Source organism: Rhinolophus ferrumequinum, chromosome 2 (genome assembly GCF_004115265.2).
Source record: "Rhinolophus ferrumequinum isolate MPI-CBG mRhiFer1 chromosome 2, mRhiFer1_v1.p, whole genome shotgun sequence".
NCBI lineage: Eukaryota > Metazoa > Chordata > Mammalia > Chiroptera > Rhinolophidae > Rhinolophus > Rhinolophus ferrumequinum.
The window spans coordinates 98,626,287-98,739,366 of NC_046285.1; the positions used below are offsets into that span (position 1 = coordinate 98,626,287).

Here is a 113,080-nt window from a genome sequence, read left to right on the forward strand (position 1 = left end):
GGAACAGTCACAAAAGTTAACTATGTTCCAGGCCAGAAAGGAGACCTCAATACGTTCTAAAATATCAACATCACACAAACCATATTCTCTGACCAGCAAGCCATAAAATTAGACCTTGATAATAAGAGGATACGTTTTTAAAATCCCATAAGCCTGGGAAGGGAAAAAAAAAAAACTTCTAAGTTATTGTTGGAAAGCACAAGGGAAATTAGAAAAGACGTGGAATGCAACACAACATAAAGCGTTAAATCAGTGGTGGAGGAATGGTCTCAGAACTCTTTGTCTCAATTGGCCACTTACAAAAGACTATTAATGACAATAATGCATGGTAAAACTTCCAGAAGGAAGGCAGAATGTTTTGTGGACCATTCTTTTTCTCTTTTCTTTCATGTATGTGTGAGAGAGTATGTGTGGGGTGTGTGTGTGTGTCTGTGTGTGTGTCGGTTTTAAGTTATTAGCTTTTTAAATGAGTACTTTTTAATGGAAACATCTTGACCAAAAATCTGTTGCAGAATTTTTAGGCCTTTCAAAACAAAGTTTAATGAGGAAAACAAAGTGGTACCAAACCTCAGTGGGAAACGAATGGTGTGGTAGATTGCAAAATATGGCCATAAAACCCTCCCGGCTTAGTGTGCAATGCCTCTCAGCAATGTGAGCTTCCGGTTCCTCCCACAGGAGGGGGAGTCGTTTCTTCACATGTCTGGGGGCAGTTTGGATTGTAACGTCTCCAGAAGCAGCTGAGTACCACAGCCACAACATCGTCACCTTTCCTCACTTGTCATCTCCTCTCAAAGGATTCCTGGCTTGCTAGTTTAAATGGTGACAGGATTGTGCGTTTGCAGTATTTCCTTTACATTCGTTGGTCTTTCTCATCCAGTCTACTTCCTTTTGTGTTCGTTAACATTTTAATTACCTCAACACTGCAATGTTGTTTTGTTGCTATTGAAGTTATCCCAGACCAACTAATGTCAAATGTAATTTATTTTCAGAGAGATTTGTTTTAGGCAATCACCCCCAAAGGTGCAGGAAGACTGACAGAATGGCAGGCAGGTAGGCATGAGTGTTCTGGAGATGAGTAAAGTGGGTGACGGTATTTGGGGGTGGGCAGGGAACGGCAGACCCCTGAATGAGTCAGGGAGGAGAGCCATGGCAACCCATGAGGAAAAAGCATTCCAGAAAGAATCTACATCAAATGCAAAGGCCCTGAGGTGGGGACATGATCAGAGAGGTCTAGTATTCAAGAGGGCCAGTGTGTGTGCAAGGGAGGGAGGGAAGGAGGCCAAGGGTGGTAAAAAAGAGGTTAGTAGGAGAATCAGCCAGGAACAAGGCATGGAGCCCTTGTTGACAAGGTAAGGTCTTTATAGTATTTGAATTGTCTGGATTTGCCATTCTCAAACTGGGTGCCAAAGTACCCAGAGCACCACAAGAAACTCAGTTTCCCTCAGAATATTTTTGTAAGTTGAGGGAAACACAGCAATTCCTGACATCCATTGCAAACTACTAACTCAAGATAGTTCATAGTTTCAACATCATATTGTGCTACTTCTCTTTTGATAATGTCATAGCTTCACAAAGCCAGGATTTCAGAGGTAATTGTGATAAAAAGCAAGTACCAAGGAAAATCAACATGGAACAGGAAATGAAGGTCCAATCTGATTTCAAGGTTGGAGAGATAGTGACATGTTCAATAGGTGCACACCGCCCATTAGTAAATAACTGTGGTTATTTAAGAATAAAATAAAAGTACTTTTTCTTTCAATTTACATGTAATATTTTTTCAAACAACTACTTAATTGTTAAAACATAAATACTTATTAAGTTGGTTGGATCTAGTTATTTAATAATAATAAACATAGTTCTGTTTTGTCTAGGAGCACTGTGAAAAATCATTGAGACACTGAGAAGGTTTGGGAACCTCTGCTCTAAAGTCATACTCAGAACTTGCTTTGTTGATCCTGAATTCCTTTCTATGGACTTTGATTTGTTTTCTTTTTGGTAACTGTAAGCCTTCCCTTGGGAATGACCATTAAAAATTTTTAAGTATTTTTGTACACCCATGTTCATAGCAGCATTAGTCATAATAGCCAAGAGGTGGAAGCAACCCAAGTGGCCATTGGCAGATGAATGAACAAACAAAATGTGGTCCATACATACGATGGAACATTATTCAACCTTATAAAAGGAAGGAAATTCTGACAAATGCGACAGCCTGGATGAGCCTTGAAGACATTATGCTAAGTGAAAAAAGCCAGTCACAAAAGGACAAGTAGGATTCCACTTATATGACTGACTTAGAGGAGTCAAACTCATAAAGACAGAAAGAATGGTGGTTGCCAGGGAATGGAAAACTGCATTTAATGGGTACAGAGTTTCAATTCTGCAGATGAAAACATTCTGGAGATAGATGGAAGTGATGGTTGCACAACAAAGTGAATGTACTTAATGCCACTGAACTGTACAGTTAAAATGGTAAATTTTATGTTGCATATGGTACCACATTACAAATTTTTATTTTTGAAATTCATGGGCCACTGCCACCATTCCTAAGACAAAAATTAAGATTTTCACCTACAGAGGGCGCCATAGGCAGTGCCTAGTGGCCAATCACAAAAGGACAAATACTGGGATTCCACTTGTGTGAGGCACCTAGATTAGTCCAACTCATAAAGACAGAAAGTGGAATGATTGTTGTCAATTCGGGAAATTTCACACCGAAAACTCCCAAGGGTCAGAATTCAGTCAGTCACAATGCTCCAAGAACCCCCCCAAACTTTGTTTATGCTGCATTTTTCTTTTACCAGGAGAAAAATATGAATATCATAGAAACAAACTGATAAAAAAAAAGTGAAAAAATACATTTAAGAAAACATTAAGGAATATCAAGGAATTGGCAAAGATTTAGCCCAATTTTCTGAAATCCTACCTCTAATTTAAATAGGCTATTGGCTTTTAGAGCCAAAGTGGACTTTAGGGTCCAACGTTTTCATTTTGCAGATGTGAAAAAATGAAAGGTTTGGGAACCTCTGCTCTATAGCCCTACTCAGAGAGGTCAAATGCTTCTGTGGGTAGCTGTCTCTCAGTGGCAGAATAGAGACTATTGCACTGGGTGCCTTTGACCTTGGAGGTACTGCCATACACACATCGGTTCTGTCACATATTCTTGAAGGCCTCCTTCTGTAGGCTTTTGAAATCAGTCTTTCAGTGCTCCCCCAGCTTTTGCAATCCTCAGCAAGCAGGCTCTTTGCTATGTGGCTTTTTGGTGCCAGCTCTATAAACAAACCACCATTTGTTGCTTCCTAAAAATAAGCCTATCAGCTCTGGACAACATTCGGCCTCACTCTCCTGCGCTGGTTTCTTTGTGGCTGACAAATGGTGGTTTACATCTTCTCAGAATGGCTGCAGATGGTCTTTGTTGGAAGCCCGAAGTCTTACCTGATGGCACAGGTGAGGGGCACAGCACACAAACATCTTCCAAAATAGGTTGTATATGTGGGGAGGGAAGTAGCCAAGATGTCAAGGAACGAAGATAGGGATGTAACTTAGAGCTGGAAAGAGGGACTGGGTTGCTTAAGAAGGGAGGAAAAAAGCAGAAATTGAGTCATGTAATTTAGAAACGTACAGCAGGCCCTCCATGTCTGTGGGGCACACGTTTTAAGACTCCCAGTGGATGCCTGAAACTGCAGATAGTACTGAACTCTATATATTCTATATTCTTTCCTATAAACACATACCAACAATAAAATTTAATTTATAAATTAGGCATAGTAAGATATTAACAACAATAATAAAATAGAACAATTATGGCAATGACAATAAACTATATAACAAATGTTATGCGAATGTTCTCTCTCTCTCTCTCTCTCTCTCTCTCTCTCTCTCTCTCTCTCACACACACACACACACACACACACACACACACACACAAATATCTTATCTTACTATATTCACAGCATGGATACGCTGAACAAAGAGATGATTCACATCCCGGGTGGGACAGAGTAGGACAGCGCAGTATTTCATCACGCTACTCAGAATGGTGTGCAATTTGAAACTTAAGAATTGTTTATTTCTGAAATTTTCTATGTAATATTTTCAGACTTCGATTGATCACAGGTAACTGAAACCATGGAAAGCGAAACTTCAAATAAAGGGGGACTATGGTAATTTAGATTTCCTGCAAGGACACCTCTCCCCCACACAATGAATATTGTGGGTACAGAGACATGTCTTAAACTCCAGTGCAAGAAGGGGCAAGATCACCCACTGGTGTCATGACATAGAAAGGAACAGTTTTATGTTACCCCATCTCGGTGTCCATCTAATTTCTGTGTTTTTGCAGTTTAAGAGGGTTTCAAATCCTGCCAGAGATGATCTGTGTCAGTTTGTGCCATCAGTTTCCACATCGGAGACATGGAGAAAGTGGTAGTACCAGCCTCGTTCGTGGGCATGTGACCTGTACGATCACTCAGGGCCTTGTACTCCAAGAGCCCCTGCCAGATTGAATGCTCTACTGTCACTCTCTTGAAATTCTTAATAATTTTTGAACCAAGCGGCCCTGCATTTTCATTTTGCACAAGGCCAATAAATTATGCGGCGGGTCCTGGTTAGTACCTATCTCAAAGGTTGTTGTGAGTATTAATATTTTGGGAGCACTTTATTATTTGGTTCACTGTTCCTCAGACTGAATTCACTTTGCTTCCAGCTCTTGTAACTGTGCTGAAGAACCACACGGCTCTGACTGCTTTTGATTTTTTTTTTTTCAACCTAGTTGTGGAGGGCACAGCTCACTGGCCCATGTGTGACTCGATCTGGTGACATTGGAGCAATGAGCACTACGCTCCAACCACTGAACCAACCAGTTAGTTGCCCTGCTTTTGATTTTTTAAAATTCTATCACAGGAGAAAGAAAAGGAAAGCACCTTGGTGCAAAAGATCATACCTCTTTGTGCCCTGGATTGATTTTACAAGTTTCTCCTTCTTTGAAGTGTGTGCCTCCCCTCCCCATTTTCCTGTCCTACAAGTTTTTATAGTGCCCCCAGCATTAAGGTATTTAATTGTACAATAATTAGAGAAATGGGAGAGGGTGGTAATTGGTTTCCATTTGGTTGGGAACACAGAGGGATTTGGAAATAAGGGCTCCAGAGAGGAAGCGAAGTGGAATGACTTCATTTTCTTTTGCACGATTCCAAAATTCTTAAAGCGATCAGATTAGGACTAAAATCTGATTCAACCGTGAGCAGCTATGGGGCAACGTAGAAGGAAGCTAGGGCTCCTCTATGTCCCACAACAAGCTACTGACACTGCACTGTCCACCCTCCTTCCACATATCTTTCCAATTTGGCCACTTTCCTCTTCTCTCAGGGCCTGCAAAGTCCCAGGCCAACACATAGGCATAGCCTCCTGCCTACACTTCTATTCTGACCATCTCCCAGGACCCATTTTGTTGTTACTGCTTGATTTTTAAGAAAAACAGCTTTGTGGAGATAGAAGTCACGTATCGTACAACTCACCCATTTCAAACATTCAGTTCAAAGGTTTTTGGCATATTATTAATTTTTTGAAGTTCTGGTAAATACCTATAACATAAAATTTGCCATTTTAAGTATACAATTCAGTGGTGTTAGTTACATTCACAATATTGTGCAATCATCACCACTATTTCCAGAACCTTTTGTCACCCCAAATAGAAACGCTGTATCCATTAAGCGGTAACTTTCCTTTCCCCCTTCTCCCAGCTCTTGGTAACCTCTATCTACTTTCTTTCTGTGAATTTACCAATTTTAGACACTTTATGTAAGTGGAATCATACAATATTTGTTGTTTTGTATCTGGCTCATTGGACTTAGCATAAGGTTTTCAGGATTTATCCATGTTGTAGCGTGTATCAGAAGTTCATTCCTTTTTATGACTGAATACTGTTCCACATTTTGTCGATCCCTTCATCCATCCATGGACACTTGGATTGCTTCCACTTTTTAACAATAGTGAACAATACTGCAATGAATACTGGCGAACAAGTACTTGTTTAGGTCCCTCCTTCTGATTCTTTTGGGTATCTAATCTCTGAACCCCCTTTTGATCCTTCTAGTCCAGGTACACTCAGAGTAATCTTCAACCAACACACACCTGATCATGTCATTCATCTGCTTACAATTCTTAAGATCAAGATGGAAATGCTCACTATGTCTCCAGGTCCCTGAGGTCTGGCTGCCGACCTCTCCACATCCACCTAGCCCTGCCCTCGGTTCTCTGTTCCATCCACTCCGGACTTCTCTCCATTCTCCTATGGAGCCATGCTTCTTTTGGATTTCACACATGCTGATTCTTTTTTATAAATTGTTCACCCTCCCCAAACAGCTAGCTTTTGTTTGGCCAACTCTTCCTAGTGTTCTTATTCATCTTGCCCTAAAAAGGCCCCTAACACCCTTCTCCCTCCCTCTGGCTCAGCTCCCCCATTTTTGCCCCACCCCCACCACTTCTTGTTCCTGACGCTGGGCTCACTTGGCATTTACCTGGTCAATGTCTGTCTTCCTCACTGTAATAACGACTAACATCGACTGAGCACTTTCTGGGTCCAGGCCCTCTCCTATCCACAGCACCTGTTATCAACTCACCTGCATAAGCCTCACAATAAGTCTGAAGACTTTACAGGTAAGGAAGCCTGGGGGTGCTGTCACAGTGAGGAACAGTTACACACTGGCATCTGGAAGCCAGTGCCTACCTACAAGAGAGTGGTGGCAGCCCCTCCACCACCCCCGCCCCCACACACACCTGAGGGAGCATGGCTCCTTTCCTGTGCCAGCATCCTCAACCCCTAGTTCAGGACCAGACACACTAGGTACCCAATTCATATCTAAACTGGATAGAGATGAACGAGTGGATGGAATGCAAAGTACAGGAGGGGCCTGAGTTTGGGGCAAACATTACTTACTAAATGCTAGGCATCCTTACCCACCTCCCAGCTGCAGTTTCCCCAACCTAGAAAGTGCACCCTAATACTACTTAGGCCTGAAGGTTATTGAGAAGATTGAGTATTTTAATGTAGATTTTAAAAATCATTGTGCCTGGCAGACTAGGTCCCACCCACTCAACAAATACTATAGGGCCCAGAGTCCCAATTTGGCGGGCCCTAGCTCTAGGGAAGCAAGGTGTGGGACCCAACGTCATCCAGCCCTCTGGGGTCCTTATGTCCCACCGCTAAGAGGGTCCCACAGGTAGGCCTGTGCGTCTGGGTTTTCTGTCGGAGCCTCCCCGCCTCACTCGGACGCGTCCGCAATTGCAGTTCGGAGCGGGCCGGGGCAGTGCGCCTGGCCCCGCCCTTGGGCCTCATTATCTACATTTCCGCGTCAGGCCCGCCGCGAATTTGGCAGGCCTCCCCGCGGTGTTCCGGAACACTTTGTGCCGAGCGCCGGCCGCCGGGCCCTCCTCCCTCCCACCCGAACCGCCGGGCCGGGACGCCCCGCGCGGTCCGCGCGGTTTGGGTCGCTGGGGCCAGGTAGCCGCACCCGGCGCAGCCACGGAGGCCCCACGCACTTGTCCTGGCTTCCCCCAACCCCGGGCCACTCAGTGCGCTTCTCGCCCACGGGCTGAGCGTCCAAACGTGGGTAATACCACGCGTAATCGAGAGGTTCAGAAAGATGCTGTGGCCCATTTTCCCACAAAGCCTGGTTATTGGTGCTCGGTGGCTGTGCATATCGGTCCAGTGTCAGATCCTCTAAGAGAGGCGTACAATCAGTACCCAAAGGAAGTGTTTAGTCGGATTGAAAAGACCTCGGCTCTGGAGCCATCTGACCGGTTTTGAGACCCCCCCAGCTCTTTCCTGTCCTGGCTCCGTAGACTCAGTCACCTCCTCTGTGAAATGGGGACAAATGTGCATTCTTGGTGACTCTGCACGTGGAGCGCGGCGGGTCGCATGGACGTCAGTGCATTGGTCTCGCACCTCCAGGACCCCACCTTCCTGAGGCCCCCACCCTGGCCTCAGCCCCGCCCCGGGGCGCCCGAGCTCACCGCGCGGCGCTGGCTCCAAAGTGCGTCACGGGCACCAGCCGCGCGCCTCCCGAGGCCAGGGCGAGGCTGGCAACCGGCCAGCGCAGGCCCGGCCAGGGGTGCCGGGCGGTCTCAGGGGCGGGGACCCGGGCTTGCAAGGCGCCCAAATTGCGCGGCTCTCGACGCGCTGTTGGGGGGCGCCCTCCGCTGCTGGCAGCTCGCCAGGGACCCGCCTCTGCAGCCTCCGGGTGCGCGAAGGTTACACTTTCCCTTTGGCCCCCCTCGTTTCCTCCCGCGCGGTGGCAGCGGAGGTTTCCTCTCGGGGAAACTACGCGGATCCTTCCCTGGGCTCCTTGCCCCGCCCCAGTTCTCCGCCCCCTCCCCTTTGCTGGGGAGCTGGTGTTGGCCCGCGCCAGAGCGGAGGCTCTGGGAGCCTGAGCCGGGAGGTGCCAGGGAGCCGCGGAGCCGCTGGCCACCAACTCACTCCGCCATGTGACGCCATCCTCCGCCCAGTGACCCCCCGCGTGCCCCGGGCCCGCGCCCGCGCTCCGCCGCGCCGCGCACCATGCTCCTGCCGGGACCCGCGCGCCCGCCGCCCGCACCCCAGCCCGCGCAGCATCCTGGCCTCCGCAGGCAGGTAGAGCCGCCGGGGCAGCTCCTGCGCCTCTTCTACTGCACTGTCCTGGTCTGCTCCAAAGAGATCGCAGCGCTCACGGACTTCTCCGGTAAGAAGCGCCCTCCCTCGCTGTGCGCCCCCGGCGCTGCGGCGCGCGCAGGTGAGCCCTCGTCTGGGGGCAGTCGCCCGAAGGGGCACGGCAGGGTTGGATGAAAGTTGGGGCGCGCTCATAGCCAGTTTTCTTTCCTGGTGTGAGCCCTTGGCGTATAGGTAGCTGCCTGTGGGGTGGTGGCAGAGCCCCCCCCCCCCCCCACGCCACCAGAAGGAAGGGTGGGTAACGTATTTGGAGTTTCTCGTCCTGCTGTTGACTTCAATCTCTCAGCATCAGCGACTCGACTCTGACGGATGAGTGTCCGCTGGAGGCTCCTTAGGCTGAGCCCTTTGCCGCGCCCAATGCTGTAAAGTACACGTGCTGTGTCCGAAGAGTTTGCCACCGCCTAGTCCGAGTGCCCCCAAGCCAGTCGCCCGGGGGCCGTGTAAAGAGATTATCCCAGGGCACACGACCTGAAGTCTCCGTCAACAAACACAAGGGAAGCCCGAGAGTACAGGAGGTCGGGTGGAGATGTGTCGAGAGAGGTGAGCAGAAGCTTACAGAAAAGAGAGGAGACTGGGGGCTGGGGCTGGGGAGTGGCATGACTTTACCGCCAAAATATATCAGCATCCCTCTCTCCAGTCCGTCTCCTTAACGACTTCCTCCTCCCAATAAACGAGGAGGCTTTTCTTTTGGGGAACTTGGACCGAGTCTCCCGCGGACGATCTCAGGTAGTTCTGGGGTTGTAGGTGTGGCACCGCATAGTGAGAGAAGTTTCTGAGTAGATGAAGGCTGTAGGAACCGCCTTCTTATATCACCGTCGCACTTGCCTAGAGTAGCAAACGTCCTTGCAGTTGTAACAGACGTGGGTCTCCCTCTGGCGAGCCTTCACCCTTTCCCAGCCCAGGAAGCAGCTCTGAACACCACTCTCCCCCTTCTCCATGATCTTTTGCCAAGTCCAGGCTTTGCCTAGTCCCTGGAGGGCCCTGCCTGCAGGGTCTTTTGCAATAAAATCATGGTAAAGGGAGTCAGTCCTCAGCCCTGTTGTGCAGGAGACTAGTACATGGCGGAGAACACTGGCAAACCAGAAGCTGAGTTGGGTTTCTAGTTTACTTACAGAGAATGTCATTGTTAGCCGAGAGCCCTTAGGTCAGAGGTTCTTTGCTTTGAATATTTAATATCAAGGCAGTGTTTCTACCTGGCAAAGGAAGCTAAGATATGCCTATTTGGCAAGCAAATTGTGGTCCTTAAAATTGAGCACCGCAGAGGCAGAGCGCTGAGGAAAATGTGCTAGGGAAATGCTTTTCAAGTGCTATTGACTTTTTTTTGGGGGGGGTACTAGAACTTTCTTGGCTGCTAGCAAAGTCCTGTGTTTGCTGATTTAAGCTTTGGAGAGCAGTTCTGAATTCAGCCACCTTCTAGCTCTGAACGTTGTAAGGAAAGAATTGAAAGCCAACAAGCCCTTTTTTATGTGACATCATTGCAACTGAATAAATATTGCTTTAGGTAAATTGCGGTGTAACCATTAGATTGTTTGCATAGATTATAGACACTTAGAGTTTGTTTCTTTAGTGAAGCAGTTGCAATGCTTGTAGCAGTCTGTAGGTTACCACCCAAGCTTGGAATTGTCTGTATGAAGCAACTGTTACAGAGGGTAAGCTTGAGCTATGAAACAGGGAGGCTATATCCTGAGGGAAGTGGATGCTTTGATACGTGTTCTTCTAAATGACAGAAGTGATAAAAGGAATTTCCTTCTGTTTTCTGTGGAAACCTGAACTCCAGGGTTTAAAACTCCCTGAGCCAGCAGTAGGTGGTGATATTGCCAGGTCCATCCACAAGCAGCCCCCACTTTCACTCAGGTCAGCTTTGCTCTCCAGAGATCTGAATTATAGGGCGAAAGTGGCAGGGAGCCTTTTTGGGAGAAGAAAAGAAAAATAACATCCTCCCAAACCACAGACACCCTAAAATTTAAATCTAAATTCTATATCGTGTGGCATCAGGAAACATTATAAAAGTATCAGGGAGAAAGAGGAGGTTTTCGAAAGTTGATTAATTTGTCTTGAAACTTAATGAATCTATCGGGACCTTCTCACCACATGATAGACAGCACTGAGGAAAATCCCTAAGCTCCAAGGACGACAGTCTGAGTGTTCATTGAATGTTTTAGTCAAAGCAGTGGATCCAGGTCATGTAACTCTAACCCCTCACCCCACCCTCGTGGCCTCAAAGCCTGATGCCTGCTTTCCTGGGGACAAGCAGTCCTGATTCTTTTTATGACCCAGGAGAGGTGAGTAGTAACCAGAGGCCTGCAAGTGGACAGTGGAACGTCCCCCAAGGAGACTTACAACAATAGCCCAGAGCTGGAGAGCATCACTTGACAATGCAGACACTTGTTTTTCTAAACAAGGGAAACATCGAAAACTGAAATGGAGGGAGGATGGAGGGAATCCCTTTTACCCTGTGCAGGAGGGGATGGAGGAAGGATGGTGTATCCACATGAAAAAAAAGTGCCAGAATGTCAGGGGTCCCAGCCATGTCTGTACAGTAAGGGCTTCCCAGGAGATTAGCAGTGCAGAGTTTTGGAAATTTACTTAAGCCTTTGTCTTCTTTGCAACTCTTCCTTGAGCCTTTTCCTGGGGTTGTCAGCTGGTGTAGTTTTCCTGGGTCATTGATTTTTTTTTCCCCCCTGAGGAGTCCAGCATCAGATCTCACTCTTAATAAGCCAGAGGCTGCATTGTGGCCTCCTCCTCCCCCTACATGCTCGTGACTTGCGCTAATCACCTCCAAGCCTTGCTGGGAAACAGGGTCCCCAAACACCCCCTTCTCTCTCATCCTTGAAGATACTGAGATGCTGCCAGCGGCCACTGGAAGTCTATCATCACCGCATTAAAAACATATCCCAGGAAGGCCAGAGCAGTTCATGCAAAATTAGTGCCTCTGATCCTTAATCCCACACTCAAATGCACTTGGCTTTCATCCATTTTCCTCTTTAGGATGGAGTTCTGTTTTTTTGACTGCATTCCCAAATTGGGGATTTGGCGTGAGAGGTCCAAATTGATCACTTTTTTTTTTTTTAAATAGAAGTATAATAACAGCATCATCTATTGCTCAAAGAGCAGAGCAGGGGTGAGGGCTGAGAGGAGGGGGGCGTGCCATTTTGCGTTCCCGCCACAAAAAGCTAAGGATCCTCCATATTTTGCCCTGCCTTAAAGAGTGATATTTCAGTGTGTCTCTAACCTTAGTTTACCACGCCGCTCTGTCCTTCTCTTTTCTCCCTGCTTCTTACTCTTTCTCTCCTGTTCTTTCTTTCTTTTTTTTTTCCCCTTTTCTTTCTTCTTACAGAAGTTCTAAGTGATTGATGGGCTTATGGAGAAGGGCGGGGAGGGAGGGAAGGAAAGGGTGGGAAACTGTTCTAGTTCCCACTTGGATTCCTCGAAACCCCTGACTTTTGACAAAGCACTCATGACCATATATGCTTACATGTTTGGTTTTGCCCTGGGGCACACAATGGTGAATGTGGGAAGTAGAGGGGAAGGAGATGAGAAACAAGGAGACTGGGGCAGACTTTAAAGCCTTCCTGGTAGCAAAATGCCCCCCAAAGAAAGGTCATTGCATGATGGAAGGGGGTCTCTGAGCCCTACTCCCCATCATCAGTAGCCCAAGCAAGAAAGAAGTGGTGCTTGTTACCAGATCGTTGGCAGCCCAACAAGGAAACCTGACTCTAGCTCCTTATTTCATTGGCCAGGAATTTCAGAGTAGAAAAATGGCAATGCAGTTGATCTTAAGAGTTGGAGGGTGGGAACTAGGTCCTGATGGAGGGGATACAGTTGAACCTTCCTGTTCTGCTTAGATAAGTAGTAGGTCTCAACCCTGGCTGCTTATTAGAATCACTTGTGTGGATGCTCAGACAGCACCCCAGGACTTCTTATTTCATTGGTCTGGAGGACCCAGTCATTGGTCTCTTTTTAAAAGCTCCCCAGGCAATTCTCGTGCACAGCCAGCGTTGAGAACCACTGCTCTCTGATCCAGAGGGCAGGGCGCCCTCCTGCCCATACATCAGTTCATCCAGGGACACACAGGCATGACCAGGGACCCCTTCATCCCCTCCCCCAGGGCTCATCACCAGGGACACCCGAACTGTATTGTCCCAGCTATCAGTTTGTTGCTGCATCCCAACCCACACATATGCACAAGATGCCCACATATGCCCACATGTGCGTGTATATATGCACACACAGAGAGAGCTCTGCATTTTATTATGCCTGCATCACATCATCCTTTTATTCAGGGATTGCCTTCACTTTCAAAAATGTTATGGAGTGAAAAGCCAGCTCGTAACCGAAGAAAAACAAACCAAATGTCTGAAGGAGTTGTGCAGCTGTCACAGAAGAAGAGGGATGAAGAGCAAGTGTCTGAAACTGCTAGGCTGTTTCCATGGAAAGGAACTAGATTTGAAAAGTGTTCTGCCGGCTCTTTCTGTAGCAGAGAAGAGGAGTCTGGGCAAGCCAGTGGTCGCGTTATTGACGGCTTTGGTCTCCCAGACGCTTTATTGGAAGGGACAGGCTAGCAGCAGTTTCAGGGAAAGGAAGGGAGTAAAAATTAATGGAGCACAGTGTTATCTGACTTTATCCTTATAGCAACCCTAGGAGGTAAGTATTAGTCTCACTTTACAGATGAGAACCCAGGCTCAGAGTGGTTATCTGACTTTGCCAAGACTGTCCTGCAAGGACGCAGAGCATGGCAGACTCTATCATGAACCCCAGGGTGGGGCCAGGCTGGGGACTTGGCCTGTGTGTGCTGAGTGTGAGGGCAAAGCCAGAGAAAAAAGCAGGTCGTGATTTTCTTAACCTCTCTAGATAGTTCATGGGGCAGCCACCACCGTTTTAGCTGCCCACTGAACAGACTGACCTTTTCTCATTCCTTCCTTCAGCATCTTTCATCATAGTCCAACCAAAGTGTGTGCACACACAAGGTGATCCAGTGGATATAGGAGGAAAATGTTAGAACTTCGTTTCTGTTTGTTTCTTTTCTATCTTAAAAAGGAGTTGTTTTGCTTATAATTAACATATGAATTGACAGTAGAACAGTATGTAATTTATAAATAAGTGTACGTATATTGGCGATGTGTTCTCAAAATGTTTTTACTGATGGGGTTCATGATTTCAAAAACGTGGAGATCAAAGGACTTCTCAGCCCTCCTGTTAGCACGTTTAAGATTCTTGAAAAGGCCTCACCTTGGGGCTAATATACACTGAAAGACAACTTCTGCTCCCCTGTTACCTACTCACCCCCAATTAGCAGTTCTACAACTGCTAGTGAAATTTAGAGTCAGGATTTGAATCCAGTACCTATCTGGTTTCAAAAATCTATACTCTTATCCTTCAAGCTAAGTAATGGACCTACAAGGTAGGCTAAGGGTACTCTGATATTTTATACTAGGTCACTATTTTAATGATGCTGATGTGTTTGTATTTCTCTGGAAGTAAATAGTTTTTCTTAATAACATAAATCCTAGAGTCATCAAGATTTAAAGTTTGAAGAACCTCAGATGGGAAGAGTGGCTGACCGAGTGGCTCTAGTCTGTTCTCTCTGAGATTCTTCTTCCCGCAGGGGTTCCTATGTCTGAGCCATCTCAGTTAAAACTCTGGCCCAGCATATGCAGTGACTTCTTTACTTGACTTCCCTCAGCACAAGTAAGAAAAGTTGGTGAGTTAAAAATACTATCAGTGCATGAAGCTCATAAAGCATTCTGTGCCAGACACTGTTCCCAGAACTTCATGTTTATCAACATTTAATTCTCACAACCTTGCAAAGTAGATACTGTTAGAATAAGTTGAAGAACCTGAGCCAAAGAGAGGTTAAGTAACTTTTGGGGATTCAGACCCAGGCAGCTTATTATTAAAACAAATAAATTACAAGTCGTTTAAAGCAATGCCAATTCTGTAATGTTTATCTCTCAATCCACTAAATCCAATTCCCACCCCACCCCCAAACCATGACTTACAGGTATTGTCCAATCCACATCCTATCTAAGGAGAGTACTTTCTAGCCCCAAAGAACTGATTACAGAATAAGATCTGTAATCTGTTTCTGGAAATATGGTGGAACTGGGTTCTAAAATTATTTCTCCAACAAAACACCTACAAGTGCTGAATAAAATGTAACAAACATCCTTTAAACGCAAGAACCAGTAACTAAATATAAGGAACACCCAAGGAACAAAAACAAAGGGATCAGAAAACTGGAAAAGTTAGCTGCCACTGACCTTATAGCCACACTGGGGCCTTTTGGTGGTCTTTACAACCATGATTTAACAGGTACATAAGGGCAAGAGATGAGGCATTAGACCAGTATAAAGTGAGGAGTTGGAAAAAAAGATCTCCATATAAAACCAGGACATGGAAGGGCTAAACATTCATAAAAAGAGAGATGAGAAATCAGCCTTCTTGCAAAGAAAGATGACGAGAAAATTTGTCTCACTCAGGCTAAGGATTGGAGAAAGAAAAGCAATCTTCCTTGAGTACATATAACAACAGGTCTGCCTTTTCAACAGTCTGTGTTTTGAATTCACATTGCCTTTACCAGGAAATCCAAGCTGAGAAACTAACAAAGTCATCCCAGGTTGGTTGTGCCCCAGGGTACTTGGCAAAAACAAACATAAATACTCCCTGCGTAGAAACATCACCAACACAAACTGCACAAGATTCCTATAGATGAAATCCTGCTGATATGAACACACAATCCAAAAATATAGTATCTGAGAAGCAGCAACAAAAACAACAGAATTCTTAATAAATAACAAACGGAATTTAAAACAAGAAGAAATAAAAGAGAGAATCCAAAACATGAAGAAGGAATGAAAGTCTACAAAGAAAGAGTGAGCATATTTGAAAAAGAATCAAATATATCTATTAACTATACTCATACTACTGTATTAATGAAAAATATATTCATTGAAATTAAAAGCTTAATGGATAGATTAGACTTAGCTGAAGAGAGAAACAGTGAACTGGAAAATAAAGCTGGAGAAATTATCAGAATGCAGCAAAAGAGGTAAAGAGATGAAAAATATAAAAAGTTTGTAAGACATGGAAGATGGAATGAAGGTTCAATATATATCAGATCAGTAATCCAGAAGGAGAGACTGTGGAAAATAAGGAGAAGCAGCACTCCAAGTGATAATACCTTGGAGTTAATTTTCAAGAATTAATGAAAGATTTAGATTCAAGCATCCTAAGCAAGATAAATAAAAATAAATTTATACTTATTATATTGCAACTATAAAATACTAAAAAAAAGTGGCAGTCTTAAAACAATCAGAAAGAGAGAAAAATATCATGTGTAAAGTCTTTGCAACAACAGTGAGAGCCAGAAGCCAGTGAAATATTTTCTAAGTTCTGGAAACAAACAAACAAACAAAAAACCTATCATTGCACAACGATATACCTAGCTAAACTACCTTTGAGAGATTGTGATATAGACATGTTTACCACCACTAATAAATCCTTACTTAAACATCTACTAAAGGATATATTTCATCAAGAAGGACACCGAGTCCAGAAGGAAGGACTGAGATACAAAGAAAAGAAATGGTACAACTTTTAATGCACTTTGCCCACATCCTTGCTGTGTCTTCTTACTTAGAGAATGCCATCTCCTTGCCTTGAGAGAGATTTCTCTAAAATAGTTTGTCCTTTTGGCAGCTAATGTCAAGAGACAGTTCGTTGATCCAGTTGAGCGCTTGCACTGACTTATGACTTCCAGCTGGAGGTACCCAAGCCTCCTCCCCAGGTAGTTATCAGTTTCATGATGAATGCCCTAGGGGAGTTCTGTCTGAATGGGAAATATGCTCGTCTTTCAGGTACCAGACGCTGTGCTCCATATGGTACAAGAATACTCAGTCAGTCAGTCCTGTCTGGAGAAACTTCCTTCTCAGGGGGTTTGTGACCACACAGATAACAAAGGAGTTTGAAGGATGACTAACAGATCGGGCAAGTCACATTCTCCAAATGGTATCCCAACCACTGAGCTTGAAACTGAGGATTTAGTAGTGTGTCCACAAACCTACCAGACAACTCTGCCCATGCATAGATTTTACATCTCATACCTGCATTTCTGGACACTGGATCACTTGCTCACTCAGGCCCCTGAAACAGAATTTATCCTGCATAACAAATTACGGAATGAAACGATGCTTGGGATTAGTGTTGACCTAAAAGCCAGGTTTTCCACACACAGAGAACCAGGCAACATTAAAATTCAAAACTTAGGCCACTGAATCTGAAATGTATGTTTGCAAACTGTCTGATTTCATGTCTGCCTCAGATGGCCCATGAATACAAATCACCTCATTTGGGGTTGGGGGAGCAGCATGGAAGAAACCTAAGAATGATCTCCAAAACAAATCTTTAATTCGGATGAGTATAATAGAATGTAATCCCGTTTCAAGTCTGTCAGCATTCCTTTGATGATTACAAATGAGTCCCCTTCCCCCTGCAATGTGGGGGAATAATCTGGATAAAATAACCCTTTTTGTCTGCAGGGGCCTGTGCGATGCATACTTGTGACAGCCTTCAGAGTAGTGTTGCAGAGTCTGAGACGAGCAGAACCCAAGACTGCTACCCAGTCCTTCCTTTCTTTCTCTTGACTTAGAAGATTTTTCACTCTTTTCATGTTTAGCGGCTTCCAAAGGTTCTCAGGCTTAGCAATCATAAATCATCGCACTGTACTCTGGAACAAGAGAGACCAGGTCAACGAGCCCTTTTCCCTCTTTGACAGGAGAGAGGTGGAAATGAGAAAGCAGGATCTTATCTGGAAAGTCCGATTTGTACAGCTTTTGAGGGATGCGCTTTTAGGAACGCACACAGTCCTATATTCCCTTTCTATTAAAAACACGCACACTGAACCCAAGGTCAGGTTTCCACACTCCTTTTGTCAATTTGACTGTAAAGTTAAGGGACAGTCATTTTTTAATCACCTTCCTCGTTTCTCTGAGGCCCGGAGGACACACCTTCCAAAGCTAACAGTGCCGAATGCTTTGTGGACAGGTCAGACAGGACACAAAGACTCCGCCCCACCCACAGCCTCCGCAGGAAAAGGGGTCTTGAAGGCCACCATGCTGCAGGCCCCACTGTGTAGCATCGGCCGCAGCACGCCGCGGAGAATTCCACAGAGCAATTCTGATCTGTTTTGCCTCTTCAAAGCCCGAGTTCAAGTGTGAAGGTCCCTCTCTTCTGAGTTACCTTTTTTTTTTTTTTTTAAGCAAAGTGCGCCAGTAGTTTTTTTTCCCCACAGTTATTTTTAAATAGTTTTATGGCTTTCTAAAGCCATAAACCAGCACTTTGAGGCAAAAGGTCTGCCTTTGTCTGAGACTTCTAGGTTTCTCTCTAGCTGTTCAAAGCAGGTTATTTGGGGTTGTCACCTTTCACCAGAAATGCCATATCTTCTTTATAGTTCATGGCTGTCTTTACCCAATGAAAGTTTAGCTTGCCCAAATGTTTAGTCTAAACCATTGATTCTCAATCCAGGGAGATTTTGTTCCCCCAGAGATACTTGGCACTATCTGGAGAGTTTTATTTGTCACAACAGGGGGCTGCTACTGGGAACCAGTGAGTAGAACCAGGAACGATTCTATATATCCTACAATGCACAAGACAACCCCGACCACAAGGCATGATCCAGTCCTCGTGATGGGATTGAGGACCACGGGGCTAGACCATTTGGCTTGTCCTTGTTCATTTTCTACACATTTGGAATCTGAAGAAGGTAGGAACACGTTTTTAAACACCACAGTTGACTTGAAAACCTCCCGCCGTCTCCACGCAGTCTTCAGCAAGGCTAGCTTGCTTTCTGCAGCCACTGTACTGCTACGCCCTGTCTCACCCAGTGGGGTTTTATCCCGGCTCCCCCTGCCTTCCCCTGTGGAATGTGCCTGTCTTTGGCCCTTTTGCCCTCCTCACTTTAAGCTCAGATATTCACCATCATTAACGTCAAACTGAAACATCCCTCCAGAGAGGTGTTCAGACTTGAAGTCGGCTCACTAGCAGTGTGAGGATGCATTTGCAACACCTCTCAGTTATTTCACAACCTCAGCAAAGCAATCAAGCAACTGTGGTGGGGGGGGCAGTTTAATTTGAACTGTGAAAAGGGAGAGAGCAAAAGTCATGAAAACGGTGCAGAGATCTGCTTTGCCTCGGCGCCTCCCGCCGCCTCACCCACTGCTTTCCTCCTCTGTTCCTGCACCCTCTCTGCACACCCACATGCAGACAGCTCCCGGCACACATGTGTGCGTGCGCGTACACACACACACACTCTTATGTTTCTGTGAAATGTGTGTTCACCTCTCTGCTGCGTGATACACACTTTCTAAGAGACATGTTCAACGATGTCTCAAAGAGTGCTCGTTGCACGGATGAATCCCTTTTGTGTCATTTCAGTGTGACACTGTTCACACTGTACTGAGTGTTACACACTCATCAAGGCACATTGGAAGCTTGTGTGGTCATGGGGTTCAGCACTGTTGTGGGGTCTACACAGAGCAGCAGGAGAATCAAACAGAGTCCTCTGAAATAACAACCACTACCCCTGCTCAGAGGCCACCAGACCCAAGGACAGGCACTCGCTGCCAGAGCTTGCCCTCCTCTGTCACCCTTCTTTCAAACAGGTTGCAACACTCATTAAAATATTTCTTTCCTTCTGCCAAATACAGAAAAAATATAGTATTGTTTCCGAAAGACTGGGCAGGGGCACCAGCAGGAATGGGTGTGCAGTATTTGTACAGTTTCGTGACTCAGTACATCTGAATCTCCGAGTATTTTAAGAGCTTTGTCCAAGAAAAAAAAAAAGGCCTATTGTGTGGCTCTTGGCGCTGGAGAAAATAGGCCTGTCAGAACTCTGTTTCAGATTTGATTTTAAAGTGGGTGATGTAAGAATGCTGTCCAACGGGAGGGCTCTGCTCCTTTTCTCATTCCTGCATGTTGTGGTGTGATAGAACTTGAGTTTTCACCGTCCGTGCATATTAAGAAATCAAAGCCTCTTCCCGTGACACCCTTTTTATCAAGTCATCCTGTTCCTAAGCGAAGTTTAGTATGTCTTTAAAATGAACATGGCTTCCTGCCACAAAAGTTAAAAACATGTTTGGTGTATGTATATACTTGTTTGTTGTATAAATACATTTTAACATATGTAAACATCATGTATGTATATACATATATAATATATTTGACTATCCCTCTCTCTCTCTCTATGTGTACACACGTAATATATATGTACGTATATCTATTCTTGTAAGATCTTCTCTTTTTTTCTTTTTTTTTTCTTCTCTTTTTTTAATGCAGGCTTTTTTTTTCATTCAAGTTTATTGGGGTGACAATTGTTAGTAAAGTTACATAGGTTTCAGGTGTACAAGCAATGCAGTTTTGAAAATGTAGGTCTAGAGACTTTTGCTTTTCGCAAAGGCCTTTTGCATTGGCATTTACTTCCAGGTATAGATGTTATTAAAATGAGCATGAAAAACTTTTTAAGGAAGGTGCTCTTCCTAGCTGATTTCTTCCCAGGACGTTAAACAGTGAATAGTGAGTTTTCTCATCACATATGGTATATTTTACTATAGAGCACATATTTTGCCCTCTGTGTTTCTATCTTCTCTCATTCATAAAGATGATACACTGCATCTTTAAAAAAGAGCCGAAGCATCTTATTCTACCCCTGGATGCATCTGAATGGTGACTAGGTTGGAAGCTTCTGGGATGGGGAAATGATTGCCATCCACGTTATGAGAGTGACTTTCTATCCAAACCAATCATTTAGGTCCTGCATCCAGTGCCACCAGTCCTCAGCAAAACAACTTCCTCCTTCCTGTTTTCCATAAAACTCCCTGAAAGACCTCGCTAGTCACTGAATTTAAGGTTGGTTTGTTTGTTTTCATAATGGGAGATTTAACATGGAGATGCCCTTATGCAACATGGTTTGCCCTGGGCTAGGTCCAAGATAAAATCAGGCCATGGAAACAGAACACAGATTAGCCCACCTCCGCTGTCCGTGGCTCCAGGGTGTTACTATGAGGAGGCCTGACCAAGGGAATGTCTTAGTTAATTAATTGCCCTAATATGTGTAGCTAACACACACACACACACACACACACACACACACACACGAAAGCAAGAGGTCTTTCATCCTTAGAAGGCAGTCAGACAGTGACAGTGAACCAAACCCAAGCTACAGACTTCCATGGAACCTTGTGGAACCTTCTGGAATGTGACTTGTAAGTGCCTTAGAGTCTTTGATGAGAGTCTACTCTGCACCATTTATCTTCATTACCCACATATTCTCTATCTGTGGGTAGATCAATTATTTAGTGGAACATACATCGTCTGATATATTATTCATTGAGAGTTTTACTTTAAGAATGTCAAGTGTCTGTGATTCAATCTCACAGATTGGGTTAAAATTGCAGTGTTGAATGTTAGGATGGATATTAATATGATTACCATTATATTATATTGACATCACCTGGCACTATCTGCACTTCAGTGGACTATGGGGAAGAGTGAATTTGCTGGCATCACAGAAGCCTAAGGGCCACAGCGGGGAAAGGGTTAAACAATTCTCCTTGTAAGGCCTTCAGGGCCCAGGGCTGCTGCCATTGGATATCCTTCCGAGATTGCATTTTAATACAGTTATCACCAGGGAAATTAGTCACAAAAGGACAATATGCAGACGCTAGAACAGAACTGCCCAACAGAAATATGTCGTCGTCCACATATGTGATAGTAAATATTCTACTAGCCACATTAGAAAAAGAAAGAGGTGACTTTCTACCCAAACCACGAATTTCCATAGTAAATTTTATTTAACTCAATGTACCCAAAGTATTATCATTTCAATGTTAATCAATATTTTTAAAAATTATTAATGTGATAGTTTATGTTCTCTTTGCTTCTGAAGGCTTGCAAATCTAGTGTGGATTTTACACTTCACGGCATATCTCAATACAGACTGGCCATATCTCAAATACTCAGAGGACACGTGTGGCCCAGGGCCAACCTTCTGAGCAGCGCAGCTTTAGAAGGCTGAGCGCGGCAGAGGTTGAGGCCTGGGATCCGGGCGGAGCCTCAGGCCTCACCTCTTGGTGAGGGCACCTTCCCACACATTCCCCGCGTCAGGCCTGTCTCATGAAGGCACCAGGCGCAGGTGGCCCAGTTGCCTCTCGGGAGGTTGGCCTCTCTAGTTTGCCTCCCTGCTCCTTGCATTGGTGTCCTCCTGTCCCCTCCAGCCCCTGTCCCGAGAACCCTTCCAGACTCAGTCCTTGTGATGGGGGAGGGCTTTACTGACAGAACCTGCTAGCAATACCAGAAATAAGTCAGCTTTACCCACCCAAACCTTTTTCTTCCACCTGGGCGTCATAAGATTTCAGGTCGCCATCCTGTGCAAACCCGCTGCGCGCTTTGGGGGCCCAGGGATGCAAGAGTCACAGAGCTGTGCATCCTCCTCCAGGAATGCTCATTTTGCCTCATTCTAGAGTGGAGAGAACTCAGGCCGGGCACAGGGAAGCCATTCGCCAGGATGTCTTTCAGCTTATTAGTGACAGGACCAGGATTGGACCCAAGACCACACGCCTAATATGCATCATTACTGCCCCCAGGATCAGCTCTCTAAAGGAGGGGACACAACGGGCTCAGCAAGACCCCAGCCCAGAACTCTCCACTCACCTGCCAACACCATGGGCTGAACTAGTTGTTTATTATTCCTCTGGGTTCAGTCTAGAATCACCTTGAGGATGCTTTTCAAATATACTGATGATGTCTGGAGCACCACCCCAGGCTAATTGAATCTGAATCTCTGAGCTAGGACCTGGGCACTGATATTTTAAAATCTCCTGAGGCGATTTTAATGTGAAGTCAAGGTTGAGCCCTGCTCAAAACATTGCACACTTTTTAATCGATCTACATTTTATTAAATATTATTTATTATTTTTCCAGACACGGAAAATTTGCAAGAATAGTTCGAAGACCCCGTTGCACTTGTATTGAGATTTTACCCAGATGTTACCATTTTATCCCCTTCGCTTTATGCTACTCTAAGTGGCAGACAGGATGCCCTTCACTCCTAAACACTTCCATGTGTTCCTTAACAACAAGGACACGCTCTGACGTAACCAAGAACAAAGATCATAATCAGGAAATTAAGCTGCTACAACCCTGTTTTCTAATCTACAGACCTCATTCGGATTTCACCAGTTGTCCCGATAACGTACTTTAGAGCAAAAGAAAATCCCAGCTCACACATTATTTTCAGTTGTCATGTCTCTTTAGTCCCCTTGCAACTTAGGATAGTTCCTCAGCCTTTATCGTTTGTGACATTGGCAGTTTTGACGATTACGAGATGGTTATTTTGTAGGTTGCCGCTTAGTTTGGCTTTGTCCGATGTTTCTTCATGGCTATGTTCTTGTGCATTTGTGCAGGATTGTCACAGCAGTGATGCTGTGTGCATCCGACAATCTGGGAGGAATGTGATGTCACTTTATCCCATTACTCGGAAGTGAACTTTGATGTTTGGTGAAAGTGGGACTCAAGCCTCTTTTCGATTACAGATGCCACCCTCAGCATGCTCGCACGGATTAATCGGTCGTTTTAGTTAACAACTCATCTAGCAGAGCTTGAAGGGTCTTGAGCACAGGATCAGCAAGGCATAAAGCAGAAGAGGGGAAAGAAGAGAAGGTTCTGGAACCCACAGTTTTGGCAAGGGGACCTAATCCAGAGGAGGTACCAGCAATGTTGCTTCTGGTACTGGGATGAAGTGAGAGCAGAGCATTTGTTATGGAAGGGGCTTTGGATTAGGGAGGGAGGCATGGAAGAGAGACTCTGCTTACCCATGGCTTTGCTGAGGGCTATGCTGCCTGCAAGTGTACTTTCAATTTTTGCTTTTCAATCCTCCATCTAAAACAGAGCAACTCTCTCCTTCTAAACTTTGGCCCACCTTGAGACTCCATCATCTCTGTCGTTGGGACTGATGACTTCCAAATTAGCCCCAGAATTCATTTCTGTTAAGATGATGTCTAGCCTGATGCTTCTGGAGACTCAACCTGTTTGTTGTCTACTGTTTATCTCCAGGTCAGATGTGATGCTTACCATTTCAAAAAAATTAAAAAAACCACTAGAACTTTACTTGGCAGAAGGCATCCACTTAGCTGCTGGCTGAGGAGACATTTTTACTCCACAGATTAATATAACCTATTATGTGTTTTAATAAATGATCAAAATTTGGTTTCCCTTCCCGGTGTGTGTAGGAAACAGTGTGTTGGCTGCCGTCAAGAAGGGGATGGGGTTTATGTGTGTCCACTTGGTAGAGCTGGTGTCCTGCGGCCCCTGAGCCGAAGCACACAGGACAGTGAGCAGTTTCCCTCTCTCGTTGCTGTCTGTGTTTCTGTCCATGGTTGTCTTTGGCTCCCTATCAGAACGTGTCATTTTCTTTTCTTTGTTCTCTCTCCTTCATATATTTACCTTCACCTGGGCTGTTGGGGGCTGTTGGAGAAGTGTCCTATTGTTGTGGAGATTGGAGCCACAACAAACTTAAGTTCCCCAAACCCAGTTGTCTCTCCTTGGTCTCTTCCTCATACCTTTGAACAAAACAACTACTGGAGGTAATGATAATAAAGGTGAACGTTTCTATACAGCTGACTCTGGAAACTCCCCCAGAGAAGATTCTAGAGTACCAACCCGGGTACCTGTGAAGGTGACCTTTGGAGGTAGAGTCTTCACAGAAGTGATCGAGGTAAAATGAAATGATTACAGTGGTCTCTAATCCATTACGACTGGTGTCCTTATAAAAAGGGGAAATCTGGACACAGAAACACACACGGGGGAGAACGCCGTGACTACAGTTTTGCTGCTACAAGCCAAGGGACTACCAGAAGCTAGGAGAGAGGCCTGGAACAGGTGCTTCCCTAGAGCCTTCCGAGGGAGCACGTCCCCCCTGCCCCTCCCACACACACCTTCATCCCGGCCTTTAACCTCTAGAATGGTGAAACGGTACATTTCTGTTGTTCTAAGCCACCTAGTTTGTGGTTCCTTTTTCCAGCAGCTGCAGAAAATTATTACAGCAGAGTTCTGAGCATTTCACACATAATAGCTCATTTAATCTTCACAACAATCCCGAGATAAGTGTCATTATTATTACCGTCATTTTATAGATGAGTGCGTTTTTTGATTTGCTTTTCAGTGTTCTTCTAAGGAAAGAGAAAATTAACATTTTAAGTGATTCATGTGGGTTTTCCTGTTCGTTTTCATATTATGCTGTGCCGGTTTAAAACAAATGTCACAGCATTGAGCTGGTACATGGAGTTACAGAAATGACACCTTCGTACTTTGCGCATGTGCTGTACGTGCTACCACTTCCCACCTTGGCTGAGGATGTGTAAGGAAGGACCGAAAGGAAAGGAAGTTGTGGGTCCCTCTACCTGTTCCTTGCCTTCTATGGCATCATTTCCCGCATACGTGGCTGGCTACTACAGGGAAGTAAGACGAGTAAGAAAAGATGTGATGGGATTTCCTGGTTGTTCCTATTTCTCACAACAACCATCGCCTTCTTTCTTCACCCAAAGCACATTCTGATTCTAACGGAACGTGTGGCCCCTGGTGCCATCAGCGTCTCTGCTTACTCAGTCGGAGGCATGACATGCATCCCCCGTACTCACTTGAGCCTTGCTGGTCACCATGCTCAGGGTTTCTCAAATGCTACATGAGACTGGGGTGGCCAGGAGTGTGGAGACTCACACTGTGGGTGTCTCCTCTGCCCACGTGCATACCCCATTGTCCCATTGGGCTTCACTTAAAAAACACACGTTCAAAGATAGAATTATTAAGAATTTTAAGATGATGGCAATGGAGCATGAAATCAGTGTGGGGCGCCTCTGAGTGTGGGACTCTGTGCAGCTGCTCAGCTCCTACACCCATGATGCTGTCTCTGATCGGTCCCTCCCACCTCATCCCACGGCCGCTGTCCTGGCTGAGCCCTTCACCGTTGCTCCCCGGGAGGACCACAGCCACCCTGACTTCGTCACGGGTCTCTCCAGTTCATCCAGCACAGGCCACTGGAAGGATTTCTCTGAATTGCAGGTCTGACAACACCACATGCCTGCATACAAGCCTGCAGGAGCTCCCATCTGCCTTTAGGTTAGAACTCAGACCTTCGCGAGGCAGTGCGTACTTCTCCAGCCTACACACTGGCCTCGCTGCGAGTCTACGAGCTCCGTCTGAGCCTGCGCACAGCCGTCTGCTGAGTGAGGTTCATTTTCACCTGGTTGGCTTCTGCTCTTTAGGCATCACCTCCCACCTGGCAGCCCTCCTGGCCTTTCGCCTTTCAGGCTGGTCAGATGCCCCTCACCCTCCACCCACCCCATGTGCTTCCTCTACCACAGCTTTAATGATCACCGAAGCGTAATATTATAACAGTATAGAGAGAGAAGTGATGGGCGGCTCCTCCTCTATTCAGAGTCCAAGGTTCATGAGGAACCCTTGAACCTGGAGAAGACATTCTGGACGAGAAGTCAGACCAGGGAACTTGCCCTGGCTCCATCACCAGTTGACTGTGTGACCTTCTGTGCAGCCGAAAGTGAAATGCTTCCCTGGCATCTCAGAGAGCTGCTGGGAGGATGATAACGAGCAAGGAGATGGCAGAGCTCTCCTTAAAGGTGGAAAATTTTATTTAAAGAGTGGGAATGAATAATTATATTTTCTTAAAAATCAAAGACGAAGCTGTTACACTGAGACTTGTTCTGAAGGCAATCCCCGAAAGCACTTTTGCATGTTCAAATTATATATAAAGAGCGACCATTTGAAAGGCTAGCACTCACGTGGATACATAAAGCGCACTGTATCTCAGATACAAACACTCTGATTCTCGTTACTGGGGGTAGTTACGTTCTGTACAGTCACTGCTTTACAGCACGGAATTACCAAATACCGAACCATTGTTCCTAGCAGAATTCATAACCGTGTTGTGTTATGTGTGTTTCTGTTTAAAGACACCTTATTTATTTTCGATTCCTTAACATTGAATCAGGCCAACAGCCGATTATCGCTCACGCCGGAGGACGTCTTTCTAACACCCACCTGTTCTTCGTAGGCCCATCCCAGCCTTCCTGCCCTTAGGGACACCAGACAGCACTCCTGGGACCACAACAACATCACCAACACAAAACACAAAAATGTGAAAAACACGCCCTGAGTAGACAATGAAGATGACACCTGTTAACAGTGTGACAGCTGAAACCAGGGCCGAGTGTCGTCTTGTTCCACCTCAGCTGGGACCACGCACATGAGGGTGACTCTTATTTGTCTCTGCTCCGTGCAAGCCCGGGAATGGCCAGGAAAGCGTCATGCATATTGATTTGGGGGATTCCAAATACATGTTAGCGAGTAGGCGAATTTGCAAATATGGAATCTGCGAGTAATGAGGTTCAGTTATAGATACCAGTGAGCGAGGTGTCAGATTTTCCTCGACTTAACCATCCAGAAGATGTCCAGGAGCCAAGAGCTAGAAAACAGACTCCTGGGGGGTGGTGAATAAAGGAGACAGAACAGGGCTCATAAATAAGGGATGTAATCACTCAAATGTCATCAAAGTGGTGTATATAAAATAAGACAACAGATTAAAGAGAGCAAGGATAAGATGAGGGCAGAGGTGACAACTGTGGGCAAAGGAAGGAAGGCTATGGAAGAGTAAATAAGAGCTCACGGGAGAATAAAGCAAGTGTGAGCTCCTGGGGCCATTCAGTGAAGCTGAGTCTACCGGAGAAGGTTTAAACCAGGCCCTGGGGTAAGCGTGCCAAGGACTCAATTAGGATGAATATAGAGATTGAGGCCAGGCCAGCCTAATTGCCGTGTGGGCGCCCGTATTTCTTTACATTTGCCCAGCCTCCCCTGTTTCTGTGAAATACAAAGGAAGAAATGCTGTTACTTCCCCTAATTCTAAGGTTGAAACCAAAGTAGGGGACGCTAAATGACCTGTCCAAAATCCTCCATTGAGCCCAGGAGGAGGCTGTAATGGATATAGCCAGTCACCCACCCTGTTCCCCAAGCCCAGCAGTTTGGATACACTGTTTACATTTGTTTCAAGTTTTAGAAACTTCCCCACTCTGGTTTTGTTAACCGCTTAGGGAACAAAGCCTGTTGCGTCAAAAGGATACAGCAAACTTGTCCTGGCCCTAAATCCAATCGTCCTAACCTTCCAAATAGCTTTCTGAGATTTACAGTGCTACTCTGCAAACGTCATCATCCCTAAAGTAAAAAAAGAAAAACAAACAAGAAAAAAAAAGCAAAGTTTCATTATTCTGAGCAGTGAAATCACTATATAATTTCCCAATTAACTGAGTAAAGCACCAAATGAATGCCCTGAAGTCTTCATTTCAGCCTTGAACATAACACATGAACCTTGATCGTCCTACACATGCCCAAAGTGGGCAGACGTGCAATAACCAGTTCAGAGTTGAAAGGATGTTTAAGGGGTGGGTGGGAAGCAGCATCTGTCCGCCCCCACATCCGTGTGTTGGGCAGTGTTGGGCCTTCTGGTTGGTCAGCTTCGCTGAGTGTTTCTGAGAGCCTTTTGTTGGACATGGGGATAGAGCCACTTCCAAGTTTGGCCAATTTCAAGCAGAAAAGATCGAGTGTAGATTTCATATCTGAGTTTTAAGTGCTGGTAAAAAAGTTGCATTAAGTTATCAAATGCACTGCGATCCCACATGAATCGCCAAGTGGCTCTGAGGCTTGAGGGTTACTCTGCATCCCAAAGGAAGAAAAAGTGATCTGTTTAGATGCTTGGGGCAAATGGAGATTGATCCAGTTACTGTTAAACTAATCTAATCCAGATGGGGTATGCTGAATACCTTTCTGGGCTTGGTACCTGGTTACTGAGCAAGGTATCTGTTCATTTGTATAGGCTTTGAAAACCTTTGGTTGAAAAGGCTCAAAGGAGCTCCTAGCTATTTTGTTATGTTCAAAATAAAACAGAGGAATCATGATTGCAATTCAAGTCCAACACAACGTTTAATTTTTAATCAATTGATTCATAACCTTTTCTCTCGTTCCCTCCGTATATGTGTGTATACATATGCATTTTTTTTTAATATATGTTGTAAATGAAGGAGTGAGTCTTCTTTGTGGGGTCTTTAAGGATCAGTCCCACATGGCCATGGAAGTTACACTTGGAGAGGCATACGAAATTAAAGGACTTATTATACTCACAGGTCCTAGAGGAGGGAGGCATGGCAGGGAGCCATATGGGAGGAGCGCCCAGGAAGCAGCTCAACCAAACAGGTGGGGAGCTGAGAGACAGAGAGGATCCGTGGGCAGTGCCTTTTTGGGGGGTCAGGTGGAGTACACAAGCAAAATGCATGCGGGATTTTCTTGGTCCTTTGAATGTCACTAGGTCACAGGGGAGCGTGAGCAGGGGAACTTGTGGCAGGGACAAGTCTCATCACCCTGGCCCTGCTGGTCATTGCCCACAGACTGTGCGTGGAGATGCTGAGGCATCAGGATGATAGGAGGTCTTCAAACTTGACAGTGCAATTATATAGAGAGCTCTGTACACACTGGGTGGTGTGGGTTGCTTTGAGGATTAGAATCTTCTGGTCTGCTCTTGCTCTGCTGGTTCTCCTCACTCTCTCACCCACTCATTCACTTAGAATCTATTCATTGTCCTCCTACTGTATGTCAGACTCTTTCTAGGTGCTGGAGGGAGAGCAATAAATAAGACAACGTCCCTGCTTATGTTTAGAAGGGGAGAAACCGACAGTGTCTTATACAGTGAAATACAGCAGAACCATGTGGGGGGCGGGAGGTGTGCTGGTTTGCACAGTGGCCATGGGTTATATCTGAACAAAGGGCAGAAGGAAGGGACGGAGGGGGGAAGCTCATATTTGGAGGAAGAAGGTTTCAAGCCAAAGAAGGAACAGCCAAAGCCAAAGTCCTGAGGTCGGGATACGCTTGGTAAGTTTTGAGAAACAAGAAGACCTCTGTGGCCGGAGCTGAGGGGGACAACAGTAGGTGAGGTCAGTTAGGTAGAAGGGGTCCCAGTGCCATAAGGACTTTGGATTTTTGTCTAAGTGAGTTGTAAAGCCATATAATCAATTGACCTGTGTAGACACGTACTTTGGCAGGCACAAGGATTTGAACTCCATACACATTAATAGGCACATGGGTATCCACACAGGAAAATGCACTTAAAATATATATATATATATATATATATATATATATATATATATATATATATATGAATCTACAGGGGAAAGTGTGGGGCTTGATGAATGGGAGGGGGTGGGTGTGCAACAAGAGGAAAAAAAAAGGAGACGATGGGAGAAAAAGTAACAAGATAAATAATTGGGTAGCTCTCAGAAAGCAGAATTAAATACAAAAATGCAAAGTCCAGGGGGAGTGGAAAAGTCTCTTCTATGTGCTTAGAAATGGTGACAAGCGGCCGTGTGGCACACTTGAAAGATGAAAAGTGCTAATTTCTCAAGGCAGAAAAGTCACAGAGAGCTGGCGTTGTTGTGAGCAGACAACTTCCAGGATTATTTTTTCCATCATTGATAAGACATTTGAGAGTATTTGAATCACATGCACTTTGCGATTCATTTACATGCTCTAGAAACAATGGTAAGCATGGAAATTTTGTAGGTTTTATTTTGTTTTGTGCCCTTAGAAATAGTAAATTTTATTTGGCTTTAAGAAAACCAAGCAGTTTTATTGTCAGAATAGCAGAGTTTATTGAGGAAAAGTGGTCGGCAAATGGATTTCAGGAATTTGGAGACTAAAAAGTGGCATAGCAGAAACCAGAAAACGTATCCGAATTAGCACTGAGCCGGTTCTTTTCGGGGAGAATTTTGCTCGTTTCTGCTTCCGTGGCGACCTCACACCTGGGCATGAGGGGTTAACAGCCGCTACCCATCCTGAAGATGAGCTCCTCTTTGGGGGGAAATTTTATAGACTATGGAAGCAAACATCATTTACTCTTTTACCAGATGTTTTGTCCCACGGCTGAGCTGGGAAGCCGTGGATTTGGGGTGCTCCTCGCCCTTGCTGTCTTTCGGGCTTCCTTTTCCAGAGTTTGGACTCCCAATCACTTTTCCTTCTAGTACACTCATGATCTTCTCAAGGAATGGAACGGACGTGCCCAGCCACCCTATAAGGTGCCCTACGTATGCTATTCCTTATCACCTGCACAGCAAGCCTGTAAAATAGGCACGAGTCGCCCATTTTACAGATGAGGAAACTGAGCTCTAATGAGGTCATACTCAATGTGCCCAAATAGGCATCTGATGTGAGAGGTTCCAAAGCCTGAATTCCTAACGTCATAGCTTGTGGCCACCACCTCGGTGCTTTGGCATTTCTTATCCAGTCCAGCACTGTCCGGAGCACCACACCAGGCTGCCCAGTCCTAGCCCCTCTCCCACTGTCATGCCTGCGAGCATTCCATCAGAGCCTGCTAGTCTCAGCTTTCCACTTTTGCTAATGCACTTTTTAAAAGTCAGTAGCGTTGTGCAGGGTGGTGATGGGTAGGCTAATTAATGAGAGCTCTAATCCCATCTATCTCCTTTGCAATTTAACTCACTTTGATTATAGCTTTTCAGTAGCAATGTCTTAAAGAAATGAATCCCTCAACAGGGACAGAAGGTCACATGCAGTGGTGTCAACAACACCATCACAAACCAGTGAGATGTGTTTGCTGAAAGTTTTTCGTATGTCTCAAAGTCCTACCAGCTTTCTACTGAACACAAGTAAGTACTTGTTGACAGAAGGCTGGAGTGGTCAGGGTCAGCTAGCTGCTGAAACCCACAACTCCCAAATCTCTGTGGAATAACAGAACAAAGGCTTATTTCTTGCTCATGCATTGGTCTGGCATAATTAGAAAATAGAGGAGGCTGTGCTCCGTGCAGTCATTCAGGGGCCCAGGTTCCTTCCAGCCTGTGCCTCTGTCATCTTCTGGGTCCTCAGAGTCTGACATTGGCGCTTGTATCTTCCATGTATGACAGCAGACAGAGAGAGGGAATGGAGTGGCACGTTGACTCCCAAAGGTCAGATCTGCAAGTGACAAATCTCACTTCTGCCCTCTTTCCATTGGCCAGAACTTTCCATTGACCCACTATATTGCAAGGGGGACTGGAAAATATGCTCCTCCCATGGGCTCGGGAAGAAAATGTATTGTCCCTGTCTTATCTGGATTCTCAGGTCACCTTCTGCCCTCCTCTGGCTGGTTTTGGGACCAGGATCTGAGCTCATCACTTAAGAGTGGTAATACCTACACTTGGTCATCCCTACCACTGTGACTCGCCCTCCAATATCTAAGAAACAGGCTGATGGCTCTTGTTTTCTTCAAAATTAAACTCCAGGCTCCAATTTTCTTGCCAAACCTGGGACTAGAGAAAGGGCTTAAACTAAAGTCTAAGTTCACTTTTTGATCTTAATGCTCTTCGGGGTATGGTGCCCAGTCATGAGCCCTTTATCCATGGTGGGGCCTTTCGTGAACCCCAAGCAACACTGACTCATTGCTCTAAAGCTGCGTGGGCTGCCCCTTCCTCTGGCTCCTGCCAAATCTCTAAACACACTCACAAACACAAAAGGAAAAAAACCACCCTTTTCTGGAAAAGAACTTCAAACATGTAGCAACACCTTTGCGTATTTGCGAAGAAAAGGGTGTGGTCTCTTATCTGAAGCATTAACTGAGGAGAAGGTGCCACTTTCTTTTTTTAAAAAAAGAAAAAGGTCAGGGGAGGCAAGGACAATAGAATTGAATTCCATTCTCTTCCCAGAAGTGAGGTTGTGAAATTGGCCCCTGGTGATTAGGGGACTTTAGCACACGGATGTGGGGCCAGAGACTGGTAGACTTCCATCCTGTGCTAAGGGTGACTCAGCCAACACTAGCCCTCAGAAAACTGGGACTTTCGAGGGCTCTGGCCTCAGAAAAGAAAGAGAGGAAGAACATTAGTCTGGCGTCTTCTAAATATTGGTAACTTTCAAAACCTTAATTATTTAGAAGAAAAGAGTGAGAGAAAGAAGGGAGAAAGGAGAGAAGGAGGGAGGGAGGGAGGAAAATTCCCTTTCCCTCCAAACTCAGCAGTGACATTGCTGGACCACGAAGGCAGCTACAGAGCTGTGTGCTTGTCTCTGTGTTGACCACCTTGTAAACCATCAATGCTCAGCGCAAAGAGGGCTAACTGGGATTGCAACTTGATTATCTTTGCCCCGGCGACAGCTCTCGGTAACGTCGTATGCCACACCTTAGAGTTGTGCAGTCTACCCATTAGATCGTCTCGGGGCTTTGAATCCTCTGCTCCTCTCTCCTCCTGCCCATCACCCGCCTCATGACGAGGATTCTGTAGCCATAGGGGATGCGGAAGTGCCTTCTGAAAGCACCCAAGATAGATGCAGCTCTTAGCACTGACCGTGTTTCATGGAGCTCAGTGAATGTTCCCTAAGAACGATGTACTTGACACTAAGCTTCAGATGCTTCATAGAAAAGCGGTGGTGGTCAGATACGTGCGGGGGATTCTACCTCCTGTGTCTACACCCAGACGGTCCCAGGGCACGTTGGCATGTCTGTGGCTCTGATAAGTCCTGCAGAGAAAGAACTGTGTTTACCATGTTTTAACTTATACGCCCCCGGCTTGTTTAGTCATAGGACCTCCTTTCTCCCCTGCATGATATCTGTTCCTCCCGTAGAACACTTTGGGGCACACCCCCATGATTCTTTGAAAATCAGTCCTTTATGTCCTGGTCATTCTCTGGTCACTGGGTTACTTTTGTATAAATGGGATTTTCTTATACGTGTGGTGGGGGTAAGGATCCCAAGAATGACTTCCCAGGTCTTTCTGAAGACGGAGGAGACTGCCTGCCCCTCTCAGGGGTTCCTTTCCCAGGAACTGTTCATCTACCTTTAAAAAAAGGAAGACATAAAAGCCTTTATTTACACTACTCTAAGATTTGCCCAGCCCAAGCCTTTCACAATATTCCTTTTGAGGAAAGTTCTAGCTGTGACTGCAGGAGTGTCCGCTGGCACACAGTGGGGAGATTCACCAGGAAAGAGAGTATCTTGGAGTCAAATGTAAGATGTAAGAAGGCCCCTGAGCCTTGAAGCTCATAGTCTAAACCCTCCCATTTCTCCCTTCCCCCCAGATTAACAAGGATCAACAGAGTATTTCCAGGCCGGTCCAGGATTTGTTAACAGAGTGCACACTTCTGCCTTCTCCCAGGGCCGTAAATATTTGCCCACAAATATAGAGCTAGTGTGAAAATGCTGGCCAAGAGTATTAAGAAATAAAGCATTTTTCACTGACCCAACATGATGGCACGTTGGATCCAGAGAGAACCATTAACAAAAAGCTGTAGTAGTGGTCTTTCTTTAAAAAGGATCTCTCTTGAACCAGCCAAGAAACCAAAGAGTTGGGGGCTAAGTGCTAGGGTCAGAATGATTGTGTTCCCCCAAAATTCGTATGTTGACATCCTAACCCCCAAAGGTGATGACGTGTTACCTCTAACACGTAACCTCTAACACGTGTTACCTCTACCCATCACATTGGAAACAATGCACGTACATACGTGCCTAGACCTCTCCCAACTTGAACCCAATCACAGTTATTTAAAACATCTCTCCCTCATGGCAGTTCTTAGAAATACAGTCCTAGTTCTCTCCTCATCTTCGTCAGGTTGTTGTGTAAACTGTATTAATTTCCTATGGCTGCTGTAACAACTTACCATACCCTTAGTGGCTTAAAACAGCACAGGTTCACTCTCTTACAGTTCTGGAGGTCACGAGTCTAAAATCAAGGTGTTGGCAGGGCTGTGGTCCTTCTGGAGCCTTCAGGGCACAATCTATTTCCTTGCCTTTCCCAGTTTCTAGAAACTGCCTACAATCTTTGGCTCACGGCTCCATCACTCCAACTGCTGGTCCCATTGCCACATCTCCTTTTCCTGACTTTGACCTTCTTGCCTCCCTCTTATAAGGACCCTTGTAATTATATTGGTCATCTGGGCACATCTTCACGTCTCAAGGTCCTTAACTTCATCACAAATGCAAAGTCCCTTTACAACATAAGGTAACACATTCACAGGTTCTGGGGACCGGGACATGTGGACACCTCTGTGGGGCGTTCTTCTGTCTACCACACGATCCATCCTCAACTGCTACTCACTTTTCAACCTTTTCCAAACAGGTTTCTGTCTCCACCTCCCATCCCAAATGCCTCTCACAATGGTGCTTGATGTCCTGAAAGCAACACATAGTTCTTCCTGACCCCTAAGCATCTTCTGGCACAGGAGGCTAATCAGAATGAGACAAGGGGGTGCTCCCGGGAAGGACCATAAAGGGTGAGGGCTGATGGCGTGTCCCCATGAGCATGTCCTGCTGTCACTCTAGAGGAGTGTCTAGTGTGGATGTGGCCGGCTACAGAAGAAAGTTCCACAACTCGCCTTGGTCTATAAATCATCCATAGGCTCCTCAGTGCCTGTACTTTATTAGGTTAAATGTATTTGGTCAGATACCTGCAGGCAAAGGTTTTTTTAAACAAACGTTTTTATTTTCCTACATACAAAAAAAAAAAAAAAAGGTACAGATCCTAAGTGCGGATGAACTTTCACAAAGTAAAACATGCATGCACCCTTCGGCTCAAGAAACAGCTTTGCCAACTCACCTGAATGCCCCCTCATGTCCCTTCCCTGTCACTAACCCTTAGCCTTCCAAAGGTAATGCTGTCTCTGGGAGACAGGTGATTTTTCATTTGTTTCCTTTTAAATAGACTTCCTGTTTTAGAGACGTGTTAGGTTCACAGCAAAATTGAGCAGCAAGTTCAGAGATTTCCACGTACCCCTGAACCCCCATAGTACCCTCACTATCAACACCCCTCCCCAGAGTGGTCCCTGTGTTACAAGCAATGAGCCTATATTGACACGTGATTGTCACCCAGAGTCCGTAGGTTACACGAGGGTTCTCTCTCGGTGTTGCACACTCTGTGGGTTTGGACAAATGTATCGGGACTTGTATCCAGCATTACGGTGTCACACAGAACAGTTTCAGTGCCCTAAACATCTTCTGGGCTCACTATTCATCCCTCCCTCCCATCAAATCTCCGGCGACCCCTGATCTTTTTACCATCTCCATAGTTTTGCCTTTTCCAGAAGGTCATATAGTTGGAATCATCCAGGACGGAGCCTTTGCAGATTGGTTTCCTACACGAAGTAATATGCATGTAACGTTGTGTCTTTTTGTGGCTTCGTAGCTCATGTCATTTTAGTGCTGAATGTATTCCCTTGTCTGGACATAGGCACAAGTGTTTGAGGGAGGAATTGGACTGAGTCTAGAGCAAGTTTTACTGCTGAAGAATCTTCTTTGTATGGGCATTGTGTTAAGACTGACATATTGGTGGGCAGGTCTCCCCTCCCTCATACGAGTGCAAAAGGGCCTGAAAGACCTCCAGTTAGTCCATTCTTTGCATTGAGCTCCTGCCTCCAGAATATCACTCTCAGAACATGAAGCTGGTAGGCAGGGGGCTCGGCCACTGCCCTGCATGCATGTTGTGTTTTAATGCAAATGTCCCATGGAGGTCAAGTCCTGTGTACTGGAGATAGACGATGTGACAAATAGACAGAAGAAAAGCAATGGCCCAAACCCAGCAGAGGTTTCCTTCTCAGTCGTGTAACAGTCTGTGGAGCAGGCAGCTCTTCTCTCTCTGACTCCAGGACTCAGGCCCCTTCTGTCTTGTGGTTCCACCACCCCGAGGACCTTATCACGACTTCTGTCTAGGTGGAGTAGCGCATGGCCTTTTGGACAAACCAAAAACATGAAACCAAAGTCGTGCTCCCAGAATGAACATTTTAGTCAGCTGGTCAGCCAGCCTGGTCCTGGTGAATGATGGGGTGATGGACAGAAAAGTTTTAATGAGCGTTTGAAGAGACCCGAGTATGGGAGTACCAGCCTAGGGAGCTTGGAAGTGGGTGCTGGCCTGGGGGCAGTATCAGGGTGACTCTGAGTTCCCTGGTATGGCCATAACTGGGTGCTGAGGTCCCCCAAAGGATGCTGGAAGTTTCACAACTCATGGCTTTCTTAGGATGCACCTGTGTGTGGCCCACAATGGCCCATAGCCCGCTGACCACCAAGGCGTCTCTGCCTGGCCTCTTTGGGTGCCTGGCAGGGGACACAGGAGAGCGATGACATGGTTCCGACGAGCAGGACCCTGACTCACATACCTGCTGCCTGATGTCAGTTATGCTGCTCACGCTAGACTTTGCTTCTCTATGTGAACTTAACTCCGGATAGCTGATTTCTTGGCCGTTCTTAGGATGGTCTTCGAGTGGGGGAGGGGAGGTGCAGGGAGGGAGCTAAGGTCTGGATCAAGCGTGCCAGTGAGCGCTCCATCTTCCAAACACGGTGCATTGGCAAGTGTGACTGCCCTACAGCAGACCGTCTCAGGCCCTGTCACTGGGACTTTCAGGGAAGCCCAGGCAGCTAGACTGGGTGCCATTGCTGAGAATTACGGTTCTGAGAAGATTTTGAAACCTTAAACAGGAACAATTTAAGCATGGCCCGTCCGCGTGGGAATTGGGGAGTTCTGGAACTGCCTTCCTCTCCACCCCCTCCTCCTCCTCAAAGGCTGAGGGCTGCCAAACTCATCTCCCACACACCTCACCAAAAAGTCCCTGGCTCCTGTCCCAGCTGCCTTGCGATTGACCTTCTGAGGTGCGAGGAGGAGGAAAGGAATCCACATTTCGGAGGAACCTTCCTTCCTCCTTTCTGAGAAGCAGTCCAGGCTGCCCACGCCTGCCAGTCCATCTGCCTCGCTTCTCAGAGCCCAGGGCCCAGCGCAGCCCATCCAGCCTGGTGATTTCTCAAACCACCAGGGAGGCTGGGGTTGGGAGCCTGTTAGTTTGCTGGGGCTGCTGTAACAAGTGACCACAAACTTGGGTGACTGAAAGCAACAGGAACTCATGCTCTCACAGTACCAGAGGCCTCAAGTCTGAAATCAAAGGTCATGCTGTCTCTGAAGCTTCTAGAGAAGAATCTTTCCTGCTCTTCCAGCTTCTCATGGCTGCCAGTCATCCTCGGTGTTCCTTGGTTTGTGGCTCCATCACTCCAGTCTTCACACAGCTGTCTTCTCTCTGTGTCTCTTCTCATAAGATCACTCGTCATGTTGCATTAAAGACCTTCCCTACTCTGGGGTGGCCTCATCTTAACTAATTACATCTGCAACAGTCCTACTTCCAAATATGGTCACATTCTGAGGTCTCCGGTGAACATGAATTTGGGAGGGGTACTATTTGACCCATCACAGAGCCCCACCATGCCCCTGCCCCCTGCCTGCAGAGCAGGCCCTCAGCCTGTGTCGGGTGCCCTGTCTGCTTTCCTCTCCAGGGCTGAGGCAGACCCAGGAGTGGTTCTCTAAAATAAAACGGTGCCCCCTCACTCCAGGAAGGCCTGGCCCAGCCAGTGGTAGATCAAAGAACCCAAGTGTCCCCGGGACAGGCATTTACATGCCCAAGGGACACTCACTCGGAATGGTGCCTGCTTTACAGAGATGCTTCAGGATGTCTTGGCTCCTGGCCAATCCCTCAGTCCTTCCTGAAGGGAAAGAGCCCCGCCAAGCTGTCCAATAGGCCATCCCATACCAAGGAATCCAGTCCAGACAGGCAAACTGACAACTGCTCCTTCAGCCCCAACTCCCAGACTAGTTTGGGATCCTCTCCACAGAGCTGCTTGGGAAGCTCTGCCCCACAGCTTGCTGCCTGATCGCTGATCAGCTCCTTCCTGGGGGAGCCGAGGTTCTCCTCCTTGGAAATCCGTGGAGTGGTGAGTTCCTGGGCCTCTTGTAACCCGGCTGAATATTTTCCAGGTTACCTAACCAAACTCCTGCAAAACCACACCGCCTATGCCTGTGATGGGGACCATTTGAATCTACAGTGCCCTCGGCATTCTACAATAAGTGTGCAATCGGCATTTTACGGGCAAGATTACCGAGCATGTAGTACCGAGCAGCCTGCCTCCCAGAGAGAAGATGGCTCAACCTGTGTGGCATCCACCACGTTGCAGGTATTGCCTTTCGTAGATGTCTTAAGATGATAAAATGGTTCTCTCTCTCTTTCTCTCTCCATCTCTCTCTCTCTCTGCCCCTTTCTCTCTCTCTGTCTCTCTCTCTTTGTCTGTCAGAGGGTGCCAAAAAATTGTATACACATTTGAAGGAAGGAAAAAAACTGTATTAAAATTGTAATACTCAATATACCGTATGTGCCAAAAAATGTATACAAGTGGACACATTGGTCAGCATTGCTCAAGCAGTAGTTCTCCGTAATCAGAAGTGTCTGGATGCTGATGGTAACCACTTTGAGCACCTCTTGTAAGTGCAGAAGTCAAACGTGACTTGTATTCATCTTTTGTTATTGGTATATATTGAATATTACAATTTTAATACAGTTTTCCTTTCTTACAATGTGTATGCATATTTTTGGCACCCTCTGTATACTTGTGATTACATAGTTCACTCACAGCCAATCCAATCGGTGAAAATCCCAATGTATACAAATCACCAGTGTTGCGGGGTTAGCTATTATTTGCTTTTCAAAAGGATTCTTTACCAAAGAAAGTCTAAACAGAATTCTGACTTATTGGAGAGCTCCCTTACCGCACCTGCAGTACGAACGAACGCATTCACAGACAGACTCCTCGCTGTAGTACAGCCAAGTATAATTGCGTTAGGCTTCAACGTCCAGGCCCACGGCTCCCATCAGGGCCCCACGAGCGAGGGAAGGCTGTGGATTTTTTAGTTGACTCCACAGTGATCTCTGTGAGGCAGACAGCTGAGGTCACAGTCACCGTCTTTGAGAATGCACTTGACGAAGGGAAATATTGATAGTTGTCTTTTGTTTTTTGTGGTTTTGCTTCTCTGGCTGTAGACAATCATGCTGTTTTGGTTTGGAGCTACTTTGGGCAGCCTCTGCGGACTCGTCTTTCTATGGATAGTACCAGGGATTTGGGGGGGGTGGGGTGGGGTGGGCTGAGTCATTCTTTTTGTGGTTGGCATTAGGGAAATATTTGGTAGAGGAGGAGGTCCAAACAAAAAATTCAGACTTGATTTTAGATTACTCATGGCTTTCAGCTGTTCAAGCAAGTTCTACTTCATTATCCCTGTCCCCTCAACCTTTTTAACTAGTTGGCCAGCGTCTCGGAGTCCCTGGGCCTTGGATACTTTTAGTGCCTCCAAAGTCCCATATGAATCCGTTGAAGTCAGGGTGGTTAGAGCAGGTGGCATATTAGATATCAGTTTGACCGTCAGTCATAGGGAATCTGGGTAAAGATAAATTTCCTAAGAGGACTAAGGAGAAATGGAATTAGCTGTAACGCTGTGTAGCTCTCCCTAAGGCCCAATGAGGAGAAGCAAAAAATGGTATGATAATGTAAGGATTTCTCTACTTCTCTCACTGTTCATTGCTTCCATTCCAAGCATCATAGTATCTGGGTAGTGATGTGATTGGGAAAGATGCCAACTGAGGAGCCAAAATAATGTGTTTGAATGAATGCCCTGGACATGGCTTCCGTACCCTGAGGAGAAATGGCACGCTGCCGTTACTTCCCTTGCGTGCCTACCCTATTCCCATTCTTTCCCCTTTAGGTGCCACTCCTGGAGCCATATCCCTCTTGGCTTGTCCCATTCCTCACCCAATGGCCCTGCCCACCTACCCCTGGTACCCTGGCTGTCTGCTGCCCTCTTAGGTGCCTGACAAGAACGTTGGCCAGTGCCAACAGGGTGACAGTGCCTATTCTGTCGAAGTATGAACTCCTGGCACCCTGGAGCTCCAAACCATGGCCACTACCCCCTCACCCTCCAACATGGTGCCTGCCTCTGCCAGGCAGCCCTGAGGGAAGAGGGTGCTCCCATAACCAGGCCAAGTGAGCATTTGTGAACTCAATTCTGGTGTTCGGAGGGTTTGTTTGCCAGAAACATCCCTGTGCATTGCTCCTTCGTCCAGAGATCAAGAGATCCTTTACTTTGTGTCTTTGGACCTGCATTTGGGAGCTGAGGCAAGGTGTTCCTCAGACCAAAGCTGCTTCAGGTAGGGAGAGAACAGGTTGACATAAGAACAGGTTGACGTCCACACAGGAGCACCTCAGCTGATCCAACCCATGACTGAATGTCAACAGGAAGTCCCCTGTCTGCATTTTTCAGCAGTAACACAATTGAGAAACAGGCCAGCCCGAGTCCCATTCTGTAGTTGTAACGCGTAGAGCCCACCAAAGACTGAGTCATTTCACGATGACCCTCGGTCATGACAATGTGCTGTGTCATTTGGGGGTCCTTGGAACCTCCCTGCGCATTTTTTCTGATTTTATGCTGGGTCCCTGAGGTGATGGGTGAGACCGGTAGGGTCAGCATCCTTCACAGAGATATTCTGTGAGCTACTATGAGAACATGGCCACTCAGACGTGTGCGTGAATCTGTGTTCCATCCAGTCCAACCGTAATAAGTGGGTTCCTGAGAACACTTTCATTGTCCTTTAGACCTCTGTGTTTGTCATGGGCCAGACTGGTTCCATTGGGGAGCTGGGAACTAGAAGATCAGCAGTGAGGTGCTGGGCCTTTCTGTGGCGGGTGTAAGGTCTCCATGAACATCCACGGGACAGGCTCATTCACAAAAGAGTGAGTTGTCTGGGAAAAAATCAGGAAAAAGAGAGAGATTTGAAGGAAAGCCTTTAAGTCAAATGCTCGACAGAGAGCCTGAGTATTCAACTAAAAAAATTGCTCCACGGAGAAGTGGGTCCCGTTTCCTTGAGGCTGAGAATCAGCTTTTTGTTTTTTATTTGTTGGCCTATGTTTGCGTCTGGGTCTCCAAGTCCTCCCCACATGCTGAGATCTCCTGTGGCCTGTGTGGGGCTGTTTCTAAGGATGAAGGGCTATGACTCTGATTCCTGGTCCCCAAAGAGCTCTCTCAGCTTTAAAGCCAGGGGATCCTTCCCAGAAGGGGACCCCACACTCTGATCTTGCTCTTGTCCTCTGGAGCCTCCATGGTGCAGCACTTTTGACAAAACTATCAGTGTTGTTTCCAGCTGAGATGAATTGGAAGTGGGTTTTCTGATGGGGGTCTGGCACCTGCTGGATCACGTTTCTTCTTCTGGAAAAGACAGGGAGCCAAGGTGATCACCCACGAGCGCGTGCTTTCCTCTCAGACACAGCTCATAGCAGCACAGAGGTTTTCTGGGTGAGCCCCAGACCAGGCAGACAGGTGCCCCTCCTTCTCAGAGCCCAGAGCAGCCCAGGTGTGGGGTCTCGCAGACACTGAGTGTGGTTTACAAGCCTGTCCCTTTTCTACCCCCTCATTTTAGAAGGTGTTGGACGAATGCCAGAACCAGCGGTCCTGCCACCTCCTGGTCAATAGCCGTGTATTTGGACCTGAGCTTTGTCCAGGAAGCAGTAAATACCTCCTGGTCTCCTTTAAATGCCAACCTAGTAAGTAACTGCTGAGGGGGTCAGTGGGTTTGGGGTGTGGGTTCCCTACTTCATTCACACCCCTGACAAAAACTCTGCCAGTCGGTCGGTGTTCATCCACCTTTGAAACTCTTGTGAATAGGAGTGCCCCATGCTCCCCGTTTTTTTTTAGTTTATGTGTATTTGAGTGTGTGTGAATGTGTGTGTGCTCACACACATATATTCTTGTGCATGCTTACAAACGCCTGAATTTTAAAAATCCTTCCTAACATGTAAAGCTCAGTTGTACTAATGCTAAAGATATCGGGGTGGCAAGGAGACTGCAGTCGCTTCTCATCAAAATGAGCAATCAGTTCTCCTTGTCAGGAAGTCTTGTTACGAAGCCCACCGCCAGCTGAAGGGCAGCTGGTTCTTCTCAGAGGGCCAGTGGCACAGCTGCCTCCTGAGCCCGTGGTTCCAGGTCTTTGTGACATGGCATCTTACTGTGCAGTCACACACACATTCGCACTCCCTCACACATACACCCACACATACACTCACTTGCACACACACTCACACTATCCCACACTCACAATGCACACACGTAACAGTCACATATACATACTATCACCCCCGTACACCCTAATTATGCACATGCGTTCTGTCACACACGTACTCACAATATACTCAGGCCTACATACACACACTCACAAACACCCACACGCAGGCCTGAACTTTGCAGAACAGTCTACCCGGCTGCCCTCTGCTCAGGAATTGTCATCAACCCCTGTCCCCCTCAAAAGACGCAGAGAAATCACTTCTAGATCTCCCTGTTCTTAGCGGTCAGATCCCTCCCTCCCACTGCTGAATCTCAAAACTGACCACGCCCCTGGCCACCCCCTCGACTGTCCTTAGCTTTGCCTTTTCTTTCTCTCCCACCCTCCTTCTATGGTGAAAAAATAATACTTTTTAAAGCAGCCCCTGCTCAAAATGCTAACAGTTGGAAAAATGTAGGTGGTGGGAATGTGATCATTTATTGTGATATTCTCTCACATTTTCTATATGTTGGAAATTTTTCATGATAAAAAGTCGAGAAGGATCAGCGTCTAAAAGAAATAAAAAGGCCCTTGTGAAATGGCCAGAACCTCGGATAAGTCAGTGCTGGACCACAACCTTCTTACCATGGTGTACGGTTAGGTCTCTACTAATTTCATTGCAACGAGCACCTATGAAGCACCTACTGTGCACAGCTGTGGGGCCAGGTGGGATTTGAGGAGAACTCACATCTTGCAGAGGCTTCCTGGATGGCGGCTCTATTTTGGGCAGTTTCCAATGCTCCTTCACCTAGCAAGCATTGACTGAGATCTTCAGTTAGCCAGTTACTTCTCTTTGTTTAGGTTCTAGGCCAAATATCACCTTTCTCCAGAGAGACGGTCTCAGATCAAAAAAAATCTAAAGAAGACACCCCATGCCCTACCCCAGGCCCTGCCTTCCCTCTTTACGACCGCATCCTGTTTTATTTTCTTTAGGGCAGCATTACCATGTGCATTTACCTTATGTCTTTGTGACATAAATATTATCACACACACACACACACACACACTCACACACGCACACACACCAGAATGTAAGCATCATAAGGGTAGGCCCCTGTCATCACCATCATGACCCCACATAGTTGGTACTCAGTCCATGTTGATAGAGCATTTGCTCTGCGTTCACCTAGCAGAGGCCAGGTACTGTGCTCGGCTCTGGGGAAACACAGGTGGCCCATCCTAAGTAGCCAGATCTTACAGTCTACTTGGGGGCTTGATGCTCACTGTGGAATCACACAAATATATGCATGAAGGGCTTCTGAGGTGGGGGGTGGCTTGGTATTTCACAAGTAGCTCAGAGGAGGAGTCCACAGTTAGGGTAAGTCCTGAACAGGCAAGTGATGATGGAGCTGAGAACTACAGGTGTGGGGGTTGGGGCACAGAAAAATCAGTCCTTCCGGAAACCTGTGCCCGGAGGGAGCCAGCAGGAGCACCGGCCAGACTGCTGGAGCAGGACCCCAGGCCCTGACGGCCAGGGAAGGAGCTGGACTGTCTTAGGGAAGCATTTAAGCAGGGAGGGTGCTCACATGGGGCTGTATAGCCCCTTCTGGCTGCCCCATGTATAACAGATTACAAGGGCAAAGCCTGTGCCTTAGTCCATTCTAACTGCTATAGCGAAACACCATGAACTAGGTGGCTTATAATCAACAGAAATGTACTTTTCTCAGTTCTGGAGGCTTGGAAGTCCAAGCTGTCTTTTCACTCTAACCACACGTGGCGGAAGGGCCAGGGCGCTCTCTCAGACCTCTTTTATGAGGGCACTATTTCCACTCATGAGACTCCACCTTCATGACCTAAGCATCTCCCAAAGGCGCCCCTCTTAATATCACTTTGGGCATTAAGTTTTCAACATATGGTTTCAGGGGGACACAGACATACCTTGTGTAACCTGGACTTTGGTGACCGAGGCACTGCAGTTTGGGTGACAGCCTCTATTGCTACAATGCAATAGAGGTGGAAGTGAGCTTTTGCCTGCACTCGCCTGCCTCTTTTTCTGCAGCCCTCTCACCTCCTGGGGCTCTTCTTCATGTCCCAGTTCCAGCACCTACATGATACTCTGTCCATAGGCTCCACGGCTGCACCCACGGGTGTGTAGAGACAGCTCTTGTTATATGCATCTCTTCCCAGCTCTGCCTGTGTGCTTTGAAATCTGACATGATGGGAGTAGTTACACCAGGGAAATTGGCAGATGCTACCAGTCAGGTCTTGTTCGTAGGTTTGTTTTTTGGAGAGCCGTTCTATCAGCAGTCTTCCCTAGAACCTTCTTTTCCCTGAGAGTACATTGTGCTTCACCTCCTCCCTAAATCTCATCCCTTTAGAGAATTTTGCCTTCGGTGAGGGTTTTGGATTTAGGCAGCTCTGGGTTCATATTTCTGTCTGCGGTGTAGCTGTTGTGTGACCTTGGGCAGCGTACAAAAACTTCCTGAGGCTCCCAAATCAAGTGCAAAAGGAAAATAATGCACTTTCTGCACTAGGGCCATCATGCTGTGAAGATTGTAAAAGTACAGTTCTGTATATAAAATGCTTCATGACAGCACAGGAACTGTCATGAAGGTGAGCTCAGTAATTGGTAGCTATTATTCCAATATGCAGATTAAAGTAATTCTTGCTAAAGATCTGAATGACGGAAAGGCAGTGATGGTTGGAGGGGTGGGGTATAGTCTGCCCTGGGTGCAGGCAATAGCGGTGTGCACTGTCTTTAGAGAATTTAAAAACACAATAAAAGTGATTCAGTATCTGTCTACGTGTTAAAAACGCCATGCGCTGGCAGTTGTAAATAATGCCGGTAATAACGTCTTCTCATCATGGCAGATGGCTCTCCCCTGCTCATCCCGAAAGACCACTGCTGCTATGCAAATGCGGGTACGCATTATTACAGAAGAATGAATCACACACATTGCCCTCTGACTGGGAGAATTAGGGGGGAGAATTTGATACTGTTGTCCTTTCAGCAGAGTTGTGGCTCTACCTTCACCCAGGCTTCTGTCACTCTCCCCATCTAAATCCACAGGGCTGTTGGAGACTCACTTCTGGAAAGCTGCCCATACCTTTTCCCATCTGAGACCATTGAGCACTCTAACCCAGCCCTAAGACAAATTCTAGTTCTCGAAGAAAAACAGCCATTAAGTTAGTCGTCTCATTGTTTTTAGAACCCAGAAATGTCACTCTTAGGTGACCGTGAATTAGCACATTCCCAAGGAACCAAGTGACTCAACATGACACAACAGTAACCCCAAGCCTGTAACGTGACACTCCCAGCCCCTCGGTTCCAAGAGATGATTTGCCCATAATCTGGGGACAGATCACTGGAGGCCTTGCCCGCGGGTGTTGAGTTACTCTGGGTGAGGCTGGCTGGCATCAAGGCGACTTTTAATGAATGGGCTTTAGTCCGTCAGAGAGATGGGGGCTAATAAATGCATTGCATGACATGCCTTAAGAAAAGAGAACTCTTATAATTACAAAACAAATTCAGATAGAGGGGAAAAAAAGAAAGGAAGGAAGAAAAAGAAAGAAAGAAGCCATTCCTGTTCCAAGTGCCCAGTTTGCGGAGATCAGGCTCGGTTTTCATCTGCCTTAACCTGTCCTCCTTTTTGGCGCGCTGTGCCCCAGGGAAACATTCTTAGCATTTTTCGGTATTCTCCTAGGTGGGAGGGCACTGGAGCTCTTTTGGTGTGTCTGCCCACACCCTCTGTGCTGCACCAAAGGCCATCGTTCCCCCCGGCCTTTGAAGTCAGGCAATATTTCGGTGTTGGTAGGATATAGCGTTTACTCATAAAAAACCCTGGAGAACTAACTCATACCAGTGCGGATATGACTCACCCAAAGCAACCCTCCGATGTCAGGGTCAGACTCAGTGTTCTTTTCATTTAGAAAAAGAAAGCAAAACTTTTCTTGGCTCTGAGTTTAAACTGTCACATTAAGATTCCAGTTAGTGGGTAAAGGGCAGTCTACACGTTGGCTTAGTCACCGCCTACCTTTTCCCTCTCTTGCTGGTTCCTCGTGTGTGTTTGGATACTAGAGAGCTGAGGGTTTTGCAAGCATTTGTAACCTGGTTTCTGCTCTGCACCTTTCGTTAATCTCGAGTGTCCCCATCATCGTCTATTAAAGAACAGTGCCAAGGTTTACCAGCGCCAGAGCTGATGGTAATCTGGAGATCCTAAGACGTTTTTCCTTTGTGCCGCCCCAAAGGCTGGCCTCACTGCAACTTCTCTGTTTGGGGGAGGAAGGCATGGGGATTTACACGTTACGGGAAAGTGTAATTTATATTTGGAAATTATTTTCTTTCATGTTTTAAGTTTGGGGCTGTAAGCTTCCTGAATCCCAGGATCCAAAGGTCCCACCGGCCACTAATGTTTGCCGCTCATGCCTCCCTGTAAGCCTTCAGGTGGGGCTTTCAGGTTGGTTTGATTGCAGCCCAAGGAAAGGAAGACATTCTACATTTTGGCCCAACATAATACATACACAACTGAAAACAAAAATCTTTTAAATTATAAAATGGTGTTTATCCTTACTTTGTGTGATGCACTGTGATGCTTTCCGAACTACTCTTTATTGTTTAAAATTGCTGGTCACAGTTCACTACACTGATTTCATGACCCATGAATGGGCCACAAATGACAATTTTAAAACTTTGGTCCGAGCTGTGTCAGGGAACCTGGGATCAGCCTGCACCAGACTTGAGCTGTTGTCACTGATTCCTTCTGAGGGAAGCTGATGGTGCTGCCGATTTTTGTTTCTGCTGCAGATGAATTGAAAAACAAAACTGTGTGTGAGGACCAAGAGCTGAAACTGCACTGCCACGAATCCAAGTTTCTCAACATCTACTCCGCGACCTACGGCCGGAAGACCCAGGAGAGGGACATCTGCACCTCAGAAGCAGAGTGGCTGCCCCAGTTTGGTACGTGTCTTCATGTGGCTCTCGTCAGGGTGCTGTCTGAGTGGATTAGGGCCCTGGCTCCCCAGGGAAGGGGATTAGCGAGAAAATTGAGCGCTGGGAGGAGCCACCCGCCACGTTGGGCCTGCTTCTGCCCCACGTTCCTGAATCCGTCCATTGTCCAGTCATTCCACAGTGAGTAGTGATTGAGCCCCTGCTGTATGCATGGCCCTGTTCTAGGCATGGGGGAGTATTCAGTGACTGACACAGAGTCCACATGGAGCTGACCTTCCAACAGTGGATGGGGAAGCGATGAGAAAACAGACAATACACGAGCTAATATGTCATAGGTCAGGTGCAGATAAGTGCGAAGGGGACCAGCACAGGGGGGAGGGGAGATGGGGAGGCCGGGGCGTGCTGCAGAGAGCCACAGTTTTGTGGACTGATGGGCACGTGGAGCAGAGACTTGACGGAGAAGAGCCTGCAGATACCAGGGGAAGTTGTCCAGGGAGAGAGAAGAGCCAGGCTGAGGCCCCGAGGCTGTGTTCAGTGTCGAGAAGGGCTCAGCGAGTCATCCTGCGTAGAAGTCTGCAATTTGGACCTAAGAGATGATGGCCAGGGTGCAGGCCTGAAAGCTCCATCCATCAGCGTAAGTCAGCCGGTGTTATTATTATGAGTCAAGGCTCTACAGAGAAACAGAACCAAATATCCTGTGTATATGGAAAGAGTTGATTTCAAGGGGTTGGCTCACGTGGTTGTGGTAGGTCGCAAGTCTGAAATCTACAGAGCAGGCTGGCAGGCTGGAAACTCAGGTAAGAGTTGATGTTCCATCTTGAGTCTGAATCCTACAGGACAGCAGTCTGGACACTGCAGGCAGAATTTCTATTTGCAGCCTTGAGGAAAATTCCTTTTTTTGGAAAAATCTCAGTCTTTGCTGTCAAGGCCTTCAGCTGATTGGTCAAGGCCCACCCACGCGATGGAGGGTAATCTGCTTTACTCGGAGGCTGCTGATTTAGCTGTTAGTCGTATCTTAAAAATACCTTCACAACAACATCTAGACTGGTGTTTAACCAAACCACTGGGAGCTATCGCCTAACTAAATTGACACATAAAATTAACCACCGCACACCCCGATCTGTGATGGTAAAACAGACTGATCCCTACCCTCCATCTTACCAGAGAGAACAGGCCCTTCTGTGAAACAGCCCAAGGAGTTACACTTAATTCATCAAAATCTAAAATGAGCTCTTTAATGTATTAAATTGCTACAATGTACTCATGGATCCCTTATGAAATTAAACATTAATTTTAAAATGAAATTCATGCATAAGTAATATCTTGGAGCTGAAAAAAAGAAAAGAGTATAAAGTGACCTCACCACACAAGCAGACTCTCAGGCGAGACTCAAGAGAGAACAAAAAGGGAGTTCACAAGGCACATGTGCCACCCAGGCCCCCCGCCCAGCGCGCTGGGAAGGAAGGCCCTTCTGTCAGGATGGCGGAGGGTCTTTTGAAACGCAGCCCTGGCAGACCACACACACAGACAGACCGACATGGGCATCCAGCTGCATTTCATTAGATCTGGGGAGAGGGCTCCCGTCTTAATAAGCTGGGCTGCCGAGTGGAGCAGATATACCTTGTGCTGGTGGCTCCTTCTTAACTATCAATGGCACCACCCTCTGCCCCGACCCCAGTGAGTGTCCTGTGAGTTCTGAAATCAGAACGTCTCCACCCCCTCCTCCCTTGTTCCTACCACTGTGTTGGGTCAAGGGGCCATTGCCTGGTCACTGCAGGAGTCTCCCTGCTCCCAGGCTTGCCTTTCTCACCAGGGTGGCCGGAGGCCGCCTTCAAAAGGCACATCTTCTTATGGCCCTTCTGGGCTCCCCATATTACGTAGTCTCCTCAGCTCGATGAGGCACCCTTGCTGATCTGACCTCTTTCTGCAAAAAGGGACTCTGCTTCTACATATTGGGATGATGGACCCCATTTTTCAGGCTTACCAAATCTAACTTAGCTGCATGTGTTTTGGGAGGTGGCAATAAGTAGCATTGATTTTAGCTGTTCTTTTGAGCAGACAGACTTGGTAGGCCAAGTAGGTCTATCTGTAGGATGGATGCTTTACATTCAGTAGACCACTGCCTTACGTCCCTGGGACGTTGGGTGGGCATTAGGTTTAAAGGGAAAAGGAATCAGCCAAAGAAAATGTTAGCAGACACCATGGCTGAGGGACCGGTTTCCGTAGAGAGTCTGAGGAATCCTTAGGTCAGCCAGCTGCTCTAATGCCATGAATAACCCTTGTTGACGCAGGAAAGGTCAGTGAAGGGAAGACTGTGCCCTTGCTTAGCTGTTCAGCTTTAAAAGCTTAAGCCCTGGCAAAGTCACATGGCAACGACAACCTGCTCGTCCTTCTCCCCTCTCTTCCCGCCTGTCAGTCAAGTGCTGTTGTCCATTGCCCCTTGAGTACTCATGAGGTTAAGGATCAAGCTCTTCATTGAGTTCATGAACCAAATGCCAGGGTCCTTGGGCCCTGTGCTCTCAGTGGGAAGAGGCTCAAAGCAAAAATGAAAGGGCCCTTGAGTTCATCTCATCATCGTGAGGGTACCCAGTTTATCTCACCTCCCAGTTTCCCATGGAAGCGAAGACTGGTCTCACCTCTCAGGTTAGCATTAAAGGCCAGAATCATGCATGCCTGCGTAAATACAGACCATTGGCTGCCCCTGCTGATACATTTTCTCGATCCCAAGAAATCGTTCATTCTTTGGCCCAGGTAAACTGTGCATGAAGGTTTTAAACTGCACCTGACATATTGATCCCCCCAAATCATCAACTGATCTCTCTTGTATAACCACATTTTAATATCACCTACCTTAAAAACACACTCTTTTGACCCCCTGTCTCCCACCAGCTACCCATCCACTTGCTCAGCAAGTCCAGCAGGCTCTTCCCCAACGATGTATCTCAAATCCAGCCACTTTGCTCCTAGCCCAATCTAGGCATTTCTGACTGGACCATCCGAGTCACCTCCTGACTGGTCTCCGGCCTTCCCTCTCCCCAGTTCCCTCCTTTCCTTTAGTCCCTTCTTCACTGAGCAGCCAGGGAGATTTTATTTAAGTCAGATCACATCACCCCCTGCTTAAAGCTCTCCGCTTTGCCCATCGTAATTAGAATAAATCCACTCTCCCAGCTGTGGTCTTGCCTCTTTCTCACCCCTCACTACCTCTGGATTACTTCACACTCACCCATCCCCTAGGGCCCTTCCTGTGGCCTGGAATGTTCTCACCCACATCTTTGCATGGCCAGCTCCATCGCTCTATCCCGTCATTCAGGAATCAACTCAGATGTCACCTCAGAGAGGTTGCCCAGGGCACCCTGCCAGCAGGCTCCTCATCCTGCCGTCCCTTTCGAGCTGTCCTCCTGTTCGATTGTCTTCATAGCCTGGAAATAGTCATTTCCGTGCACGTGGTCTCTCTCCCTGGCAGAAGCACCGCAGAGACTGTGTCTGTCTCTTTCCTGTGGATTTCCCAGCAATGAGACCAGTGCCTGGCTCCGAGTGGTGCCCATGTGAATCTGGAGATGCATGAATGAATCAGAAGCCCCCCCAGCGAGGCGCCCCCGCTGGGCTCCTGCGGTGGGTGGTTGCCGGCCCGGAATGTGGGCCTGGTGCTGTCACAGCTTCCAACCTCTCATGAGATGTGGAAATCCGTTTTGTTTGTTTGTTTTTTTCATGTGAAATGTTCCAACTTTTAAAACACTGTGTGAGCCAAACAAAACATGCTTACAGGGCCACATCCGGGCCACGAGCTGCCAGTGTGTGATGTCTGCTCTGCGTTCCCACTACCACTGCAGCTCAGCCCCGTCGCTTTGAAGAAGGGAAGGGCTATTGATTCCTAAGCCCAGAAGCTGGCGTAAACTTGGCGGGATGGTTGCCTAAGGGCCGAGGGTCAGGTCTCACCGTGGGCCTCTGAGAGGTCATGTGTGGGCTTGGCCTCTTGTGTCTAAAAGCTAAAGTCTGCTGCAACCCCATGTGCTTTTGAGTCTGGGTACCGCTTCGCCAGCACATGAGGTGAGGACCAGCCGGGCCTCGGTGAAGCTCTCGGTGGTCAGGAAGCACACCCGGGTGGCTCTAGCACTCAGACACTGAGGGAGAGCACTTCCAGCTCTTTTTCAAAGATGATTATTATGATGACTTATTGTTGCACAAGCACCGTAATAACATTTAACCGAAATAAGAAAAAGATTCAGCCACAAATTTTACCCACCTAGTGGAAAGAGTGTTATTTTCCAAGATCTCTTCCATGTCCAAGTTCCAAGTTTTAATCTTTCACCATCTCTTCTATAGTGTGTGAACACAGGACAATTGTACATGATGGCAATTCTAAAGCCGATCCATTTGAACTTTACTTTTATTGCTTCAACTTTATACAATGGATGTTCTTCCTTGCGGCCAACAAAACCCTAACCATGTCCATCACTTGCTAATAACTTGTTAAAGGGGTATATTATAGTACATTATTTACTTAGTCATTCCCACATGCTGGATTATTTCACTGTTTCTAATTTTCAAATATTATAAATAATGTACAATGAACTTGTGCTTGTAGTTTTTTCTTTCTTCCAGATTATTTCCTTGGGATAAATTCCCAGACGGCTTATACCAAAAGCGGTCATGGGCATATTTACAATTCTTCATATGTATCACCAGGGTTCTTTCCAAAACCTTTTTGTACCAATTTGCATGTGTAAACAGCAATATACAACTGTGGGTTTCCCTGCAACTTTGGCAGCGTTGTGTATGATTGTTCTGCATGCTTCCAATTTAATAGGTATAAAATGGTCTTTCTGGATATTCTTTTAGTCGCCTTTCTTTGAATGTGAATAACCTTGAACATTTCCCCATGTTTTTGGGGTAATTGTATTTGCTATTGTGTCTTTAGCCGTTGTCCTTTTTTCTGCTGGGATCTTTATTTTCTTCATTTTTTTTTTTTTTTTTTTTTTTAGGGGAACAGGACTTTATTGGGGGAACAGTGTGTACTTCCAGCACTTTTTTTTTTCCAAGTCAAAGTCCTTTTAATCTTAGTTGTGGAGGGTGCCATTCAGCTTCAAGTTGTTGTCCTTTCAGTCTTAGTTGTGGAGGGCGCAGCTCAGCTCCAGGTCCAGTTGCCATTGCTAGTTGCAGGGGGCGCAGCCCACCATCCCTTGTGGGACTTGAGGAATTGAACTGCCAACCTTGTGGTTGAGAGCCCAGTGGCCCATGTGGGAATCGAACCAGCAGCCTTCGGAGTTAGGAGCACGGAGCTCTAACCGCCTGAGCCACTGGGCCGGCCCTTCTTCATAAATTTTTATGAGCTTGTGACAGAGCAGAGATATGATTCCTTTATGTGTGTTTTTTCTGCTATGAATATCCCACCCCACAGTATACTTTTTTCTGAACTTATAGTTTGGGTTAGTTATATAAGCTGATTAATTATTTGATTCTATGTACTTTATATGTTGAGTAAGTTCGAGAAGAAGGGGCTGGGTGGCAGTGGAAGGGGAACGCCCCTGGGGGAAGTCCGGGCATGTGCACATGACGCCCCCAACCTCCCCCACCCTGCCACCTCAAGTTCATGGTGTGACACCGTCATGCTTCCATAAGCATCCTCAGGGATGCCCGAGCCTGGCTCTCAGAATCTCCCCTAGTGGAACCCAAGCTCCTAATGGACATTCCCAGGGATGTAAGGGTGCCCACAGCAAGGCCGCCACGTCTGGGCCCAGAGGAGGGCGGGCAGAGCCTTTGTAGTCTTGTGCGATGCCCCCGGCTGGTCCATCTGCAATGCATCAGGGCAGGCGAGGCCATGGTGAGGCACTGGTCACCTACCACACCCTGACCTTGAATAGTGTTTCCTGGCCTTTTCCCCATCATCACAAACAGGAAATTATGTATTTTTATGGCACTGTGGCCTAAAAGGGAGGCACTGCTCAATGCCAAAATCAAGAGCTAAGGGAAGCCAGGGGGCCTCCAGCGTACCTGTGTCCATTCACTGTGCAAGTTGGGAAGTTCTACATGGAAGATGCGCTTGGCCTCAGGGTGCAAAGGTCACCAACGCTGGGCTGCTCTTCAGAGCCCTTAGACTCTCACTGTCAGTCTCTTCCAGAACTTCCCAACTTACGCCATTGCCCAGCCCCAAAGCCACTCCCAGATTTTAGGGTTTTGTTACTCCAGCAACCTGCTTCCAAGTATCAAAATGTGTATTTGTTTTCTATTGCTATGTAGTGAAATACCCCAAAATATAATGACTTAAAGCAAAAATGAGTATGGTTTCTGTGGGGCAGGAATTCAGGGGTACCTTAGTTGGGCAGTTCTTGTTTAGGGTCTCATGGAATCTCGTGAGGTTGCAGCTGAGACATGGGCTCTGAAGGCTGGACTTTTAAGATGACTCACTCGTGTGGTGGGCAAGTTGTTGCTGGTTGCTGGCAGAAGGCCTCGGTTCTCCCCACATGGGTCTCCTGAGTGTCTTCAGGACATGGCAGCTGGCTCCTCCCAGAGTAAGTGATGCTAAAGCACAAGTGGAAGCCGCAGTCGTCACCTCCACCATAGTGTATGGGTCACACAGACCAGCTCTGATTCCTTGTGGTTGGAGGCTGCACAAAAGTATGAATTCCAGAAGGTGAACCATCAGCCTGTTACGTGCTAAACTGTGTCCCCCGAAAATTCATATGTTGAAGTCCTAACCTCCCGTACATCAGAATGGGACTGTATTTGAAGACAGGGGTTTTAAAGAGGTGACTAAGTTAAATTTAGGTCATGGGGCACTAATCCAACATGACTGGTGACCTTATATAAGAAGAGGAGATTAGGACATAGCTACACACAGAAGGAAGATCATCTGGAGACACAGGAAGAGGATGGCTACCAGCAAACCAAGGAGAGAGGCCTCAGGACGAACCAAACCTGCTAACTTCTAGCCTCCAGAACCGAGAGGAAATACATGTCTGTTGTTTAGCCACCCCGTTCGTGGTACTTGTTACGGCAGCCCTAGCAAACCAATACAAAGGCTGGTCATCACAACTAGGAAATAAAAGGGAAGACACACAAGACTGATGACCAAGTCAGCTGTGAGGCCATCTTTGAAAAATGACATCTTACTGCCACGCAGATTCAAACATAGATCTCGTATCTTATCTTGACGGTGCTGACCCAAAGCTATTTCTGAAAGATCTAGCAAGTCAGATCCATCAGAACTTACGTCTCATCTCGGGGAAGAAAAACTGAAAGGAAGGCATGAAAGTGATTGTTCTTTGCTGGTCTCAAAGGGACACTAGTGAAAGAGCATCTTCACATAGAAGGCCGTGAGCTTCCCACAGACCGTGGCACGAACTGCAGGAAGCAGCGCCTCAGAAAGATCCCCTGGCAGGGCATGTACTGTGACATGTCATTTCCTGCTGCAGTTACATTTTCTGGGTGGACTCCTGGGATCCTACTATTTCCTTAACAAGAGAATAAGAAAACCACCCAATGGGCCTCAAAGGCCGGGCTAAGGCCACCCCAAGGCCACGCCTGGGATGTGGGCAGGCCTGGACTTTTCAGCCAAAGATCTAGGTGCCAAGGGCTCCCATTGCCAAAACAGTCACTTAAGAGCAGTCAGCCTAATTATCTAAGTAAGCACAGGTTGCAAAGAGCGATTAACTTCAGTTTCAGTGTTAAAAAGTAGCCAAAAAAATAAAAATTAAATGGTTGAATATCTTGTTATCACATGTATTGGGGTAAAGGGTAGTTTGCCAGGAAGAGAGGGTGCAAACAAAATCAGCCTGGGAGGGAAATAATCACTTTTTTAAAAAATCCTACAATGGTTCTGAGCTCAGTGTCAACAATGGTTCAGAGCTCAGCTCAGACCTGAGTCAGACCTGAATGACCTTGGGCCTCTTGCTGAAAACACGTTTACTGTGGGTTCTTTCACTCTCACCAAGATAAATTGTTTCACTCCTAGAGTAACTGCAGAGGACAAAAGTGTGCCTCTGTAAATCGCTGGTCACAAGACCTCCTGGGTCAGAGAGGGTTGGGGTCTTATAAATGGGAGTCGTTTTGTTTTGTTTTGTTTTGTTCTTTTCCTGCCTCTGTTAGCCTTAAAAAATATGGTCAGGCACATCTTAAGAAACCCGAAGATTTCTAAGGCACTCTCGTATAATTCTGGTAGGAGTGTGAATTAGTATTATTTCTTTGGATAACAGTTTGGCAGTATGTATCAAAAGCCTTATTATTTGGAGTACACTTTCACAAAGCAATCTACTTCTAAGAATTCATATGGAAACTATCATGATTGTGTACAAATATTTAGCCCTAAGGAGGTTGCAATTATGGAACTGTTTATAATATTAAAAAACAGAAATCATCTGAATGTCTGCCAATAGGGTATTGTAAATAAAGCTGGTACATCCATAAAATGAAAACTATGCATCTCTTTAAAAATGTTAAAATTTTCACAAGGATTTGAATAAAAAGCAAAAAAGTACCACACAAAGTGATATGTACATGATTCCATTGAGGAAGAAGGACATTTATACATAGAAAAGTGACTAGAAGGATGTTTTTTAAAAGTTAACATTTTTTTACTTGATGGTGGTATTTACCGGGAATTTTTAATTTTCCTAGTTTTGGATTATCTGTGCTTTGCAAGTTTTTAGCTACAAGCATGTATTTATTTTGTAACAGAAAAAACAATAGATACATTTTAAAACATCAGACTTCTGAAAATAATTTTATAATTCAGACTGTTACTTCTTCCCAATGCAGCTAGCTTACCCAGAAATCATACATCCCACAATCAGATTTCTTGAGATTTAAGGATTTTTTTCAATTGATAAATGTGCTCAGCTAAGAACCCCAAATAATAACAAGGCTCCTAAAGACAGCAAAAATAGCTGCCATCAACACTGCACATCAACAAAGCAATATAAAAATAAACTGGAAGAAAGTTCAAAGGATATATCTTTACTCCTAGATAAACTTTTCATGGCTCTTGGGGCAAATTGAGTTATATAAAACAATAGTTTATTATTACATTTACAAAAAAAGTCACATTTCTGAAAAAATTGCCTCAGAGTCTCTCATATTCAAAAACGGTCTTCTATCTAGACATGAATTTTATTTCACTTTTCAAGAAAGTTCATTTTGTGCTCCTTCAATTCAAAGCAATGTAAACTAACAAAATCGATAGGGAAAAGAAAAATAAAACGCCTCTTCTCCATCAGCCAACAATAACCCCTGCTACCATCTTGGCAATTCTCCTCCTAATGTTTTTTTTCTTCTATACACAGGTTTGGAGCATATAAATATATATATACACACACACACACACACACACACGTGTAATATAAACAACATATTATATATTAAATAACCTATTCTATATTATATAAACAACTTATATAATGATATATAATGTACCCCATATATGTGTATCATATATATATCACATATATAATAAATACCCTATCTCGTAGGATTGTTGGGAACATTGAATCAGTTAACATACAAGTGCTGAGAACAGGCTGTCATAATGCTAGCTGTTTTCATAAGTGAACCGAATTTAGCAAGGTCTCTAAAATTGTCTCCTCTGTTCTTCAAGCCTGTAACTCCTCCCAACCTGTGTTACTGAAATTGCTCCCAAACGGATCTCCCTGCCTTCAGTTCCTTTTTTCTCCCCGGGTTTCCTGGACACTGGCCCCAGAGGACAGTTGCATCCGGCCATTTTTTTAGGTTCTCTCTTGCTTACAGAATGAAGTCCAATGTCTTTAGCTAAGCATTCAAAGGCAACCTCAGTGTAGCTCCCATTTACTTTTCCAACTCATTCTCTACGGCTTCCCTGCCCACACCAGCTATTCCAGCTCAAGGTCAGACCCCTGGATTCCTCTTACGTGCTTCTGACCCACTTGCCTTCATGTTTATACCTTCTCTCTTACCTGCCTTTCCCCAGTCCATGCTCTTTCTCCCATGACCAGGCCCCTCTCCTCCGTAAAGCCTGTTTTGACCACTCCGGTTAGTCCGCAGCAATCTCTTCTACCTCTGACCCCAGCACCTCTTGTCTGGACCATTCACTGCTGATACTCACTGCCTGTTTCACATTATTAGACATCAGATCACACAAGTGTGTTTTGTCTCTCTAGCTCCATGACACGTCCTGTGACGCAAGGCGGGCTTCTTCTGATGTGTTGTTTTTTTTTTAATTTTTCAGTTACATTTGACATTCAACATTATTTTATATTAATTTCAGGTGTACTGCATAGTAGTTAGACATTTACATAATTTACGAGGTGATCCCCCCAATAACTGACTTGGTTTTCTGGCAGTACTTAGCACAGTGCCTTATCCTTCATGTAAGTTCAATTAATATTTACTAATTGTGAAGACATTGTGCCAGGGTGCTGAAAAACATGTCCTCATGTGTATTAATTTCATTCATTCATTCATTCATTCATTCATCAGTTATTATTGGATTTCTACAGTGGGCCAGGCTGTGGGAATTAATGATGAACAAGATAGAAATCGTCCCTGTCCTCATGGCACTTATGTTCATGCAGGGGAAATGGATTCTCAACATAAACAAATAAATACAGTATTTTGAAGAGTGGTACAGGTCATAAAAGAAATTGGAATCTTCATTCAATGTTCTACATATTTTGCCTGTTCTGTATGCAGGGCCAGTTACATAATTTGTAGGGCCTGGTGCAAAATGGAAATATAGGGCCCCTTGTTCAAAATACTTAAGAATTTCAAAATGGAGACAGCAGAGCATTTAATCCAGCTCAAGGCCTTTCCAGCTCACACCCATGAAGCCAGCTCCCCTTATGTGTTCTGTAGCCCTTGTTGGGTGCTTTCATGAGATAGAAAATTATCAGAGAACTTATCTCCATGACATTTGAAATGCAGCCCAGTATATTATTTACAGAAAATAACAAGCTGTGTGGTGGCCATATATGGGATGCAACATAAAATTTTTGATGCTCTTTCCTGCCTTTCAGACTGCTTGTCCTACTCAGCTTTGCAAGTATTGTCCAGGAGGTGCTACGGGAAGCAGAGATGCAAAATTCTTGTCAACAATCACCATTTTGGAAGCCCCTGTCCGCCAGGAGTGAAAAAATACCTCACCGTCACCTATGCATGCGGTAAGAATAAACCCTCAACAAGCTGCTCAAAGACACTGCCTCCTCGGGAGGCGCTGACCACACGAACAAAAGGAGTTGCCTGCAATAAGCCAAACGACTCTACTCCTGAAACTGGTGCCCGACCAGATAGTCAAGAACCCCTCCTCTAGCCTTTATTGTTGTTTATGACATTCACATCAGATAAGCAATAGAATTTTCTCTGGTCAAAATTTGTTTTAAAAGCCCTTTTAGCAATCAGATTGGCAGCCCACGGGAAGAGTGCAGAAAGAACAAAGAAATGGGTAAAATTGATGTCACTGAGAATAGTGATTGTAATCTGGGTTCTTAGGAGGCTCTAAAATTTATGGGTATGTCATGCAAGTTCACAGAAGTATTGTTTGGCTCCTACTTGTCCTTCCCGTCCTGCTTTTAGGCCCTAAATGACTAACTCTCTGTGCTGCCAACAGCCATTTCATCTACAGTCAACAGATCAAATGCTTACCCTGAGACAATGAAATATTACATGACAGCATTACTTTGTTTTCCTAGTGCCTTCAAATAATAAGCTGAAATGCCTGGTTCTTTAGGTTCCAATTTTCCAAAACTACCTAAAAGGGAATCAACAGTTAATTACTCTCTGAGGGAAGGTGGATTTCTAGTTTATTATAATCCTGACGCATGAACTATTCATTTTTTGAAATTAGCCTAAAAGCAAAGGAAGAGCAAAGAACACTATAACTGAAGAACCCAATAGCTGTACTCATGGAAACCCCTTTTCACGCCAGATTTCCCTAGACTTTTTTTTTTTTTTTTGGTAATAGCTTTATTGAGATATAATTCAGAGATCATACAATTCACCCATTAAGCATACAAACAGGTGGTTTTAGTATAGTCATAGAATTGTGCAACTGTCACCACAATTAATTTAAGACTATTCTCATTACCCTCAAAAGAAACCCGGCACCCTTTGGCAATCATCTCCCAATTCACCCCCCCACCCCCACCCCAGGCAACTACCAACCTACTTCGGTCTTTCGGATTTGCCTCTTCTGGACATTTTATATTAATGGACTTGTACAGTGGGTGGTACTTTGCAGGTGGCTTCTTGACCTAGCATGTGTAGCATGTGTCAGCCCTACATTCCTTTTTATGGCCTAATAACATCCTGTTGCATCCCTAGCCATTTATATCCTGAGCTAAACATGTTACCCTCTGTGATATCAAAGCTGTGATAGGCACAATAAAGTGACTACCTGAATGTATTCCCACAAGAATAGCGCCCTAACATACCTTCCAGGAAGCCCGATTTCATCAGCCCTCTCAGGCTTCATTCCGGCCCCAGTGCCCAGGCATCAACGGGTGGCGGGAAGCCCGTTCTGGCTGAGGTTCCCCAAGACGCCACGTGGGTCAATCTGAAGTCCGCGTGGTAACTTCAGGCCTCTCCCGCTGAGTGTTGAAGGAGGAGCAGGACTTCAGCCTGTAAATAAGGCGACTTTCCTGCTGCGTCTTCAAAGATGCAGTGAGAGCTATTTCTGTGCTGTGACTTCTCTGAGTGAAGAGAAGGTGGATTTCAGGGCCTGAGGGTCACGAGTTCCAGTCCAAGCCACTTCTCTCGCATTCACTCGGTCAGCACATTGCGGGCTTGTTCTGTGTGGCAGGGGTTGTGCTGGGCACTAAGGATTCAACAGTTGTTTTTTCTTTAAAAGGCATGGTCCTCGTTTCATGGAAGTATCAGTTGGGGAAGAGAGACAGACAGTCAGTAACTAGATAAACCTATGATTCCCCATTGTGATAAACGCTGTTTTGGAAAAGGGCAGGTTACTGTGCGAGAGGATCAGGGTGCAGGGGCCCTCCTGTAGCTTTGGGGAGGGGGTGATGGTTTGAGAAATCTTCCAAAGACAACCTTACCCTGGGGTGAACTTACAGCTGTGCTCCGATGGGGTGGATGGGTGTGAGCTGGCAGCCAGCAGAGGTGCTGCGTGGGAGAGAGGACTTGGGGAGGAGAGGATGGCATGAGTTGGCACTGGAAATGTCCAGGGCCAGATCCTGCGGGGTATCGGGAGGGGGTGTCAGTGGAGAGTTTTCAGTAGGAAGTCATTCCATCGTAACAGTTGGACGCTTAAAAGACCCTTCTGGCTGGAGGGTGGAAAACGGGTTGGAGTGGGATGAAGGGGTGACCGGTTAGCCGCAATGGGCAATGAGGACGTAGAGGAAAGTGGTGTTAGTAGACGTGGTGAGAACCAGCTGGGTTTGAGAAGTGTTTGGAAAGCAGAAACACATTAGAGATGCTGAAGAGACCTGACCTACCGGAAAGAATGGGGTCCAGAGAAGGGGAGAGGGATGGGATTGACCTTTGATAGGAGAGATGGATGTTCCCTTGTCATCACAGGGGGACAGGACGCTGGGAATGGATCGAGGGAGGACTTGCAGCTCTTCACATGGCCTCTGGCTTCTCCAAATAAGTATGAGATGAGGTCATCAGCTGTGAGGAGTGGGGGAAGGGGAGTGGAGTATAAAAAGATGAGAGAAGGTCTGAAGCAAGTGCCGTGGAGGTGGGAGGCTGGTGGTCAAAGTTCTTGGGGGCACGAGTCTGCCCGATGGTGTGTTTCCTTTCAGCAGGGCCCAGCTGCTCCAGACCAGGCATAGAGAAGAGGGGTCCTCCAGGCTCACTGGGCAACGAGAAAGGAGGAAGCGAGTGGGGTGTCCCCAAGGGAGTGATCACAGTGGTGGATGGTGGAATCAAGGGGGAGAGAGAGGGAGGTACAGACAGAAGGGGCTGCAAGGTGAAGGGCAGGTAGGAGGTCCGTGGATGGGGTTGAAGAATTGCAGAGGGTGGCATCTGAGTGATCCCCTTGAAGACCAGAGGCTGCGGGGTGGTGGTTTGCATTGTGGTTTCAGATGTGGGCCCCTGGAGGAAAGGGGGGTGCTGAGTGTGTCCTCTCCTTCTCTCTGGGACAGTTCTCCCTTGTCCATCAGTGTGGTCCTCCAGGAGTTTTTCCCGAGGGGCAGGGTGATTCCCACTGTGACGCAAGTTCTGTGTCCTCCCCTCCACCCTGCAAACAGGCACCTGCTAAGTCACTTCTAATCACCTTCTAAGGAGTTGACATTTTAAAAGTATTTTCTTCCGGCCAGCTAGATCTTCAGTGTGAAAGCTGAATCATTCAAAAAATGATCTGCATATTTTAGAGATCACAAAGTGGGCATGAAATGTTTTACATTTTCAAAAACTTCTCCCCACCGATGTGGAAGTTGATATGAAAATTCCAGAGGATGTCAAAAATTAATTTCTAAGTCCATGTGTCTTAGTTAGGACTCTTTGGATGTGAGTGAGGGAACCAATCCGAGCTGGGGTTGGGTGGGAGGTAGCCTGTTGCTCGAAGAGCAGCTTCAAAAGCCAGGACATGAAAGCGAGGCCTCGCCAGAAACGCCAAGGGGGTGGCAGTCATCTCTTGTGTGTCTTCTCTGCTTCTCACGGCACCTCTGCTTCCTTATTCTCTCTCTTTCTTGCTCGCTCTCTCTGCAGACAGCCTTCCTGTGAGCCTGGGCGGGACGGCATACAGCCACCCCCACAGCACTGAGTGATTTTTATGTTACAGTTCTAACAATATGAAGACTTGCGGTCTGGCAATCTAAATTCCAAATTTCGAACAGAAAGATATTTAATGGACTGGGCTGCAGTCAGGTAGCCCCCCTCCTTTGATCAGCCCTGGACAGAGACCACATGATGTGATTCTGAACATGGCCACCAGAGAGGGACCCAGCCAGCCCCCTGCCCAAGTCAAGGTGCACTTAGGTAAGGATCAGACCCCAATAGGTGTTTGTTCCAATACCCTGCTTCTAATCTCTGCATCCAACCAGGCTTTGCTGTTCTCCCCAGCAATCTTGCTGTGCCAGCCGAGGGGACCCCAGGGACAGGTGATGAATGTCAAGCAGGTCCTGCCGTGGGGACCCTCATTTCTACAGAAACCCATGCCACCCATCTCCAAAATGACCTGCTGGGCTGAGCTGGGGGGCAGGGCCGCCTCACCAGGGCTTGTGCTTATTGCATAGCCAGTCAGAATGTTCTGGAAGGGTGGGTGAGCATCTGTATGCCAGAAGGCCCCTGAACCACCCTGTGGCTGAACACACGGAGCCATGAAAAGGAGAAGGCAGTGCTGGTGCCTTCTGGGCTTAATTCATGCCATACATGTTTATTGAGTGCCAGCTATGCACCAGGCACTGAGGTGGGGGTAGGGAAGTGTCAGTGAGCAATATGGCCCTGCCCTCACAGCCTGTGTGGTGAATCCCAGGCTCTGGAGGACTCTGGGGACCGGGACGACTTCCCAGGGGAGGGGGTACCCCAGGCGAGTGAGACGATGGCTGTGTAGGAGTCGCCACGGTGAAGGCCTGGTGGGGGAGGGGCAGGCAGAAGGACCAGCACCTGCAAAGGCTGGGAGGTGAGACCCAAGCAGGCCTGGAGGGGCCTTGGGGGACGGCAGTTAAAGCTTGGCTTGGACCTAGGGCAATGGGGAGCCGATGAAAGATTTTCTCAGGCGATGTAATCAATTTCATTTTAAAAAGAGCACTCCTCCCTATCTTATAGAGCTGCATTTAATCGTGGCTCTCTAATCAAAGCTCTCAGCTTTTAGGCTGGGTGGAGAATGTCTGCATCTTTGTGTACCCTCAGGGGAATGATTCAGGCTGTGTGGCCTTTTGCTTTTCGAACTGTAGGCACTGCTGGCTGATGTCAAACCGCTCAGAGGTCCCAGCACTTGGTCACTGATTGGGCTGGGAGATGCATCTCTTGAGTACTTTGCTTTCATGTGTAGCTAAAAGAGGTCCTCTCCACCTTCCCTCCCAGGCGTACCATTTGGCCAGACTTCTTGGACATGCTGGATTCCTCCTAATAGGACAAGGAGACCCGGCGAAATTGGCCAGCTCTCCCTGTCACCGCTGCAGGGAGGGCACCTCTCCATACCCACAACCATAGTCCAGGAGGGCCACCGAGGCAGAGGCCTGGGGCTGGAACAGCTCCTCCCAGGAGACGAATGAGGCAGACAGATAGTGCCAGGATTTGGGGACAGGAGGGATGGGGGTGCCAGGATTCGCAGGTGCTCATTCAGACTGGGCACCTGTGGAGAGGGAGGAATAGTTACACAGAGATCATTTTTGTCTCTGCTGTGAAGAAGTCTTTTGGACCCTACGGTCAGCCTGTGGAGACTTCTTTCTTAAAGTCTGTGCTGACTGAGGCTTGACACAGAAATTTTATTCAGGAATTAAAAAATCATAATAAAACATTCAAGGATGGGGGCCCTGCCCAAATTTAGAGACCATTCAAGTCCATTATAATCATCATCTCTGGTTTCACCTAAACAGACTCAAGAGGGACTGGCTGAGTGGGAATCACTTTGCTGTCTTTACAATCCTTTAAAATAATCCTTTATCCAGTTCCCAAAGGCTGAACGTCCCCCGGACGGTACGGCATCATGGAAAGATCAAGGGCATGTATGAGAGAGACCAGGAGTTGCAGTTTTGCCTCGGAGGTGAACGGCACACCCCTGAGCCTCAGTTTCCCCATCTGCTGGAATGGGAACGATACACACCTTCACAGGGTACCTGTGAAGATGACACAAGATGCACTGTTTAAACACCAAGCCCAGGGTCCGGCACATGTTAGGAGCTCCATGAAGAGGGCTTTGCTAGTGTTTTCACAAATGTATCCAAAATGGAGAGGAGTGGGTTTGAGGAGTGGTAATAAATCACACCCCAGGCCCCAGCTTCATTCTTAAAACAAAGAGATGCAAGAATCTGACAAGTATGTTGATACCTGTTGTCTTTTCAAAGGTCCTAAAAGATCCTCTTATCAGAGCCATTTTCACGTGGTAAATGGGCAAGATTCCTGACTGAGCATATATCCCACGCAGGCAATTTAATCTCTTGAGTGTCCAGTTATTGTGCAAAGTTCATCCTAAAATGCCCTTCCTCTCTGAGCAATTCCCCTTCCTTGAAATGTAAAGCCTCTGGCATTTGCAGAGAGCCAAGCATTCTTTTGGCCATATCTTGAGAACAAGCCAAGAGACAGACGTGAGAAAGAAGTGCCACTCCTGGCAGGGAGGACTTACTCCTGCCAAGAAATCAGGGGCGTCCTTCTTGGGGCCCAGCAATGACCAAGAGGTGGTTTCATCAGAAAGTATTTTGTGATAACACAGTTCAGTGACCTGGGGCCCTGCTGTGGTCCCGGAATCAGCAGCAAGCACCGTGGTTAGCCAAGGGCCGTTCCTCAGGGTTCTGGAGAGCTTCCGCCACCTCTGCCATTGTCACCGTGTTCCCTGGAAAGTGATCCTCACCACTGATGGACACGAAAAAAAATTCACAATTTAGGAAAGTTCTCTGGTTGTTGATCCTGGGACATCCCCAGAAGGATTTAGGTAAGCACTCTGAGAAAGGAAATGAGGTTTTCTTGCTGCTGAAGATGTCTTACTAACTCTTTTTTTAAAAAAATCAGTGCAGTTGATCTTGCACCGTTTGTATTGGCTTCACTTCTATTTCCTGTTGCCACTTTTCCCAGATACCAGCTGAGCTAAAGAACCAACAAAAATAAGCAATCTTTTGCAGCAAAAATATTTGGTTTCCTCTCCCTTCTCCCAGCTGGCCGCAGTGCTCCCGCCCTTCAGAATTCCTGCTTTGCCCTTCTGTTCAGCTGGTGCTGTCCTCTTGTCCGCTTTGCCTGGGGGAGTCCTGAGATCCAGATGGTTTATTCTTAGGGTCAGTTCGGCAGAATCTTAACCATTCCAAAGGAGTCTGTTACACTGCCCTCCTCTCCTCATCTTCCTGTCATCCTCTTACAATACTCAGAGGATCATTCTAGAGGGTCTTAAAACTCTCTTCGGGCTTCTTCTGGAAGCAAGGACTTAAAGAGCTGTGATAAGAAGCAGAGTTGGTACTGGGACAGGTCAGGGATGGATTCTGAGTCGTTTACCGTCATTTTTGTTTCAGTTCATCTCAGGGAAGTTCATGTTCAGAGTTAACAACGTTGTTGATGTATAATTTGCATACCTTAAAACCACCCATTTAAAGTAAAAACAATTTGATTTCTAGTAAATTTACAGAGCTGTGCACCTGCCACCACACCCCAGTTTTAAACCATTTCCATGATCCCCAAAAGCTCCTTCGTGCACATTTGCAGCTAGTCTCCATCCGCTCCCCAGTCTTAGGTAACCACTGTTTATTTCGTGTCTCTATAAATTTACCTTTTCTGGATGTTTCATATTAATGGAATCGTACCATAGATAGGCGGTCTATTGTGTCTGGCTTCCGTCCCTGGGCATACTGTTTTTGAGGTTCACTCATGTTGTAGCATGTACTAGTACTTGTGAGCTATACCATATTTTATTTATACTCTATTGTTGTTGTTTTTTTAATACTGCAAAATAGGCCCAAAATTCCCTTTCTGGTGTATTTGATGATGGTGCAGCTGCCGCTGGTGTATGTGTGAGTGTATCTGACAAAGTGTATGATTAATGTACTGATTTGCAGATTGACTTTTTAATCTCATCTACATTGCACTTAAAATACATATTAAGTGTACAAAGTCTTTACAGTATTTCTTTTTGGGTTTTAGTTCCCAAGAACATACTCACAGCAATTGATCCAGCTATTGCTAATCTGAAGCCTTCTCTGAAGCAGAAAGATGATGAATATGGTAATTTTTTGGCTTACTACCAGCGTCTCTCTTTAAGTAAACAGCCCCGTGTGACCGTAGTCGAGGGCACTTTCGTTGGAATGAAAGGTGTCAGGAGGTGCTGTGGCTAATAGCTGCAAATGGTGGCCAACATTTTGTTTTGTTTCTTAACTTATAGTTAAAAAAATAAGTCCTCTTTCCATTCCCTTCTTATTTCTTAAGAGAAAAATCAATTAGAAAGACATCTGCTCAGAAATAAATGTGGGGTTCCTGGATTCTAGGATGAGCTTGTTGGAAAGATGATCCACGAGGAACCTGGGTGGGCCAGACCCAGCCTGGACCTGTGGGCCTGGTTCTTGTGCCACCTTCTTCCTTAGGTTGTCACTGGAGTTCTGTACATGGGGGCGGGGGGGTGAACATTTTGGTTTTCTTATCAAATCTAGAATGGAATTCAGACAGGTGGGGCTCCTGATAAAAACTACTGAGACCCAGTAGAGCATCTCAAATGTGGAGCTTTGGGTGCTGAGAGTTTTCTTTTGTGTTACTGTTATTACATAGATGAGGTCTTTTCCCCCTAAGTATAAAAGTAAAGTATGCCTGATGTGGAAAACAAAGAAAAACACCAAGAAATAGAAATCACCCCCATCTCTAAGCTTCGAGGTCACTGTCGTCAGTGTTGTATGTTCTGGTTCTGTCACTCAGCTTTCTGTCAGGCTCTGTATCCCCGCTGCTCCTTCTAGCAGGGCTCCTGCCCAGATCTCATGATTTTCCTGGTCACCCTGGAGCACAGGCCCGAGAGCTCTGTGCCATCCTTCCGTGGAGGCTTCTGCCCTGTCTGACATCCCCAGGGCCCCCCTGAACCCCAAGGCTGCCCCATCAGGAGCCCCCCAAATTCTATCACAGCAGTTTAACCAGATATCGAGAACCAGACCTGCCCTGCGTTTTGTTGTCATTTCCAAAAAGGTAACCCGTTACAACCTCCCTCCTCAATTCGACGTGGGTCTTATCTATGGTCAACAGAGCAGAGAGCAGCTCTGTGGTTAAGTAAGACCTTATCAGACGTGATGAATGTCATGCTTTGAGGATGGGAAGATAAATCGGTGCCCTTCTGTGGTGAAGTGGCTGAGTGGCACCTGAAGTTGGAACCAACATGTTTTAGAATTGCTAAATCCCTTTTATCATTTCATATTTTCAAGCACTACTTACTAAATGTTCTTCCTGGGTTAGTCTTCCATAATTTAGTCAGGGGCTCATTAGTTTGATTTCTATGACTTTTTTTTGTGGCAGTATACTGTGAACAACTGTGATTAATTGGCCTTGCGTTTTTTATGAAACAGGTATAAACTTTGACCCAAGCGGATCAAGGGTTCTGAGGAAAGATGGAGTTATCGTTAGCAACTCTCTGGCAGCGTTTGCTTACATTAGAGGTAGGTCGATGAATCGAAGCGTCTTAGCATGCTAATGGATATACTAAAGTCTTGCTAACAAATGCTCGGTTTAATCACAACCCTCAGATAGATAAAGAACAAGGACTATCAGTTTGACATGGCAACTTGTAGTCTTCTGAGATCCGAAAACACAGAGGCCTGAATTCAGGTACAGTTCCCACCAGGCCACCAATAAGAGAACCACATAGGGAGATAGCAAAGAGAGAAAGTCACACTATTTAGGAGTCAGCCTCCATGGGTATTTCATGCTTTGAAAAGTAGGAACCTGAGGAATGCATTTCTCAGCTCTAAAATTTGGGAAGGGCATAGGATTAGTGAATTCCACCCTCGGCTGGAAGAAAATTGAGCCAAAAGATCACTTAGTAAACAAAACCGGTCATACCCTGTGAAGACAGAGTGCCTTTCTGAGTCACCAGTGTGACTTCTCATGGATGCCAAGGGCTCCCTTGATAATCTTCCCTTCCAGGATCAATCAGACTCAGCCCTCCTTCAGGAGACCCAGAGCTGCTCACCCGGGAGGGAGTGGTACTTGCCATCTCTCCTCACCACCCTCTCTGCCCACTTTAGCAGAGACCATATTTTGGAATGTCAACTTTGCAAGTTTCAGCAATGCCCGCCTGACTGTTCAGGGAAGCCAAACCCTCTGAGGGCTTTTATAAAATACACGTTAATATAATGAATTACAGTATTACTGTTCAAGGCCTGTGGGAGCTGGGCTGTTTGGGGTGAGCCTTCCTCAGAGGAAAATAAAGGCTTAAGGAGCCATCTCAACAAAGGAGGTAGGACAGTCTTGGGATCCTCTACTGTTCCATCCTCCTCCCCAGTCAGTATTTCTCCTGTGTGTTTGCTGGTTTCCTCTGAGACTCTTTTCTTTTCTAACCACCCTCCCATTTCCATTTCTTGCTGTTACCAATAATTGTCAAAGTTAAGAGATGTAAGGATTTTTATTGTCAAAAATATCCCCATGCTTTCAAAGTCCCTGGATAACCCCTTGGAGGAAAGTCATCATGAAAACCCTCCAAACAGAGAATAACGATTAAAGAGGAGTCATGATGATACCATTCACTGTGCCACGGCCTTTACGGGCCTTGTCAGTTCCTCTCCACAACTGGCTCGGTCAGCTAGGGATGCCAGGACAAGTCCCCAGACTGGGGGCTTAAACAACCGAAATTTATTTTCGCATTGTTCTGGAGCCTAGACGTCCATGATCAAGGTGCCGACAGATTTGGTGTCTGGTGAGAGCTTCTTCCCAGCTTGTAGACAACTGCTTTCTTGCTGTGTCCTCACATGGCAGAAAGAGGCAGAGAGAGAGGCAAAAGGGAGAGGGGGAAGGGAAAGGGGGGAGGGGGAGGGGGAGAGGAGGAGAGGGAGAGAGGAGGAGAGGAGGAGAGGGAGAGAGGGAGAGAGGGAGAGAGGGAGAGAGGGAGAGAGGGAGAGAGGGAGAGAGGGAGAGAGGGAGAGAGGGAGAGAGGGAGAGAGGGAGAGAGGGAGAGAGGGAGAGAGGGAGAGAGGGAGAGAGGGAGAGAGCGCTCTGGTGTGTCTTCTTAGAAGGATACTAATCCTATTCGATCTGGGCCCCACCTCATTTAACCTTAATTACCTTGTTATAGATTCTCTTTCCAAATACAGCCACATTGCAGGTTAAGACTTCAACACATAAATTTTGGGGGGACACAATTTAGTCCATAGCAAGAACCCTGAGAAAGGGGACTTTGATCCTTCATTCTGCACATAGGGAAGCTGAGGGTCAGAGGAGTCGAGCCATTTGCCTGACCACAGCATGGACATCCATAGGGCCAGGACTCAGACTCAGCAGATACAAGACCTGTGCTCTGGCTTCTCCAAACAAGGAGTATGACCTTCAGAATTTTGAGGGACAGAAACCTCATGACCTCATGTACATTCATCTCAGCAAGCCACAACCAAGACGAAATTTCACATCAAAAAGAAAGACGCTCCAGATCAAGATGGTAGAATAAACATTGTGCCTGCATCTTTCCATGAACACATAAATATTACAGTTAAATTACACAACAATCAACCTGGAGAACCATCTGAACTCTAGCCAAACAGAAGTCCTATAATCAAAAATATAAAGAAGCCATGTTGAGACTGGTAGGAGGGGCAGAGACGCGAAATGGGACCCACACCTGTGTGTGGAGGATGAGAATCAGGAGGGATAGCTCAGCCATAGTATTTCCCCACAGAGGAGCAAGGGACCCCAGCCCCAACCAGGCTCCCTAACCAGGAGTATAGGTGCCGGGAAGAAGAGCACCCATAATATCTGGCTGTGAAAAACAATGGTTATTCTGATCATCTGCCTTTTCTGGAAGGCTGTGGAAAATGCAAACATCCTCTTAAATAGCCCGGGCACAGATTCACTCGCTCGCAGGCACTCACCTTGAGCTCCAGCAGAGGGACGGTGACACAAGGTCATCAGAGGCATATGAGGAACAGACTGAGGTGTGTGGCTTGGAGGCCAGGGCTGGAGGAAAGTCCCATTTTTAGTGTGAGGAGTCTTCCACCTGTGCAGCCATTAAGAGGTCACCATCTTTAATGTGTTGAGCCCTCCCCCTACGCTTACAGCCAAATCAGAATCTGGTGAGCTCTGAAGCTCCACCCTACTGACTCACTGGGACCCCGCCCCACCCAACTCCCCCAACGTTTGAGGCACTTTCTCTGAGAGTAGGCAGTTCCACCTGCATTGCCCTTTCTTGGAAACCTATCAATTAACGAGTCCCAGGTGGGTGACAACAGGCCTGGTGTGCTCTGAAACTTTTGCTGAGTAGCTCCAGGCTCAGCACTGGCACCAAACCAGAATCTACATTAACTTGGTGAACACAACTGTCGTGCCAGAGACCCTGCTCGCTGCGCCATTTGTCACACGGGGCAGCCTGCGGGGTCTCTGCTCCCACTCCCCACATAAGAATGCAGGACATGGTGAGGCCAAAAAGGAACACCCACGGAGCCATAGGTAGGGGAGTCACACCACTATACTCTCGCTGGCGGCTGGTTTGGAGAAACGGGAAACAGGAGCCACATAATCCGCAACCCTCACTCCGCCACTTGCTGGCTCAGCCACCATCTCCTTGCTAGCCCCCATTTTCTGCTAGCGTAGCCACGGCAGTATATTAATGCCCAATGGCTCACTGGTTACAGCTGATGGCCAACCAGCCACAGCTGATGGTCATTTGATCACAGTCGATGGCCATTTACTACCTGAGCCAGAACCTTTCTATGTGAGGCTGAGAGCCTGGAAACTGCTTTTTGGGGCTCTGTCCCCACAACAACTCTTCCCACTGTAGTGGCTCCCTGAAACCCTGCCTCATCCAACTTGCATACCACACAAGTCTTTATCAGCAGCTGAATTTTAAGGGAGCTGGCAGGTGGCAGCAGGACTCGGGGTGTCCTGGCTTTTTGGGGAGCTACCCCAGGCCTGGACAGCCATCCTTGGTTTACAATGTGGCCTCTCCCATGTGCCTCCAGGTTTAGCACAGGCAACAAAAAAATGCAGATCACTTTGTAGCTCCTACCAGGTAGTCCCCAGCTGAACACAGGCAGTGAGTGACCTGGGCCTGCGCCAGAGCCCCTCCCAAGAGGCCCCAGAACCAACATACTTGGAGGTTAGCTTCAGACTACAGCAGAGCACCACCCAATTAGCCCCCAAAGTGGCACACCCAAAGAGTGGTCTCTACAGGCACCAGAGCGTACTGGGGTGAATCCCACTCGGTGGGATAAACCCCTGCACAGCAGCCTGTAAGCTGTGGATGGGGCCAAAAACCACAACCAGTCAGCCTGAGGGTCAATCCCACACACTGACAGGCCAATGGCAATCAAGTGTCAACTATAACAGGAGGGCACACACAATCCACAGAAGGGACACTCCTAAACACCTGGAGAAGGTGACCAGGGAGACTGTGCCAGGGCCCCACAGGGCACCTACTACATAAGGCCACCCGGCCAAGACTGGGAGACATAGCAGATCTACCTAACACTTAGAAACAAACAAAGAGAGGCAGCCAAAGTGGGGAAATAAAGCAATACATCCCAAATGAAGGAATAGGAGAAACTCCAGAAAAAGAACTAAACCAAATAGAGGCAAGCAACCTACCAGAGACAGAGTTCAAAACACTGGTTAGAAAGATGCTCAAGGAACTTAGTGAGAACTCCAATATGAGATAGCAAGCACAAAGAAAGACATAGAAACCATAAAAGAGAACCAGTCAGAAGTGAAGAATACAATAACTGAAACGAGGACTGCACTAGAAGGAATCACCAGCAGATTAGATGAAGCAGAGTATTGAATCAGTGATTTGGAAGTCAAGGTAGCAGCAAACACCCAATCAGAACAGCAAAAAGAAAAAGGAATCCAAAAGAAATGAGGACAGTTTAAGGGGTCTCTGGGACAACATCAAGCATCACAACATTTACATTATAGGGGTACCAGAAGGAGAAGAGAGAAAGCAAGGGATTGAGAACCTATTTGAAGAAATAATGACGGAAAACTTTCCTAACCTGGTGAAGGAAATAGAAATACAAGTCCAGGAAGCACAGAGAGTCCCAAACAGGATGAACCCAGACAGGCCCACCCCAAGACAAATTATAATTAAAATGGCAAAGGTTAAAGACAAAGAGAGAATCCTAAAAGCAGCAAGAGAAAGGCAACTAGTAACTTATAAGGGAGCTCCCATAAGACTGTCAGCTGATTTCTCAACAGAAAGTTTGCAGGCCAGAAGGGATTGGCAGGAAATATTCAACATGATGAAAACTAAGGACCTACAACCACGAATACTCTACCCAGCAAGGCTATCATTTAAAATTGAAGGACAGATAAGGAGCTTCCCAGACAAAAAAAAGCTAAAGGAGTTCACTACCAACCCAGTAGTACAAGGAATGTTACAGAGACTTTTTTAAGACAGGGGGGAAAAAGATAAAAAATATGAATAATAAATGGCAATAGCTACGTATGTATCAACAATTACTTTCAATGTAAATGGGTTAAATGCTCCAATCAAGATATAGGAGGGCTGAGTGGATAAGAAAACAAACCCATATATATGCTGCCTATACGAGAATCACTTCAGATGGAAAGATACACACAGATGGAAAGAGATGGAAAAAGTTATTTCATGAAATTGGTAATGAGAAAAACAAACAACAAAAAAACTGGGGTAGCAATACTTACACCAGACAAACTAGACTTTAAAACAAAGGCTATAACAAGAGACAAAGAAGGACCCAGTAATCCCACTTCTGGGTATTTATCTAAAGAAACCAAAAACGCTGCTTTGAGGGGACCTGTGCATCCATATGTTCATTGCAGCATTATTTACAATGGCCAAGATGTGGAGGCAGCCTGCGTGTCTGTCGATGGAGGAATGGATAAAGAGGAGGTGGTACGTATGTACAACGGAATATTGCTCAGTCATGGAAGGGAATGGGTTCTTGCCATCTGTGGCACATTGGATGGACCTGGAGGGTATTGTGCTGATGGAGTATGTCAGACAGTGAAAGACAGATGCAATGAGATTTTTGCTTATATGTGGAATCCAAAGAACAAAATAACAAACAAAACTGAAACAAACTCATAGATACAGAGAACATTTTGATGGTTGCCAAATGGAGGGGTGTTGGGGGGATGGGTAAAAAAAGCGGAAGGGATTAAGACGTACAAATTGGTTGTTGCAAGGTAGTCATGGGGATGTAGGGTATAGCATAAGGGATATAGTCAAAAAAGAAAAAGAAGGAGGCTCTAAATGCACTATTTCCGGTGTGAGGGAAATGAAGTTGCCACAAGAAGCTCATAGCCAAATAGACAGTAGACTGAGACAATCCAAGAGGACATTTCCCCAGGTCAGGCTGCAAGGAGCTTTGACTACTGGTGCAGCCAAGGACACATGGGGGACAAGTAGACTAGAAACCAAAATCAGGGGCTTGTCCTGGGATGTTGAAACACAGAGGTTGGTGGAACAGACATGAGAATGTCCAGGGGTCCCTGAAGGACGGTTTCTCTCGTGAACATTTAATGATCTGTGAGACATCTTAGGAGTGTTTGAATTTACCCTCATCTCAAGTATAGACCTACTCCTTGAATTCGTTCTAGAATTTAGATCATGGGTCTGAAGGAGCTCATAGAAAAGATCTGAAATTAGAAAAATGGAAGAGTGTGTGTGTGCTTATTGGGAGGCAGTTTATGAGCTGGCTCGGCCACTGTCCCTCAGCAGGTTGTGCTAAGCAGACTCACTTAGATGATCTTGCTTGAAACTTGACATCTTCCTTTCCACCTAATTAGTGTTTTATTGACACCTGCTTTATGTGTTTCCCTCACACATGTCTGCAAGCCTGCCTTTTGTGGCCTTAATAGTCCTGTCACCACCCCTGCAGCTTGGACTGTGTGTCTTCGGCCCTCTGGCAGTGCTTGCTGTGAACTTCAGGGGTGGCTGGGGTAACTGGGGCCATGGGTAAGAAAGCAGAGCTTCTCCTGAGGTGGGGGGGGCATCATTGTTTTATATGAAAGGAACTCCGGGATATCAGACAACCCCAGATTGAAACAGAAGTACAATAACATTCCAAAGTCAGAGTTACATGATCCCCTGTCAGGGAGGATGGTTGGAAATCAGTGGCACCTTGTCACCTAGGTGTGGACTCTGGTGTGTTCCCACGGTCCCTAATCTTTGGTTCCATGACAGAAAGTTATTATCACATCACTAAGTGCTGTCAGACCAGGGACCAATGTACTCGGTGCTTTCACCTCGGTAGCAGGGCCCCAGGCGGTGGAACCCTCGCTGTGGCCTCTCCGTGTCTGATTTGGACACAAATAAGTTTGAGCTGGAGCTTGTGTTGGCTCCAGACCAGGGATCCCAGGGTCAAGGGGCCTTCAAGGCCATGGGCCACCATTGTGAGATTCCTGCGGGCTCACTGCAGCTGATGAAATTAACGTCACTCACTTGAGCTTGTGATGAACCGACGCTAAAAGGAAAACAATGCCAACAATAACACAGGGGGAAGATTCTGTTTAACTACAAGGAGGCTAATGCCTTTATTTGTCCAGAACGTAGAATAGGAAAAGGGGTCACAAAAGCCTAAAGTGGTCCAATTGCTCCTAGAAAATGTGCCTGTAGTGTAAAGATTGGAGCTGTGGAGAGTGCCCTGGCCTGAGCTCCAGGTCCCAGCTAAGCCATGGCTTTGGACGATAGGAGGGGTTGGGCCAGCTGACCTCCAGGGTGCCATCTAACATCTGGCGATTCCGTGACCTCAAACTAGTCACTAGATGACTAGAAAGCCTCATTCCAATGGGCTTGCCAAGTACTGCCCTTGTTTTCCACCTTTGATCACCGGATCTCAGTGGACTTGGAGTGGACATGGCCTAGAGGGTGATGACTTGGCAGGAGGCATATCTGAACCAACAAGAACCTAGGGTCTGATGAGTGAGCTCTCCTGGCAATAGAATCCAGGCCCTCACCTCCCAGGAGGAGAGAGAGAGAGGAAGAAAGGCAACTAACATTGTGGAGTCCCATCCAAAGGACACCATGTCTAGTGCTTTAGCTCCATGGCCACCCCATTTCATGCACTGAGCGGGAATTGTGTAACCTGTGGTGGGCACTGGGCACGGGGGATTTGGCGAAGAACAAGACAGCTCGGCCCCTGCCCTCGTGGAGCTTGCATTCTATGGGGCAAGAAAGGATGAAACAATTTGGAATCAGGGAAATGCAAATCAAGACCACAGTAAGATACCATTTTATACCCATACGACTAGAAAATAATTTTTAAGTTTGTCCATGCCGGGTGCTGGGAAAGAGGAGTCGCAGGATTCCTGACACACTGCAGCCACTTTGGAAACCACTTGGGCAGCATTTCCTAAAATTTACACCCCTTAAAACTCATCCAATCACCCTCCTGGGTCAATACCCACGAGAAATACAGGCACGTGTACACCAGGGGCATTTACAAGAATATTCACGGCCACAATGTCCATAGAAGAAACCCGACAACAACCCACCAGCAGGAGACTGACTGAATAAATTATGGTTTAGTCAAGACAATGGGAGAGTATACAGAAATGTAATGTCAAGTAAAACAACCCCCACAAACACCAAGTCCCAAAGTGCTATCTGTAATGTTATAACATATACCCTTTTCATCAAGGTTTTAGGGATACATAGAGATGCTATAAACTCTATAAACAGGCTAGCAGGGAGTCATGACCATGGAATGCAGGTGGTAGTCACCTTGACGGGGAGAGGCTGAGGGGAGGACGAACCCACAGGTTAGACACAGGTTTGTGTGGAAGCCCTAGCTCCCAAGCCTCAGGTCTCAGCATTGTTTTGTGTATTATTGTTTAATGGCTTTGTACCAATTGCCGAGTCTCCCAATGCACAGTCTCCCACCACTCTGAAAACAGCCTTCCCTTCCCTCACAAGGGATATGTGTCTGTGTCTGACCAAATCTTCAAAGTGCCTTGACCCTTAGGAAACACACGTTGTTATTAACCTCACTACAGGCACGACTCGCTGCCCCTCCGCAGCCAAAATCAAATTTGAATGAAGACTTCTTTGTCTTAAAGAGAGCGGTGACATTGTGCTAGTCGGGGCAATGGCAGCAAAGCACAACACATCTGAGTCCCGTGACTCCACAGTGACTCGAGAGGCAAATGAAGGCATCAGAATGGGGAGGTTTCATGTTTCAAGAAGAAAACATGTCTCACTTAGATCTTTCCGGTCAGGTCACAGTGACTGGCTCCTTTGACTAACATGAAACTTAGTTAGCAACACTCAAGTTTATGAAGCTCCAGCCTGGACCTCTGGGGAAGGACAGAGGCAGCGAAGACCACAGTTTTCCTCCTTCACATGTATTAAAATGGGCGGCATTGTGCCCAGAGGGGGGTCCATTCAGCTGAGCTGAACTGAGCAAACACTGGTGGTTCCAAATGCACGTGCACAAGCAGGTCACACCTCAAGATGTGGGTTCCAGTCCTGGCTCCAACTAACGGGGCAAACTGACCTCGGGCAATGGCTTCCCTTTCGGGCCTCAGCTTGAGCCTGTATGTCGGGGGTCAGCCAACTATGCCCACGGGCCAATTTTGTAAATAAAACTTTGTTAGAACACAGCAGCACCTGTATGGTCTGTGGTTGCTTTTGTGCCATAACCTCAGAGTTGAGTAGGTGCAGCACAGTCTGTGCGGCCCACAAAGACTAGAAAGTTCACTCTCTGGCCTTTTCCCAGGAAAAGTCTGCCAAATCTTCATCTGAGGGAGTTGGCTGGGTGATTATTTCCCTAAGTGGGAGCGCTAACCTCAGGGGGTACACTGAAAAATGGGGAGAGTAATAGTCCTTTCTACATGGACTTAACATAAGGATTAAACATATGTAAGGATTTAGACCAGGGTACATAGTACAAATTAGCTTTATTTCTATGTCTATTACTATTATTGTATAATCATTTGGATATAGAAAAAACTATATTTATATTCACATTTTAATCTAAAAGAAATTAAGCTTGACTAATATCTACTATATTGGTACTTATTTCATATATAAACTTTATAAGTTAATTTTTCATCATTTGCTACTACTAATTTCTAACAGTTTATTGAGTATTTACTATGTGTCAGTGAATGTTCTGAGAGCGTTACAGGAATTAACTCATTTTATTATAACAACTTATAACAGGAAGGTGCTATTAGCCCCATTTTACAGATGAGGAAACTGAGGCCCAGAGAGGTTATGTAACTTGCTCTGAAATTCACACAGCTAATGAGCGGCAGATCTAAGTTTGAACTAAAGGGGACCACCTTCTGAGTCCCTCTGCTATGCGTCCTCTCATATACATACATACATAGACTATGTATGTTCAAAGCCTTTCTTTTTAAACAATGGGGGTATATGGTCAGTTAAGGGAGGGTGGTCTCAAAGATGCTGTCTAGGACCGGCATTCTGCATTAGCCTCATGCCTGGGGAGTCATTCGTTTCTATGGGACTTTGGATTGGTGAAGACTTACAGCTCCTCCCAGCTCCTGACATGTTCTTTGCCCCCACAGCCCACCCTGAGAGAGCTGCCCTGCTGTTCGTGTCCAGTGTCTGCATCGGTCTGGCACTCACATTGTGCGCCTTGGTCATCAGAGGGTCCTGCACCAAAGACTTCCGGGAGCTGCAGCTGGCGAGAGAGCACCTGGTGCCAGGAAGTGACAAGGCCGAGGAGGACAGTGAGAATGAAGAGGGGGAGGAGGACTCTTCTAGCTCCGATTTTCCGGGGGAGCTGTCAGGGTTCTGTCGGACTTCATATCCCATCTACAGTTCCATAGAGGCTGCAGAGCTGGCAGAGAGGATTGAGCGCAGGGAGCAAATCATCCAGGAAATATGGATGAACAGTGGTTTGGACACATCACTCCCACGAAACATGGGCCAGTTCTACTGAAAATCAGATGCATCTTGATGTGATTACATTTTCTGAAGAGAAAAGGGAAGGATCCCAAGTGCCCCTCTGGTTCTGTTTCACTTGTACCTTCTATGAAGGAGAATTTTTCACGTCATCTGATACTGGTGAAGCCAGAAAGCTATTAAAGGGACATTTCAAACTGTTTACAGCACATTTCAAAATAAATTAGGAGGGAAGAAGGGTTTGTTTTCTATATTTATTTAAATTCATGTCTATAAATTAACATAATTACAATTCACATTTATTGAGCGCTTATAATGCCAGGCACTGTTCTATTCTCACTGCTTTTCACGTATTTAATCCTCACAACATCCCCATTTCATACATGAGTAAACAGAAGATCCCTATATATCCATTATATATGTGTGTGTGTGTGTGTGTGTGTGAGTGTATATATATATATATATATATATATATATATATATATGTATATATATATATATATATAGCACAGCAAGCATGAGTTTATCCACTATGTGTTCACTTTCACTGGTGGTGGATTTTAATCACTAACATTATTTGATTAGAGCAGGGTTCAGCAAAATTTTTCTTAAAGGGCAAGATAAATATTTTAGGCATTGTGGTTCATGCCACGACTACTCAACTCTGCCACTGTAGTTCAGAAGCAGCCATAGCTAATATATAATGAATGAACTGATGGTGTTGCAATAAAATTTTATTTATAGACACAGAAATTTGAATTTAATTTCATTTTCACATGTCATATATTATTCTTCTTTGCTTTTTCATCAATTACTTAAACATGTCAAAAAATTTCTCAGTTCAGAGCTGTACACAAAAAGGCAAGAGGCGTTTACCTGATTTTGTAAATAAAGTATGGTCCACAAAGCCTAAAATATTTGCTCTTGCCCTTTACAGAAAAATTTTGCCAACTCCTGGTTTAAAGTTTAAAACCACAGAGCTCCTAGTAGTAAATAGTGATCAACCAGATTACCCAGCAGTCCTGTGGGCAAGGATCAAGTGTAGTTACCCTTTAAATGGCTGCAGAAAAATGGGTCTTACCATATTGGGGAAGGGCAGGTGAAGGACCAAAAGAAAAAGGAATTAAGGAAACAGTTTCCTGATGATGCGTTCCTTTAGAAGGCTCCCCCTCGTAGACAGGAGGCGTATAGCTATGGAGTAGAAAGAAATTTTTTTCCCTTTCTTTTCCCAGTGGGCTTAGAGTATAAAAACAGTGGTTTGTATCTATCTCACATGCCCACTCCAGAGGAGCTCTCCCTGCCTTATCTTACTTTATCATCACATCAACCCTGCAAATCGGTGTATGGAGATGAGGAAGTGAAGGCTAACAGGGTAAGCATCGGGGCCCAAGTCACACAATAGAAAGTGCTGGAGCTGACTTACTGTGAGGCGATCAGGAAATACTAGCTTTTTCCTCAGGAACCTGAGCAATGAATGACACATACGGGAGAAGGCGTTTCTTTTTCAGTTCTCCAGGTCCAGAGGGTGAAAGGTCCATTCAAGGAACGCAGAGAAGGATGGTTGTGAAGAGAGAGGCCTGTCTCTCATCAACCAGCCCCGCTGCCCAGATTGGGGAGGGCTCTGCAATTTTGATTGTTTTAATTCAGTTTGTCTTAGTTCATTCGAGCTGCTATAACAAAAGTACCATAGCCTGGGTGGCTTATAAACAACAGAAACTTATTTCTCACAGTTCTGGAGGCTGGAAAGTCCAAGATCAATGTGCTAGTAAATTCGGAGTCTGGTGAGGGCTGGCACCCTTGTTCACAGACAGCCACCTTCTCTCTACGTCCTCACTTGGCAGAAGGGGCAGCAAGGTCTGTGGGGTCTCTTTGATAAAGGCCCTAATCTGCCATGAGGGCTCCACCTTTGTGATCTATTCACCTCCCAAAGGCTCCACCTCCTAGAAACATCACCTTGGGGGTTAGGAATTAATACATGAGTCTTGGGAGGATACAAACATTTAGTCTACAGCAGAGATGAAATTCGCATAAAGTAAAATTGGCCATTTTAAAGTGCACAATTCAGCAGCATTTAGTACATTCACAGTGGCTTGCAACCACCACCTCTATCTACTTCCAAAACATTTTCAGCACCTGAAAATTAGCCCCCCCATACCTATTAAGCAGTCACTCCCCATTCCTCCAGCTCCTGGCAACTAATAATCTGCTTTCTGTATGGATTTACCTGTTCTGAATAGTTCGTATAAATGAAATCCCACAGTATGTAGTTTTAGTGACTGGTTTCTTTCACTTGGCATAATGTCTTCAAGGTTTGTAGCATGTTTATCAGCACTTCATTCTTTTCTATGGAGGACTAAGAGTCCATTGTATGGCCATACCACATTCAGTTCGTTCATTCATCTCCTGGTGGGCTTCTGGGTTGTTTCCACTTTTGGCTGTTGTGGTGGTGCTGCTGTAAACATTCGTGGGTGACATTTTAACAGCAGCAAAACGTCACACAAAATGGCAACCACACACAGGGTTGGTGAGAAACCCCCTGATTTCCATGCAGCGGAGAGAAGGGGAGTGAAGGGGAGTCAGAGTGATGACCCCTCTTTTCCCTCCTGCTTCTGGAATTTCAAAATGAGCTTCTTTATCCTGGCCCGAGAAAGTGACTGACCAAGAGAGGTGTCACCCGGACAGGTTTGGGCCGAGGCTGAAAGTCCTCAGGACTTCCAGGTACCTGAGTCCTTCGGCCGTAATGTGGGGGATTGGGAGAAGTTGCTGGGGTTGTGATGACGTGTTTTAAATCTGTCATTAGAGATGAGTCTCTTCTAAGTCCCAGCAAAGAAGGAAGTGAACATATAGCTCCATTGCCGTACTTCTTCCTGAGGATTTCGTTCTAGTCAAAGAGAATCCGTGTCCTTTCATTTCCCTGAGCCCAGCAAGGAGCACGTTGGTATATTGTCCCAGCTCTCCGAGCAGCCTCTCCCCGTTGTCTCTAGTCCCAGTTCTCAAGAAGCACATTTTTTCTGGCTCCATGAATATCAATATGACTGTCTTCTTGGGATTGAACAGAACATGGCCCCTGAAGGTTTTCACTTTACCAGCCAGAGAAAGAGCAGGGCCCACACTGACCTCAGTCACAAAGTTTTTGTTGAATTCCACAATAGGTTTTCCTTCATCTGAGTCTCCCCCTGACCCCCCAACACCCCCACACATGCACATCCCTCCCAGGACCCCTGAGGAGGCAGCTGCAGGACAGGCCTGCCAAGGCAAGGATCAGTCTTTGGCCTGTGCAAATGCAGTGAGTTGTTTATTTGCATTTTCTGAGCCCCAGAGAAGAATGCCACGTTCTTCTCATGGACAGCCTGAGGGGTCCTGCTGAGAATGTGTTTGGATGGGCACCAAGCCCAGGAGGAAAAGGACCAAACCAGATTTGGATGGGGGTGCCATTGCAGTGCCGTGGTTGGAGGAAGCTCCCGGGTGCAAGTCCATCCAGGGAGCACAGGGCACACATGTCTGCTGCCTCTTGGCTGTGTGTGTATATCTGGGCAGCAGGCACCCTGCTGTTTCCAAACTGTGGGGTCCCAGAAGTCCTGTGAAAAGAGGCCAGCCCTCGGTGGGAGGTTTGCACGTGTCACTATGTCAGTTACTTGCTGCAAACACTGACTTTCAAGATGTGAGCCACCTGCTGCAAAATTCAGCCCCTCTGGACTCACCGAGCTTGTCAGGGCTGCTGGAGCTTCAGGGAGAAGCAGCACACACCCAGGGGCCGAGCAAGGGCTGGGAAGCCATGAGCAGTCCCACAAGGGACTGTGCCTGATGCTGTGCCCCCTCAGTCCCTGTACCAGGCCGGGCACCTGCAACAGCTGCTGCGAACGACCCACACCTGACTCTTCTACACAGTTGACCCCTCACCGTTATTATCTTAGTCTGAGCAGGTTGTTATAACCAGAATGCCGTAGACTGGGTGACCTATAATCAGTAGAAACTTATTTCTCACAGTTCTGAAGGCTGGACATCCACGCTCAGGATGCCAGTGTGGTCGGGTAAGAGCCTTCTTCCTGGCACATAGCTGGCACCTTCCTGCTGGGTCCTCACATGGTGGAAGGGGCGAGAGAGCTCGGTGGGGTCTCCTTGGTAAGGGCACCGATTCCGTTCACAGGTTCCACCCTCATGATCTGATCACCTCCAAAGGCCTAACCCCAGCACTTTAGGGGTTAAGATTCAACACATGAATTTGGTGGGGGACACAAATTCAGACCATAGCAATTGTCTTACAAGTATTAGTCCTTCCTTATCCATGGTTTCGTTCTCTAAGCTTTCATTTACCCACAGTCAGCCGCGGTCCAAAAATATTAAATGGAAAATTCCAGAAATAAACAATTCATAAGCTGGAAACTGTGTGTTTTGAGCAGTTGATGAGATCTTGTGCCTTCCTGCTTCATCCCATCCCTACAGCGTCTCCACACTGTAGACGACCCCCACCCACTAGTCACTTAGTAGCTGCCTCGGGTTAGCAGAGCAACTGTGGCCGTATCACAGTACTTGTGTTCAGGTCACCCTTGTTTTACTTACTAATGGCCCCAAAGCACAAGAGGAGTGATGCTGGCAACTCAGGTGCCAAAGAGAAGCCGGAAAGTGCTTCCTTTCAGTGAAAATGTATGTGCATACACATAGGAAAAAACACAGCATGTGTGGAGTTCAGTACTATCCGCAGTTTCAGGCATCCATTGGGGTCTCGGAACGTATCCCCCCGGGCTTGGGAATGGGGGCGGTCCCATATTTCCGCTGAAAGCACTCCTTCAATAAATCACTGATGCAAGAATCCCCATCTCAGGAAATTGACCTAAGACACCGGGTGTGAGGGCTCAGTGGGCCTGGGGGGGTGTCTGTGCTGGGCCCAGATGGCCCACACTGTTGACACAATGTCACCTATAGCCTGAGTGGGAGTCAGACCCGAAGGAACACCAGGGTCCCTCCCCACTACCAAGTGGGGTCAGGGAAGAGTCAGCCGTTCACACACCTGGTGTGTGGCGAGTCTTGGAAAGGGGGGGCTACAAAAGGCCCCTTTCAATCTGCCCCTGACTTTCTCCATGGGTCCCTGAACACCAGTTTCTGCTCCCAGTTACCTGGGGAACCACGCCTGATGGTGAGTGTTCCCTGGCAGGTAACTGAGCTGAGTAAGTGCTCTCATCCTCCACTTTCCCCAGCTGGTCCTGCTCCTGCTGGCCCACATTGTCTAGTGAGGACCCCCTGAAAAGTACCACTGCCCTGAAGCTTTCACTCCCCTCTCTGCCGCCACCCCAGGCCCTGGAAGGCTGATACCAGACTGGACATGACTCTGCCCCCGCGTTGACCTCAGGGTTCCCCTCCAGCTGTGTTGCCTTCTTGTCTCCAGCATTTGCTCCAACTTGGTCCTAGCTTGGTCTCAAGGTGACTTATCTGTGCCTCAGTTTCCTCACCTATAAAATGGACATAATAATAGCACCTCCTTCCTAGTGGTGTTGATAGAGGCCGTGCTTCACACCTAATAAGAACAACATTAATGTCAGCTTTCATTTTTAATTATTTCTGCCTCTTGTGCAGCAGCATCCAACAGGGCCGAGGCTGAGCCATTTATACTGCGCTCAGGGCATCTGACAGAATCAGGGGCAAAATAAAAACAAGCTGTCGAGAGAGACCAAGGCAGCCCCCTTCCACCCTGCTATGGAGAGGAGTTTGTAGAAGAGAAGTGACTTTGTCTGAAGAGCTCAGAGGAAAGTGTCAAGGCCTGACCTTTCTTGGATTCTTCAGCCAAGGCCATTGTGGAATCTCCCACACACAGACTTAAAAGGTCACGCCCAGCTTTGGCAGGGGAGTTATAAACCCGGAACTATGGTCATTTGGTTTTAAGAAGCCCATTGTAAGCCTGGCCACCAATGCAGAGTTGGCCAAACTCCATCCCAAGACTGGACTGTAGCCTCGGAGATTAAATCCTAAATAAATATTCCAACTAAATGCTCTGTTCACCGGAAGCCATACAGGTCTATAGCTGGAAATAAGGCAAGAAAGAGCCACGATAACCATCAACCACATCAGGGAGAATTCAGGAAGCCAACTCATAACCCAAGGCCACCACAGCCTCTCAGGAATTTCACACAGACAGGCACCTCCCCTGCAGAGGCAGCCTGAGGCTCCCTTGAGAATGAATGAGATGGTACTTAGTCACAGATGGTGACAATCCAGGGCTGTGCTGTTCAGGGCAGAGCCACTGGCCACATGTGCTTATCTAAATTTCAACCATTACAGCTGACCCTTGAACAACATGGGTTTGAACTTCGAGGGCCCGCTTATATACAAATTCTTTTCAATAAACATTGTAAAGGTATTTTCCTTATGATTTTCTTAATAACATTTTCTTTAGCTTACTTTATGGTAAGAATATCGTATATAATACCTCTACCATACAAAACATGCATTAATTGACTATTCATGTTTATCGGTAAGGCTTCCGGTCAACAGTAGGCTATTAGTAGCTAAATTTGGAGGGAGTCAAAAGTTACGTGAAAATTTTAGACTGCATGGGAGGTTGGTGCCCCTTTCCCCTTTGTTGTTCAAAGATCAACTGTAATAAAATTTAGACGTCAGCGGCTCAGGCACGCCAGTCACATTTCAAGTGCTTAGTACCCACGTGGCCAGCGGCTACTCTCTTGGACAGTGTGGAGAGGTGTGCTGGCCAGCGCTGAGCTGGAGTATTCATTCAGACACGAAGACGCGAGCTCAACTCACTGCAATGAAATGGAGTGTTATTTCCCTGGGACTCACCAGCCAACAGCACAGTCAGATCAAAATTCCAGGCCAGACATGTGGGACCCGGGGACCACCTCCTCTCACCTCCGCTCACCTTCCTGGGGAGGTCCCTATGTGTCCCTCGTCTCCAAGTCCGGAGGCCTCCATCCTCAGGGTGCCTTGGTGCGCAGACCCAGAGCCACAGCTGCAGCCTAACCTTCATGATGGGACTCGCCTGGTCAGCCCACCCACCACCAGTCATGCGCAGGTTGCAGTAATTGCTCCTGATTTTAAGGTTGCTGAGCACTACCCAGTTAGTCTTGATACCTTGGAAATTCCAAATTATGGCTTCATTCTGTGGGAGAAATTAAAAACCTATGCTCCTAGAAAGCATGACTCCCGTGGGTGCTTTAAGATGCAATTAATATCGCCAAATGCAAACATATGTCAAGGGCCCAACAAATCATTTCTAGCAGAGCCGTCTTTGAAAGCTTCCCAGTCTTTGCTTGAACATTGCTCACAGTCTAATTGCATTTCTTTCGGATTGGTCCAACAGAAAATTCAATTGGGAATTTATCTCGAGGTGAAAATGCCGCCTTCCTGCTTTTAAGCAAACTGCCTGTCCTATCGCGAGCTTGAACCACAGGACTCGGCAGAACAAAGAGAGGAAAGCTGGTCACTTCCGACTGGGGCCACATATTTCCCAGGACTTTCTCTGTTCCAACGCATGACTCCGTGGATGGAGTCCTTTCAAGAAAAGAAAAATAGACCTTGTCATATCCTATTGTTTCAAAGACAAAATCCCGCCTGGGAAAGATTAAGGCGAGAGGAAGGGCCTCGTGTTCAGATGACTAAACATCAATCTGACCTGGAAAATGCTTGATTAATTTCTGAGGAAGGGAGGGAACTACAGTTCTAGGCATGTGTAAAATCATGACATTACCTCACAAAAGGATTAGAGGGAAAATGTTCCCAACTCCTAACAATGGACTAGCAAGAGACCATGTTACTAATCTCTGAAGAATTTGCAAACCCAGGAGTTGCCTCCCATCTCTGAGCTACTGCACTTCCTTCCTTAGAACCTTACCTCTGATTGCAAAGCTGCCGGACCCTGGGCGAGCGAGGTGTGAGCTGTCAGCGGAGGGGGGATCACGGGCTCCTCCAGCAGAGGTTTCTGTTAAATGAGTCTCACCTAAGTCTCTGGGTTGATGCACATGGAAAACTTCTTAGTGAAGATGTCTTGGGAAGAATCCCAGCTTTCTCTGGGGGGAAAAAAAAGATGCACTGTGTTGTATTTTTAAATGAGGTAGAAAAATGTTAGAAGTCATATTATTAAATAAAAAGTGCAAATTGTAAACTAAAACATGGATTTACGATACCATTTATGTAAAAGAAGACTCAACATAAAACTATATGTTTCTATCTGTGTATAGAATCTATGGGTCTGCCCCTAGCATTTGCAGGGTCGGAGAGAAATGGAGTCTCTCACATGCCATGTAGCCAAATATTAAAATGTTAGACATCAAGCCAAAAAAAAAGTTACATTAAAAATGTTCTCTCTCTGTTACCTTGACAAATACACCTTTATAATGACCTTAAAGAGTAGGTTCAAACTTAGAATTCTCAAGCTGTTCAGGGTTGGATGCTGAGATGTGGCTGCATGGGGAGAAATGGGGAGCATCGGTCTCAGCCTCTGGCCCCAGGCCCACCTTTCTCTTCTCACCGCCCACACCCCCTTTTTATGTCACATGTAAAATTTAATTAGAAAATTCACTTCACAAATGTACATATATTTTGTTGCAAGTGCATGAGAACATTATCATAAATTAAAGAAGTGAAGGACCTCACATATATACATGTGGAGTGTGTCCATGCTCAGTCCCACCCACACCCCGAAATACCTACCACTGCTTTGACCCAGCGTGGGACCGGGGACGTGCACACTTGCATGGAGGACACATGCTGGGAGATGGCCGTGCTAGTCCTGGGAGCAGTGTTGTGTCCTGGACATCTGAATAATTCCCTTCCCTGTACCTCATCAAGATGATTTTTAAAATCTTTGTCTTCATGAACCTATCGGCTTATACTTTCTCCAAAGAGAATAGGGGGGTGGGGGTAGGTGGCACAGAAGCAAAATCCCACACGTGCTCAGAAGGGTACTACATACAGTTGAAGCTCCTCAAAGACTGTTCCTAAAGGAGTTGAAATTCCACCTCCATCACTCATTGGCTGTGGACCTCGGGCTATTTCCTAACCTCACTGGCCTTCAGTCTCCCCATCTGTAAAATGGAGACCATGACTATACATACTGCTTAGGGTCACTGGGAAGCATCAGCAATGAGGAGCTGCTGAAATTCAACTTGAAACAGAGAAGGAAAGTGGGTCTTCAAAGAAGCACAATGGTAAGGGTGAGATGAAAGACAGAAGGACTAGAAAACTAATGAGACGTTTTTAAACAGGGAGCTTTCTCACCAATAGAAAGAGCCGAGGGATTTCTGCACTGAGAAGTTTTAAAGATTCTTTTTTCTTGAAGCTTTGCTGGACACCTATCCATGTTAGCCCATCTGTGTTTTCTCCTGGGAATCTCCCATCCTTCGCTGCCACATGAATTCCTACCAGTCTCTGAGGCGCAGCTCAGACACTGCTTCTCCAAAAACCTTTCCCGATTCCCCTGACTGGGATATGACACACCTCCTTTGAATTCTGACATTATTTTCTATCTACCTCTCTCAAGGTATTAGCCAGGCAGCGAGCTGGGCTCTACAAATTCAAAGCATAAGACACATTCCCTGCCTTCAAGATGTTCACAATCAAGCAAGTGACGACAGACAAGGGCAATGTAGAGTTTGAAACTCATGCAGTGGAAAAGTAATATCAACAATCAATATAGGTAACCTTTCCTGGGCACTGACTGAGCCAGGCACTGCGCACGGCATTACGTGACGTCACTCACCAATGATGACATCTGGGTCTGGGCTTTTCTTTGTGGAATGTTTAATGTACTAATCCAATCTCTTTACTTGTTATAGTTCTATTCATTTTTTTAAGTCAATTTCAGTAGTTTGTATCTTTCTAGGACTTTTTTCATTTCATCTGTTATCTAATTTGTTACCATACAGTTGTCCATTGTATTTTCTTATAATTCCCTTTTTTATTTCTTTAAGATCAGTACTGGTGTCCCCTTTTATTTCTGACTCCAGTAATTTGAGTCTTCCCCCTTCTCTCTCTCTCTTTCTCTCTCTCATCAATCTAGCTAAAAGTCTGTCAATTTTGTTGATTTTTTTCAAAAGAACAACTTTTGGTTTTATTCATTTTTCAATTGGTTTTCTATTCTCTGTTTCATTTATTTCCATGTTAATCTTTATTATTTCCCCTTTTCTGTTGCTTTGGGATTTAGTTTTCTCTTCTTTTCCTAGATTCCTAAGGTGAAAGGTTAGATTATTTTATTCAAGATAGTCTTTCAAAATATAGGCCTTTATAACTATAAATTTTCCTCTAAGCACTACCTTAGCAGCATCTCATAAGTTTGGTATGTAGGTTCTGTTTTCATTCATCTCAAAGTATTTTCTAATTTCCCTTGTGCTTTCCTCTTTGACCCATAGGTTATTTAAAAATTATTATGCAATTTCCACATATTTGTGAATTTCCCAAAATTCTTTCTGTAGTTGATTTCTTATTGAATTCCACTGTAGTCAGAGGACATACTTTGTGTGATTTCAATCCTTGTAAATCTATTGAGACTTGTTTTATAGCATACATATGGTCTATCATGAAGACTATTCCATGTGCACTTGAGAAAATGTGTATTCTGCTGTTTTGGTGTATGTCTAGTTGCTTTACGGTGTTTTTCAAGTCCTCTATATCCATACTGGTTTTTGCCTAGTCATTCTATCCATAATTGGAAGAGAAGTGTTGAAGTACTCAACTATTATTGTTGAATTTTGAAGATTATCATCTATTTCTTCCTTTAGTTCTGTCACATTTTGCTTCATGTATTTTGGGTCTCTGTTTTTAGCTGCATATATGTTTATCATTGTTATATCTTCCTGCCCAATTGACCCTTTTATTACTGTAAAATTTCCCTCTTTATCTCTAGTAACAGTTTTTATCTTAAAGTTTATTTTGTCTGATATCAATAATAGTCCCTGCAGCCCTGTTATGGTTGTAGTTTTCATGATACATCTTTTGCTTTCAACCTATTTGTGTCTTTGAATATAAAGTGTATCTCCTGTAGATAGCATGCAATTAGATCATGGTTTGTTTGGCTTTTTATCCAGTTTGTTTATCTCTGCCTTTTGGTTAAATTGTTTAATCCATTTCCATTTAATCTTATTATTGACATTGTTGGATTTACAGCTGTCATTTTGCTTTCTATTTTCTAGACTACTAATGGCTACTTTGTTTTTCCATTCCTTCTTTACCACTTGTTTTTCTCTTAAATGGATATTTTCTAGTGTGCAATTTTTGTTTCTTTGATAAACTTAACTATATTTTTTAAGTTTTGTTTTTTGTTTTTGCTTTTGTAGTTTTCCTGCATCTTACATCTTATCAGAATCCACTTCATTCCCAATTCCCTTTTCTGTGCTGTTATTGTTATGCATATTATGTCTATATGTTATAAACCCAACTACACATTGTTATAATCATGGCTTTATATACTATTATGTTTTTTAAAAACACTAACAGAAGAAAGGAAAAAGCACAAATATATTTATTGAGGTTTTTTTATATTAACCTTCTTAATTCCCATTTTGTTTCTCTATTGCTTCTTATTGATTCAAGTTACTATTTCATGTCATTTCCATTCTCCAATGTAGCTTCATTCCCACCCCCTCCTTCGTATTTTTATTGTTAAAATATTACATTTATGTATGTTATAAGCCCAGACGGTGTCTTATAGGGATGACTACATCTTTGCCCAACCTGGCCGGCCTGATCCGCCCTGGGCAGTAGAGGGGAAGCTGGCCTGGGGACAGAGACTGGCAGGGTCCTGGGGGTCCCTAAACACTCCTGCTCAGAGCCCCTCAGAAGGGGGTTCGCCCTCCCCGTCCTCTGCATCTTCCATCCACACTCACCTAGCTTCTCACCAGTCCTGTGGGAAGACACACAAGGCTACTCACTCTGGGTCAGCTTGGCGGCACAACACCAAGAGTGGAAGAGAGGAAGGGAAAGCAGATAAGGTGCAAGCTTCAGGACAGGTTATGGGAGGGTCTAGGGTTTCTGGAGGCGTGAAGGTGACCATCTTCATCTGATGTTGACTAGACCTGGCCACATGAGCTCACATCTGTGATCTCTCAGGAGACCTGCTGATCACAGGGGGGCAGGGAGAAGGTGGGGTTGGAGAGCCTCCAAGGAAACTGTCCAGGAGATATGTACTATCAGCCTGAACTTAATGCTTGGAAGAAGGAGTGGGAGAGAGAAGGCTGAGGACAAACAATGGGGTGGCAGCTGGTGGCAGTTAACTTTCACCTCCTCCAAGCCCAGCACTGCAGAAGGACCCCACAAAAGCACCTAGTGTTGCTGCAGACTGGGGGACTGCGCCCTGGCTTCACCTCCTGATATCTCCTCTATTTGTCTCCCCCGGATGCGTGCACACACATGCACACACATACACTCACGTGCATGCAGATGCACACACACTTCTCTTTGCATGTTCACCATGACACTTCTCCCCAGGACAACAGTACTTAGTAAGGGCTCGTGTGTCGGGAAGTAGGACGGCACTACGAATAGTACCATGAAGAAGGCAAGGACTTTACAGCTTGCAGTGTAGTGCATGGTCATCCACACATGCCTGTGGCTAATTCTGGGGTTGCTCTAAGCTTGTGTTGCCACACACCTCAGCCTTGGTCTCCACACTCAGCTTCATCAGTCCTGGAGGTGAGAAGTGCTCCCAGTTAGTTTAGAGCTGTGGTGGGAAATAATGTCTTATTTCTCGAACCCTCTAAAACCCCTGCACTTGGCCCTGTGTACAATTCTTGATGCAATGCACTATGAAGTTGAATTGACAGAGAAATTGGGTCACCTGGGTTAGGTTGAGTAGGGTTTTGTGAGCACTTCTTGTATCCATGGTAATCCCAGCTAGGGTGACCACCCATCCTGGTTTGCTGGGGACCGAGGGGTATTTTGCCACATAGGACTATCCGTGCTAAATCCCAGGTGGTAGTGCTGGGCAATCGGATGGGTGGTCACCTAAATTTTCACCTCCCTTCTGACTGTGCTTTGTTGAATACTGAGGCCTGCAAGATAGAAATCTCACATCGCACAGACACAGGGTTCTAAATCTCATTTTCCTTAAAACTGTGTCTCTAAGAAATATTATAGCATTTGCTCCTTTTCATTTTATAAGGCATGTTGAAAAATAGCCATTCATTTCTAAATCCCTCTTTTCAGTTGCTTTTAATTTTCTTTTAAAAAGAAAGAAAGAGAAAAGGCGATTGGGACTAAAACTTCACAGACTTGGACTAAACCCAAAGGGGAATATTTATTTCAGCAAAATTCATTCAGGGTCTTGAAAGTCAAGTGTGTGAATATAAAATACACCTTTTCAGTCTAAAATAATGCCCTTTTCTGCACTTGGATGGCTGGACTATGAAATGTCAGGTTGACATATTCAGTGCCCCCAGGAATGCAACCCTAAAAAAAAAAGAAAGAAGAATGTGCTGGTTATAGAGACTGCCTGGCTCCTCTCGGGCTGCCAAGTCTGCCCCGGGCTGGTCGGCTGAACTTGGCTTCTGAGAGGGTCCAGTCTGTCCACCCCTACCTGGTGAGGCTCCCATCTTCTCCTATTGTGCTCTTTCTGCTCACCGGAGGGTCTGTTTAAATTCTTTTTTTATTAATACCTCTTTAATTAGTTTCAGGTGTACAAAACAACATAATAGTTAGACATTTACACTCTCCCAAAGTGATAACCACCCCCTCCAATCTACTGCCCCTCTGACATCATATATAACTGTTACAATGCCATTGACTATATTCCCTGTGCTGTACTTTACACCCCGTGATTATATATATATATAAAATTGTAGTTGACATTCAATATTATTCTACATCAGCCTCAGGTGTACAGCGCAGTGGTCAGGCATCTACACGGTCTATGAAGCGATCCCCCTGATAAGCCCAGTGCCCACCTGGCATCCTACATAATCTTTACAACATTATATTTCTCATACTGTATGTTTAAATTCACTTTTGCAAACACAGGTGTCCTTTGTTTCAGCTTCAGCTCCTCACCCTGATTCCAGCATGAAGGTGTGTCTGGATCTCACACAAGGTGCCTTCGTGGGGGTGGGGTGGAGAGGATCCATCAGCACCTTCAAATTCGAGCCCTATCAACACCGAGGCAGAGCACGGTGTTCTCCCTCTCACAAAGATTACCCTGCGTGAGAGCAGCAGACACAGGGCTTTCATCCTGTCATTTGCTCAGGTGTTCATTTGTTCCTTCAGAATCATTAGCTGTTTGAAGGACAAAGAACATTGACGGACATATGCATTCATGCACATACACACACACAGAACGCATGTGTCTGTGTCTGTGGGTGTGTGTGTGCATGAATGCATGTGTGCACGTGTGTATGTGTACGTGTGCGTACACTTCTGTGTGCATGTGTACACATGTGTGCATGGCTGTGTCTGTGTGTGTGAATACATGTGTGCATGTGTGTATGTGTACGTGTGCATGCACCTCTGTGTGCATGTGTGCACATGTGTACATGGCTATGTCCGTGGGTGTATACGCACATGAATGCATGTGTGCACGTGTGTATGTGTATGTGTGCATGCACCTCTGTGTGCATGTGTGCACTTGTGTACATGGCTGTGTCTGTGGGTGTGTGTGCATGTGTGTATCTCCTTCAAGCCTTAAAACCACACTGTGAAGTGGCCAGAGTTTGCGGTGTTGTTCCATTTTGCAGGTTGGCTTATGTAAGTTTGAACAGAGGGTGGCCAGCATGGTCAGTAGGGTGGGTGCTGGCTTTAGGTGATCTGGGTTCAAATCCCGTCTATGCCACTTGGTAGCTGCATGACCTTGGGTGGCTTGTTTGGCCCTTTGTGTCTCAGTTTCCTCTTCTGGAAAATGGCAATCATAGTAGCACCATGGCAGAGGTTTTTGCAAGAAGTAAATGAGATCAGGAGTGCAAAGTGCTGTCACAGGGCCCAGACGTCAGAGCACCCCGTACACTTCAAAAGGTACAAAAGAACCTGCAGCGAAAAGATGCCTCCCACTCCCTACCTTCCTGTAGCTCCAACAACACGTTGTCACTGTGACCAGTTTCTGTGCACAGACATTCTTTCCACAGACATTCTAGGAGTCTGCGAGCATATATACACATTTATTTCTTTTTTTAAATAAATGATTGAGCGCCTACACATCGTTTTGTACCTTGATTTTTCTCCCCCCCCTCCCTGTCAGTACACATATCATGAAAACAGAGAAACAGGCAGAGGTCCAATTTGGAGACCACAGAATGCTATGAGAATCCAAATTGCCTTTTCATCAAAAAACGACAAACAAGTAATTTTTAGTACAGTTTTTAGTGATTGAGGTGCTCAATTTTCTTTTATCATAATTCTTTAAACATGGGTGTACGAATGACAGTAGATTTATAGTGAACATAATATTTGATTGGCAGGAGCATCCTTGGACTTCTGCTTCTGACCAAAATGGAGGAACAGAGGATGGAATTACCCTCCCACTTGAAACAACTAAAAAAACTGAAATAAATAAATAAAACAATGTCTTTGAGACACTGGATATCAGGCAAGGAGTCCGTCACCCCCTCTCACCCCTTCTCTCTGCCCTGAGAGTAGGTTAGGGAGGGACAACCCAGGTGGAGCCTGGTGGATAACACAGAGATGAGCGCCAGGGAGAGACCTAGTGGCTGGAGCACCTGGAACAGAGCGTTGGAGGTGAGAACGCAGAGGGGAGCAGAGGGTCCCCTGGGAAATGCAGTGGGAACGGATCAGCACATGCTTGTGAGGGAACTACCCCCAAGGCCAGGGGAAACCACATAAAGAGCCAGAAGGAACTCCACCCAGAGCGCACAAGGCACGGTAGTTCCACCAGCCAGACTGGACAACCTCGCAGTTCTCAGGGAAGGTGGCAGAGTCCTCAGGGTCTTGCTTTAGCTGTGACAGCGGTTTGTGCCACCGAGAAGGTGGAACTCTGACTTTTGGAAACTCTACCCCACGAGTGACGGGCAGTTCTGAGTTATCACTGTGGATCTGGTTTGTGATGAGCTCCCCCCACCTTCTGGGGGGCTGCTCCCCCGTGCTCATCTGGTGCTCCCCAAGCTGAGGAGCCCAGGGCCTGACAAGAACTGGCTTCTGGGCCTCGGATTTCACTCGGCCACCATTTTTCTCGTTGAGAGACGGCTTGGTCTCCAGCTATTGAAACTCTTTCTCACAATGACAAAATCTTGAGCTAATATGTAACTGTTTGTATCCAAGGAAGTGCTACATTTCCCACAGCTTTATATAAACTTCCTTTTACTGACACAGCCCAGAACGCATCTGGGTTCCCAGGCTGTGAACCTTTCTTTGAAATTCTAAACTTAGCTGCCTTCTTTCTTTTTCGGTTCCCCAAATATGGGCTCTGACCCGCACTCTGGGAGGCGAGGCGTCTAGTCACTGCACTCCCAGCCTCTGGACCAATGTGACCTGGATGGGCGGTACCTACGTGGGGGCAGCTGCCAACAAGTGCCGCCCCCTGGAGGCAGCGGCGGGCGGGTGTCCAGGCGCTCCCTCTGCCCCTCCCCCCCACCCCCCACCCCCGTCTCAATGGGACAAGCTGTCCCCTTGAGCACTGGGCGGAGACAGCCCACCTGAGTCTGAACTGCACGCCACAATCCCGGCAACACTCTCAGGCCCGATCTGTTCTCCAAAATGCTTGTGCCACCCTCATGGTTTAAAATGTAGGTTTTATTATTATTCATGTGCAGTGAGGCCATCAGCTCAGGAGACGACCACCACTGAACATATAGTTACACCGTTCCAACAGGAGGGGCCCCGCCTCGTCACCCAGGACGGCGCAGGGAAGCACCAGGGTTTTGTCAGGAGGCTGGGGGACAAAATGTGGGCAAGAGACTTCACTGTGGCTTCACAGGAAGGGATGGGCAAGGCAGGGTAAGCGGGCCTGGGATGGGCTAGTCTGAATGATTTCAGCAGGCTCTGGGGTACATGACTGTCCCCAGTTGTCTGGTACCTGGCCCTGGGGTGGCCAGGGCAGGGAGATAAGTGATCTTCAGTATGGGAGGCCTGTGAGAGCACAACAAAGGTGTTGGGGTGGGTTCAGGTTTGACTGATTTGTATATAGAAGATGTGCTCCCAGGTGGATTGTTTGCCATCTCTGGGAATCAGGTAACGCTGGGAGGGGCAGTCCCTCCAGAGTCAGCGAGGCCCAGGTGTCAAAGCATCAGAACCACACGGAGGTGCCACATCTCAATTTTGACCAGGACAGATTTTATTCCAGTAGTTGGACTCCTGAAATCGTCAGCCAGCTCTGGAGCAGGGTGGCCCTTTTCCTTTCAGTGGTCTTGCAACAACATAATCCTACATTTTACACACTTGATGTTTCTGGACCTCATTTGTGGAATTAATGGCTAAGGTTGTTGATATTACCACTGTTATTCACTTGTCTTGCTTCATACAAGTTATCTCAATGAGTCCTCTCCACAACCCTAAGGGTAGGTATGGCAGATACAGGTCGTTATCTATCTGGAGTCTACTCTCCCTTTCCTCCTTAATAGCAGAATTCCAATTTTGTTCAAGGTAACAGTGTACGTGGCTAAAATACTGACCACCCCAGAGCCCTTTATCGCTATGACTGACAATACAATCAGTTCTGGCCAATGAGGCATAAAAGAAGGTTGCTGGGTGAGGTTGAGGGAACTCCTTCAGAAGGGGACAAACACCAGTGACATCCCCCTTGTGGCCTCTTGCCTTTCGCCCCTCCTTCATCCCCCTGCCTGACACACAGCTGGGGCGCTCAGAGGTACCATCGCCACCTTCCAAACATGAAGAAGGAAGCTTCAGGCCAGGGGTCTTGGCACAGGAATCCTGGTCTTTGATGGCACCCTCAGCTGTACCAACCCTGAGCTGCCGGCCTCCAGCTTCCTGTGACATGAGGAACATGTAGCCCCTACTTGGTTAAGTTACTGTGGTCACTGGCTCAGCCAAATGCAGCCCTACTGGGTGAAATAGGCAGCATTATTATCCCCGTTGACAGAGGAGGACACTGGAGTCTGAAAGGTCAAGAAATTACCCAAGGTCTTGTATCTCTTCAATGACAGAGCCTGTTATGGACTGAACTGTGTCACCCCAAATTCGTGTTGAAGCTCTAACCCCCAGTACCTTAGAAGGTGACTGTATTTGGAGTTGGGCCTTTAAAAGGGGATTCAGGTTAAATGAGATCATAGGGTGGGAGCTGCCCTCACCTGGCCCCTGGCAAGTGTGGAAACCTCTCTTCTCCCCCGAAGGGAATTTGTGGGTCTTTGTTTCCTCTGTAACAGCTCCCACATTTGAGATCAACTTGGCTTCCTCGTCTCACCTTAGCTCTCAACCTCATCTTCCATACTCAACCTCCTCAAAGAGAGGGGGGCCCTGGGACCCCATCTGGTTGTGCTTTGGAAGAATATCTAACAGCAGAGTGAAGTGTAGTAGGGTGTAAATCATCTCTATAGTGTGGTTTGTAGTTTATAACCAGTGTCAACTGGGAGTTGAATTTCGTCAAATGCCTTGTTGGTAGCTATGGACATGGTCACGTGATCCAACCCCCCCTACCCCCCGCCGTTAAAATGATAGGTTTCCTAACATTAAATCAGCCTTGCATTTCTGGAATAAATCTCACTTGGTCATGATACATTTAATGTGTTTTTAGATTCTATTTGCTTGTATTTTTATTTTTAAAAATTTGTATCAATATTTATTAGTGATATAGAACTCTTTGTTATGACAGTAATATTATATTAGCTTCATAAAAGTGACTGCAAATGTTTCTTATGCTCTGTAATAGATTATGCAGCTTTGCAATTAAATAATCTTTAAAGGTTTCGTGGAGTTCCTTGGTGATTTTTTTTTTTTTTTTTGTATAAGTTCAGTTAGCTCAAGGTGTGGTGACCATGTCTGGAAACTTGGGGAATTGAGAGGGGACCTGTCCCTTAACTTTGCCCGGGCTGTGGGAGTTTGGCGAAAATTGAAAAGTTGTGTTATATAGACGAGGCTTCAACTGAGAAAAATATTTTAAATTAAATTTATACTTTAAAAATTGATTTATATACTGCATTTGTCACTATGGTATATGAAACACATTTGAATTTTGGCTCGCAAGTGAAAACCTCTAGGCTCGCTGTCAGCTTTATGAACAGTATTTTCTGAGGAAGCTGTAAGGACCAAGTGCCTGAGCTAAATACAGAGTTGCCAGGAAGTGACTTTGTTAACTGTTTTAGTGTAACTTTCCTTTTTCTGATAAAATTAAAGGCAGTCCCTCTTAAAAAAATGCTCCTACTTGGAGATTTTGCATATATATATATATATATATATATATACACACATATATATATGTGTATATATATATATATCACATTCATGTATACACACACACACAGTGCCAAAAAATGTATATATATTTTAAGAAAGAAAAAAACTGTACTAAAATTGTAATACTCAATATATACCAATAACAAAAGATGAAAACAAGTCACGTTTGACTTCTGCAATTACAAGAGGTGCTCAAAGTGGTTACCATCAGCGTCCAGACACTTCTGATTACGGCGAACTACTGCTTGAGCAACGTTGACCAAAGTGCCCACTTGTATGCATTTTTTTGGCACTCCAGGTGTGTGTGTGTGTGTGTGTATAATTTTATAAATTACATAAAAATATAATTTACAGTTTAAAAATATTTAAAATTATATTTTAACTATGGTAGTATGTTCTGAGGCCTTTTAGGAAATATAATCCACCTTGAAAAAAAGAAAAATACCCAACTCTGAGAAGTTAATTGTTTCAACAAGGATGGAATGGCCACACAATCTGAAATTGGTCTCTCTCTTTCTGTTTTTTCCAAACAAATTGTTGTTTTAAGACAGGTAATGTTTCTTTTCCTTTTCTGCTTTCCCCACTCAGGCTGAATTTTCCAATATAGACAATGTCATATTGGAAACTTTAATAGGTTAAATCATATTTGCTAATAGTCAACTTGAGACATTTATTTTCTACACATATTCACCAATATTTAAGCTCTTTTAGTATAAAGTTATTAAAATCTTATATTCAGGAAGTAAATCATTTACCGTGTTTCCCTGAAAATAAGACGTAGCTGGGCCATCAGCTCTAACGCGTCTTTTGGAGCAAAAATTAATATAAGACCCGGTATTATATTATATTATTATATTATATAAGACCCGGTTAAATAAGACCGGGTCTTATATTAATTTTTGCTCCAAAAGACGCGTTAGAGCTGATAGTCCGGCTAGGTCTTATTTTCGGGGAAACACGGTACTTCCCAAAGAAAAATCAAGAGCTATGCCAATCAGAAATTCTCTCATTCGTTAAATGGAAATTACCTCCAGAAATGCCAAGAGTTTTGAGGTCTGGAAACAGTTGTATGGAAAGGTGGACGTCTGTTCACGTGAGCTGAGCACATTCTGCCAAGGCTGCAGAGCAGCTCTGGTGGAGGGTTTTGGCTGGCACACCAGTGCCCTTAGCCGCTTTATCTCCATCTCTTTTATTTTACAATTATAGGCGATTGAGTCATAACAGGATTCCATAGGAGCTTTGAGTGCATTTTGTATTTTGCTAATTTACCACTAAAATACACAGTTGCTCTGAGCCTCTGGGATCCATTCCACCACAACACAAATAGGATGACAAGAAAAGAGAAGTCACAGAATAATGCTGTCTCGTATCTGCCTACTCCGTGTGGGGCAGGGAGGGGACAGCACCCTGCGTTTGGGCCCTTCCCAGATGTGTATTCCGTGGACGTTCCCTCACTGCTGCTCACTAGCATGTGGTGTGGTATATACATTAGGTCTACACGGAAGCCTACTGTAGAGGTAACGGCAGATTCTGGGGCCAGCAGGTGGGTTTGGGGATGCTTCGCCTTGAGCAAATTAACCTTTCTGGGCTTTGGTTTCCTTGTTTGTGAAACAACAATACTAGTTTCTTCCTAACCTGGCAGTTGTGAGGTGTAAGAAAATATACTGAGTGCTTAGTCCAACTGTCTGGGAAACAGGGAGGTATAAATGCAAGCTGTTACTGCTGTGACATCTAGTGTTAAACTTCTTCTGGAATGAACCATGTCTCAGTCTCTCTGGGGCCGGGGGACTTTCTACAACGTGGAGTGATGCGCCTGGGATCCTGTGACAATTAGAGCATGGGGGTTGGAGGGTTGTGAGGCTTGTAAGAGAATTCAGCGGAGCTCAGACTCCCCCGAGGGCACTGTGCTCTGAGCATGTGGAGGTTAATTTCGAGTTTGATGGCACATTCTTCGCAGAGCAGTTGCCAAGGAACGAGGAAATCTTGTGACAGAAATACTGCCTGGTGTTTAGTTTGCTGGTTGAAGGGGTTTTAGGTGGTGACAAATTTTATTACTAGCATTCCTGGTCTCCATGAAACAACCATATGAGAAGACGAGTGATGTAAAAGGACACAACCGCAGACCCAGATTGGCACTGTACAGAACACAGGCACTTCGTTTCCATTTGATATTGAGCTAAAGATATACTGGATTAAAAAGACAGTAACACCGAGACCACACACCTAAGCTGAGCCAAAGCCTGCCATTTGGCAAGATGACTTTAGCTGATAAGTTGATTTCTTGGGAAGTCCTGGGTGTGGCCCGTTGGCTCTACCCTCACTGGATGAGTCAGGTCCTCACCACCTTCTTTAGCGGGAAGATGCAAAGTGAATTAGCCGGAATAAGCATGGTGAGCACAGAGCAGGCACCCGGGACTGCTGGTCCCTCTTTCCTTATAGACGACCATAAAGGGGCGACTCACGCATTTACATTCTGACCAGCTGCTGTGTCGAGAGAGAACTCAGGGGGTTCTGGCGCTGAGAGCGGTGGGTGGAGAGGACGGTTCTTTTTACATGAGAATTCATAAACAAGTGTAGTGTGATGCTAACAATCTAATGATTGCTATATTCAGAAGTGAGTGGCCCTTCGGCTAGTACCTTCTGGTGATTTTTATGAAGGAATAGATTAACTATCATGGCCACATACAGCACATACCCCATTGAGTCAATAAGAATTCCTCATGATATGGAAATAATGGTGCTTAAGACCTACTGTGATCGGGTGGCTTCATTACCATTTTTTGCAAGTCTGGCAGGGATATCATATACAGAAACTCTACCCTGACAAAGGCAGGACGCTCTTTAAAGAAAATCATAGGATCTTATGGCAAACTTTACATCATCCAAGGACAAAAATTTTTCATGGACACATTTAAAATTATAACGAAAGTCAAAAAGATAGACGCAAATTTGATTTTATAAAATCTGACAATCAACCAAAGAGTAAAGTACAATCAAGACATATAGTCAGCTACAGCCCACTTTAGAAAACACTGTCTTGGGAGCAGCAGAAATCCTAGCCAGCTCAGGGGCAGCTGCCCTAAGTGACTGGGGGATGGTGGGAAGGTGAGGGGTGGAAGCCAAAGGTTCTGGGAGAACCTGTGTAGGGTGCTCAGGGGTCTGCTTTCTAGTCTCTGCCAGGAGCCCACGTCTTCCCCTGGAGGTGGGGGTGGAAGGAGTCTTGCTGCTGTGTCCCAACTTCTACTTCCTCTGGCCCGTGGAGTAGGTCAGAGGAGAAGTGGCAGGTCCCCACTACCCACAAGGTCTGGGGACCAAGCAGCTGGTCCCAGCCCCACCCCCAGGGAAAAGCTGCCTCTTAACAGGTGGAAACTATACCCAGACTGCCTGCTCTTGCTCCCACAGCACCATGTGGCTCAGGAGAACAGAAGCCATGGGCACAGGAAGGCCAGAGCTAGGGAAGTCCCCCTCACTTCTCTTCTCAGGGCGAGCACGTTGCATTTCCTCCAACTAGGGGAACAGTGTCCTACTGACCAAAAGTCAAGCTTTCTAGGCCACTTCTGGCTGCACAGTGCTGAAATGTCAGGGTTTTGGGGGATGAGTTGGGAATATTTAAAATTAAAGGTGTCCTAAAAAACCAGTCACATGATGGGTCACCAGTGTGACCTGTGGCCAGATGGTTATTGAACCTTTTGCCATCCGTCAGTCTCAGTGGCAACTCAGCACCCTGAGGTGCAGGCTGAGCCCAAGAGGGAGAAATGCCCATTACCAGGCTCTACATTCATTTTCAGGAAAAGCCCAGAAAATACAGAATTTGTTGTTTCAAGGTTAGACTCGATTGACTACCCAACTTTCGTCACAGATGTAGCCTTTACTCCTGGAGGACAGGGCCAGTCAGACATCAGCTGGGAGGTAAACTTCACTTTCGTAGCTGGGAGACACCAGGCTAGTTACACCCTCCAGCAGGATTACAGACATCTCTCAAAGGAGATTGAGAACTGGTCCCCAACAGATCTACAAAGAGGACCTAAGAAAAATGTGGAACAAGTGACCGGCGGCCTCTAGTGGCCAATGAATGGCTACGTTTTACATCAGATACTTGACTACAGAGAAGGAAAAGTTACTCTCAATTTCCTCCAATACAACAGCTGTATGAGAACATAAACTAATCAGGAAGAAAAAATGTTTATAAATAATTAAATCCTTAGTATTTTGTCAAAGAACTTTGAATACTAAATAGTCCTTAAAAATAATTTAGAGGAGACTGAAGATGGTGCAGTAAACACTGTGCCTGTAAAATTAAAATTACAACTAAATTATAGAACAATCAACCTGGAGAACCATCTTAAGTCTAGCTAGATAAGTTTTATACCTAAGGATATAAAGAAGCTACATCAAGACTGGTAGGAAAGGCAGAGATGCAGAACAGGACGGCCCCAAACCTCCAAGTGGTGGATGAACTGGGAGGGATACCTCAGCCACAGAGCTTCCCCCCAGAGGAGCGAAGGACCCTAGCCCCACTCTAGGCTTCCTAGCCAGGCTACTGGTGTGGGGAAAAGGAGCCCCTACAACATCTGGCTGTGAAAAACAGTGGGATTCCAACTGTCAAGTTGCCACAGAAGGCTGTAGGAAACTCAGAGGTCCTCTTAAAGGGCCCGCACAGACTTACTCACTCGCAGGTACTCAGTTTGGGCTCCAGAGGAGCAACAGTGATTCAGAGGGCATTGGAGGCATTCGGGGAGCAGACTGAGGTGTGTGGCTTGGAGGCCAGTCCCATTTCCCGTGAGTTCTTTTCCAGAGCGGCCAGCAGGCGGCCGCCATCTTTAATGTGTTGAGCCCGCCCCCTACGCTTATGGCCAAATCTGAAACTGACTGGTCTGGTGAGCTCTGGGGCTCTGCCCTGCTGACTCACTGGGATCCTGCCCACCCAACTCCCCCAATGCTTACGGCACTTTATCTCAAGCAGCCAGCCTACCTGAATGGCACTCTTTCTTGGAAAACTTTGCATAAAAAATTTCTCTTTCTTGGAAAAATTGCATAAAAGACAAAGAGAGAATCCTAAAAGCAGCAAGAGAAAGGACACTAGTAACTTATAAGATTGTCAGCTGATTTCTCAACAGATACTTTGCAGGCCAGAAGGGATTGGCATAAAATATTCAATGTGATGAAAAGCAAGTACCTACAACAAAGGATACTCTACCCAGCAAGACTACATTTAAAATTGAAGGAGAGATAAAGAGCTTTCCAGACAAGAAAAAGCTAAAGAAGTTCACTACCAAACCAGTAGAATAAGGAGTTACAGAGACTTAAGACAGTAAAAAAAAAAAAAAAAAAAAAAAAAAAAAAAAAAAGATCAAAATTATGAATAAAATGGCAATGGCTGCATATGTATCAACAATTATTCAATGTAAATGGATTAAATGCTCCAATCAAGACATAGGAGGGCTGAGTGGATAAGAAAACACTTACATATGCTGCCTATAAGAGAATCACTTCAGATTGAAACACACACAGAGAAAGTAAAGATATTTCATGAAAAAGAAAAAAAAAAAAAAGGCTGAGGTAGCCATACTTACACCAGACAAACAGACTTTAAAACAAAGGGTATAACAAGAAACAAAGAAGGACCCAGTGATCCCCCTTCTGGGTATTTATCTGAAGAAACTCAAAACGCTACCTCAAGGGGACCTGTGCATCCATATGTTCACTGCAGCATTGTTTACATTGGCCAAGATGTGGAGGCAGCCTGGGTGTCCGTCGATGGAGGAATGGATAAAGAGGAGGTAGTACATAGATACAATGGAATATTGCTCGGCCAGGGAAGGGAATGGGTTCTTGCCATCTGTGGCAGAATGGATGGACCTGGAAGGTTCTGTGCTGAGTGGAGCATCAGATAGAGAGACAGATGCAATGTGATTTCGCTTATATGTGGAATCTAAAGAATAAACAAATCAGAAACAAATAATGATGATGCTGCTGCTGATTGGCGACGCAGGCATATTTTTTGAGGATGTATTTGTTAAGTTCTACAACCTTTAATTCAAACTAAAAGAAAAACTAGGAAAACTAGAAGTTTCAACATGTTCCACAGAGGGTTGTGAGCATCCTTGCTAGTTGTTGTTATTATTTTGCCTAAAAAGAGGTGAACAATTATTTTTGAAAGCTTCATCAACTGGTGAACTTCATCTTGGTCTCCACTTTATGTCTTTACTCCATGAAAATGTCTTTTCAAAGCAGTGTTATCTGCCCATGGAGAATTTAAACAGGAGTCGTCATCATTTTCTTCCAGTTTCTGGAAATAAATGTTTTATTCAGAAAGGCATTTCAGGAAAGTGTTTTAAATATAAAGAGACTTAAAGAGACTGAAGAAAGAAGCCATGCCCAACCTCCCCTGCCCCCTCCCAGAAGTAGGACACTTCCAGACTCTACCGCACACGGGGAGCCTGGCAGAGCTCCTACAGCCCTAGAGAGGCTGAAGCTCTAGAAAGCCCCCTCCACAGCCTGCAGAACTCACCGCCCCCCAACTGTCCCAGTCCCCTTGGGTAAAGCATGGGGGTGAATGCCCCAGCGCCAGCTGTATCGAACACCCATCCGTCACCCGATACCTTGAGTTCCTCTTGTCTTCTGTGATAATACAGCATCAGCTGCTTCTGCTCCTCATTGCTGATGATAGGTTCTCGGGCTGGAGCCCCTTGTCCCCTCTGCAAAGATGAGGGCAGAGTAAATTGTGGACTAAGGCATTCTTCCAGGGACAACCCAGGAAGTTACAGCGAATGTGTTACCACGGCCTTTGCCAACAGCTGAGGATACGGAGGTCACCCATTCCTGACCACCCAGAGGCCTGCCTCATCGGGGAGACCTGGTCCTCAGCCGCCCCGCGCTCCAGGCCCTCCTGGTGGGTGGAGAGCAGGGGATGTGCAATGTCCCCGTCACAGTCATTCCCAAGTCGGCCACTGCAGGTCTAGTGGGGAAGGGACAGCAGTAATCGTGGGGGACCCCATCTCCCCGAAATTAGACAGTAATGATTTGGCGAGAGCACAGAACCAGAGCAGCCTTGCACACACACAGCTCACAGTGCAGCCTTACCGTCTCTGACCTCCTGTACAGAGAGCCTCAGCACTTTGAAAGCCTTGAAATCAGTGCTCTGTGCTGGATTTTCATTTCGAGAAATATTTTTATTTACTCGTAGCTCTATCTTTTAATGTTGAAATTAATATGGCATTCCGCCTCCCAACAAACTCCGGATACCGCCAAGCAATCCCTATTTCCTTCCAGTTCTCATTGGGTGCATAAGGGGACAGTTTTACTTTAAGTCTGGACCAATAGGATTCAAGTATTTGCACAAGGAGTTTAAAATCTTTCAGATTTACTGTAAATTTTTATCAGTTTGAAAGTAAATTAAAAAACAGTGACATCTTAAAGCAAAAGTACTTACTTGCTGAATTTTGACGATGATTTTGGTTTTTTCATTTTTGCCCACATAGTCTGAAAGCTTCTTTGTTCTTCTTAACTCCTTGGCTGCCCACCACAGTTGTGCCTGTGATTCTTCAATGACATTGAGTTCTGCCTGGGGCCATGGTAAGAGCGCAATTTAAGGCTATTACGACACAATCACAGGTGTTCCGCCCCAGTGTGGGGACGGCTTCCGAGCCCCCACGGGCAGCACTAATTCCCCCCCCTACTCAAAGCCCTCGCTTTGTAGTACCTTCCCCGTTAGTTTCAACTCCTGCCCTGACTCAGGAAATTCTTGCTCTGGGACGTGGGGAGTATCTATCTGGGCCGCACCCGTCCATAATAAAAGGCCCCTCTTCCTCTCCAGGGAAGAATATTGGAATCTTGCTGCATTTGTAAATATAGACACAACGCGACTGTTTGTTTGCTTCTGCATATTCCACCTATTTGAAATGGCTCAGAGGAACAGACACTGTCTGACAGGATAAGGAATAAATGAGACAAAAGAAGATGGAACATAAAGGTAGAAAATAACAGGAAGCAAGGGGTAAGACTAGAACACAAAATTCCACGCAAAGGGCCCAATGCATTTGCGTAGAAAACAGGCACAAATTAGGTTTCTGGCTTTCCAATGGCCAAAAAAATGGCAGTGTTTTCAGTTACTCCCCACGGCAGCCTCCCAGACCTCCTCTCTTGCCGCTGTGTGGGGGCCAAGCCCTCACCATGAGCACCACCCTCTCGGGGTCCTCCCCTGGGTTCAGAAGCTTGGCGCAGCAAGATGGAAAGCTGTGTGTAAAGCAAAATCTTCACCCAGAAGAGCAGGGTCAAATCTGAGGGGCTTCTGCACTTTGGGGGGATGCAAACTCACTTTACACACTACCCAAGAGCCACATACCTGAGTACCCGACAAGTCCTCTTTATTTTCAAATTCCATCCGGATGGGGTCGTACGGCGGCAAGCCCATGGGATAAACGATCATCACCGCCCCTCGAAGCTGGTCCAGGGCATCTTTCACCATCTCCATGGTAACACAGACACTGGCTTCCACTTGTTTCTGAAAGTGGACAGGCACCGTTACCTACAATGCCATTGATCAATTCAACAACTATTTATCAAGCTTTGTACAAGACCCTCGATAGATACTGCAAGGGCCACGAAAAGGATCAAACAGCGCCTGTACCGAAGTGACTACCATCTAACTCAGGGGCTGGGCCATATCCACCACGGCCTTTCACTTTCTCAAGTTCTTCAAAAAGGTAAAAGAAACAAAGTCACATATGCATCAGTTCCTATCTGTACCGCATAGGAATCGCATGACACGAGCCAGTAACATTTTCTGTCTGACCTGTGCGGACTAGGAGGATAAGCTAGGGCCCACCCCAAACAAGCTTGTTTCCCCTGTCCCTGGAAGGCTTAAAAAGAAAAAAAAAAGAAAAGGCTGGTCAACAGATAACTCTGGAAGCCATAACTGGAGTTCGTATTTCAAAAGACAAGCTTTGGAGCAGCATTTAAAAAGCTAACCTTAGATATTATTGCTTTGGCTTCTTCTATAGTCTTCTTTAAAACTTGCTTCATTTTTTCATTTGGAGCTATAAAATAAAAAAAGGGAAGAGGGAGAGAGGCAGCCATCTTTAAAAACTCTTCTTAAATATTCCAATCCCTCGGTCTGAGTCAGGGAGCAAGTGAAATGAGAGAAAGTACAGGTACGGAATTTAGGTGGAGGACACAAGAAAGCTGGCTGTGACAAGGCAGGGAAAAGTCTCCTCACGAGAGCAGAGACCTGGAGTGTGCTTTATGCAAAGTGGCAAAGGCCACAAAGAACAGGAATAAATGTCATTTTGATATTTTAAATGGAGCTTTCTATGTAGGTTAAAAGGGACAAGCTATCAAAATGAATTATCATCCTTTTTTTCCTTCAAATTCCACATAATCAACCATATGCTGAAAGAAGAATCATTTCTTCGGTGCTTTGACATGTACTAAGGGCTGTGCACCAGGGAAGCGTGTCCTCCACTCAAGTGGAGAGTCTTGTGCTGCTATTCACTTCCTTCTTTCACACAGAATCTCTACATTAACCCCAGATTCTGCAAACCATAACAAAACACAGCCTTCAGTATGTTTTCAGTGATACCCCCCAAAAAACTATTCGGTTGAGCCATATGAAATTGTCAATTTTCAACCATTTGTGACCAACAAAAATGGTAACTGCAAATGGTTCATCAGATATATTTTCAAAGCTGGGTGCAACTTAGGAAGAGCAAGAAGACAGATGCTTCATTTATCCACCCCGCTCATTCGGGATGGGTGTTTCACTACACGGAGTTACACAGTGCATCGCAGTACTTTGTAAGTTTGTACAGAAATACTGAGGTCAACCTTTAACTTAAAGAACCGCTTTCATACCGTTTCCCCAAAAATAAGACTTAGCTGGACCATCAGCTCTAATGTGCCTTTTGGAGCAAAAATTAATGTAAGACCCGTCTTATTTTACTCTAAGACTGGGTATAATATAATATAATATAATACTGGGTCTTACATTAATTCTTGCTCCAAAAGACACATGAGAGCTGATGGTCCGGCGAGGTCTCATTTTCGGGGGAACACGGTACTCGCTGCTAAATTCAGGCATGCACAGAACAGAAAAATGCCGGATCACCTTGCCCATTCCTTCGTCCAATATCATCCTTTTTAAACAGTGACCCTCCACTGGGCACACTTTTCACCCCATTCATCCCTTAATTTCAATTCTTCGATCTGGTCATCAGTCAGTCCTTGCATATTAGGAGGGGAGAATATGCCATGTTCTGCCAGTTCTTCCATTTCTTAAAACAAGAGAAAGTTAGACAGTATTGTATCACAATCATCATCCTGACACCTAATACCTCCTTGAATTACGCTCCTTTGAGGTCAGGGGTTCTTGCCCACCGGCTCAGGAATTTTACTTAACAAACACTTACACTTAACACTTAACAAGCACTTGCTGTGTGACAGACCTGTCCTTTGACCTTTGGCAAGTGGTTGCCTATGCATCCCAGGTCAAAAGAAGCACAGAGTCCGGGAGGTCGCTGACGAGATCACAGGCAGCCGTGCCGCAGACTCTGAGCCCGACTTGCTGTGCTATGTTGTCCTTATGGTACTCAGGAGGATTAGGTTAAAATTCATTGAAAGTCTAACTAACACATCCACACAGGGCTTTGGCTTCCAAGTGTATTCACATAGATTATTGTAGCTATTTAACCTTGTGAGGTAGGCCAAGTCAGTTATGACAGTTATCAATATCCCATCTTCCCTAATTCACAGCTGTTTCCTCTGAGGCTTGCTCAGGTCACACTGTTACCATTTTACAGAAACTTTGGATACATACTTTATAAAAAATTTGTATAAATCCAGTCCGTTGGGAGGATTTAAGGCAGCTCAAACCCCTCAGAAATGGCAGAGACAGGACAAGTCCTTGGTTTTCTAGTATCATGTTCACTATTCAAAGGTACGGCTTTATATTTTTCCTATTCCATACATTTGCATATTCACCCCAAAACCAGTCCACGCTTTAACCTTACAAAATTTCCTTCTTCCTTTTCCTTCTCTCCCCCTCCCCTTCCTTCCCTCCCTTTCTTCCTTAACAAGAGGCACACGGATCTGGGGCTTCCCATAACGCTGTGAAGAGAACATGGCCTGTAAACACAAATACTATGAACAAATGGTTTAACGGAATGGAGTCTTTCTTGTCCCTCACCCCTGCAGACTCTAAGCCTTTGGGGCCAAGCGGCTGGTCTCATTCCTCCTTGTTTTCATTCGGCACAGCACTGGGGCCTGTCTGAATCCCCACTGACAGTGGCGGCTCTAGAATAACTATATGGATTCTAAGTTCACCTTAACATTCAGCATCACATGTTCAACTGATAATTTTATAAAAATGAGTCTCTTTTCTCCTCCAATGCTTTAATTTTAAAATAACATTTACTATTGAGCTTGTTTTAGAATCAGTACATTTTACTAAGAAACAATATGTATGCTTCATAAAGGCAGAAGCCATGACCATTAAGGAGTTCGCCATGATACAAAAATCATGTTATAGTAATAAAACAACTCAACGTCCTAGGCTGCATCTGGGGTATTATCCTGTCACGTTCTGTGCTGTCTAAGGAGGTAGGTACTAGCTAGCTGCACGTGACTAATTAAAATAAAATAAAAAAATTGAAATGCAGTTTCTGGGTCGCACTAGCCCCATCTCAAATGCTCACCGGCCACATGTGGCTAGAGGATACCTTACTGGACAGCACAAATAGGGAACATTTCCATCGCGGTGGAAAGGTGAACAAAACGCTGTACCATGAGAAACAGGCTTGTGTTTTCCTGGAGAAGAGCGAGGTCACCAAGGCTCTCCCAATGTCCTTCTCAACCTTGAGGGACCGTCCCCAAGCTAGGTGGCTCACCACCGGAAACTGCTCTACCTCGGGTTTCGAACGCGTAAACTCACCTTTTAAAAACGGCCAGCGATCGTTCCCCCCTCACACTTGTTGAATTCCACTGCACTTGCTCTTCGGCCCAGTCTTTTGGCTCCCGCCTCCTCCCCTCTCTACCCGTCTGTTTCAGTGCGTTCTTCCCAGCGCCCCAATCCTGGCTCTGAGCCACTTGGGAGCGCACTTGGCCTCTCCTGCTGCCCGCCTGCGAGCCGGGCCAGCGCCCACCCCGCCTTCTCCCGGGGTCTCTCTACCCGCTTTTTGCGCATCTCGGGTGGACACCCCACCCCCACCCCCACCCCGGTGTCACATTTCAAGCCCGGCTGCTGCACGTCTCTGCAAATCTTTACAAACTTGACTCTCGCCCCCAGCCTGCCCGAGAAAGCCTTGTGGGTCCCGCACAACTTCCTCAGTCCCTATCTGGCCCTGTTTCTTCTCCCTCCCGGGCCCTGTGAGGCCCGGGAGCCCATCTCGCCTGGTCCGGGCTCCACTGACCCAGCCCGCAGTCTCGCCGCGCCGCCGGGCCCACCTGAGCAGACGCGCTGCACCTTGAGCCGCGCGTTGTAGACCCGGGTCACCTGCACCGTGAGCTCCTCCAGCTCCGTGTTCCCCGGCGCCTGCATCAAGAACTGGCTCTCGTCTCCCCGCTTCACGTGCAGCAGAACCATGGCGACACCAGAGGTCCCGCCGAGGCGGCGAGAAGGCCCGGGATGCGCGGCCCGCAGAAACCCAGGGGGCGAGCAGCCACAACTGACTAACCGCTGGTTAGAAGCCGGAACCCACGGCTCCTGCGCCTGCGGTGCGAGGGGGAAACGGCACTCGCTTCCGGAAGTGACTGTTTCCAAGAGCAACAAAGAAACACGGATTCTGAGGAGCCACCAGATCAAAGTCTAAATCCGACAGTGGGGAAGCTATGGTGCGCGGAGAGCCGGCAATCCACGCCCGGGAGTAGGTTCTGCCCCCCAACAATCCACACAGTCAGAGAGGCCGGCTTGTCCGGGCCCGCGGCTACCCAGCCGGATACGGCCAGCCCCTCCCGGAAGTAACTGTTGTCCAGGCAACCCTCAAACACAGATCAAGCCGTCGGAGAGGAGCGCGGAACGCCCAGTCCACTCGCCTGGGGCCCGAGATTCCACCCTGGCGAGATGGGTGGGCTGGGAGGGAGGCTGCTAGGTGGGGAATGGGGGCGGTGCTGAGCACCCACAAACGCCGAGCCCCGCAGCAGTGTCTCCGCCGCCGCGTCTCCACTTCCCCAAACATCTCCTGGTGCTTCCGGTCTGGAAAAGTTTGGGGAAGTGAGCTCGCATAGCCCAGCCCTGCAGTCGGCGCTGCTCTAGTTTTTTTGCACGGAGGAGCCAGGGAAAGTGCAGGCACTCCTCTGTGCGGGCTGATACAGATTCGTGTATCCAGGGTAGCTCAAGCGGCTCCTACCGGAGCGACCCTCCCCAGCCTGTCCAGCCAGCCCCATCCAACCAATCATACTGAACGGCAGTCGGGCCAGGCGCTGTTTCTTCCAGGCGCTGGTGACACGGGGACAGATCCTGGGTGACTGTTGTCATGGAGCTTATATTCCAGTATAAATGACAAAGAGAAAACAGAAATAAACGGACAAGGCAAATTCAAATAGAGGTATAAAGAAAACAAAACTGGATGATTGGCTTTTTAGATTGGATGGTCAAGGAATGCCTTAAGGAGTAACATTTGCTCTGAGCCCTTGATGACAAGTCGCCAGCAAAGCTGACAGGGCAAGGCCCTACTCCTGGTTATATTCTTGGGAGGGCCATCGTCCATTATGAATCGATTTGAATATTACAAGCACCGCTACTTTGAATTCCTGAAACTTTGGCTCTGTCCATTGAAATTGCATCCCTGGGGTTCCAGGGGGAGAGTGGAGAAAGTGTGACAGTAGGCCTGGAAATGTCCAAAGCCAATCCAGGGCTTCATATGAAGACTGTTAGACTGATACTGGATGGAAGCTGGGTGGAGCCCAGGGAGAGATGTGTTTTCATCTCTAGTACTGCTGGGGCAGGGTCACCCAGAGCCTGGAACAGGCAGTACTGGGCAAACTAGCAAATGTCTCTCCCGAGAGGGACGAATGGGCCTACTGTGTTCTCTTACCTCCTGACTGCTGGCCTTATGGCCTTATGGTCATCCCCCTATTTCTCCTGAATCCAATTCCATACTCATCAAGGCAACTCCGGCTTAAAAACTGGTTTACGGTATAGCCTTCTGATTAGTGAGAACCATTTATCCACAAACTCATGTATTACAGGGTCTCTGGGTATATTTTTAAATAGTATATTAATGAAAAATATAGAAAACCCATGTACTGTCCACCCAGTTTTGTTTAAATATATGTAGCTTATTAATCGTCTGGTGGAAAATCTGCCAAATCGCCACAGATCAAGCCCTTGCATTGTTAAATCTTTGTCAGTACTGATTTTTGCCTTTGTAGTCCTCCTCCTTTCTCCTTTTAGTGCATTCATTTCAGTATTAAGGTCATTTTCTTCTCCTGCACTCCATGTCTTACAAATGTGTAGCTTTTTCTCAGTGTGGTTTAAGCAATTAGCAATCATGTCAAAGCCTGTTGTCTGGCCACCACCCACGTGGGTTCTGAATTTGAAGACAAAGATGATATCTGTGTGGTCTGGTGCATTTTGGCTAATTTTCTCTGAATATCTTAGGTACTGTTGCCTTCCTAAGGTGAAGGGCATCTTATGACCATTTACTTTCACTGCTGGATAGTACTCCACTGTTATCTCTAGTTTTTCACCATTACAAACAATGCATGTCCATTCCACATGTACTAGACCTTCTTCTCTACAAGTCAGATTCCTTGTGATAGAGTATATGAACTTTACTGGACTCTTAAATTGCTCTCTAGAATTGATGTGCCAATTTACCCTCTCACCAACAGTGTGTGAGTTCCCATTTTTCCACGTTCACTAATCTTGATGGGGTCAGACTTATTTTTCTAACTTAATAACTTGGCATTTTGATCCATACATCAGTGTTTGGTGAGTTTGGTTATCATGAGTCAATCATCCACACCGTAGTTCATGGCCCTGCAGAGCTCAGGACCTGGCTACGGATCACGTGAAGAGGAAAAAATAAGCTACAGACTTAAGAGAAATATTTGCAAATCACATGTCCAATAAAGGATGAGTATGTAGAATAAAGAAACCTCAAAACACAACAGTAAAAAAAAAAATCCCTTTAGAAAATGGGCAAAAGACATATATTACTAAAGATATTAGATGGCAAATAAACACACGAATAATGTTCACCATCATTAGCTATTAAGGAAACAAATTAAAGCCATAATGAAATATCCACTACTAAAATGGCTAAAATAAAACATAGTGACAGCAGCAGATGCAAGCAAGGATGCAGAGAAACCGGATCACATCATTTTACACAGGAATGTAAAATGGTCCCGTCATCTGGAAAACAGTTGGTCAGTTTTTTAAAAATCCAAGCATGCAACTACCCTATGACCCAGCAATTGCTCTCCTGAACATTTATCCCCGAGAAATGAAAACTTAGGTTCACACAAAACTCTGTACATGAATGTTCATAGCAGCTGTATTTATAATAGCCCCAAACTGGGAACAACCCACATGTCCTTCAATGGGTGGGCGAATGGCTAAACCAACTGTGGTCCATCCATCCCATGGAAT

General features: G+C 46.1%; 2 protein-coding genes and 1 long non-coding RNA gene across 9 annotated transcripts; 1 reads left to right on the forward strand and 2 right to left on the reverse strand.

The window, feature by feature from the left end:
- Positions 1 to 6,908: 6,908 nt before the first annotated feature.
- EVA1C (eva-1 homolog C) lies at positions 6,909 to 78,605 on the forward strand. Of its 5 annotated transcripts, none has more exons than XM_033131058.1 (9): positions 6,913 to 8,711; positions 18,282 to 18,458; positions 38,569 to 38,765; positions 42,053 to 42,173; positions 47,472 to 47,624; positions 58,598 to 58,741; positions 66,321 to 66,401; positions 67,718 to 67,807; positions 77,865 to 78,604. In XM_033131058.1, the coding sequence occupies exons 1-9, from the start codon at positions 8,552 to 8,554 to the stop codon at positions 78,239 to 78,241; spliced, it is 1,500 nt and encodes a 499-aa protein (XP_032986949.1). In that variant the 5' UTR covers positions 6,913 to 8,551; the 3' UTR covers positions 78,242 to 78,604. The 5 variants fall into 5 exon arrangements, with proteins under 5 accessions (XP_032986956.1, XP_032986949.1, XP_032986940.1 ...); XM_033131049.1 differs by having other exon boundaries at positions 6,926 to 8,711; positions 42,050 to 42,173; positions 77,865 to 78,602; XM_033131065.1 differs by lacking the exon at positions 66,321 to 66,401 and having other exon boundaries at positions 6,909 to 8,711; positions 42,050 to 42,173; positions 77,865 to 78,605.
- Positions 78,606 to 78,677: 72 nt separating this feature from the next.
- LOC117036285 (uncharacterized) lies at positions 78,678 to 102,475 on the reverse strand. 3 transcript variants are annotated; one of them, XR_004425346.1, is made up of 3 exons: positions 102,172 to 102,475; positions 86,045 to 86,219; positions 78,678 to 85,704 (listed from the first exon to the last, which is right to left on the reverse strand). It is a non-coding gene; the product is annotated as an uncharacterized LOC117036285 (long non-coding RNA). The 3 variants fall into 3 exon arrangements; XR_004425347.1 differs by having other exon boundaries at positions 78,678 to 85,312; positions 102,158 to 102,475; XR_004425345.1 differs by having other exon boundaries at positions 102,158 to 102,475.
- A 993-nt stretch (positions 102,476 to 103,468) lies between these two features.
- Positions 103,469 to 110,658, reverse strand: CFAP298 (cilia and flagella associated protein 298). The gene is given in 8 exon segments (XM_033091974.1): positions 103,469 to 103,780; positions 104,094 to 104,189; positions 104,924 to 105,055; positions 105,836 to 105,994; positions 106,462 to 106,529; positions 107,597 to 107,652; positions 107,654 to 107,762; positions 109,930 to 110,658. Coding segments are annotated over 8 exon segments (852 nt in total). The 5' UTR covers positions 110,069 to 110,658; the 3' UTR covers positions 103,469 to 103,687.
- Between the last annotated feature and the right edge of the window lie 2,422 nt (positions 110,659 to 113,080).

Bases quoted from the DNA above. Each gene is read 5' to 3' on its own strand.
- EVA1C (XM_033131049.1), top strand. From the start codon at position 8,552: ATGCTCCTGCCGGGACCCGCGCGCCCGCCGCCCGCACCCCAGCCCGCG. The intron at 42,174-47,471 runs GTAAGTAACTGC...TTTCTGCTGCAG, and splicing joins CTCCTTTAAATGCCAACCTA to ATGAATTGAAAAACAAAACT. The intron at 67,808-77,864 runs GTAGGTCGATGA...TTGCCCCCACAG, and splicing joins AGCGTTTGCTTACATTAGAG to CCCACCCTGAGAGAGCTGCC.